The 128,665-nt window shown below is 35.0% G+C and overlaps 8 protein-coding genes, 1 long non-coding RNA gene and 1 pseudogene across 18 annotated transcripts; 5 read left to right on the top strand and 5 right to left on the bottom strand.

The window, feature by feature from the left end:
- Nucleotides 1–9,471: 9,471 nt before the first annotated feature.
- On the top strand, nucleotides 9,472–31,602 carry LOC121263273 (protein MICRORCHIDIA 2-like). 4 transcript variants are annotated; one of them, XM_041166072.1, is made up of 18 exons: nucleotides 9,472–9,983; nucleotides 10,106–10,180; nucleotides 10,846–10,880; nucleotides 20,912–20,990; nucleotides 21,075–21,164; nucleotides 22,646–22,721; nucleotides 23,475–23,553; nucleotides 23,648–23,776; nucleotides 25,366–25,464; nucleotides 27,021–27,128; nucleotides 27,329–27,478; nucleotides 28,322–28,414; nucleotides 28,609–28,660; nucleotides 28,748–28,859; nucleotides 29,867–30,026; nucleotides 30,619–30,707; nucleotides 31,130–31,172; nucleotides 31,291–31,602. In XM_041166072.1, the coding sequence occupies exons 1-18, from the start codon at nucleotides 9,770–9,772 to the stop codon at nucleotides 31,408–31,410; spliced, it is 1,803 nt and encodes a 600-aa protein (XP_041022006.1). In that variant the 5' UTR covers nucleotides 9,472–9,769; the 3' UTR covers nucleotides 31,411–31,602. The 4 variants fall into 4 exon arrangements, 2 of the variants coding, with proteins under 2 accessions (XP_041022006.1, XP_041022005.1); XM_041166071.1 differs by having other exon boundaries at nucleotides 29,867–30,044; XR_005940234.1 differs by having other exon boundaries at nucleotides 9,478–9,983; nucleotides 31,084–31,172; nucleotides 31,291–31,334.
- A 9,777-nt stretch (nucleotides 31,603–41,379) lies between these two features.
- On the bottom strand, nucleotides 41,380–43,907 carry LOC121263806 (protein EXPRESSION OF TERPENOIDS 1-like). Its single transcript, XM_041166885.1, has 2 exons — nucleotides 42,568–43,907; nucleotides 41,380–42,054 (listed from the first exon to the last, which is right to left on the bottom strand). The coding sequence occupies exons 1-2, from the start codon at nucleotides 43,202–43,204 to the stop codon at nucleotides 41,657–41,659; spliced, it is 1,035 nt and encodes a 344-aa protein (XP_041022819.1). The 5' UTR covers nucleotides 43,205–43,907; the 3' UTR covers nucleotides 41,380–41,656.
- A 30,414-nt stretch (nucleotides 43,908–74,321) lies between these two features.
- On the top strand, nucleotides 74,322–74,869 carry LOC121262122. Its single transcript, XM_041164537.1, has 2 exons — nucleotides 74,322–74,471; nucleotides 74,597–74,869. Exons 1-2 carry the CDS (start codon nucleotides 74,322–74,324, stop codon nucleotides 74,867–74,869), a joined length of 423 nt encoding a protein of 140 aa, XP_041020471.1.
- Nucleotides 74,870–76,959: 2,090 nt separating this feature from the next.
- Nucleotides 76,960–77,865, bottom strand: LOC121262121 (protein FAR1-RELATED SEQUENCE 5-like). Its single transcript, XM_041164536.1, has one exon. The coding sequence runs from the start codon at nucleotides 77,863–77,865 to the stop codon at nucleotides 76,960–76,962; it is 906 nt and encodes a 301-aa protein (XP_041020470.1).
- Nucleotides 77,866–77,879: 14 nt separating this feature from the next.
- LOC121262120 (protein FAR-RED IMPAIRED RESPONSE 1-like) lies at nucleotides 77,880–80,946 on the bottom strand. The gene is made up of 3 exons (XM_041164535.1): nucleotides 80,851–80,946; nucleotides 78,899–79,021; nucleotides 77,880–78,809 (listed from the first exon to the last, which is right to left on the bottom strand). The coding sequence occupies exons 1-3, from the start codon at nucleotides 80,944–80,946 to the stop codon at nucleotides 77,880–77,882; spliced, it is 1,149 nt and encodes a 382-aa protein (XP_041020469.1).
- A 5,408-nt stretch (nucleotides 80,947–86,354) lies between these two features.
- Nucleotides 86,355–90,887, top strand: LOC121262583 (probable methyltransferase PMT27). 2 transcript variants are annotated; one of them, XM_041165114.1, is made up of 9 exons: nucleotides 86,355–87,272; nucleotides 87,360–88,119; nucleotides 88,548–88,697; nucleotides 88,969–89,239; nucleotides 89,502–89,612; nucleotides 89,697–89,871; nucleotides 90,019–90,291; nucleotides 90,404–90,598; nucleotides 90,671–90,887. In XM_041165114.1, exons 1-9 carry the CDS (start codon nucleotides 86,725–86,727, stop codon nucleotides 90,885–90,887), a joined length of 2,700 nt encoding a protein of 899 aa, XP_041021048.1. In that variant the 5' UTR covers nucleotides 86,355–86,724. The 2 variants fall into 2 exon arrangements, with proteins under 2 accessions (XP_041021048.1, XP_041021047.1); XM_041165113.1 differs by having other exon boundaries at nucleotides 86,355–88,119.
- LOC121262584 (glutaredoxin-C3) lies at nucleotides 90,288–101,278 on the bottom strand. 6 transcript variants are annotated; one of them, XR_005940135.1, is made up of 7 exons: nucleotides 100,875–101,210; nucleotides 93,387–93,599; nucleotides 92,060–92,322; nucleotides 91,782–91,943; nucleotides 91,349–91,436; nucleotides 90,718–91,147; nucleotides 90,288–90,587 (listed from the first exon to the last, which is right to left on the bottom strand). XR_005940135.1 is itself a non-coding variant. In XM_041165117.1 (5 exons), exons 2-5 carry the CDS (start codon nucleotides 93,545–93,547, stop codon nucleotides 91,888–91,890), a joined length of 390 nt encoding a protein of 129 aa, XP_041021051.1. In that variant the 5' UTR covers nucleotides 93,548–93,599; nucleotides 100,875–101,275; the 3' UTR covers nucleotides 91,635–91,887. The 6 variants fall into 6 exon arrangements, 2 of the variants coding, with proteins under 2 accessions (XP_041021051.1, XP_041021050.1); XR_005940136.1 differs by having other exon boundaries at nucleotides 90,718–90,808; XR_005940138.1 differs by having other exon boundaries at nucleotides 90,718–91,436; nucleotides 92,060–92,158; nucleotides 92,249–92,322; nucleotides 100,875–101,204.
- Nucleotides 101,279–101,453: 175 nt separating this feature from the next.
- On the top strand, nucleotides 101,454–111,262 carry LOC121262585. Its single transcript, XR_005940139.1, has 2 exons — nucleotides 101,454–101,811; nucleotides 110,924–111,262. It is a non-coding gene; the product is annotated as an uncharacterized LOC121262585 (long non-coding RNA).
- Nucleotides 111,263–116,347: 5,085 nt separating this feature from the next.
- On the top strand, nucleotides 116,348–116,855 carry LOC121263474 (annotated as a pseudogene).
- A 4,996-nt stretch (nucleotides 116,856–121,851) lies between these two features.
- LOC121263473 (aldehyde dehydrogenase family 3 member F1) lies at nucleotides 121,852–126,548 on the bottom strand. The gene is made up of 10 exons (XM_041166382.1): nucleotides 126,223–126,548; nucleotides 125,927–125,995; nucleotides 124,577–124,673; nucleotides 123,915–124,121; nucleotides 123,613–123,737; nucleotides 123,422–123,526; nucleotides 123,150–123,322; nucleotides 122,771–122,861; nucleotides 122,492–122,641; nucleotides 121,852–122,391 (listed from the first exon to the last, which is right to left on the bottom strand). The coding sequence occupies exons 1-10, from the start codon at nucleotides 126,409–126,411 to the stop codon at nucleotides 122,155–122,157; spliced, it is 1,443 nt and encodes a 480-aa protein (XP_041022316.1). The 5' UTR covers nucleotides 126,412–126,548; the 3' UTR covers nucleotides 121,852–122,154.
- Nucleotides 126,549–128,665: the final 2,117 nt, after the last annotated feature.

The following is a 128,665-nucleotide window of genomic DNA, read 5'->3' as shown; positions in this document are numbered from 1 at the left end:
ATCTCTAATCCATACTTTAACAGATCTAATAACATTTTCAGCCATGAATTTAGTATCTTCCATTTTTGCCGCACATTATGCTCTCCATAGTGCCCAAGAAATGACTATAAGGAGGGACCCCTGAAGCCAACCAACCTACGAACACATTGAAGCTCTATGCCACCAACTCCTCATCATCCCTTCCCAACTCTAGATCTGCAGGATTCGAACTCAGCATGCATCTGCAAAAAACCTCCAAACTGTTTTAGCTCCCACCCCCTCACATAATGTATGATGCAAAGTCTCCACCTGAGGTTGAGCACAACACTCACACTTAGAAACTAAAGGAATTCCTAAGTTCCGAATAACAACGTTAACTGGAATAGCTAGTCTCTTAACTCTCCAAACAAAAAAATACATCTTCTTTGGTTGTGAATCCTGCCAAAGCCATTTCTTCCATGTGCACACTTCACCTCTATGCCAAATAAATTGCCATGCGGACTTAGTAGAGAATTCCCCATCAACCGAGCTCTTCCAAACAGATATATGGTTCCCCCACCTTAGCTGAACGCCAGTCTGGTTAATTTTCGTGAGAATTCCAGCTGTCACTAGTTCACGAATGCGACTCAAATTGGGCCCTGTTTCATCAACAACTTCCTTCACTTTTAGGTTCACACTCCCAATCATTGGAATGAGCTCAATCAATGGTCCATCGCCTAGCCAATTATCCAACCAAAAATTCACATCCCCTCCTCGAATAATCCACTTCAAGTTATTTAGTACTTTTGGCATGAGGGCCATCATTCCCCTCCAGAAGCGTGACCCTCTGTGTCCCTACGTAACTGAGTAGATATGGTTATTACGACCATAGTGTACCACCTTTAATTAATTTCCAAGCAAGCTTCATAATCAAGAATTCTTGAGCCTCATAAAACGCCCGAATCTCGAGTCCCCCCTCCTCCACCGGTAAATAAATTTGCTTCCAAGAAATCCACTTCTTTTTTTTATTTTCTACCGAAGACCCCCAAAGAAAGTTTGAAAAAATCTTCTGCAGTCCCGAGATCACTCCTTTGGGAATATTTAAAACCAAGAGCATATGACTTGGCATACTATTAAGAACATGTTTGATTAACACAATTTTACCCCCAAAGGATAAGAGTTTGCTTTTCCAACCAGTCACTTTCTTTGAACTCTAGCCAAGAACAGATCAAACATAAGGATTGTCATGCGCCCCACAAATAATGTAAAGCCCAAGTAAATACATGGCCAGTTGCCCTCCACGAAACCGGAAATCACCTTCAATCCCATTTTTCTCTCAATCGAAATAGATGAAGAAAAGAACATTGAAGACTTACTTGAATTAATCAATTGACCCGACATCGATTCATGCCTATGTAATACCTCCATAAGATGATGCATAGATGACTTCCCACCGTTAGTAAAAATTAGCACATCATCCGCATAGAGCAAATGGGAAATCAAAACTCCTCCACTAGAATGAAAAAGGTTTGATCCGACCCAAACTAAATTCTTTGTTTATCATCTGCGAAAGAATTTCTTCAGATAAAATGAATAAATATGAGGAAAGAGGATCATCTTGCCATAAGCCACGCAAGGCCTTGAAAAAACCTTTAGTGCAACCCTTTAGCATCACCGAGTAGTAAGGGGTGGAATAGCATTTAAAACAATACTACACCAATTTTCGGAGAACCCCAACAGACGAAGGATCTCGAAAAGAAAACTCCAATTAACACGGTCATAAGCTTTGGCCATATCAATTTTCAATATCACATTTCCACCTCTCACTTTCCTATTAATGCCTTGAACCAACTCTTGAGCTATCGACATATTATCAAAAATACTTTTTCTCCTAATAAACACGGCCTACTCAGGAGAAATGATTTTATCCAGAATCGGAGCCATTCGAAAGACCATAATCTTTGACATAATTTTATACACTACCGAATAAAGACTAATTGGGTGAAATTGGCCAAAGCCCAAAAGTTCATCCACCTTCGGAATCAAGACCAAATTTATAGCCTCAAAGAAAGTGGAATACGGTTGCCCCGCAAATACATCTGTAGCCATCTCTAACAAATCATTTTAACAACATCCCAGGTCATCATGAAGAAACTGGCAGCAAAACCATCTGGACCAGGACTACTATCAGCTGGAATAGACCATAGCGCCTGCTTCACCTGCTCCAAAGAAGGTACAACCCACAAGTAACTCATTCTCATCCATAGAAACAATCTGCTCAAGCAAATCCAAATCATTCGAGTCCCTCACAACCTACGACGTTGAAAGTAAGTTATGGAAAAATAATATAGCTCCATCGTGTACTGCATCTGAAAACTCGAGCATATTACCGTCTTCCAACCTCATCCTTTCAATCCTTTTATTTTTTGCTTAATCTGCATGGCTGCTTGGAAGAACTTGGTGTTAGAATCTCCTTTTGCTATCCACTTAATTTGAGATTTTTGGCATGCCAAAGTTTCCTCACGATGGACCCATTGAAGGTGCTTATGCTTACATAGCAGCAAGTCATTCTCCACAGCATTCGAATAGCTTCTGGTCACTTCAAGTTCCAACTTAATCATACGTTCTTCTAAACGTTTAAGTTCCTCCTCTACACGGCCAAAAGTGATTTTATTCCAGTTACACAACGCACCTTTAAGCAATTTTAATTTCCTACTAATCTGCACTATAGCAGACCAATCAATTCTAGAATTCCAAATCTCCTACACTAAAGGAATAAACCTCTCATGCGAACCCCACATTAGGAGAAATTTGAATGGCCGAGTGATATACTCTAACTCTCTAATAATCTGAACAAGCATCGGAGCGTGGTCGGATGATGATCAAGGCAAATAAGACACCTGAATATAACCAAACCAATTCGAAAATGGTAGATTTACAAGCACTCTATCCAATCGAGCCTATATTCGTTTACCTCCTAAATGTCAATTACACCATGATAATTGATTCCACTTACAAGGGAGATCTACCAATGCACAATCATGAATACATTCATTAAACTCTCTTTTAGCACGAGACACCAGTAAAAGCCCACCCACCTTTTCACAATCACTCTGAATAATATTAAAATCCCTCCCAATAAACAAGGTTGAGTACATGCTCCAAAAAATCAATTGAAAGTGTCTTTTAATCTAAACTCAATGTTAATTCAAAAAGTCAAGAAAGAGACTCATTTAAAAGTGAGTCATCTAGAGGTAGAAGACATGGAAGAGGAAGAGGAAGAGGAAGGAGTAATTGTGAGAGAAATGGAAATGTGGAGTCCACTCAACAAAAATGTGAAATTTTTAAAAGTAGTCACGTTGATAGAGATTATTGGTTCTTGGGAAAACCTCAATGCCACAATTGTAAAAAGTTTGGGCATATTAAAAAAGATTGTCGTTTAAAAAATAATGAGCAAGCAAATTTTTTTTTCTGAAGAATAAGAAAGTGAAGCAAACTTGTTTTATGCTTGTGAAGCGGCATTGGAGTAAAAGAATGATGTGTGATTTCTTGATAGTAGGTGTAGCAATCACATGACCATAGATGAAAATATTTTTGTAGAGATTGATACTTTTTCAAATTCCCAAGTCACGATGGAAAATGGTTCCCTAGTTCAAGGAGAACGAAAATGTACAATTGCTATAGAGACAAAGAAAGACACAAAGTACATTCGGGACGTATTGTTAGTTTCAAATTTGAAGCAAAACTTATAAAGTATTGGGCAACTTGTAGAGCATGGGTACTCTCTTCACTTTGAAGTAGGTTTTTGCAAGATTTATGACAAAAGGGGGGAGAAGACAAGTTGTAGCAACAATCAAGATGGAGAATAATAGAAACTTTCATTTCACTTTTCCTTATTAAAAAAATATGGCCTTAAAGATGGATGTGGTTGATGAGTCATGGCTTTGGCATAGAAGACTTGGACACTTGAATTTTCAAAATTTGACGACTCTCCAACAAAAAAACAAGGTCTATGGGTTGCCAACTATACAAGAAATGCAAGAGGTTTGTGAAGGTTGTGCACTTGGCAAGCATCACCGAGAGTTATTTTCCAAGGATAAAGTATGGAGAGCTAAAACACCATTGGAGCTTGTCCATACCAATGTGTGTGGGCCTATGTCAATATTAACTCATGTAGGTAACAAATATTTTATAATTTTCATTAATGATTTTACAAGAAGGATGTAGGTGCAGTTTTTGAAGCAAAAGATGGATTTTTTTTACATTTTCAAAAAATTCTAAAAACTTATTGAAAGGGAAAGTGGACACTTTATAAGTGTTGAGAAGTGATAAAGGTGGTGAGTACAACTCCCATGAATTTGAGAAATTTTGTGAAGATGTTGGCATGAAAGACAATTAATGATTGGATACACCCTACAACAAAATAGAGTGGCGGAAAGAAAGAACATAACCATTATTGAGATGGCGAAGTCTATGCTTCGTGAGGAGGGGTTACCCAAGTCCTTTTGGGTTAAAGCGGTATATACAATGGTTTATTTGATTAATAGAAGTCCAACAAAAGTGGTAGAAAATAAAACTCCATTTGAAGCTTGGTGTAGAAGAAAACCATCTTCAAATCACTTGAAGGTATTTGGTTATATTTGCTTTGCTCATATTCCAAAAGAAGTAAGGTACAAGCTTGATGAAGATAGTGAAAAATGCATCTCTGTGAGTTATAGCTCAAAATCAAAGGCCTATAGACTCTCTAGTTTGAAGAAAAATAAGTTGATTATACATAGATATGTACTTTTTAATGAGAATGCCTCTCTAAACAAACATGGCCTCAATTCTCCCATTTATAATTTTGGATTATTTATACTTTATCCTCTCGAACTTTCACTCAATTCATAATATATTTCTGAAATTAATAATTGCGTCAAAGTGGGCTCTCGAACTTTCAAAACTTCCCAATTCTCCCATTTCGTCTACCAGCAGTTTCAAATTTAACTGAAATTTACTGCAAATATATAATTTTTATCTAATTTATTATCATTGACTATATAAAATATAAAATAATATATGCCATCAATTAAAAATAAATCATTAATCATTAACTATATATAAAATTATTTTATACCAAAGTTGCAAAAAAGTATAAATAATTTATGTACACAATGGAATTATTTGATATTCATTAACTATATATAAATTAATAAAGAAATTATGTAATGATTTATATTTTATTACTAATTAATAGCATATATTATTTTATATTTTATATGGTTAATAATAATAAATTAGATAAAAATTATATCTTTATAGTAAATATTATATAAATGAGCAGTAGGTATAGTAAATTTTTGTTAGATTTAATGCTATTGATAGATAGAATGGGGGATTAGGAAGCTTTAAAAATTTGAGTATTTACTTTGATATAAATATTAGTTTCAAAAATATATTATGAATTAGATAAAAGATTGATGGAGTAAAGTGTAATTAACTCCATAATTTTTTTAACATTTTTCTACGAGGAAGTACCTAGGGCTGAAAAACTGACCGGTCGGTTCGGTTTTGGGCCCAAACCGAGACCGACCGGTCGGTTTGTTAGAGCCTCAAAACCGGCCGAAACCGACCGAATGAGGGTATGAAAACCGACCGGTTCGGTTACCGGCCGGTTCACGGTCGGTTTGTCGGGTTTGGGCCGGTTTGGGCCACTGTGTTTGGGCCGGTTTTGGCACTGTTTGGGCCATTTTAAGACCCAATTCAACCTCTTTTTCAGCTCATTTTGTTATTCAAAATCATCTACTACAAAGACTTTTTTTTTCCCAGAATTTTTAAAATTAATTAATTAAATCAATTTCTTTTTAATTTTAATCATGCCATGCATATATTATTAGTAACTAATAACTATTAACTAGTAACTACTACATATATACTACTTATATTTTATAGTCTTATTATCTTATATACTAAATTATTAATTACTAGATAAATAAAAAAAACTCCACTAGATGTTTAATACACATTACAAACAAAATTAAATTGTCTTAAGCAACAAATAACAATTGTTTTTGAATAAAACTCAAAAAATCTTCATTCTTCAGTCTGCAGTTTTCGACTCTTCAATCATCAATAGTTGTGATGTATGATGCTCCTAACTCTATAAGAAAACACCAAATAATCAAATTATCAATATTAATAAATTAGGATAATGAAAACAAATTAAATTAAATAATAAAAATAAATGAATATGGAATTGAATGAGAAAAAGTTAAAAACACATTACCAGATTCTACTACAAAGCTCTCAACATTATCCATGGAGTCTCGAATATCAATTGGCGTTTACGGATGTCGCAACCAATTCTGAGTACAAATAAGTGCCTCAACAGTTCTTGGAGCCAAGGAACTCCGAAAAGGATCAAGTACCCGACCTCCCGTACTAAATGCGGACTCTGATGCAACCGTGGAAACAGGCATGGCTAACACGTCTCGTGCAATTCTCGCAAGTATAGGATAGTTAGGCTCATTCACTTTCCACCAATTCAACAAATCAAAAGATTGACTGAATGCTTCACAACCATTTGATAAATACCGATCAATCTCTGTTTTGGTAGATGTAGATCCAGAGGCAGTCGATGCTTGTAACCACTCATAAAAAAGTTGTGACTCAAGATTGTCTTCAACATCATCTGGAGGTGCAGATGACGGAGGGGAAACATGTTCTCTGCTACTCGAGGAAGAACCGAACGTAGCATTATACTCCTCATACATGTCTGATAATAATTGTCTCACCCTCGACAATAAATCTTCAGCCCAATTATGATCATAAATTTTTTTCAAGTGAAAAGTAAGAAGCCCCAACTTACTACGTGGATCAAGGAGAACTGCAATCAACAACAACAAATTCAGTCTATCCAATGAACCCCAATACTTATCAAATTTCATTCTCATGCTTATGGCCATGCTCATCAAACAAGTATTCTGACTCTCACACAGTCTAACCAACTCTTTTTGGAGCCTACAAATCTCCAAAAAACTTGTGTTTGCCGTGACATGTAAAGAACCAGAAAATCGACAAGTGGCATCATAAAACATTTTCAAAAATTTTACAAAAACCCGCACTGTCTCCCGCTCGTCAGCTCTAGGAGGCCCAATGTTTCCATCCTTACAGTAAGAAAGAAAATTGTAGTCCTCACTCTCCATTCGCCTAAAAGCCTTTTCAAATTTCTCAGCAACCTCCAACATCATGTAAGTTGAATTCCATCGGGTTTGTACATCAAGGCACAACATCTTTTTACAATCAATTTTTTCCTTTTCTGCACATCTCTTAAACTTGTCTAATCTTGCAGGGGAGGAGCGCACATATCTAACAGCATTTCTAACCATTGTAATGGCATCATCACACTCCTTAAGACCCTCATTCACGATAAGATTTAGAATATGAGCACAACATCTCATGTGCATATACTTCCCTTCCAACATATTCTCCGTCAAAAAATGTCTCAAATATGCAATTGCAGTATCATTTGAACTAGCATTATCAACAGTAACAGTAAATATCTTATCAATGCCCCAAGGAAGGAGGCACGATTCAACATATTTTCCAATGGTATCCCCTCGATGATTAGGGATTAAACAAAAATTTATAATTTTCTTTTGTAATTTCCAATCACTATCAATGAAATGGGCAGTTAAACACATATAATTAAGATTTTGTACCGATGTCCACGTATCGGTAGTTAATGAAATCCTCATTCCCCCATCTTTGAATAACTTTTTAAGTTTGGCTTTTTCAGATGCAAATAGTTTCATACAATCTCTTGCAACCTTCACTCGACATGGCACTTTAAATCTAGGTTCAAGCAACCAAACCATCTTCTTAAATCATTGCCCTTCAACAATTCTAAATGGTAATTCATCGAGAATTACCATCTCCGCAAGCGCCATCCTCACAGCCTTCTCACTATATTTATGAGTTACAAGATTTCTTAAAGAATTATCACTCTCTCCAAACCCCTTCGAGGATACCTCACCTGCCAATGTTGTTTGGTATTTATTTAAAGGCCCACGCTTATGAGGATTTTTGAGACATGAAGGTAGATGGTTTTGCATAGTTGAAGTTCCGTTCCTCTTCGAGTGGCAAGTGTATATCTTGCCACAATAATTGCACTTGGCCTTAGGATCATCTACGGAACAATCCTCAACTTTTGTAAAATGATCCCAAACAATTGACGGATCCTTCCCCTTCCGTTTCTTAGGAAGTGGACAATTACTACTATTAGGGGCACTTGAAGTCGAGAGTTTTGGTATTTGGGAGTTTGAATCAAGATCAATTGGACTTGACGAAGAATCCATCTAACATGTAAAAACAAGAAAGAACAAAAAATCACCCCAATTGTTAATTACACAGCAGCTAGTTTGCAACGTGGCAAACATCACAAATCTAAGATTCTAATCTACATTTTAGATCGCTCATAAATCTCACAAATTATTTTACTTTCAATAAACATCACCAATTATTTATAACATAAAATTCATAAATTTTACTTTCAATAAACATCACAAATTATTTATAACATAAACATTCATAAATTTTACTTTCAATAAACATCACAAATTATTTTTTTTCAACAAAATTACATCCAAATTCCAATCCGTGAATGGCAATGCACACTGTGAAAATCAATCAAAATTCTTCATCAAAATGATATTCACTATTTCAATCATCTCAAACAAAGCAAACACAATCCCTAACCCTAGATTGAAATACCAAATCAGAAAACAAAAACCCTAATCCAAAAATTGATCCTCGGATTCTAAATAAAAAAATAAAAAATACTTATAAATAAATAAATCTGAAAATCATACCTAAAAACAACAATGGAGAGTCGGTCTCGGGTTCCCTATGGTTTGCCAGAGGAAGTCTCGCCGCTGCTGGACGGTGGATTGCTGGGCGTCGGTGAGCCGTGAGTGGCTGGAGTCGTGGATGGCATCGTGGCGATGCGGCGTCACGGCTCGAAGTCGTTGAAACCAAAGGTCCGAAACGGCGAAGCCGCGAAATTGTTAGCTGAGAGAGAGAGAGAGAGAGAGATAGAGAGAGAGAGAGAGAGAGAGAGAGAGAGAGAGAGAGGGAGGCGGAAAGAGAGTGAGAGTGAGTCTGTGAGAGTCTGGGGGTTGGGGCGACGGGGACAAAATATGCCCTAGGGCTGAACGGCGCCGTTCCGTTTAATTTTTTTTTCTAACTTTAAGAATTAAACGACGTCGTTTCACTTATTTAAGTAAAACGGCATCGTTTAATAAATTAATATATTTAAAAAAATATATATATATATATATATATATATATATATACGGCGTCGGCCGGTTTTTCGATTTTTGGTTGGTTCAAACCGCAACCGAACTGGCCGACGCCGGTTTTGATGATTTATCACCGACGGCCGACCGGTTCCCTACCAGTTTCGGCTGGTTCCGAGCTCCGGCGGTCGGTCTGAGTCGGTCTCGGCCGGTTTTACAATTTTCTGTACAGCTCTAGAAGTACCCGCTTAAAAACGCCTACTTCCGACTTCGTGAGCGACTCCGTTTCGGTACTCAAACGCGCCGTTCGGCAAAACCACCATTTTTCGGAGCTCCGCCACTCACAATCTTGTTCTCTCTCGCAGGCGCGCGCTCGATTTTGTATTCGTCTCCGTCTTTCATCCAAGCCGTAATACGCAACCAAATTCCACAAATTGTTGTGCTTTTTGCATGGCGATTTCTTTAATTGTTAGTAAATTTTGAGAAGTGTTGCTGCAAATCCTAGTTCTAGCGTTTCAGTGAATGTAAAAAAGAAAATGCCCCCTAAGGCGGAAAAAGGAACGGTCAAATCCGTTGAAATTATCGACCGTAGCGACGAGGAAGGAGGTGCGGTGGTGGGAAAGACAACAACCAGCAATAAAACGGCGTCCCACCCTAGCCCCCAAGTGCAGCAAACCCTCGACTCCCGCAGTTTCTGGAAAGCCGGGGCCTACGATGTGGGTCCCACCACGAAACGCCCACCTGACCACGGTTCACCTCTAACATCTGACTTCTTCTTCTTCTTTTTAAGCTTTCTAAATTTATCATTGATATCATACTCACGCTTATTCGGTTGTGGCTGTTTCTTTTTTGCCCTAAAATTTTATATACAGGTCAGTTGGAGCACGCTCGGGTTCACCCAAAGTTTCTTCATTCTAATGCCACTTCGCATAGATGGGCTTTTGGAGGTGAGCCTTTTTTCCAAAGCAAAAGAGAAAGCGCCAAGTAGCTGAACTCTCAATGTCTTGTTCTATCGTGCGTTCCTATTCAAACACTTAGGTGTTTTACAATGCCTTTTTGGCTACGTGTTTACTGTTTAGTGTAAAAAGTAATACATTTCAAAGCTTGTATGTCAATGAAAATGTCGTCCAACTTAGTGACCTGCATGAAATTGTATAGAGAACACAAAGCTGTGCGAGGAAATATGGCAATTTTGTAGTTGCTTTAGTTTAGGCACTGGCAAAGATACGGCCTGGAAATGTTGTTTTCAAGTTTGAGCGCACCTGGTTTCTGAAATGATAGATATTGGAGTTGCTTATGACCGACAAAAACAGTTTATAGGCTTTTTACACTCCGAAGAAAAAAATGAAATTTGTATAATATGTTATGTTTGTGCGATACACTTATGAAGTGCTTTTGCTTCCAATGCAATATCAGTTGTAATTCTGAGACCTTGATTTGACCAGTAGAGCATAGATCGGACCATTTGTGTTAAAAGTCTCTAAAGTGTGAGTCGAAAGTCTGAATGTTTGTATGTAATTAAATGTGCCCATATTAGTCATGTGAATGCTTGAGAAATTAGAATATATGTTCCTTTTTGTGAACTAATACAATTAATTACTTTTTGGGGCAGCAATTGCTGAGCTCTTGGATAATGCTGTTGACGAGGTATGATTTAACTTGGTTATTCATGATGCTATACTGTTTATTAAAGCAACATATCTGTGTTATTGATGTCACATGGTTGGTTGCGTTTTTGTTGCTTTTAAATTCTGACACCAGAGTTAAATTTCTTTTGCTCAAAAAGTTAGTTGCAAAAAGAGTGGGTAATAATTTTATACCAATAAATCATTTCACTAGCATGTGGTGCACTGGCAGTTGCAATATGTAATCTCTATGGAATGAAAATCTAATTAGAGAGGTCAGCTTTGGAACTGGTATTGACATACAAGGAGAGAACATCAGGCCTACCATGAATGAGCATTGCTCCAGAATTTTGGTTGGGTGTCACATGGTTGGGTGTATGTTAGTTGCTTTTAAATTCTGCACCAGGGCTACATTTCAATTGCTCAAAAAGTTAGTTGTGCAAAGAGTCTGTAATCTTTTATAAAAGTTGACATTCCAATGGAACACACCAACAAGTCAGCCACCACAGCCTCTTTGTCACTAGAAGTCCGGTAAAGAGTGGGGAAAACATACTTAAGAGCCCCTGCACCACACCAAACATCATGCCAATAATAAACACCATGACCTCTTCCAACCGCAAATCCGAAAAAGTTGGAGAACCTCTCCCATCCGGAATGAATATTTTTCCACAACCTTACACCATATGTCCCCTGACTTCATTAGAACACCAACCTCCCCTAATACTCCAGATTGTGAATCTATAACTACTCTCCACAAGCCTCCCCTTCTCGGTGATGTCTTCACAACCACTTCCCCATGAGTACTTTATTGAAGATCCTTAAGTTACGCACCCCTAAACCGCCACAAGGCACTCGAGACCAAACTTTATCCCAACAAACAAGATGAAACTTGGCTTCCTCTGCAATACCTCCCCAAAGAAAATTGTTGAAGGTTTTCTCAATACAAGAAGCCACACCTGCAGGTAATAGAAATAAAGAAAGAAAGTATGTAGGGAGGTTAGATAAAGTACTTTAGATTAGAGTAATTCTACCTCCCCTTGACAAATAAATTCTTTTCCAACCTGTTAACCTTTTATCAATTTTTTCTAACACACCCTCAAATAGATTTTGCCTTGAAAGCAGGCCCCAACGGAAGACCAAGATATTTCAAAAGAAGCGAAGAAGCCTTACAGCCCAAAATGTTTGCCAAGCACTGAGCATTATTAACTGAACCCACAAGAACCATTTCAAACTTCGATAGATTCACCTTTAGGCCCGAAATAGCTTCAAAGCATAGCAAAAGAGCTCTCAAATATTGAATATGACCACTATCAGGCTCAAAAAAAAGCAAAGGCATCATGATTTATCAGCAAAGGGAAGATGAGAAATATTTTTTTTGATAAGTAAGAGAAGGTGAGAAATATTAAACACCCCCTACTGAAAAGTCAGAAAGGAAACCTCCATTAATAGTAGCACCCAACATATGAATTCGAGCATCCATAACAATGACAAAAAGGAAAGGGGAAAGCAGGTCCACTAGTCTTAATACCCCAGCATTGTTAAAAAACACCATCGAAGCTTTGTTCACCAATACCAAGAAGCGGACAGTAGAAATACAATGCCTAATCCACGAAATCCATCTTACCCCAAAACTACACCTCCCAATACAAAAATCCCAATTAACATGATCAATTTTTTTTTTTTTTATAATTAATAAGAATTTTATTATCACGAACAGACATAGACCAAGTACACAAGAAGTATATAAAGGAAATACCTATTACACTCTAAAAAATAGGAAAACTAAAACAAAAACAGATTCAATACATTCTCATCATTCTTTTCAAAGATCTTAGCCCACAAACTCAAAGTAGAAAAGAAAAAGTTTTGAAGATCTTCAAAAGAGCGCTCCTTGTCTTCAAAACATCTCCCATTTCTTTCCAGTCAAAGACACCACATTAAACACAAAGGAATCATTCTCTACCTGGCAGCAACATCTTTCCTCACCTCACAACCCCGCCAACATGCAAGAAGCTCCACAACTTCCTTAGGCATCACCCAAAATAAACCTGTCCGACCTATTACCTCATACTAGGGCTGAGCACCGACAATGTCGGAGTTAGAGTGCCCTACTTCCGACTTCGACTTCGATTCGCATAGCCTCCGAACCGACTCCGACTCTGACTTCGACTTGTTGGAGCGGAGTCGAATTTGAGGTTTTTTTCTTAGCCCATTTGAAATTTCAATTTGACAATCTTGGACTCTCACTAATCAGATTTGGGCTTCTAGATTTCAGTTTTTTTAAAATATTTTTTCAATTTCAATTTCAATTTTATTAAAACATAACTAAAATTGAAAAAATAAATCAATGTGCAAATTAATGTTATTATACATTAGTATTATATGTTATTATATGTTAATGTTTATATATTAGTATTACATGTTAGTATGCATTGAATATTATACATTACTAGTATATGTTATTATATTTTAGTTATTATATATTAGTATTACATGTTATTATAAATTTATATATTTGTGTTTATACATAATACATTAGTATTAAATGTTACTATGCATTAGTTATTATATAATTAATATTACATGTTATTATACATTAGTGTTTAGACATTAGTTGTTATTATTCATTAGTGTTATATGGTAGTAATAGTTAATAGTATGGTGTTTACATATACTAAATTATTATTAGTCAATTTATATCATATTATAAGCATATTATTTTATAATAATTTGCTCATACTAGTATATTATTGAATTTAATTAACAATATAAGTTATAGTTATATAAAATATATATGATTAATATATAAAAAATACATATTTTTTTTATAAAATATGTACAATATCAGAGTTGGAGTCGGAGTCGGTGCAGAGTCTGAGGTGACGTCGAATTTTTTGAATTTTTGCTCAACCCTATCTCATACCACAGAGTTTGCCACCTCACAATGTAAAAACAGATGATTTACAGATTCTCCATCCTTCTTGCACATGACACACCAATCTGCTATATACAAACCACGTTTTCTAAGATTATCCGTAGTCAATACTTTCCCTAGAGCAACCATCCAATTGAAGAACACCACCTTAGTAGGTACCTTAACATGATCATATGCCTTCTCCATATCTAATTTGCATAGGATACTAGGTATTCCTGCCTTGATTATACTATTCAGGCATTCATTAGCAATTAGAACCGAATCCAAGATTTGTCTTCCTATAGAAGCATTATGGGGTTTTGATATAGTACTACTCAGAACGGCACTTGCGGTTAGCGAGAACTTTAGAAAGTATCTGGTACACCCCGGTAATAAGACTAATGGGTTGAAAATCCTTCACCTCCACAACCCCAACTCTTGTAGTAACCCCAAGAATGAAGACTAATAAAAAAAGTTGCATTACGCCTTTTTTCAAACTTCCCAAAAGAATGAAGTTTGTGAAAAACCATCATGGTATCCTCACTAACAACCTCCCAACAATCATGGTAGAAAGCCATAGAAAACCTATGTGGACCTGGAACTGTATCTTTAGCTATCCCATGAATTACCTGAAAAACCTCATCCGCCTCAAAGGTCTCTCCAACCAAATAGAGCTCGACTAATCTATAGCCTTGAAGAACAAGCCATCAAGTTTATGTTGCCAAGGGAATTGTTCTGTAAGAAATTTCATAAAAATTGATAATATGGCTCTTAATAGCTTCATGATCCGAACAAACCTGTCCATCAAGCTTAAGCATCTCGATAGATTATTCCTATGATGAGAAATAGCCACCCAATGGAAGAATTTAGTACATTTATCCCCTTCTTTCAACCAAAGGGCTTACGATTTTTGTCTCCACAAAATTTCTTCCATTAAAAGCTCCTTCTCTAGCTTCGTGGTGATAGATAATTTCCTATAAGACTCCTCCACAGAAAGATGAGCACTCACCTCCCTTCCTTCCAAAACCTGTAAATCCTCAACTTTTGACTATCGATATGTTCGAAGACATCTGCATTCCACATCTTCAAATCCCTCTTCAATGCTTTGAGTTTCAAGGCCAAAATAAAACTTGGTGAGCCCCCTAAGAGATATGAGGACCACCACAACCTCAACTTCTCCACAAAACCCTCAACTTTCGGCCACATATTTTCAAATTTAAAATATCTATTACCCTCATGAATGCCCTCACAATCCAGTACGATAGGAAAATGGTCCGACCAAACCCTAGGTTATCTCTTATGGAGCAATGTAGAGTAGTGAGCCTCCTAGAAGGGAGACACCAAGAATTTGTCCAAGTGGGACTAGGCCCGATTGTTGGACCCCTTGTGCATACCACCAACAAGAGGTAGATCACGAAGTCTATATCAAAGATAAATTTAGAAAATTCATTCATAGAAAGACTTTGCCGAGCATCACCCGATCTTTCACTAGGGAACCAAGTGATATTAAAGTCACCACAAATACACTAAGGTGAGTTCCACCAACTGCCCAAACCAAAAATTTTATCCCATAATTCCTTCCTATTGCTGTCGACATTTGGCCCGTATACTCCAACAAAAGTCCAACTAAAACCATCCTCCACATTCTTAAAAGAACAAGCCACTGCATAATTTCCAATACACTCCTCAATAGACCCAACCACCCTCGTATCCCACATAAGAAGAATACCCCTGGACCCTCCATTGGAAGCAAGGTACATGCAACCTACAAACGGACAGCCCCGTAAACTAGTAATGATGCTTCGATCAATGAACTCAAGCTTAGTTTCCTGCAGACAAATAATATCCAATTTCCAATGACGGAAAAGATTCTTAACTTGAAGTCGCTTATTGGGATCATTAAGGGCTCGTTTGGATAGTGAGATGAGATGAGATGAGATAATTTTAGATGAGTTGAATAAAATATTGTTAGAATATTATTTTTAATATTATTATTATTTTGGGATTTGAAAAAGTTGAATTGTTTATTATATTTTGTGTGAAAAATTAAAAAATTTGAAAAAGTTGTAATAATGAGATGAGATGAGATCGTTTCTCTATCCAAACAAGCCCTTAGACCCCGAACATTCCAAGAAAGGATTTTAGGCTCCATGGGAAGTTACTACCCTTTCCTTTGACCTTCCTTTACTGGTATCATAATTAATTGAACAAGTGAGATGCTTCAACTATCTATCTTTTCTTGAAGCGGATTTAGGGGAGACAAAACGACCCACCTCTAAAGCAATGAGTAATGACCTGAATTCCTCCTCAAACCCCTCACAAGATATCCCCTCATAGTCTTGAATTTCCTTCACTTTCTGAATCACCTAGTCTGACGGTAATCCACCCGTTGCAGGCAAAGGTGACAAGGGGCATAACGGCATTGGATCCACCTCTTCCTCCCTAGTCACCAATTGAAAATTGCAACCATGTTCCTCAGACTCAGACAAAGTGCACAAAGGCACTCACTCTTTCTCACAAACCCCTAGACCACTCTCGACACCAACTTCAACACCTTGAACTAGCTGAAAGTCCATTGAGTCAGCACTGTTGGCCGTCATAACTTTAGGAAAGATAGAACAAAAAACACCCTACCACCCGATATAGCAATATCCCCCATCCCCCAAAGGAACAGCCACCGAATAATCACCAAGAGAATAAGGCAAAGAAAGAGTAGGACCTACAGGGGAAGGTCAATTTTGACGCCCATGGAATCGAGAGAAATCGGAGGCACAATAGTAGTCTCCTCCATCCTTGGTTAAGTCGAAAGCCCAAGACTTAAGGAATATCCCCTCGATGCATGTTATTGCCATCCTCTCACTATACCGGTGGGATAACGACGAGAAAATGGTCGAAAGCACCTATTGGCTGTATCTATGTCGGACCCAGAGACGGAGGGCCACCCTTTGACGAACTGGGCTCAGGAGAAGAAGAAGACCCTTAATCGAGCGAAGATAAACTAGGAGAAGTTTTAACCCGCCATACAGGTTGTGTATTTTTCTTTGGGCCAACCCCCAACAAAGTCTTTTCTTTTCCACCACCATACGGTCCCTTGATAGCAGGCCCTAAAGGAAGGCCCAATGAAATTGACCCAGAAGAAACCAAAAGACTTGGGGCAGGAATGGCTGAGCCCAATGGTAATCCCAAGTCTGAACCCACTTTGGAAAGGAGACGGTTGATCTCCTCCTTCACCTCGCGCAATTCAGTTTTCATAGCCAATAGACACTTCTCATGATTTTTAGAAGCAGCACCCTTAGGAAGGAGAACGCCACCATTAGTTACCAGAGAATGTGCAACCTGAGTGATTGGAAAACTAGACCCAAAACAAGATGACTCACCACACCTCCTTGAACCACCTTGGCTGACAATCACCATGAGAAGCTGGTAAAGACATTGGCTTAACCAAAGCAGCCTTATACGACACCGCGGGGCCCAAGGAAGAGCCAGATGACGGTCTCCTAACTGGGGTTTCTCCCAACTGTCCTATTGGCTAACCCTCTGATAGAGGATTCTACTCCTTTGTTTCCATTCATTTGAACAGGAGAAGGTAGGCGAACAAAAATCTCTTAGCATTCTTGCAAAATAGACCCACCCTCTGCTTTGATTTCCTTGGTAGAACTATAACACTACGTCTTGCAACTCCTCCATACACCTCAAGCGACAAGAGCAGACCAAAAGGGCTCGCATGACGTTGGACTAAAAAAAATACGGTTACCTTCTCAAATGGTTTTGAGTAATTCCTTTTGATCTCCCATCTAAACACAAGCCTCTACTGTATTGACCAACCAAGCCGCAACCCCATTTCTAAAAAGAAATGGCCTTTGCCAATCACTTGCCCTTGTCAATGACTCTAAAAAATGCCTTGTCCTCAGCAAAACATACAAACACCTTGGCATCCACCCATAAGCTCCTCATCATACCCCCACGCCACACAGAAGATAAAATTGATAATAAAAAGATCAAAATAGACAAAGAAAAGAAAGTTTTTGAAAAATCTTTTAAAAAAAATTAGAGAAGGTGGTTACTTCCGGTGAGAAGCGTCGAAAATATGATGATAGGACTCCGACCCCGTCCCAGAGTTACAGCCCGCGAACTCCCCTAGCCCATCACCTTATCAAGCCTCGATAGAAGACTGTTGATCGTCTCTTTAATTTCAATCAGTTCCAGCTTCAATTCCAACATCGACTCTTCCTCCCTCCCTCGGAAACACCAATGCCACCCGTTGAAACAATAGTTTGATTGGGAATGTCACCAATCTTCACGGCTCCGCCACCTACCTCAATCACTACAATGGCTTGAGAGCCCCTATTTTGATCCATCGAGAGTTGATTGACTGGAAAATACATAGATTTCAACAATGCCGCCTTATAAGACCCTTCACCACCCAATCTAACCCTCGACAAAGTCGACTTATAAGGAGCTCGACCCCTGCTGCGAGCTTGAGCTTTAATTGCACATTCAAATCTTCCTCTGTTAGTGGTGATCGAAGAAGAGGAGTTCACATAACTCAAAACCTTAATCGTTTTGGCAAAACTCCTTCATCACTTCCCATCCATACCCTCGGGTATGACAATGAGGCTTTTCCAACTGCCATCACCATACTCTGCAATAACCAAATCACGCCCATAACAATTTACACACTGCTGTGCTAGGAAAGCTCAGTTCCCTTCGCACAAGTTCTTATAGAAATCACTATCCCCTAATTCAACAGAAGCAACAACCGTCTTCTCCAACCATCTCGCCGTCCTCTTGCCAATGCTAACAATTTTTTTAACTTTCCCGCTTCTTTCAATGATACACAACAACCCTTCCTTCCCAACTGAAAACATGAATATCTTTGAGTCGACCAAAACACTTTTCTCAGGCGCCATCCTAGCAAGACAGAAAATGACCAGGCTGAAAAGAAAACCCGAAACAATAGGAAAGAAATAAAATAAAAATGTAGGGAGAAAAGAAACAAAAAAGGAGAAAAAATAGAGATGCAAATAACGGGAAGATTTAGGAATATTTTTGACAAGAAGTGCCGGAAATAAGACGACGACAAGAATTCAGGAGAGAGTCCGCTTGCACTAGACGCCAAGAAATCTTATCTGCATCTCCTCCCTCCCCCCCAAAAAAAAAAGAAAAAAAGAAAAAAGAAAATCTAGTTGAGTACAAAAGATCATAGAACTTTGAGAAGGTATCAACTTCCCCTCTTGAGCATCTCTAAAGAAGGTGACATTCCATTGGGGAATGCCATTGGACATGTCTGAAAGATCCTCAATCGAGGCTTCTTGCATCTGCTCTATGTCGAATATTTCAGGATTAGCTTCCTTGAAGGCTCTATTGCCACACAATATGTCATGCTAGAATTTAATTTTGGGCCCATTGCCCAACTCAAAGTGGCTATATCTAAAAAAAGTATCTCATCCTCTTCTTATATGCTTCCAAAGCCCTAGCCCATGTGACCCATTCACTTCATTCAAACAGAATCCTCCCCACGCTCCACCATACTTTGATTCTATGACAGTCCTCCGCAAAGCCCCATTTCTTGTTGGTATCTCCATAACCACTTACCCAATAAGACCTTGTTACAATCACAGCAGCTCGAGTTTCTTATGTGGCTGCATTGGTTTGTTTCCTAGGTTTATTGATAAGCTTATAGTTTGAAGTTGAATTATCTTACCTTTCAAGTTGCCTGATTATTTCCCATAAATGCTTCAGAGATCTTGCATGGACTGATGATGCCTTAAGACTCACAATAAGGTTTTTCAAGATATCTTAAATAGAGAACCGATTCATTTTGCACATATTGGGGCTAGTCTTTTACATGGTGTTTTACTTGGGTGATCTAATATTTTTATTGGCACCGGGTGTCTAGGAACGACATCTCAACTAATCCCGGGGGTCATAGGCCCTCGGCAAGAAGTTTCTTGCACCTCGGGTAATTCAAGAGAAAAATTCCTTAGTCCGATGGCCCCTAGAGATTGTTTGCACCCAATGGGATTTGAATGCGATTTCTTCGGAATGTAACGGTGCCTATATTTGGTTGGATCTTGAATCTAATAAAATTTGAAGATATGTGAGATTCCCGCATTTGGTTTGTTTTTTAAGAATCTTACTAGAATTTTTATATTTTCGAATATGTATCTATATGGTGGGGACATGAGAGTGGTTGACAAGATAGGAAACTGGTGACGTTTTGTTAGTCAAATGGTATAAATGAGGTTTACTTTTTCACTTGAAAGTAGAATTTTTCAAACATGGAACATGAATATCCTCATGTTTTCACGGGAATCCATATTATTACAAAATGAGATTTTGTGGGAGATTGTATCTTTGGGTGTTTGGGTTCACATTTGTAACCAAATGAGAGGGAACACCCAATAATCCTCTGTGAAGAATTTTGAGAATCTCAATAGAGTTGTGATGTAATATTCTAGATTGTGTAGAGGAAGGTGGTGAATGAGATCTCATATTGTTTGAGAAGGAGAAATACTTGCCTTTATAATGATTCCAAAGAGCTTCAATTGTAACATTGACTAGTCTTCTTTGAGTATAGGCCTAGATATGGCTGAGGATCTTTCTGGGGTCGTTACAAATTATCTGTAATGACACTAGGAAGGCTCAAGCTGCACACTTCTGGTTGGGGTTGACTCTTATACCATTTGTAACGATTTAAGGAAGATCCAAGTCACATCTAGGCTCCTATTCCAAAAAGGCTAGTTAATGTTACAGTTGGAGTCCCTTGGAATCATTATAAAGGGTAGGGGTTTCTCTTTTCCAAGTTATGTGGGATCTCATTCACCTTCACGGTAATAATCTAGGATATTACGTGTGGACCAAACACCATGTCAAGGTGAAAATAATGAAGATAAAATCCAATGAAAAATCAAGGTAAAGGAGATCCTGGTTTTATCCTTCTTGACTGGATAATGTTTTTTCTCATGGTTGCCTCATCTGCTAGCCTCACAAAAGTATTCATAATTCATTATGCTATAGAATACTAATTATTTTTTTTAAATGTGATTCTTCTTACTTGATTTATTCAGCTGCTTGAAATTGTATCATTTATTTTTTAGGGCGCTAGCTCCGTTTTTCATATTTGTCTGTCTTTTCAGATTCACAATGGTGCAACTTTTGTGAAGGTTGATAAAATAGATGTTATGAAGGACAACTCTCCGGCCTTACTGTTCCATGGTATGGTATCTGTAATTTTCACTATTATAATGTTCTTCTTTTGTTTGCATAATAAAACTGAAATGACACCTGTGTTCTTTGCAGATGATGGTGGTGGAATGCATCCTGAACGTATTCGGAATTGCATGAGCTTGGGTTTTTCTTCGAAGAAATCTAATACGACTATTGGACAATGTAATGATTTTGATCTTGTTCCATAGCTCCCTATCTTAAAGAAAATTTCAAAATTACATCCTCATAGCTCCCTATCTTAAAGAATTTTTCAAAATTACGTCCTCTAATATGTTTATATTCAACTTTGATGAAATTTCGTTTTGGCTTCTTCAGTGTGTCAGTTTTCAAAAACTGCTGTCAATTGATTAAACACTAAGGAACTTTGGATTCTTTTGAGGCCTTTTAGTTCTGAGGGTCTTGAAAGGATCTGAGGTTGTTAGAAAGACCATCCTATGTGGCAAAGTTGTCGTCTAACATTGTTGAGCAACTTGGAATCCTGTCTTTTACGGGCAAGTGGCTTGGGAGTGTTGGAGAGGAAGGGGGAGGTGGGAAAGAGGTGGTGTCAGATAAGTATGGCTAGAGTACTTGGAGATGGGCGACTCTTCTAAACTCTAAATATATCTTGGACTCAGTAGTGGGGACTCTTCTTAAATACTAAATATTCTGGCCTTTGGATGGGTAGTTTCTCTCTTTATCTTTCTTGTAAGGTCAAAGATCATTATAGAGTTTTGTCATCTACATCTGGTATGATGGTATGTGTGCATAAAAAGCTGTTCTCATAGCATTTCAACATGAAGTGGTGTTGGCAGACCTGCTACTATATTCCTATAAAATTGTGTTAATTGATGATTGTTAGTAATAAGTGTGATAGGTGGCCCTTTATTTCTTGTGGGTACTATCGTAAAGGATCATTGTGGGTACTTCTTGTCTTTGTTTCCACTTCCAACTAAGGTGGCCCATTGGACAGAGAAGCTACGAGATGGTTTTTTTTTTTTTTTTGGGGGGGGGGGGGGGGGGGGGGGGGGGGGGGGGGGGGGGGTGGATGGATGATGACGAGTTTGAATTTCACTTTATGAAATGGTCCACTGTATGCACCCCGATTTCAGGAAAAGAGGGCTGGGAGTTTGAAATCTGCTGGTCTTTAACTGAGCTCTATTGGAAAAGTGGTTGAGATACCAACTAGGAAGAGGGCTCGATGAAGGAATAATTTTAAAAGCTTAAGAACTCTTCCCATTTGTTTAGCAAACGAATCCTTCAATCCTCCTCCACCTTGGAAGCGCATCTTTTGCATAAAATGACGTCCTAGTGAAGGATAGTAACAGAGCATTTGCATTAACATTGTTGTGGGTGTAGCAGAAAAAGAAGCTGTACATGTATTATATAAAATAAATAAGATATATTCGATCTATTGGAGGAATAATAAAAAAAGCTTAAGATCTTAGAAATATTAGTTCACTGAATTTCACCATGCCCTAGCAGATCTTTGGAAGGAGAGTAAAAAGGTTCCAAATTTTTGTTTCATAGATGCCTATTTTGTTGTGTTGTTTTATTCTTACCTATAAAAAAAAAAAAATTGTTGTGCTATTTCTGTTTGATCTTGTTTACTCCAAGATGTTTGTATGTTTTTCATCTCTTGAACTGAAGGGCAAGTGTGTTTTCAGATGGTAATGGATTCAAGACTAGTACAATGCGGCTAGGTGCTGATGTTATCGTTTTCAGTCGTGCAACTAGTGCAAGGTATTTATGTTTCTTTTTTCTGTCTTTGTTCTTGCATCATACAGTATTTTCCTTGAACTTTGTTGCTTATTGTAAGCAAAAGAATTGTCTTTAATTGCATTTGATTACATCTTGACTAGACATTTTACGTGGTTTTGCCCATGTGCGTTGCATGTGCATGCAAATGTGTATGTGCTACTTCTGCTACTGAGAGGATAGCCACATTATTTATCCAACCTTAAATAGAAAGAATGAGGCTTTATTGACTTATATAATGCAAAAAAAATTTTGATTTCATTTATATTGCTGGGAGTTGGACTAGTTTGACGTAGGATTTTGTTTGTGGTTTGAATTTTAGAAGTTTATTGGTGACTTTATTGGTCACAACATGCAGTGACCCCTACATCAGTAGGGTCTATGCTAGAATTCAATTATGCCATGTGAGATGCATTTGATGTTCTGGTTTTATGATTGTGAAAGTTTTCTTATGTTGAATCTTTGTATGCTAAGGTGTTGTGTGTATGGATTTATGCTCTCTCAAATGTGTGTGGTGCTGCCTGGCTTTTTTATTTTCATTTTATTTCTGTTAAATAGAAGTTTACTGAAGAAGTGTCTGCTGCCTTCCTGCCTATATGATCAGATCTAGATGTAGTAATTGTTAGTGATTCAACCTTTTTTTTTTTTTTGCCATTGCAAATTATCTGGTGCTTTCCAGAATTAGACATTTTTTTTCTTTTCTGTATTCTGTGACATTTTTCATGTCTTGTTTTTTAGCCAAGCAACCCAGAGTATTGGTTTATTATCCTATACCTTTTTGCGAAGGACTGGGCAGGATGACGTAATTGTTCCAATGGTGGTTCTTTCTATCTTTGACATTTAGGTCTTTAAGCCTTAGCAATTACCTCCCGTCTCTAAACTTCATTTCTTTGGGCTCACTATAACTGCAGATAGATTTTGATGTTTCTGGCCATTGGGCAGAACCAATTATTTATAGCTCGCAGGATGATTGGTCTTCTAACTTGAAAGTCATCCTCGAATGGTCTCCCTTTCCATCAAAGGAAGAGCTCATGCTTCAGGTTCATTTACTAACTCAATTGAGTTAAGTTTAGTGTGTATTGATTGTTTAAGTGGAATTATTCCCAGGGTAACTTAAGTTTCGGTCTCATCATGGTGGATTTGGATTCCCTTGAGTTCTTGCTTGAACTCTAGGGTCTAGAGTGGGAGAGGGATTGACACATAAAGTGGGTCCCACAACATTATTGACATTTAATGCTGACGAAGGAATTCACTTGGGCAACTATAAATGCTTTGGAACCCACTCAATGGTCTCTCTCTCCTATTCTAGGTCCTAGTGTTCGGGCTAGAACTCAAGGGAATCTAAATCCCAACATGCTTGATTTTTTATGTCACATCCGTAATTACTTTCTGTTGAAGGAACTTCTTTTGGAAAATGGTTGGTACCGCTTTGGTGGTGGAAGTTGAAGTAGTCATTTGACTCATTTTAGATACTTACGCAGAATTATTGTGTTGGAGATGATGTGTGCTAGTGCACAATAGACTTCAGCTTATAAACTTTTAAGTTTCTTGAAAGATTGGTTTGTTTTCACAAACCATCTCAACTCATCTCATCTCATCTAATTATTATAACTTTTCCAAACTCCCACACAAAATACAATAAACAATTCAACTTTTTCAAATCCCAAAACAAAAATAATATTACAAAATAATATTATAATAAGATTTTATTCAACTTTCAACTCTCATCTTATCCCATTTCATCTGTGTAAACAAATGAGACCAATATGCCTTAATACTGATTAGACATGAAGTTTGTTGTTCTGTCTTGAGTTACCATCTTTTCTTTTCCACTCCTAATTTTAAATAAAATTATTTTCCCATTTTTAAAATTTAGTTAGGAGGTCTTGTTCTAAAATCTGTCACTTTTACATTAGAAATACAATGCAATAACATTACTGGCTCCACAACTATTTTTGTATCACCCTGATACCATCACATCCAACACCACTTCCCTAGAACACAAATAGTTGTACTTTAACGATCAAGGGAACCGCATATGTATAACCCCAAAAAGGCTTGTCAATTTGAAGTTTGCCTAGATCTTATCACCTCTATGTCGGTTATTCATATTCCCAATGTAGGATTGGGGTGTTACAGACTTCCCCTGTTAAATTTCTGACATCTTTGTTATACAGTGTTTCAACAGCACATGGTTGTCTTTATGGGGTGACTCCAATACGAAAAGCAATCACCTGATGAAAGTGCTAGCCAAATTTGGGCTATAGCCCCCCAACCTCCCCCCCGCCCCCCAAAAAAAAAAGCTAGTCAACTGCTTCCTTAGAATCACATATAAAGCTTAATTTCACTTAATAAGTAGCCAATGAGGGAGCACTCATGACTACCTTTATAATTTATCCATTCCATGTTGGTTGTTGATATTCCCAATATAGGATTGGGGTGTTATAGAGACCATCACCTCCAACCCTCCTACCCAGGACACAAGTTGCGGTACTATCATTGTGCCAGCTAATGCTTTTAGTGAAGTTTTCATAGAGAATCTTAGGAGCTATTAAATGTCACATATTCCTACTTATTATATGTTTGCTATGCCCTTTCTTCCTTAACTAATTTGTTTTTTATTTTTCAGTTTGAGGATATTGGACCACATGGAACAAAAGTAATAATATACAATTTGTGGCTGAATGATGAAGGCATCTATGAATTGAGTTTTGACGATGATGATGAGGTATATAAGACCTTCCATATGGTCCTGTATTGGCTGTGTTGAGATGTCATGCATACAGCATTAAATATTTAGAAAAACTATATTATGTAATTATATATTGAAGTTACAGAAACTCACACTTTACCCCCTTAAACTACCACTAATTTTTCTCTATGACTATCAAACTATCAAAGTTGTAATTTGAACCCTCAATTTGAAAAAACATGTTGCAATTTAGCTCCATGTTGAGATATATGATCATTAAGATGAACCAAAAAAGGTGACATGGCATGATCTTAATTGTTGAATCGTAAAGGTTTAGGTAATTTGAAAAACGAGTGATAGTTTAGTAGTTTGGTGCTTATATTGCAATAGAAGTGGTTTGAGGTGGTGACCTGTCATATCCCTTGATGTTAATTCTAGATGCCACTCTTGGAGGGTGTTAATATCATGCCGAACTAACAATGCCTGCTATTTTTATTGAAGTTATGAAGCACTGGGTATTCATCAATTGAAGTTGATGAACATATTTAACATGATACTTAGCCCTTACCAATTTATCAATTGAAATTTCAATTAAATTTGATGCAACATATTTACAAATGATCTCAATCTGTGCTAAAGTGTAAAATATATGCATTTGATTCTGATGATCACGTGGATAAAATTTTTTCACTAAAAAAACTGGATATTAACTGTCTCCTGGGATTTAGTTATTGAGCTGTTTTGGGTAATTGGCACCTTTTGCTTTACATTTCCATTTATTTGTTACCATAACTGGACGCCACTGAAATCTGTGAAAATATTGGATTTGGCTGTTTTAAAAGAACTATGGAGCCGAATTAAGTTTTGAATTCAATTAGGACTGGGCAAATTGTGTGGTTAAACCCCCCCCCCACCCAACTCTGGTTTTCTAATGCCCAGCATGCAATTTTCATAAGATGTGTGTTGGTTTGTTATAATTAGGCGTTACTATTGTATACATCTTGTGTACTTGGGCATGTTGTTTGCATTTTTTAATAGGTAATTCACTTACTAATTTAAAAAAATTCGTTTCTATGGAAACTAGTGTATCAATTCAATAGTTCTAGTGTAATTGTTTTGTTTTGATAAATAGTTCTAGTGGAATAGCAGATAAGAAAAATTTTACGTAAATTTCTTTTCAAAGCTGCAAAGATCAGTTGATGCCATCTATCAATTTTGTTGGATGCTGGCATTGCATCTCACTCATGGCTATGCACAAACACAAAAGCTTTTGCAGCTTGAGCCTTGTACCTATGGGCTGGGAATTGGGATTCTGCCAGTGGCAACAAGGATTTTTTCAGGCGTGTAAACTCATGAAATCCTGTGATCTGAATTGTAATTTGACTGACAATGCTCATTCTTGTTAAAAACAAAAAATTGACTGACAATGGTTGTGGTTAGGCATATACACATGTTTATATATGTTTGTTTTGTAAAAGGTGTTTTGTTGTTGTCTATTTGTTGGGGGTAATGATGTTTCTGTTCTGATTTTAATATATCAAATAAACTTAATTACAAAAGCAACCACGATTCTTCTATGTTCTTTGATGTAGGATATTAGGTTGCGAGATGAAGCCAATCAGGGAGGTTTGACAAATTTACGCAGAAAAACAGTTGAGCTCCAATCCCATATATCTTACCGTATTCGTTATTCCTTGAGGGTAAATTTTCACATCTATTCATTGTGTTTGGCCTTTTTTTTTAAAAAAAAAAAAATCACTTGTTAGATTCATTTAGTTTTCTAGATGGTTTCTGTGCTTTTATCATTTCTATCACTTGTTTGATTCACAAAACATTCTATATTTTTTTTTATTAATTATATAAAAACTTCTTACTCATGTATTTTACTTTTCTGGCACAGGCATATGTATCCATCTTGTATCTTAGAAAATTCTCAAACTTCAGTATTATATTAAGAGGGAAACCTGTGCAGCAGCTCCGTATTGCAGATGAGTTGAAATACTCTAAAGTGATTGCTTATAAGCCCCGTCTAGGTGGGGGGCAATCAGAGGTAAGAGTCTTATTTGAAAAATAGAAGGAGGAGAACATCAATTCAATTTTTACCCACAAACTAGTAACTGCTAGTACTCATCACATATGCATGATAAATGAATGCTAAGATTGGAACCCGCTCGCCCACCCTATTCCAAAAGTAAGGAAAGAATGATTATGGTGGTGATGCATACATATACATTGTTATTACAGTTTTGTGATCCATTGGCGTAGAATCTCAACATTTCCTTCCTACAGTACCTTATTTGTCATGTAATGCCTGTTTCTATATCAGAATGCCTTGGAAAGTGGATGTCATAATTTGTTGGTTTAAGCAGTCAGCCATTGCCATGGAGCAGTATGCTAGTCAAATTTTCAGCCGATTAAGGAGGAAATAATAGCTTCATCAATTATTCCTATTGGGACATTGTATTTATATTCTTTTTTCCCTCTTTCTGGTGTTATGATGCTTTAGCATGAATGGATATTTACTTCTCCAATTTACGAATGAGCTTTCACTAGAAACTAGTACTTACATTAGCTGGAAAAAAGGGAGGATAAATGACAGTTCATGCTCATCATATTCTTACTTATATGCACTTCTTATGTTGAGTACTACTTCCATCTCACAATGTTTGTATATGTAACTTGTCTCGTCTGATAAGGTATGTCCTGGTCCAAAGATCAAAACATAAAATTTCTCTGTTTTCCACAATTCCTCTTTTCTTACTTTATTCAACTTTAGGTCTATTTTTTACAACTTGAAAGATACTTCTGGTTTTGTAGAAGTAAGTTCACAGAAGCTTATGTACTGGGAAATAATTTTGCTGATGCTGAAAAGATGACTGGTCTTTTGGTGTAGGTTACAGTGGAAACAACCTTTGGATTTGTTAAGGAGGCTCCTTCCATTTGGGTTAGTGGATTAAACGTGTACCATAAAAATCGCTTGATTAGGGTAAGCTTTGCAGATTAAACTGTATCAAGCATTGACTTTAAAATACTTGTTGAATAAGGAAGTCAAATAAATTTGTGGAACTTCTTGGAAACATATGCTGCTTACATGATAAGGGGGATCTGGTGCTTCATGTAATAGTGTAGATCATTGACATGAGTGTTACTGATGCGGTTAGTTTGTTCTCTTTTTTGTAGCCCTTTTGGAAAGTCACCGCTGATGGTTCTTCAAAAGGGAATGGTGTTGTTGGTATCCTCCCTTTTCTCTCAAAACTCCTGTGCCATACACTTCTGTCAAACTTTCTATTATTTATTGATTTTGTCTCTGATCTTGTAGGAATTATTGAAGCAAATTTTATAGAACCAGCACATGATAAGCAGGATTTTGAGAGATCGTCTGTGTTTGTCCGGCTAGAAGCGAGGCTGAAACAAATATTACTGGATTACTGGTTCGTTAATGTGTCATACTTATGAATTCCACTAAGCACTATTGTGGAAAAGCAATGTTCTTTCTATTTTGGAGGGATTGGTTTTGTACCATTTCTTGCCATGATAATTCGGTGGAGTAAAATCTTTACAATCCAAAATTGCTTTCAGATTCAATTTCAAGTTTCTAAAGTCATTGAGTCAAAATATGTGGCTCACATTTAGCTTGGTTCTGTATAGACAAAACCTGTATCTGGTATCTCACATAATATTTTTTTTACGTGGGTTAAAGCGGAGTGGATGATACATTTAAGCGAATTAAACCATGAGAACCACATTCTTGAAGTGGAACATGAAGTGATAAATTCATGATTATCTTTGGGTACCAAGCTGTTGTGAGTGGTCTATTGCTTAAAATACTATCTTATAAACAAAGGAAAGAAAGTAATTAGTGTTCATCTATGATCCCACAACCCCCAACCCCCAACCCCCCCCCCCCCAAAAAAAAAAAGGCTATTTTGAATGAAGAATATATTGGAGTCAGTATCACCTGCAAAATGCAAGGGGGTAACCCTCTAACCCAAACAACTTCTTCCAATGGTTGAACCCTGGAAAAGGGAATAGGTATCAATTGCTTAGCAAGAGAGGCCAGTGCTGGAATGGGTATGCTATTTGTGCAAATTGCAAAGGCACTTGTACTTTTCCTTTTAAGTATCATTTTGATTTCTTACCAAGCAATTTTGCCTCTTTAGGCATTACATCAGGGACTTGATTTGGAAGTTTAGTTACTATAGTTACTAATATTGGGACTTTGCAGCACCCCTTTTTTCTGTACATGTTTGTATGCAAGAAACATGTATGAAGCTTGACTGTTTTGCAGTGGTGGTGATGTACTATTTCTTTTATTTAAGTCAATATTCTTAGTTTTACTACGATTTTAGATTGTTTTCTTAAATAAAGTTTTTATCAATTTTAGAATGTTGAATTTTGGCACTGTGTATGACTTGGTTATTTGTTTTGGGCAAGACAGGAAAGACCATTGTCATTTGATGGGATTTCAGCCTCCCAGTGCCAGAGCACATCGTGAACAAAAGCAATCCCCCGTTCAACTTTCTGTTGGACTTGCAGCTAATGTGGAGCAGGAGGTTGTGCAGCCTATGGATGGTCTTCCAGCTAATATAGGGCAGGATGTGAGTAATGGGTACCCTGTAAGTCACTACAGAAATCATTTCCAAAAAGACTTGCCTTCTGTACAGCCTATGGTTGAGCTCCCAATTTAGATTATAATTTTCTTCTTGAGACTGCATCATTTAACCGTAAGGGGTGGAGAGTGGGATTTGTGTTCACTCTTTCTAAATCTGATACTATATACTGGTGCTTAGATTTGTGTTCACTCTTTCTAAAACTTGAATGATGTTTTGTACATGGCTATGTGCTCTGTTGATTTACGAACTCCAAGCATGTCTTCGAAATTTGATTCATCTTTATCTATATATCATATTATGTATTGACTCTTATCCGCTTATTACCTAGCTCAATCCCTTGCTTGTTGCTTTACTAATATGTGATTGGCTTCTATCCTACTTCCAGGATTCCCATAAAAAAAATATTTTGACTCTTATCTGTACATTGTTACATATATGTATATATTTTTATGCAGATTGATGGGCAATAACGTACCTCAATTCTTCTATCCAAAATCATTTTTCCTGTTGCATGCTTTATGGTATGTAAAATAATTTCTGAGATTATGATTCCTTGCCGAATGCTACTTTATTGCAGGGCTCCCACGAAAAAGTAACAACTAGAGATGGTCCAGGGTCCATTTCGATTGATCAGATATGTGAAGAGAACATACAACTTTTTGTGAGGTACTTATTTTAGATCCAGTGTATCATTCTGTATCTTAACCTTTAAATCTGTAACATACATATTGCATATAGTGGATAGTTTTGGTCTTTTTACTTATTATAAAAAATCTATATTTTTAAAATAACAAAATAAATGAATAAGAAAGGGTAAGGCAGACAGAAAAATAAAAATAAAGAAAAGAAAGAAAAGGAAAAGTGAAAGCAGCACTTGCCTTTGAGGCCTTACCTGTTTGAAAGTTCCCTACTTGCACCAATGGACAATAAGGCTTTCATCCCACATACTCTATGGTTTTTGGTCTTTTTAATATTTTCCAGTTGTTAGAAATAAACTAACCCATGATAACTTATGTATTAGAATTCTTTTGTACTGGTGTTGAATGCTAATTGGTTTGTTGAACTGAAACCTGGACTCTTTTATTTAGGTGTGAGGAACACATGCAGAAGGAGGAGGAGTTGAAACAGACGGTAAGTTGGAAGTTACATCCACAGCATGCTCTGGTAGTTCATGAGTTGGAGGGAGTGATTACTTTTTTTCAACCTTATAGTCGTGAATTTTGTATGATCTTTTGTTGAAATGGAACAGGCCGAGTGCTTGGAGAAGGAATTGGAGGAAGCCAAAAAGAAATTAGCACAAATTTCTTCGTACCTGGAGACTAGGAGGAAGCAAAAGATAATGGGACTACAAATTGGAAAATTTGAGTAATCTTCTGAAGCACTCAGCAGACTATAGAAATGCATGACAAGTCTCTCCTGAATACATGGGTTTGTAGTTAAGAAGATCTAAATCTTATATAATAGGCTTTTTCCAAGTGTAAATGCCCATGTTTCTTGTCTATGAATTATGAACTATTTGTATAATGTGGCTAGCTCATTTGAAGGTGGTTTCCTTGATCCATTTCTAAAGCTTATAGTGTCTGCTCTTTCTGATTGCCTCAAGATTTGTAATTATTTTAATAGGTGACTTGAGCTTATGTCAATTAAAAATCCATACTGAACATATGTTAAATATAATATAGCATATACTAAATCAAGCTTAAAGCATGTATTATAATAGAGGGTTTTGCTATACATCTGTTACTATTCATCTCTACATCTGACCTTTTTTTTTTTTTTTTTTTTTTATCATAGGATGTGGGATAGTGAATAGTGGCTGATAAGAATAATTATTCTAATAGATAACGCATAACAAGATGTATATAATTCATATAAGTATAGTCAATATATATATATATATATATATAACAAATATATACTTGTTATTTTGTTTGCGAGAAATGTAAGTGTTAGGAGCTTTCAACAAGTTCAATAGAGTTGAACCAAAATTATTGTTTGAGAGCTTAAACTGAGTTGAGTTGAGTTTATAGTTGAAGAAGCTGCTAAAATTAGAGTTAAATTAACAATTCATTTACTAAATGAAGTTGAGCTGTTCATAACAATTAACAATTCTATTAATTGTGTTCATTTTTCTTTAGAGCCATTCTGGATTGACAATACCATTCTAACTAAAATGATTGATGCTGGACCTTCAAGCTCAAGGAATATATATAGGACATCATAGAAAATATTTAGATTAGAGTGATATTGGTTGTCGCCAAGTAGTGATTGTTGGGTGTGCTGTCTAGGCAAAAACTTATTTTTTAATTTTTAATTTTTTAACATCTTTAAATATTTTTAAATAAAAAAATATCAATACATTAGTTACTTCTTTAATCAGTAAGTAAAAAAAAATAAAAATTAAATTAAATATAAAAAGTCAAAATATTAATGAGACAAAATGAGATGATATACTAGTATTATTCTTTAGATTATGTAGCCCAAAAACTAAAATAGGCCATAAAAAATATTCATTTTCCTTGAAAGTTTGAACATAAAAAATAAAAATAATTTTCTACCTACCAAAAATCATGGACCACAACTTCACAGTAACAAAAATATCATACATGCATACACCCTGTTGCTGAGATGATATATATTCTGAGAAAATTGGCATATTGTTTTAGGTGAGCCCATGATCTTGTTTTCCTTTTGGGTAAAGTAAAGTGAATAGGTGCCCATTTTATTGTGTATTATTTGATAAAATTCCAAGTGACAATGCATGCATTCAAAATTCTTGATGATATTGATGTGGCTCGTGACTTTCTTTATCTATCCTATGTGTCTTTCACTTTCATGTTATTTCAATACGTCACATCCAATTTATATTCACTTGATGGTAAATCTCTTGGAGGAAAGAGTGGCTTTTGCAGTTGACCGACCTCAATGATGACCAGCCCTAGCCCCCACACTTCCAGCATTTTTATAAGCTGTTTTTATTTTTATTTTTTTGTTTTTATTAATATTAATAATAATATTAATCCTATGTTTTTCCTTAATTACTAGAATAATCTTTTTGATTTGTTTAATAGATTGCTTAGTCTTCGAGTTTTAAATTGATATTTTGTTTTTTAGTTGTTTACTTCCTCTATAATTTCATTAATAAAAGTAGTAAACCTGTACTTGTCAGTATATGTTAATAACATTCTAACACGAATACTTTGGTAGATCATACTTGAAAAGAGAAGCATGATCAGTTGCATGCATGCCCCTTCCATGGCATATTAATCAGTACCCTTTCATGAGTACCTTCAAAAATTTGCAGTACTGGTCGTGGATCGATGATAGTACTACTTCGTAGGAGGGAGTGAGACCTCCATAAACAGGTTGCAACGTCAAGAGGGGAAGGGATCCTCCTCTAAACAAGATTACGTAGTATTTAATCCCATATTTACATGAGATCTGTTCTTGCAGGTATAAAAATAATATATAAAAGCAAATTTACAGATTGATGTAGATTTATTATATGATTTTTTAAATGAATTTTACTTTTGTGTAATGTAATGCATTCCTGAATAATATATATATATATATATATATATATATATATATATATATATAAAAGGGCTAGTTTCGTAAGCCAAACAAGATGATGTATAGACAGCCCTCATGAAATACTGTAAGTACAGGTCGATTGAGAAGTGTTAACAGTAGAGCTGGTGCAACCAACAGAAGTGGAAGTGACAATTCAGTAACAACTTGGTCCTTGAAATATCTCAAAGTCATATATATACACACCCATATATATATATATAGCTCAATTTATAAAACACATCAAGTATTTGCAGCCTTGATGATCTTGTGCTCAACGTCACAATACAGCTTGAAATTTCCCAGAACCTAAAAATAAAAAATAAAAACTTGGAAAACCATTTTGCAGCACATGAGTTGCAAACACAGGCTGTCTCCTACTTTCTACTTTCTCAGTAACCAAATAGGAATACAGAAAGTTGAGGAAAGCAAACCCTTTTAGAGAGAGAGAGAGAGAGATTATAGGGCTTGTTGCATGCATGGGGACCACAACAATAATTCCCATAAACAGAAACAACAACATTGTAGTCTATCAGACTCCTATATTTCTGTCCTCACCCTATCTACCACTACTACTGTACTACTACTATAAAGCCCTAATACCATAAAAACCCTATTCTTCTTTCAATGCCTTTGCTTTTGCCATTTCTTCCTAGCTAATCCTTTTGACATGCATGCTTAATTATTGCCCTGAATCTCTCTCTCTCTCTCTCTCTCTCTCTCAGACACACTCAAAAGCTAGGCTAACTCAATCATGTGCATCCATCTTCATGATCATGTATATATATTTTGGATAGATTACGTACCGTACTACAGTCCTGGGGTAGTATATGGTCACCAAAAACTCTCTGGTTAACATTAATCGTGCCAAACGTTACGGCATGCACCATATATATATATATATATATATCGCAGTAGTACTACTTCTTCTGGATAGAGTATTTATATATATGGTAAACCAAAAACTTTCTCATGCGCAGCCTGCGCCCCACGGAGGCGGAGCCTCATAGCTAATGTCTGGTGTGTAGTGTCGAGCATGACTTGAGCCTTCTGCATGTATATATATCGGTCTCAGCTGCACGACAGTCCGTGCGTGATGTTATATATGCTAATGAGAGGCTCCGTACATTGGGTTATGGGCTGATCTCTAATAACAAGGTGGGCACATTTCCAATGGTGGATTATTAAGTTATTAACATCAAAGTTGGTAACAGTTAGCTAGCTAGAAGCTTGCATTAATTTGTACCCTCTATTATTGAAGAGCTCCTCTTGTGAAATAATTATAAATTATAAGATAATTAATGAATTCCCAAAAACCGGAGATATTCAGATGATTATCTCAATTCATTTGATGATTTGAGTGTAATTCGCTAGAGAGATCTAGTTAATTTTCAGAAAATTAATGGGGTAATTAAGTAGTTACTATATACTTTTGTGTATATAATAGTGGGGTTTTAATTTATTTGTGGGTCCACTAGCAAGTTTATAGCTCTCTCTGAGACTTTCCCAATAGTACTTACCCCCGATTCCTATTACCAACGTCTCTTCCAGCTAGCTGATTAAGCTTTGAAATCTTGCGTGCTTTCAATTGATCAGGTACGTACGTAGCTTCTATCTTCTATCTCCCAAGCTTGTGGCTCCATATATACTGTCGTATCATTATCCATAACCAAGCTGATGTCTTGAGGCAAGTCATCGATAATCAGCTTATGATGGTACATCCTTTTCTGCATGCAGCATAGATCAGTTTCACCTGTCCCAAAAATAATTGTTGCTTATTATTTCCAGTAGAGATCGATCTTAATTCCTTGACCTGATCACTCATCACTTCCGAGCTTATTTCCGATATTAGAGATTTTTTTGTCTCTCTCGTGATGTTTGATCCAAACAAGGTCTTTTACACCATATATATATCAGGAGCTACGATCTGATGAGCAAGATCTTTGGTGCCTTAGCAGCTTGTTGAGTATTAGGGTTAAGGATTTTTTTTTTTTGTTGTTGTTGTCTTATCAGGGATTAATCCAAGAAAACTTTGATATATACGTACGTAGCTTGTTGGGGTTAGTCGGAGCAAGGTCTTGGTTTCATTGCTTTAATTTGTCGGAGATTAGTCCCGATGTATTGAACAATACCCTTTTTTTTATCTTGTCAGGAATAGTTCAAGCAAGACCTGTCGAGCAACTATTTATATGATTGGACGGATGAAGTGCTTCTCTTTTTAAAAAAGAAAATGATCAATAATATTGATGTCATTCGAGTCCGGTCTCATTTTATTATTATAATTTTTTTAAATTTTTACATAAAATATAATAAATAATTTAACTTTTTCAAACTTTAAAACAATAATAATATTAAAAAATACTATTCTAATAATATTTTATTCAACTTTCATATGAACACACTATCCAAACAAATTGATGATTTTAATTCACAGCTTTGTTCACAAGGAAGAATTAGTCTCGTTTGGATTGCAAAATGGTCTCATCTAGTTTTAATATTCAAACATTATAAACACAAATATTTTTCAATTTCAAAATTTTAACTTTTTCATCTAATAATTTTCTAATAATTACAAATTTTTCAAATTTCCAAACAAAAAATAAAAAATAATTCAACTTTTTCAAACTAAAAAAAAAATAATATTAAAAAATAATATTATAACAATTTTTTAATTTTATAATACTTTTATTCAACTTTTTCTCCTTTCTTTCCCAAAACCTCATAAAACATCTTAACTCAAATAATTTTATTACTATTTACATATAATTTCACTACTATTTACAAATTTCTCATCTCACAAATTTAGCCTTGTTTATTTTTACAACTTCTCTCAACTCATATTATCTCATCTAATTATTATAATTTTCTCAAATTCCCACACAAAATAGAATCAACAATTCAATTTTTTCAAATTCTAAAATAAAAATAATATTAAAAAAATATATTCTAATAATATTTTATTTAACTTTTAACTTTAGTTTCAACTTTATGAAAACAAACGAGACTGTAAAAAGTAGTGTAGAAGGGAATAGTTCATTGTTACGTCTCCTTTTTCATGAGATCCTGAGGATTATGTTACTTAAGAATGATAGCTACATGGCGGACTTATAAGAGCCATTTGTTCATTAGAGTAGTTGTTCTCTATATATAAGCTGTAAATAGCTCCGACAGTTATTGAAAGATAATTTTAATCCAAAACATCTATATATATATATATATATATATTTCTGCTATCAATTAGTACTGATCATAATTAAGCACTAGAGACATGATTAATGTTGATTCGAAAATGAAAACCAATTAAGTACCAATATTTCGCATGGAATATTGCTAATTACACCACGTATTTATAAATTAGCTGCCAGAGGGGTTGAGAATTAACAAATCATCATTTTAATTAGGGTTTGAGGAGGAATTAATTAATATATATTTTCTTGGATTTTAATCGTACAAGCATTACTCTATATGCATCGTGTTACGTATGGAAATAACAAAAAAATATTATTCTTTCCTTTAAGAAACTTTTAACTGTTAACTATCAGGAGGTTCTTCCGATCCCAGTACACCATAAATATATGGAGAATTTCATGATTTACTGGTGGGTTAGGTATCAGTTTATGATTACTGTACAAGTACTGGTTATATATAAGCAAGCAAGGAATATTTATCCTCTCTGTGCTGCTCAGAAATACACGAGAATCTAAGAAAAAAAGTGCAAGCTTTTTGAGGGAGCAGGAAAAGACGGGGGAGTCTTCATTCACATCGTCATATATATATATATATATATATATATATATATATATATCTGTAAAGTGTATTTGTATCGGAAGATGGATGTAATGTTATCATCAGAATCGTCTATATTTTGATAGGGCATCATTTGTTGCAATGCAAGTGTGTAGCAGAAAAATAGAAGATAATAAAGCAGCTCGCTGCATGCATCACATGGATCTCATGTACTACGTACAGCTTTCTTCTAATTTATTATAAGCGTAGTGTGTATATATATACATACATATATATATATATATATATATAATATATGCATGTACTAGTGGGAATTATGATATATATATGTGTCCGATAAAGCAAGCCTGCCTTTTGGTGCAGTCAGAGTATTGCATATTCTCCAAACATTGAGTTCACCAAATGTCTAATGATCATCAAACTTAATTGTTCCCTGCTTTATGTCAGGAATTAACTATATCTAGACTTAGAATAAACTAAGAGAAGCGCATGATGGCGAAGTAGCTAAAGACAAAAAAAAAAAAAAAAAAAGAGAAGTGACATAGATCAGATCACAGTACTGGATCTGTTGCTGAATTATGCATATATGGCAAGGTTATTGACAATAAGGATCGCACAAACTATATACCAAGTCCACACATACATTAAAATCGAGTCTTTATCCAGATCAATATGCAAGTGCTACTGCATGCATGCAAGGACTTGGTCCAGTTGATCTCTTCTGCAAAGAGATTTCCTCATAGGGCATTAAGGGGCTGACTACTAGATAAGCACATAGCTAGAGTAGTACTGTACATCGTGGCAAACATAGGCCAGGTGGATATATAATGTCAGTAATTTCCGGTTAGAAAAAACTCACAGATAAACCACCTAGCTCAGACGTCCTATTTGCTCTATAACTGTTTTCAAAGTATATATATAATGTAAGTTGTTCTGAAAAGGAAAATTATATATATATATATATATCTCACACTAATAATTTATGATTATTGAATTCCAAGGAGGTCAATCCACAGTAGTTGAAATTGAAGCCCTTCAATACTAGATAAGTGTAATTTAGAGAATTATGCATGCCATCTATTTAACTAACTCTGGAAAATTCATAATCTCGGGTATCGCTTTCGAGACTGCCCTGATCGATGAATAAATATGGTTTAGATAGGCAAAATGAATTCCTGTTGTCATGCTTAATAAGTAACATTTGCTTCAAATAGGTCTTTAAAAATAAAAAATGTAGTAGTACTGCCTGAACTATTCACAAGCAAGAAAGTCAGATCGATGATGCATGGTCATGATGAACTAAGGGCAGACATGCAAGGAATTATATATCTAGCACCAAAGGGAATAGCTTATGGTAATGGTTAGATATACATATACATATACATATATATAGATATATGTTTTATATCTATATATAGGTAATACAGATTCTTGAGATCAGAAAAGATCATTTGATTTGTTCTTGTACAAGCAGCTAGTGATCGCTATTCTTAGTATAATAAGGTAATAAACCCATGTGTGTATATTGGTAACAATATGGGATAAACATTTTACTAAGGAAAAATCTAATTGTAAGCAATTCTGCGCACTAATACGCACACTTATTCAATATGATTGGTCAGAAAATAGATTTTATTGAAAACAGTGCTAATTTGAATTTAGAATATGAAGGCAACAACATTAGTACGCAGATTGATACGCAAACTTGCTTGTACATAGCAAAACTCTTTTACTAAACTTGCAGAATTTACTAACATAAATTAAAGGAAAGAATCTTTGACATTCTCATGCATGTTTGTACATGTGAGGAGATGGGGACAATGTAATTTTGCTTATATCTTCAACAATCAAACATTACTCGATCCTTAATTTGGAATATAAGTTCTTACAGGCACACAGAATTAATATTTTTAACCATTCAGCTTTGTTTGAGCTAGCTATATGCTTCGCTAGATGTATCAACTCCCACAAGTAGAAAGGAAAAAAACATCTCATTCTCAGATCATCATATTTTATATTCACCTTATTCCTCTCAATTGCTAGAAAAAGGTTAATATTGGCTATCACCAAAGATCTCTAGCATGTAGAGTCATATGTCCCAAAAATATCTAAGAAAAAGTAAAAAGGATTCTTAGAAGCTGGCTCAAATGAAATGTTTCAAAGAATCTATATATATATATATATATATCTGTGTGTGCAGATGAAATTTTAGTACTGAACCAGTTTTTGATATCTTATTTCACTTAAAACTGGTTGTATGAATGCATGTATATCAGATATTAATAAGAAATCAGACACAGGATCTATATATATATATATATATATATCGCACCTGGAGGTATATATTCCATTATCAAGGAGGTCATGTGTAGAGCACACGGTCATCCATATGATTACTTAAATTATAAGATTTGATTTGTAAAATTCAAATTTTAAAATTGATATTTCAAATCAAATTATGTCATGTAAGCACTTTATGAAGTGTGGTCTACACACAGGCTTGAGAATATAATTTTTTATTGCACTTGATCAAGGTTATTCCTAAGCCCAATTAACATGACAACACTGTAAGTATCTGCTTGGGATCATGTCTTGTTAGGGTACTTATTCTGGATGTACAATGCAATTTCAGTAGTAATATTCCATTTTCAGTTGGAAAATGCAACACAAAAATTATTCGAAGAGCGCCCTTTTTCTTAATTAAGCTTAATTAATTCAGAGTGACGATTTTAGGCCTAATTAATCATCATATTAAAAGAAATGATAAGATATTGAGAAATTAACATTGAAAAGTGTAAAAAAATGAACTACTCATGTTATATATCCATCCAAGAACCTAAATGTGATTTGAATGAATGATTCTAGTGGTTCTCAATCATATTCCTATATATTTAGTTAACTTTTAGTTTATATATTTTCATGGAGACCTCTTAAATTCAATCCCAACAGCATAGACACTAAAAGAAAAAACGGGCTTTTATGATCAATTTATTACAACCAAAAGATTATTTGCAACTAATGCAAATAGTCTTTTTGCTAGAATTAACTGGTAGCAAATAAACAGTTTTCTTGTAGTGAGATCAACTTATATATCTACGAGGATCATGTCTTGAATTAATCTCAGATATTATAAGGTGCGTGAAAAGAGAATATATATCAGTCTCATATATAATGTGTCAACATGACTGATTAAAACATACCTAAATGTGCTGGGAAGTGAGAAAATCTATTGATCATCTTGTTGAGGACATTAATGACCATGAAAATGAAATATCATTTTGGATGCAGTCAGATGGTTTCCAAACGCGGGGTAAAGTTTCTCCATCTTTCTATCTGGATCGTTTAAATGCTTATAAGGCTTAATTCCAGGAGAAACAGACTCATAGTTATGTACGGTATGCTCAGCAGACAGCATATTTATGTATGTTGCTCTCTAGCTATACATGTGCATTAAACCAGAGAAGATCATGACAAGGAATATTATTACTCATCTCACCATCCAATCCACATCATGCATGCATGTTTATATATGTATGTATGTATGAAAAAATCTATTCATCATCCCAACTCCCATCATCCCATGATGTGGCATTAGATGATCATAGGTTCACAAGTGAAATGTAATAAATAATTTCTAATCACCTAATGTCACATCATAGGATAATGAAAGAATGATAAAAGTTGGGATGACGAGTGACATTACTCTATATATATATAAATATATGTGTGTGTGTATCCTTCACCTTTTGAAGTAGAATGTTCATGCATGGGTGGAGTACCGCCGATACCGAAATAGATAAAAGCTGGTTTCTTTGTATATTTCGTCCCCATTTCAAACCGGCAAACATACGGGTAAACAGGAAAAAAAGCAGCTTCAAAGTTCGAAACCAACCGGAAAAGGGTAATGAAATATAACTCAAGCTAGCTGAAGAAAATAAATGAAAAAGAAATACAGAAAAGAAACAACAGACGGCCGGGGGGGACAGACTGCACTACGCTGGATTGCACACCGTCCGTCTCATACAGAAACCAAATCTCATTTTAAGGAAATGATCAATTACAATCTTAGCAATAACTTAGCTTGCATTCATGACAACTTTGAGATTCGCAATATTAAAACAAACAGCTTTCCGCGTTTCCTCTCGCTCTTTTTCTTTTTCATTAATAGCTCCTACTTGAATGGTTATCAAATTTACTACTACAACATTATCAAATATTGCTGAGAAAGTGAAGATTAACTAAGTTGGTCACAGAGAGAGAGAGAGAGAGAGAGAAATGGAAGAATGTGGGACTGTTTTTCAAGATCTAGGTGGTGGGAAAAATTGCGTACCAGCCATGAAAGTGTTAAGCGGAGCTCCAGGGTATAGAGAAGAAGGATCGAGAAGTGTCATGGCAGAAGAACCCACGTCTGCACCGCCACCACCACCACTAGCAGTGGTTGCGCTGGTATTGGTGACACCAGCAATGAGGTTAAGAGGTTGAACTCCACCACCTCCCCCGGAGGAGCTCTCCCCAGCATTTGAGTAATTAGTTTCGGGGCCTTGGTCATAGAGGGTTCCCTTGAAAACATGGCCTCCAATGTTCACAGCCGCCTGATACGCGTACTGATCGTCTGCTTCATCAATGGAGCTCACTCGTATGCAACGGAAAACGGCGGGAGAATTCACTTCTGCCGGAAAATGGCCGACTTCTAACCCTACAACATGATCCCAAAAGCAATGGGAATGTTAATTATAAGTTTAGACATTTCGAATTGGAAAGGAGAAATGGGATACAATATATATAAATGTTTGAAAAGCAAGCGCACACGCTCATACACAGATATCCACATGTAGACAGAGGCACAGACACACACAAAGAGGAAAGAGAATTTCTTCCGTGTCAATCCATTCGTCAGGATTACTGAATAATAGTGTTTTGGGTAAAGAAGTGGAAAAGAAGGAAAAGTTGATGGAGTTTACTATGGAGGTCGATTTCCATTACACGCAATCGATATCTAGCTGTATTATTTGGGCATACTTCCAAAATTCTCTCTCTCTCTCTCTCTCTCTCTCTCTCTCTTCCATCCATTCTCTCTTTTCAGAATTTCTTTGATGCGTCTAAGGAATTCTTGCGAAGAGTCAATCAGTAGAACTTTGAGTGAGTGTCTGCGAGATAAATTATATTAATTCAGGAAAAAAGAGAAGAAAATTAAACGAAGCTTAATTACCTGACGCGCTGGTGGGCAAACGAGTGCAGGCAAGAGAGGAAGAGCCAGGATTCTCTCTCTGTCTTTTGGGATTCACTCCGCGGAGCTGAAGTTGTTGATGTTGCTGCTGCTGCTGCATAGCAGCGAGTTGTTGTTGGCGCTCGCGGCGTCTGGAAGCTGGGACCCAAGTACTTTTGACATGGGTTTGGCACTCGAAGCCTCGGCTTTTACAACAAGTCCTGCACCGCATGTGAACGCAGTCCTTTTTGGCTTGGTTCCCGCAGTCCTGGCAGCTCACCCCTCCTCCTCCTCCCCCTGCGGACCTGATCATCATGAACGCCGATCTCGACGGCGACTCATCGGAGACGTTGATCGAGCTCCGGCTGGGCCCCACGCCTAACCCAGCCGCTGAAGCATAGAGATCTTGCTGGAGCTGTTGGTGGTGCCGTTGCTGTTGTTGTTGCTGCTGTTGAAGAAGCACCTGTTCCTGCTGTTGCCATAGTTCGAAACCCTTATACCCTGGGTCATCATTTTTGTACCAAAACAAGCTCTCCGGGGGAATTTCCGTTGGAGGATTGTTGCTGCTTTGCCGATGACGATCTTCTTGGCTGCTGCTCGTGGTACCCCTTCCTCCACCTAATGAGAAAAAACCAGCCATTGCTCCTCCTCTAAATCCGACCCGCACTTCAATTGTGACAGACAATCCATATCAGAAGCTCCACTCCCACCGCAAAATCAGAACCCAACTACGAAATGGTTCTGTGCCTGCCTTGAACGATGGGGGTGGGTGTCGTACTGTTACCCAGTAACTTCTCGGCTTTCTTTGAGAATTCTCGTTCTGCGTGTGTCGTATATGAGCGTACATGTATTTCTCTTAATCTGTACCTAATCTTTCTTTCTTTCTCAAAGAGTATGTTCGTGTGAGTTTGTGTAGTGTGGTGGAGGTGGTGTTTGCTTCTTGTTGGGGGGAGGGTTTAATTTGCAGCCCTAGTTGGTTAGAGAGAGACAGAGACAGAATTCAGTCAGTGTTTCTCAGCGTTAATGGCTGCCTGTGTTGAACAATTCCCTTTCTTTCCTTCCTGCTTCAGAGTGAATTTAGGAAGCATTTAAAGAACGCCGCGGAATCAACGGCTACTCTCTTTCTCTCTCTCCCTTCTCTGCAACGCCGCCATATATGCTCTTTCTGCACCGCTCTGCTGCCTCAATTTAAAGTCTCCCAACCCATCTCTTTGCGCTCTCTCTCTCTCTCTCTCTGATTTCTTTGCAGGAGATGAGCTTTTCAGCTCTGAGCAGAGCGTCTTGTGTCCATAAAACAAAACAACGCTCTAAAATCTCTCTCTCTCCCTCTCTCTGGCCTTAAGCATTTTATGATCTAATCTTATATTAAAACCCGCTGAATCAGCCACTGATAAATTCGCATGCTCCATCCAACGTCCACTAAAACGCCACGTATCGCCGCTCCAGCTTTTCCTTATTCGTCCTTTTGCACCGGAAAACCCGCTGCTTTTTCGTGACTCCACCCCTTTAATGAACCTATTTTGTTTTGGGTTATTGTTTGTTGAGCAATGATATATGTAAAATTCTTTTAATAATTTTTTATATAATTATATTTTAAAATGAGAATAATTATGTAAAATAATGTTATTTTTATAAGTTAATTTATAAAAAGAAAAATATTAAATAGATTTAAGAAAAACTTATAAAAAAATTTACTTTGTATCAATTATTGATATATTGAAAATTATAAAATTTAAAATTTAAATTTTAAATTTTAAAAAAAAACTAATAAAATAAGTCTTGTAAGTAAAACTGTAAATACATATATATAATACTACTCTTATAAAAATATCTTTCGTTTAAAACGTAATTGTATAAAGATTGTAAAAAGTATTATTATTGTTATTATTGTTATTATTATTATTTCCTGTTTTTCTTCTTTTTCGTTTATTTCCACCAATTATCCAACATTTTCCATTTATTTATCATTTCAATATATATATATATATATAATTAATGATGTGTATCATGTTCATATGAAAATGATTTGTTAGAAAAAGTAAGCAAATTTAAAACTCACATCAAAAAATATATTTTAGTAATATATTATATTTATTAAAAAGTGCTTGAGATTTGAATATTTTAGAATAGAACTAATAAAAAAAATTCTATAAGTGATACAAAACACTTATAAGCCAACAAGTCCACGAAAATGACCTAAATAAAAGTTCATGCAGCATTGATAAGATAACCTCATAATGGAAGGGATATATAGTGACAGACATTTTAGTGGTACGTACGAAGATATATTAATGGTGTATATATAAATGATGTGCATATATATGCTTGAACATATAAGTTAAGTAGTTTATTAATTAATACAACATATTAAAATTTAATTACGATGGATCCACTGATCTTATCCTATATATAATTATGTTTATGTTACATTCATTACATATTAATTGTTTTTAATTTATTATTTTAGAAATAAGATGAAACTGATAAGAGGATATATATATATATATATATATATATAATCCTGCAGAACTAAAACAAAATAAAAAAAATCAAGGCAGTTATATATATCATATAAGAAAATATATTTACATCCGTGAATTGTATAACTATCGTATAATCGTTTTGAAAAAAATAAATAAAATATAAAATTTATATAAAAAAAATTAATTTTTTAATAATACACTCTTCCATAACAAATAAATAATTTAAAATTATATGTAAAATTACTCTAAAACATTGTTAACGGTCGACGTTGCTTGAGGGTAGAGAATTGGGCAGTGAAAAAGAGGCAGAAGTTATCGAGTTTCTAGAAGATAATTATATCTGCTTTGCATGTTGTGCAGTAAGAGGGGGACACAGCGCCACTTCCACCTCTTACTTTTTTCTCTAATAATTTCCCTTCAATTAATATATATTAATTTGAATAATTTGAAGCATCTTCAAACTTAATTTGGTTATTTCTGAGATTATATTACGTGCACGTATTAATTAATTTTCAGTTATTTTTCCCCCTCTAATCATTTAATAAAAATTAATTAGGTTTCGAATATATCAGTAGAGTGGTACTACAACAACATATATATACAATTACATACTTCCATTATATCACTAAAAGAAAATCGAGTATTTGTGACGAATTATTTATGATAAGAATAATTATTTACGATGAAAACAGACTCATTTTAATAAAAATTGTCATTTTTACAGGTAATAATTGACCATAATTAAGCAGTTTTCTTATAATGGATTATCTGTAAATTTCTAAATTTATTTTTTTAAAATATAAGGACTGATGTAATAATTGATGGGCAATGCTAGATCAACTCGAAAATGTAATATATAGAATTGAAATGATTAAAAACTATGTCAATTATTAATACAATTAATGTGATAAGGGTAAGAAAAGAAATGAAGGCGAAAAAAGAGTACTAGATCATGATTATTTTATTGTAGGAATGATATTATTATCTGTGCTGCTGCTGACGTGGTATAATTTAGAAATTATAAAAAAAAATGAATTATTGTTCAAAAAAGAAAAAGATTGAAAAATTATCAAACTTTAGAAGTCAACTGAGTGGGACAATATTAATAAATTACATTGATGAACGTAATTTTGTATCATTATCTTACCATAAATTCAATAGATATATAAAACAAATGGAAACAGGGCATGGTTACTGTTTTCATCCTCGTGGTCTTTTTTCTTGCATCATCATGCATGAACCGTTGCTGATAAATGTGGCTGCGCGAGGACTCCGCCGGCCTGTAATACCGGTGGAAAAGAGGACCTATAACTGGGATTAATGGCCCTACGGTACTACGTGTATACAATATAATATATATATATATATATAGAGAGAGAGAGAGAGAGAGAGAGTGTATGTACAGATGTGGGTGATGGTACGTAGCTTGCTGTCTTTTGGGGAGTATATGCTGATAACTGGTTAGAAATAGTGCGCATATGAGAATTTTAACCCATAGGGCAGCCAACAAATTTCTTTCGGTCCTCCTAATAAATAATCTTAGGCGATTAAAAAGATCTTGGAATTATTTAAAATTTTGAGTTTTGATACATATAAGTTGGTGTGTTAAATTAACACTATGTTTCAAAAATAGTCCAGATTAGTCTGAATCAGTGGAACCGGTCCAGAACCCATTCTCTAATAGGCCGGTTATGCTTTTTAAGACCGGATTGGCGGTTTACTATATTATATATTTTAAATTAATTTTTTAATATTAAATATAATATGTTTTATATTATATATATTTTTATATTATATATATTTTTAAAATATAAATTATAATTATATATAAGATAATGTTATTATAATTTATAATATAAAATTTTAATCTTAAACATAAAAATTTATTTCATCATATGTTTTAAATATAATATATATATTAATAACATTTTATGGCCTAATAAATTTTCAATATATTCCTTTTGATAAATACATAATACATTAGTAATACTAATATATATTAGTAATATTAATTACATTTGATCACTTTAATTAATTAGTATATATTAGTATACTAATATATATTAGTATATTAATTACATTAATTTATGACCTAATACTAATATTATTAAAACTGAAAAATCGGATCGAACTGGACCGGAACCAGTAAAATCGGAAGTACCGGTTTATGAGGGTTACCAGTGTGTAATCGGTTTTCGAAAATGCAAAACTGGTGCATACCGACTCGGTCCTAAATTTTGTCCAAAACCGAATCACCGAACCGGACCCGTTACACTCTTACATTATATATTAATATCAAAGGAATAAGTAATTAACATATATATTTATATTTATATATGTCGATGCGATTTTGGCCCGATGGTCAAGAGTTGATTGGATGAGGTCATGAGACGACAACGGTGGTACTATAATTGAAGGAGAAGTGTAAAAATAGATGTGAAAAAAAAAAGAAAAAAAAAAAGAAGAAGATGGCAAAAAACAAATGAGAATGAGATGCTTGCATATTATAAGCTCTGATCTGCAGCAATGCATACGTCTTCCTCTTAGCTACAAGATGAAGGGGGGAGATCATGAGAAAAAGATCATGCATGAAGGGGAAGTACTCCAATGAATTAGAAGACACGTACCCTTTTGCAGATCGATCATGTCGAAAATCACCCTTCTAGCTAGCTAGCAGCTTATAATCCTCCAATATTATATTATAAGCCCCGGCTTTCAGTAGTAGTACTAGTCCTTCATTTGCTTGTCATAATTAAGCTTTAGTTTATCCTTCATTAATGGTTTGATTATGTGCTTAAATTCATGCCTTCTTCTATATATTTTACAACCTACGCTAGCTCGCTCGCTCGATCGGCTAGCTAGCTAGCTGCTAGAGTGTGCTAGCTGTTAATTAGGATATAAAACTGTATGTGATCAGTACTCCTCGATCAACCTTTTGCGCTATACTTACTCGTGTGTAGCCATTCATGACCAGATTATATATATAATGTCAACATGCACATGTCAATGGGTTGAATGACATTAATTCGTATATATATTTTTCAGAGACCATGCATGCATGGGGTCCAATCGGCCTTGCATGTATGTGCTTCGATAAGTACGTACGTGCGTAGTAACGTACGCCAAGCTGGATCGATCGAGCACTTGATCCTTTATGAATTCTAGTTATAGTACTTAGGTGTATATTTATAAGCTAACTGGCACTCAAATCTAATCCAAGAGAAGTGGAGGGTGGGGAATGCGATGGTACTGGCCGAGCGAAGATATTCTAGTTAATTTGTGTGTTTAATTCGAAACAGTCATGACCACGCATGCACCAATACGAGCAAGTGTATATATATTTATATATCAAGTGGTTTGATCAATATAAAACCATGATATTGATCAGATCATCTCATTAATTAATTCACTACAAGAAAAATGACTTTTTGTGACCAGTTATTTATAACAAAATGACAATTTTCAGTTAAAATAAATCTATTTTTTTTTATCGTAAATAGTCATTTTCGTCATAAAATAATAGTCACAAATATCAGTTTTTCTTGTAGCGCACATGCAGTGAACCAGCACATGATTTCATGTTATTGTAACATCTTTATATATGCTAATTAATTAAGAGAAAGAAAACATTAATTCAATGCTAATTAATAATATTTATGTAGTCAGACCAATGCATATATGCAACATTAAATATTAATTATTTATGCTGGCCCCTGAAAAAAATTGAAATGATCATAACCTTTTTGATCTGAAGAGAAATTAATGTTGTTTTTCATATAATGATTCTATCATTTCCAATAATATATATACACCATGTTTATATATATGTAAGTAATTACATATATATTTCAAGTGGATGCTATATATAATATTTTAAGTGGTTGATACATGAAATCACTTAAAATGAATGACTAATTGATCTAATTATAGCTAGAAATATTATTATTTTCTTTACGAATTAATCTACTACTACTACCCGAAAAATTATAATTAATACATGGATAAATATTAATTAAGTAAACAGTTCTTCGAAGCAGGATTTTAAAGTTTTTTTTTTTCTTTTATCCATGAGTAGTCATGCATTAATCACGAGAAAAAGCAGCATACTTATACGTGCTATCATGCGGATCAGTGCAACGCATGAAAGTCAGATATATTATATATTCACGTTTTATCTTATCTCGATCGATCAACAAGTTACAAGATCATGAATTAATTCTTAGAAGAAGATTTTGTAGTAGCTAGCTATATATATATATATATATATATATAATAGGATGGTCCTACTGAACTTTCATGAGTTTCATGAGAAGGAAAAATAAAAACACTACTTCGAGGACCGATAATTAATTAACTGAATCAATCTATCCTTCTCAATATATATATATATATATATATATATATATATATAAATATATATATATATATAGGCACACGAGCGCTAGCATTGGACTCATCAAATTCATCTTCAAATTTTGATGAAAAGTACATATTTTCTATATATCTAAAACCTCTTTATCTATAACTTCACATTAGATTAGTCATTGAATTAATTAAAATAATAATATAATATTTTTTTAATAATAATATTTTTATTTTTTTTCATATTTTATAATTACACTAATCATATGTTAATTAATAATTAAATTTATTCTTACATTATTATTACAAGACGGTTAGAGATTAAATGTGAATAAAAAAGATCATTGGAGATTAAAACTGAATAAAAAATAAATTTGATAGGTGAATAATAACCCTTCAAATTTAAAGAAACATATCTATTTACTGTAACTCAAAACTTTACATTTATCTCTTCGGCTAATCCAATAGAACTCTTTTTTTATGAAGCCATTGCCAGCCAATGCTTTAGTAATTCACAGCTTCAACACAGAACAAAATGAGTTAAAAATTAAGGTCCTGGATCCCACAGTACGGTAAAGAACAATATTTCAATAATTATATTAATTCAGCTAGCTAGCTAGTTATGAGAAGTAGTACTACTGTTAGTGTTACGATCCTGGTGATCAGCTAGCTACATGAATATTATAAATTTCTTCATTAAATCATAGTTAATGTTTTGAAGTTGCATGAAATGAACTTTGAACAGTACATATATATATATTGCAAGCATTTATTATTTGTAGCAGGCTGCCAACATTTATCTCAGTATTTATATAAATTATATTTAATATATATTTTAAAAGTAATAAGTGCTGATCATATCGTGATATGGAAAAAAGTGTAATAGAAAAGGTGATAAAGGACCATCGATCATAATCAACCAAAGCAATAATCTAAGTCTCTTTATTATATATATTAGTGATTAAACATATATCTAGCGGGATTATTAATATTATTTTAGCTAATTACTGTAAAATGAAGATAAAATAGAAAATCCATTCGAGCTTATTTTTACACAAATGTTGAGTTATTCTATTAGATATATATATATATATATATATATATATATATCTATCTATCTATCTATCTATCTATGGGTGTGTGTTTTACATAATCTATTGAGAGTGTTCTTAGAATTTTAATAAGAGCACTCCCAATAGATCGATGATGTTGTATTATAAAGTTATTACTTAAAATAGAGAAAGTATGTTTTACATAATAAATAAGTTGATGTATGATATATTGTAAAATTTATTAATTAAAATAGAAAAAATGAATTTTGGTGATATATTATAAAGAAAATATATACCAACCATTGAGAGTGCACTAAAGAGATATAGTCCCAGGGTATTGTACAAGTCTCGTGCATTCTATTTGTAAAAAAGTGAAGTCCATAATTAAAAAAATAATTTTTTAATGTGGGTTTCAAATTTACCTATATTTTTAAAAAAAATGCACGAGACTTGCACACTTCAGGACTGCAAATATCACTTCTCTACATTAATATTGAAGGCTGGATTTTACCATCATGCTATAAGTACTACACCATATATATTGTCGTGATTATTTGGGTTTTTCTTGTGCGACAGATAATTAGGAGTGTAAAATCTATTTTCTCTATGTTGTTTAAGTTTTAAGACTATGAAAGAATCAAGAGCGAGTTCTTGGAAATTAATATATAAGCTCTCTCATGGACTGAAATAATCTTTCTAGTCGAATCACGAATATGAGAACTTTGATTTAAAAAAAATATATATACTTGGGCATCAACATGCAGCTGGCTGTAATCCACATATTATATTATATGTGTATATATGTATATATATATATATATATATATATATAATATTTGAAATTAGCCACTTTCTGAAAAAGATATTCGAGAAAATAAATAAGAGTAATGCTATATATAACAGTCGTGGAGTGTGTAAACACCACACAATTCAGTTAAAAAAGAGTATCATGGTCCACTTTGAAAAAAATTAAATTTTTTTCATGTGAATTCTGTATTTATTATTTTTTCTTCAAAAAGATTGCGTAGCGGTATTTACGCACTCCACGACTTCAAATATCTTTTTTCAGAAAGGATAACATGATTTTGAAATAGAAAGGAGGAAAAAAAAAAATCTCCGAATCCGAAAATGCAAAATTAGAATCTTGATCTTCTTGTGGACTTTTTTTTAGCATGTGTGAAAGCTGTTATACATTTCACTTTGATTAATGAATCTACTACTTTATCCAAAAAAGAAAACATATAAAAGATAATATTTTCATGATCTTACATTATTTTCATTGCCTTTTTTTAAAAAAAAAAAATCTATTTTTAAAAATATATATACATGCAGGAAACATTAATAATATGTTATCTTCATTTTGTAAACTACTGTAGTACAGTTCTAATTTGACAAGAAAATATAAAAATTAAAAATATCATATATAATTAATACATATATAATTAATATGACTTTGAGAAAGGTTCAAATGAATAAAATATTTTCAGGTTTTTATCGATTATTTTCCCTTTTCAATTAGTGATCGGTTTTTCTTTCTTAATTTCCTTTTATGTTTCGAGTTTTCTTTTTTGGGCTTATTATTTATATATAAGTACTAGTTAGCTAGCTAACTAGATTAATGTAATGATGATCATGAGTTTGAACCATGAAGCATCCAGACAGACTTAGAACCTAACTAGCTATATATAATCCGGTGAAATATATGGATGTGTACTTTTCATTGAGACTTTTAAGTTGTAGTACTTAGACTAAGGTTAAGGCGTCATTATCAACTTTTTTATAGTTACAGCTAGCGGGTTTGTTCAATCACCTTTTGTTTTGTTCCAAAGTCAAAGAGCCAAATTAGGTATCACATTAAGGTGCATGTCCTTGTAGGCTTATTATCTTAATTTAATTTATTTTTAAGGAGAGACTGTGAGCGCATGCTAGAGTTAAGTACTGATCTAAGATAAGTGTTATAATTATAAAGAGACTCCAAAAAAATAAGCTCACAAACTGACATTACTTCATATGATATATTAAGGCCTTGTTTGGTTGTTAGATCAACTGAGATAAACTCAGTTTAATTTAATTTTAAGTTGAGTTTAACATCTAAATACTCAACTTTCAAATTACTAAACTTATTTCAACTCAAAACCTCTTTACACTTGTGACCCACAAACTTTTTCAATTTAATTTTAAGTTGAGTCTAACATCTAAATACTCAACTTTCAAATTACTAAACTTATCTCAACTCAAAAACTCTTTACACTTGGGACTCACAAACTTTTTTAATTCAACACTTATTTAAACACTGGACTCACAACCTTTTCAACTTCCCATAAATACATCTAAACTAATCTTAACATCTAAATATATTTAAACTCATTTTAGATGGACCACACAAAACTCATTTCATAAGCTCAACTCACTACTATTCATAAAAAACTCAACTCAGCTTAACTCAACATTTAAACACACCCTAAATATACTTTAGAATAAAATTAGTTTTACAATTTAATGTACCATATCAAGTTACGTAAGTTTGTAAATTTACTTTTATAGAATTTTTTTGTAATTACATCTAAGAAAATAATTAACCATGCAATTATATGGTAAAATAGAAGTAGTACTTAAGCTACCTTTCTTTTTTCCTTTCTCATAATTAAGACCTGACTAATTAGGTTTTAAAATTAGATATATTGTTGAATGAAGAAATATTAGATGCGTCCCACCTCGTACGTGCATGTCTTTTTATAGGATACCTCGATCCCACATGATCTTACGTATAAAATTCTAGTAATAACCAGACCCAATTATCGGCCTATCAAATCGACTTAGCTATCTAGCTTGTAAAGGTAACAACTAGAAAATCCACCCATTACAATCATGTTTTTGTCACTTATAATTTTTATGGAAAATTGACTATATTTATACACTGGAACTAATTGGGATAACACATGATGATGACTTCTTGCACGGCCTATTAATGAATCTCTAACCTTAACCTAAATCATTTGATTTCGTCTAAACTCCTCGATTATATATAATTCGTTATTTCCACTTCTCATCACCTAAGCGACACCACGTCGCCATAGTTGAAACACTCGCGCCTCCCGCAGTCTTCATATATTAGTTCATCATCACTCTTCTCCTTCAATCTCGATTAATTAATTATTTTCTTATGCTACTATTTTTTTTCATATATCTAGGATTTGAGTTTCTTTTTGGGGTTTATTTGGTTTTCATATTGATTTGGTTGATTTTGGAGTTGATTTTCTTCATCTGCTCATTTATGTTGTTCGATCTATAAGAAATCAATTTGTTTTGACATTTTGTGTTGAATGAAGAATAAATCTGAGTTAATTTTCTTCATCTGCTCATTTATGTTGTTCGATCTATAAGAAATCAATTTGTTTTGACATTTTATGTTGAATGAAGAATAAATCTCTTTCATTGATTTGTGAATGGACGTGTACATGTGTTTAAATAAAAGGTAGAGGCTACAATTGTACGTGCTCTATGATCTGCACTATACATGGAAAGTAAATCTGTACATTAACTAAGAAAAGAAGGAAAGAGATCTGTGATTTATTCGAATATAGCTGCTGTAATACTCACATTCAAGTTGGTGCATGAAGATCCATAATGCCCAACTTATGAACAAAATGATGAAATAAGTCACAACCAAGTGCTTTAGTAAAAATGTCAACTAGTTGACTGGTGGCTGGAACATGAGTCGGAGAAATGAGACATTCACAAAACTTGTCACAGACCAAGTGACAATCAATCCAATGTGTTTGGTACGAACGTTCATGGAAAACAGGGTTGCGAGTGATATGAAGAGCAGCTTTATTATCACAATGGAGAAGTATAGGTTGAGGACCAAATCAAGAAGTAAGAGCTTTAACTAGACTAACTCACATGTGGTATTGGCCATGACACGGTATTCAACCTGAGCAGAAGAGTGAGAGACAACAGATTGTTTCTTTGTACGCCAAGAGATAGGAATTTCACCAAGCATGATAAAGAAGCCTGTGGTAGAGCGGCAAGTGATGGGACAACTGGCCCAATCAGAATCCGAGTAGGCAAATATATGAAAACTACATGTGGAAGAAAAAATAGACCATGACCTGGAGAAGCCTTGAGATAGCAAACAACCTGAAGAGCAACTTGATAATGAGGTTGTCGAGACTGTTCCATGAATTGATTGAGAATATTGACTGAAAAGCAATATCAGGCCTAGTGATGATTAAGTATATAAGGCAACCAACAAGGCAGCAATAGATACTTGGATCTAGGAGAAGTTCACCATCCTCAGGAGTTCATTTCAAATTTTGCTCCATAGGAAAGAGAGCAAGTCATGATCCCAAAGTGCTAGTGTCTGAGAGGATGTGCAAAGTGTACTTTCATTGATTTAGAAAAATACCAAATGGGGACTGAGTCACTTCTAAGCCAAGAAAATATTTAAGATTACCAAGGTCTTTGATCTTGAAGCGAGTGGCTAAGAAAATTTTGACATCAGTGAGGTACTAAGATCATTGCCTGCAAACAAAATGTCATCAAGTATATAAGAATAGCAGTGAAAGACTTGCATAGATAGAAGAAAGAGTGATCAACCTGTGATTGGGTGAAACTAGTAGAAATATGAACAAAAGAAAGCTTAGAATACCAATTGCGAGAAGCTTGTTTCAACCCATATATAGACATGCTTATGAAGATGACAAACTCGTGTCTCCCCTTTACAACCAAAACCTGGTGGAAGATTCATGTAAACATTCTCATCAAGATTACTATGGAGAAATGCATTGTGCACATCTAACTGATGGATATGCCAGTGGCGAGCAACATCAATTGCTAAAACACAATAAACAATCGCAAGTTTGGCAACCGGGGCAAAGGTATCATGATAGTTGAGGCCTTCAACTTGAGTGTAACCCTTGGCCACTAGACAAGCCTTATATCTTTCAATAGATCCATATGCATGAAATTTGGTTTTAAAAATCCATTTACAACCAATGGGTTTCTTACCAGAAGGAAAGGGTTGAAAGCTCCACGTGTGGTTGGATTCTAAAGCATGAATTTCAGAAGCCATGGCATCACACCAATGGAAGTACTAAATAGCTTGAGAATACCTAACAAGATTAGAATGTTCACTCAAAGAAGAAAGGAAATCAAAATGCTTAAGAGAGAATTTATGATAAGAAATAAAATTAACAATGGGATGTGCTGTACCTGATGAATGCTGAGGCTTGGAGGAAGGCGTAGTGGACTTAGAGGGTAACGTGGGACAAACATAGTCTTAAAGATAGGTGGGACGAGTGATGTGGCGTCATGGTCTGGTGGAAGGGATTGGGGTAGGGGTAGGAGATGAGACATTAGGAGAATCTGCAAGGGGAGGAGGTGAAGATGAGACATCAATGGAAAAAAAAGGTGGAACTAGTATCTCTAAAAGGGGTTGTGGAACAACAGTCTGAGTGGGTGATTGAGGGACAACATTATGGAAAGGAAATACATGTTCGACAAAAGTTACATCATAAGAAATGAATATTTGCTTTGTTTCTAAATTGAACATGCGATGTGTTTTATGACCAAGAGGATAATCTAGAAAGATACACAAAGTAGCTCGAGCTTGAAATTTATCCCTATGAGATTGTAAAGTTTGAGCATAACATAGACGCCCAAAAATACTTAAATGATCATATTTGGGGCCCTTGAAAAGGGGGTGGTGTTAGCAAGATTAGGCAAAGGGGTGCGATTAATTAAATAGGTCGTATTGAGAATGCACTCAACCCTAGAAAGTGAGGGGAAGATTGGCTTGAAAACGTAAGCATTGAGCAACATTAAGAAGATATCGATGTTTATGCTCAACCACTCCATTTTGTTGAGGTGTCTCAATGCATGTCCTTTCATGTAGGACACCTTGGTCATTAAAAAAAGTTGGGAATTGTTGGATAAAAATTCTTGGCCATTATTTGTGCAGGTATGATGAATTTTGCATTGAAATTAGGTTTAGACCATGGCAAAGAAATTTTTGAGACATTGTAAGGCTTTAGATTTAAGGTGCAATATGTAAACCCAAGTGACTCTAGAAAAATCATCGACAATAGTTAAAAAATAATGAGCACCCATGGTAGATGGAGTTTGATTACCACCCCAAATATCAGAATAAATACGATCAAAGACAAACGTGCTTTTATTTGTAACCAAAGTAAAAAGAAGTCAAGTATGTTTCCCTTTAGCACAAACATCACAATTTAGCAAGCTTCTAGATTTAGATAAAAATGTAGGCAAACAAGAAGAAGATGGGTGAACAATTAGTCGTTGGTGCCTGATTACTGAAATATTTTGTTTCATTCAATTTTTGAATTGGATGGATTAATGGTCAATATTGCATCACAAAGGGATGAGATAACATAACATTTTGGAAAGATGGACTTAGCTTCAAGGCTACACTCTTTGACTTCAAAATGGGCTTGTTATTGCAAAAGAAAAGACTCTAAAAATTAAACTAATGTAGGCTATTTTGCAGGGAGCCCAAAGCCATGAAGGCCCATTTCAACCCAAGCCTCACAAAGACTTACCTTATTCCGTTTCACTTCATTCGACAGATTCAATTCAAGAGGTGCACATGAAGGCTGAGGAAGAGTTGAACCCTACGAGGGCAGATCCATGTAAGTGGAAGAAAATCGATTAAAGGAGAGAGGAAAGGGTACGAGGGAGTGAAGGATAAAAGGGGAGAATGCATGATGGAGAGGGTGTCTCGATTTGGTGATTTTTTTTAGAGTTTATTTAGTTTTCTATTTGTTTGGATTGTCCATTCCCGTTAGGGTTTCTGTGAAGCTTTGTAATCATCATCTTCTTTATGATGATTATGGGCTAGTTCTGCAACTTGGGTTGAAAATTAAGGGTAATATTCACCCCGATTTGTGTTCGGTTTCTGTGATTCCTTGTTCATGCTTTCGTTGTGTTGTTATCCGTGGTATGATGTAAGGTTTGCGAGAATCTCTTGTTCTTGACCTGTTGTAGACTCACGGCACAACAGGACCTTGAAATAATCAAGGATCCTTCAATTCGGGAGCCTTAAAACGAAACGTATGCAATATGATGAGGGATTTTATTCCTATTGTGTTTTAATCTGAATCATGCATGTTATTTTATCAAAATATTAAGTTCTTGAATGAATTAATATAGGCAGATGCACCCAGAAACCAACTTCAACGATGGGTTGAGCAAACCCTAACCCTGCATCCCAAGTGCTTGTTTAAACTGTTATTTAATTCATTGTTGGTCTAGATTCTGAATTTCAGACTGTGAGTAAGATTTTTGTTGAAACTTTGAAAAATTGAATATACATTTTAGGGTTTTAGTTCTTTGTTTAGTCAAATACTGATTTCGAAGCAACCCCCACTCCTCATCATTTTTCTGTCAACCTAAGTCTTACATCCGACATTTTGTCTATTATCACTGCACATATCTCATCCGTATACTTGCAAATTCGTACATAACAGCTGATGTGCATAAACCCACTTGCCCTTTTTTGTTACTCTATCTCCACATACCTGCATGATTAAGCATGTTGATCCTGTTGTCCCTAAGGAAATGACCTTGGAATCTCCCCTTGTGTATTTAGTCTGCTTTTATACTTGGAAGCATAATTTGGTGAGTATTAGTGCCAAATATCAGATGGAATTGATTGATTCACATGATGGACTATAGGAGATATTGACTTGTAGTAATAAAGTCCATTACCCTCCTCACCCACTCTGATCAGCATCCTCGTGGTTAGGTCTTGAAAAACACAAAAGGTAGGAAAAAAATGGCAACACAGTTCAAAGATTTGGTGAGCTTGCTAATGGACAAGAGATTAGATTTAAATTAAGGAACAAAAAGTACATTATGAAGAGAAAGAGATGGAGATAAGTGAAAGGTGCCAATATGAGATATGGGAACAATATCACTTGTGGGTAAACGAACTAGATTTTGAGGACCAAGGACATTTGGTTGATGAGTGAGAGATGGTGGGTGGTTAGACATATGATCGGATGTGCTTATGTCTATAACCCATTCAAAATTAGAAACAGAACTCGAATTACAAATGGGAGGAAAAGGAAGTACCAATGAAATTGGCTGAAGGAGGTGTGAGTAGGTCCATTAATTGGCGATACTGCTCACTAGTTACACCACGAATTACATGCTCAGTTGAAGTGGCAGGTGGACTAGCAGATATCTGGTGCAACATGGGCTGCCAAACTGGGTCATTGCATGAGGTGTTGGAGTTTTGATTCCAGTGCACAAGAAAACCGATAAGTCAATAACTTGAGGATTTAGAGTGGCTGATTTTGCCATAGTGTTCACAGGTGACAGTGGTCTTTCCCTTGTCTTTAACATCACGTGGAGAAGAAGATTGAGCCCAATTAACATGCATAACAACAACATCCAATGTGGGTAGAGGAAGATGAAGAAGACGTTGAGTTTCTTCTTGTGTATGATAGAATATACTCGACTGACAGCAGGTAATGGATCCATATCCAAAATTTGACTTCCAATTTGAGCTTACGAATCATTCAATCCCATAAGAAATTGGAAGACACGTTCGGTTGCTTGTAAATTGGCAGACTCTTTCAAAGCTCCACAAGTGCAGTGTGGTGTGGTTTGAAGTGCGCTGAGCTCCTCCCAAATAAGGAGAGGAAAATTCTAGATCATCATATAGCCCCAAATTCGAGATCCAACTTGATGGGTGGCTAGAGCTTCAAACCCTAAAACCCACCACTTTAGCTGTCATCCCAAGAGATGGTCGAAGATCCACCTTGCGCCAAGGTGGTTTTGGCCACCCAAACATATTGGGGTGGCCAGAATCACCATTGGGCTCATTGGCCGCACCTCAAAATGAGGGCAAACAACGACCTACCGGCTCCTCTTTGGTGTCTAAACCACCTCTTGGTGGGCATGCAAAATCCTTGTATTTTCATTTTAGTTTTTGTCATGGTCTTATAGATTTAATTCAGTGTGGCAAGTCTATAATATTTGTATGTAAAATGTTGACGAGTTAACTTTTGATTTAAATGTATGAAGATCAATTATTTTACACCATATCATGTTTGAAGAGAGATGATATATTTTACACCATATCTTCTTTGAAGAGAAATTCATATATATCATATATATGTGATACGGTACTGCACGCATGCCTTGACTATAGTGTATATATATATAGATCGAGAAGCCGCCACCGCGTGCATTGTAGTTCATATAATACTTTCCTGTCCTTAGGGAGGATGAGGGTCTTACATTAGGGTTTCGATCCCCCTACTGATTTCTTGGTAGACATAACAGTACTAGATATCATTGTTAATATGCATGTAATTTGGTGAAAATCACAAGTACTACAAATTAATGTCACAAAAACCAAAATTCCTGAAAATATCAGTGAATTTTGTGTAATAATTGCTGATGTATTTTTCGTAGGCAAGATTAACATTATCGATAATAACACTAGGGAATACATACGGATCAATAAGGTGGGTATCCCGAATAATTGTTTCAATCCAAATTCCAAACAACGTCTAACTACATATAATATAAAAGAAAGACAAATTCTATAGCTCGATGGCTTATATAATATGAAAACTTCTATAAGGAAACCTTACAACACACATTTCTAACGATCTAATCAATAAATGATTTGTTATTTTTGTACTTCTATCTAAATATCATATTTAAGCATTAACATAGGAAAAAAAAGAAGAGAAATCACATATTGATTAAGTAGAAATATACTATGTAAACTATATATAATGTAGAATTTTTCAATTTATTGTGAGGTGCATGTATGTACTGGTGAGGAAAGTTGAAAGTAATAAATTGGATGTTTTCATCATAGGTGAATTAAAAAAAACAAAAAAACCTAAAAAATTTGGAAAGAAGAGTAGTTAGACCCATTAATTTGAAAGAGTTAGTCTACATATAGTATTCAAATATGAATTATTCATGCAAGCTCATACAGTTATATTTAAAAAAAATTTAAAATTTAAATATTATCTTTTTTAAAATGATGTTTTTTCCCGTTTTATCGTCATTCATTAATGAGACTGCACACATAATTTATACTCATAACTGTAAATAAAATTTCTCAATTTGAAAATAGAATAGATCATAGATGAAGTACTGTAATCCAAGAGAAATATTGTTTCCCTATTTTTATTCTTAATTTTTATCATCTCCAATCGATTTAAAACTATTAATTATTATCCATTTAACTGATTATCCAACTCAGCAACTACATTAGTATTTATTACAAAGAACCTATCTAGATATAACTAGCTAATTATAACTTTTTAATAATTTTTTTTAATGTATTTAAATCTTTACTTTGATTTTGATGGGTTTAAATCTAAAAAAGAAAATATTTGATTAAAATAATTATAAAATAATTGCATGTGTCGGTATGTATAATTCCTATTTAGGATGAACGAAGAAAATGATCAAAACTGATTGGAAGCCTCTGTACCTCTGCAGAGGTGAAAGTTCTCAGTTGCGACGCACTTAAACCGAGCTCCAGTGATTAAAAAAGGGCTAATATTTCTTTGCTTTGTGTTTTGTTTTTTTGGTTTTCCCAGATGGAGATTGAAGTGATGAATGAGGTAGGTGTGCGAGTCCCAATAATTGTTGTATCTTGTGGCTGTCATTCTCGAGCCCTGTGTTTGTTTCCATAGTTGACTTCCACCTTTTGTAAGAACTTTTATGACCACCGATCGAGTGATCAACACCTTTCCAGTAGAAAGAAAGATCAGAAGCCACAAAACGCGTTTACCCATTATTAGTTTGACTCTCTTTTTTCAGTTGATAGATAGATATATCAAAATAGAACTGCCAACAAATGGGTCTGTTTAGGTGCTCAGAGCCATGGCCGTCGACGTATATGTAGACGTAGATATATATATAGGAATTAGGGCAACCCCGATCGAGAAGCCGCAAATCCCAACGTTAACTAACTCCGATCCCTTCTTGCATGGGTGGCACTGGCAGACATGCATTAATATTGAAAACACATCACACAATTATTTTGCTAATTACTTCAGTAGCGCGCGTTTGATCATGTTGTTATTCTATTTTTGGCAAAACCCTGATCATGACAGCTAACTAGCTAGGGCTGCAGGCCTTGGAAGCTGCATGCATTCCTCCTAACTAGCTAGGTCATTCACTGAAGAGGATATTTTCGAGTGGAGGGTGAAAGAGTTTGGGGGAGATATGTGTGTAACATTGTCGTTAAAGACGAAGAAAATTAAGTCACTTTCAATTAAAGGTCATAAATGTAGGGTTGATGGGAACAGCTAGGCATCCATCATCTGATCGATGTTGTGTTAGCTCACAAATATGTTGAAAAAGATCATTTGGTTGCTTCCTACGTATTCCTTCGATTAGTTCCACAACAGATCAGCAGTATGATGTTTCGGTGTCCGGCCGATTCTTCTGCTGGATGATGAATATGATCATCATGAGATCCCAATTACCCTGGCCTTGCGGCCTTGTCCTGATCTGGGAAGTGTGAAAATTGGGAGCACATGAGATGTAGTACTGTAGTTTTGAAGTACTCATCAATATTATTCCTGGTCTTGTCATGAAAACTTTTGAGGTAGGTAGGACCATTTAAAATCAGACCTCGTCACCTCAGACGTAATAGTTCAAGCTCGTTCGGTACTGATAGTAATATTTTCTCACATTTTGTTTGCACATTAAGGTCGGTTTGGTTGTTAAAATTAAATTCAATTTAATTTTAAATTGGGACTGGCATCTAAATATCTAACTCGAGTACGTTTGATTACTAAATATCTCTCAACTCATCTCAACTCATCATTATAACTTTTTTAAATTTCAACACAAAATATAATAAACAATTTAACTTTTTTAAATCCTAAAATAATAATAATATTAAAAAATAATATTCTAACAATATTTTATCATCTCAACTCAACCCAACTCAACTCATTTCAACATCTAAACGCAACCTTATATTACTAACACTACAAGAAAAATAGACTTTTGTGACCAGTTAATTCTAACAAAATAACTATTTACAACTAAATTTGGTTGCGAATAATCTTTTGGTTGTAATAAATAGGTCACAAAAGTCCATTTTTCTTGTACTGTAAACTCATCTTAACTCAAAAACTTCTTACACCTGGGATCCACAACTTTTTTCAATTTAATACTAGGGATGTAAATTTAAAACGAGAAACCAGAAAACCGGTCCAGACTGGACCGAACTAGACCGGTTGATCCGGAACCTTTTCCTATATTATGAAAACCGGACTGGTTGAAAAATATATATATATATATATAAATTAATTTTATATATTATACAAAATATTTATATATATAAGTTTTATATATAATATATAATTATATATTAAATTTTTATATATAATATATATAACTATATATCATATATGAAATAATTTCATATTATACTTTATAAATTATAACATAAAATTTTAATCTTAAATATGAACATTTATAATTTGTTTGATCATATGTTATTAATATAATTATATATAAGATAATTATGTATAAAATAATTGATCATATGCTTTAAACATATATATATATATTAAATTATTAATAACATTTTATCATAAGAAGTAACAGTTTATTATATGTTTTTTACATTTTAAAAAAAGGAGATCGGATCGGACCGAAAACCTATAAAACTGGAGGTACCAGTTTAGGAGGATAACCGGGACGTAATCGATTTTGAAAAATACAAAACTGGTATATACCGGTTCGGTCCTAGATTTTGTCTAAAATCAGACTGGACCAGACCGATTACACCTCTACTTAATATATCTTTATACATGAAACTTACAATTTAATTAATTTCTGAGTTCAATTGTTTCATTGACGAAACTATTTTTTTTTCTCTCTAAAAACTTGTATTTATGATGGCTCTGCTATTTGAATGAAAAATCCTTCAAAAGGAATTTAATTTGAACTCCAAATTTTCAAATCATCAAATAATATATATTATATATATATTAAATATAACACGATCGATGAGATTTAATGAACTTTTGGTTGAAATAGTGATGAACGTAGCTAGGTTATGAAAAAGGCCGCCTAGCTATAATTAATCAGATGATCAATATCATATCAAAGGTGAATAATCCAATGCATGTGAAGAAGCCATTGTCAAACTGTTGAAGTAGTACTTGATTTGTACCATTATTTTTCCCTCTTTTTCCTGTAGCGTCGTCACTGTACGTTCTGATATCATATTAGTTCTGATCTGAGTGCGTGCGAGTCTAATGCATGGTTGGCTGGCTGGTTGGCCTGTATGAGTTCGCGGTCGTCGTCTCTATACCACGCAAATACTTCAACAGCTTTTGATGAATAATATGGAGCCCCAAAAAAAAAAAAAAAAAAAAAAATTGTATGCGCGAGAGCTAGCGGACCACTATTCTCTATTTTTGTGCCTACTTGAATCAATGGTCCATAGCCTAAATCAATAAAATGATAAAAGCTTTATTTCTTATTATTATATATAAATATAAAGATCCATGAATACTTACTAAAATAATTATATAATATATATATATAGAAGTAATGCTTCATATAATTATAGAGTATGCAAGTTCTATATGATTTTTTTTTTTAAAAAGTGAAATTCACTATTAAAAAATTAATTTCTTTTTATATAGGTTCTTTATTTATTTATTTTTTTCAGAATGATTACACGATGTTTACACTATCACAATTACAACTATCATTTTTCAACGTAGAAAGACCCGGCTAACTACCAAAACGAATGATCACCATTTTAATATTTTTTTTTCTTTTGATCTGTGTAAGAAAAAGTTAATGACCTTAATTGACCCTAAATATTTAAATAACCCCAAAAGATGGATGTAATATTAGAACAGGACATATATCATGTCTTAGGGATATATATTTAAAGGTTTGTGTACTCTTTAATTATGAATATAAGTTGTTTATAAGGACCAAATGGCCTTGACTTCAAAGATGAATTCGAGTAGGACCATTGACATGAAGTACTATATGGCGCCTAAATGTTTAAAACATTAATATTGTTGGGCGCGGATGGGGCAACGAATAGTGATATTATGACCAAGGAGATCGAGTCAAGTACCATCTACATGATTAAAGGTTTCTGTACTCTCTTTAATGTCGCCTGTAAGAGGACTAAACGATCCTAGCTAGCAAGCTAGCTTCCCAACACAGCTGGGTAACAGTTTATTCGTACGCCTGTGCTTCTGAAACTAGCTAGATGCGTTAAATGGAAATGACATTCATATTTTGTAATCGTTTGGCACAAAGCTGCAGTACTCTGATTAATTTTGGAGTATTGCACATATATACTCATGATATTATTCGAGGGAAATTGAATAATTATAAGTTCCCTCAATCCCATAACCTCAAGAATATAAATGCATGCTTCGATCGAGACGTTAGGTTTATTTAGCTTGCTCTAGCTGGGATTACTAGTAGGCACCCCAAGGGCCGGTTACTCATCATGTAAACATTCAACTATGAAGAAAAAACATAATATATATTAAGAGAAAATATATTTATAATCGTGAATTATTTAATTATCGTGTAATCATTTTAAAAAAAATAATAAAATATGAGATTTATATAAAAAAAATTAAATTTTTAATAGTAGATCTCATTCTTTTTTAAAATAATTACGCGACGTTTATATATTTTACGATTGTATATATATAGAATTACTCATATATTAATATTATTGTCAATTATTAGTACTTAATTTTCATTCACGTTATCATGTATGGAATATTAACGGTCATGACCTCAATGAGCTAAGCCTATATATATATATATATATATATATGTATGTATGTACAAACAACTTTTTTATATGGTTTTGGTACGTAAGTGTTGCTCATGTCATGATCATGTTGTAGCTGATCTAGCTAATTCGGCGCTTATATATGATCAATAATATATCCCCGCAGTAATTAGTACCTATATATATATATATATAATGCATTAATAATAGTGATCTGCACATGGATAATATATTATACGCACGTACGTACGTCTACCAAGATGCCGATCGAATCGGTCGAATTAATTAAGAAGCTAGCAGCTTTTCACTTTTCTCTTGGCTGATTATTTTTGTGAGGACCAGCTGACTGGTCAATAAGGAGGGGGTACTCATGAGGGGGGAAAGCTGGGATCGGAGGAGGGTTTCATTATATGCAGTGGTGGTGAAAGTTTGGTGCTAGCTAGCCAATGCTTTAATGAAGATTCATCTGTCCGGGTTCACTAATTTCTATATGCTAGGGTATGTTTATTGGCACATTATACAACCCTTTGAAAAAGTTATAACCCTAGCTAGCATTGGCATGATTTTAAGTGAACCTAATTTTTCAAAAAGGACGATACCTGCCTAGCTAGCATTGAAAAACCCTTTAACTAGTGAACCTCGGATGAAATTAAAAAAAGTAAAAAAAAAAAAAAAAAAATTGAGCGAGCTAGGACTGGGAGTTTGGGACTATGTGAATTTTTTAAGAGTAATGTTAGATACAGTCTTACAGTATACAAGTTTTGTACACTCTCTTTGAAAAAAGTAAAGTCCAGTAACATTAAAAAAATAATTTTATTCATGTGTGGGTCTCCAATTTAACTACCTTTTAAAAAAAAGTTACCGAGACTTGCACAAATTGCACCTTAAGATTTTAAATATCATTTATATATCTTTCTTTAATGAACCGACATATAGAGTTTTCCTTCAAATTAAATTTGAGCCAGGGACTTATAATGTGCTATTTGAATATGTGAGAATTATATCTTTCTTAATATTATATATATATATATATAGTCTGATTTAGAAATTAAATTTCCAGTACTGCATGTTCCAGCTTGCATAATACACTTTGATATATAATTTCAAATGATATTTAAAAAAACATGGACTTGTTACATTAATTTCAATGATGATACGTGCAGAAAATTATTCATATAATATAAATTGAGGTGAAAGAAATGTTTTATTATAGGGACAGCCATGAGTTAGTAATTACCTTTGGTTTGGTCGTATTGTCCATATATAATAAACATTAATTTCTAATGATCTGAATTTTTGATAGAGTAAGATCTCTCAAAAGCAAGAACAGTACTGCATGCTGGAGTTATTATCCATAACAAAGATCAATATTTATTCAGTACCAACCAATATTGAAGCTGATCAAACTGATATCGGCCATAACCCTCATGATATATATGCATGCTCATGATATATATATGCATGCATGAATCATCTTCACATCATGATCGATCACGTATCGTTCCGGCTTGGGGTTTATTTCAAACTGGTCCCTATAGGAAAAGCTTTTCACAGCAATAGTAGTATTACTTGCATGACCTGGGATACTAATGCCCATATATCAAAGTGGACCATTCATCATTGTTTGGCTTTTGTAACACAAAAAGAAAAGAAAGCAGAGAGAATGGGATTCAAGCCATGAAGGAAATGGGAAGAAAACTTTTGTTCTCCGTGTATTGAATTGAATCAATGAATCTGTACATTTTGAGGGAAATTAAATATAGCCTGCTACCTCTACCTTAAGTGTAAAAACTTAAATAACTAACTTACAACTCATTAATAAAGACAAAATAGCAAAATAGAAAGAGAAGAGAAACAATGTTGCAGAATCTTCTAGTATTTCAACCTTTCTCTCATGTATATACAATAGTGAGTGAACGACTAATTATAGCTTGAGCTGCAGGCTGTAATACTCACCCCCCCCCCCCCCCTCCCAAAGATGCATGGAGAATGGAGATTGATAATTCCCCCATCTTGAGCAAATGAGACTAAAGAAGTGATGATGACAGAGCTTTAGCAAGCAGATCAGCTCATTGGAGGTGGGTAGGAACATGAGCTATGGAAATGGAGCCTTCAAGGATTTTATCTCTAATGACATGGCAGTCTAATTCAATGTGTTTGGTGCGCTCGTGGAAGACAGGGTTTGCTGCAATATGGAGAGCAGCTTGGTTATCATAGTAGAGTGTGGCTGCTTGAGGATGTGACACATGTAGATCAGCAAGAATGAATCAAATCTAGGTAAGTTCAGAAGATGTGGTAGCCATTGCTCTATATTCAACTTCAGCTAAGGAACGAGACACAATAGTCTACTTTTTAGACTTCTAAGAAATTAAAGAGTGACAAAAAAATACACAATATCCAGTAACTGACTTGTGGGTGTCAGGGCAGGATGCCCAATCAAAATCACAATATGCAATCAGTTGTGATTCGGAGGAAGTAGATAACAATAGGCCTTGACTAGGTGCAGCCCTGATATATTTTAAGACTTTATGAGCAACAACTAAATGAACTATGGTAGGCTTATCCATAAACTGACTAAGAGTTTGAATTGGATAGCTAATGTCCTGGGCGAGTGATGATCAAGTATAATAACCTGCCAATGAGTCTTCGATACATAGAGGGATCAGTGAAAGGCATACCATCATCCTTGCTAAACTTTAAATTTTGTTCCATGGGAATCTTGGCAGGTTTTGACCCTAAAACACCAGAATCAGTAAGAATATCTAGTACATATTTACGTTGGTACATATTTACGTTAGCAGATATGAATTCATTTTGTTGATCGAGCCACCTCAATCCTAACAAAGTATCTCAAAGTCCCGAGATCTTTGATTTTAAACTTGTCATGCAAACAATCTCTAATGGCAGTTATAAAATCCATTGAGTTACTAGCAACTAAAATTTCATCAACATAAACAAGTAAAGTTGTGACACAAGTGCCACTAGTCATGGTAAAAATACTGTAATCAGCTTTTGAATGAGTGAAACCAAAATCTAGAAGGCATGAAGTAAGTTTGGCATACCACTGTCGTGAGGCCTATTTCAAACTATTTAAGCTTTTGAGAAGTTTGCAAACCTGTTGAGGCCTTCCTTTTGTGTAGCTTGGTGGCTTGTGCATGTATATATCCTCTTCTAAGTCACCATAGAGAAAGGAATTATTTACATCAAATTGATGGAGATGTCAACCTCGGATAGTAGCAATGAAAAGGAGACATCTCACAGTAACCATCTTGGCTACTAGTGAGAATGTCTCATGATAATCAACTCTCTCCTGTTAGGAATACCCCTTTGCAACTAGTCTTTGCTTTCAACCTTTCTATACTCCCATCTGAATTCTCTTAACTTTGTAAACATACTTATAGCCTACAGCTTCCTTCTCAGGAGGTAGGTCAGTAAGAATCCAAGTTTCATTTTCCTCCAAGGCTAACAACTTAGCATCCATGGCCTTACACCAACCAAGATTTTTATCAGCTTGAGAATATGAGATTAGTTCAAAATTAATGGAAAAAGCTTGTAAAGTGGGTGAGAAGAAATAATAAGAAAGATAATTCTGCAAAAGAAAAGAGCAATTAGTGTGAGAGGGAGATACTTGAACTAGTTCTTGAGAACTTGAAGTGATGGCAGCCTGCTGACAGTGGAAATCTTGCAAGTAATTAAGGGTTTTTCTAGTCCTAGATGACCTACGGAGAGGTAGTTGAGGTGAAGGCGATGGGCTATTATCATTAGATGAGTTAGGAGGAATAAGAGATGGGGTGATCTCAGGCTCAAGAGTGGTAGACAAGATTGAAAAAATAAGGCACAGACCACATTTAAAAAATGCTAATATTTTCTCTCAACGATACCATTTTGTGGAGGTGTCTTAACACAAGACATTTGATGGATAATACCCTTTTGATTAAAGAAATCAGACATTTTAAATTCAATCCCATTATCACTACGAAGAATTTTGACTTTGGTGTCAAATTGAGTTTCCACCATGTTACAAAAAGATTTAATGCACTTTCTTGTTTCTGAATTTGTTTGGAGTAGATAAACCCAAGTGATCCTAGAGAAGTCATAAATTATGGTTAAAAAATATCTTGAACCATCATAAGAAGCAATAGAGCAAGGTCCCCAGATATCACAGTGAATCAACTAAAAAATAACAGAGGGTTTATGAGAACTAATAGGAAAGGGAAGCTTGTGTTGCTTAGTAAGAGGACAAATGTAACAAGGAATATCTTTATTAAAAATGTAGTTATCCTTTACTGCAGGATTTTTTTATTAAACTAAGTCTAGATCAGTAATGTGGCCTAGGCGACAATGCTAAAGGTTACTAACATCAGCACTATTCTTAAAAGACGTAGAAATAGAAAAAGAAATACAAGGTGACAAGTGAGACAAAATATCAGCCAAGGCAGTGGGAGAAATAACAGTAGGCAAGAGTTAATACATGTTGCACTTCACTTCACTCATTCCAATCGTGATCCAAGTGGAAAGGTCTTGTATAAAACATGCATTAGACAGAAAAATCAAGTAACAAGTTAGGTTTTCAGTAAGTCTTTTGACTGAAACAAGATTAAAAGAAAAAAAAGATACAAAACAATGGTAAGAGTAATATTGTCAGTAAGTTTAACAATGACCGAGTGAGTGGCTGGCATACAAGTGTCATTAGGCAATTTGGCAGTATATGATACTTCTACAGCAACATAAGTGAAAAATGAGGGACTACAGATTATGTGATCCAAGGAATACTATTCGAATTAAAGGAATTGAAAGCAAAAGAACTGCAGCAAATGGGGTTTATACCAGAGATTTTGGAAGCTTTTGGTGTTGTGGGATTTCTTTTAAAAAGAGTTTGTGCCTGGTTTAGAGAGGGAAAAGAGTTGGAAAAATCCTTATGCTGGAGCAGACTCAAGAGTTGCTGATATTGCTCCTTGGTGAAACTGAGCTTGTCCTCATACACCTCCTATTGAGAAGAATTTGTGGACAAACTGGTTTGATTTGCAAAAGGGCATGCTCCATTGTCCTTGTACAATTTGTATCCCGAGGAATATCTATGAAGTTTGTAACATTTTTCAACAATATGTCTGTCATGTTATAATGAGTGCACACATGGGCTTGAGCATTATCCACTTTAAAACAATTTTCTAGAAAGTGTCCTTGAACACGACAATGTTTGCAATAAGGTCTGTCCCTTTTCTGAGCAGTGGAGGTTTTAGTATTTTTTTTAAAGATGGATGGAAAGTTTTGGTAGCTAGTGTCATAGTGTCAGGAGATGGGGAAAAATAGTGAGCTAATGGTGTTGTTCTTGTTGCTGTATTAGAGAAAAAACTTTGTTGACAGTAGAGAATGGCTCAATAAGCATGATTTGGTCCTTAGCGTTAGAATACTAGTCATTCAAACCCATAATAAATTGTATGACACGGTCTCTTTGGTATCTATCATTCAAAATGTTCAACTGACCATAGGTGCAGGTAGGAATATGGTCATAGATTACTATTTCATCCCAAATAGTTTTAAGATTACCAAAATAAGAACTCATAAAGTCTCCTTCCTGACGAAGACTAGCCAAATTTCTCTTGAGTTGAAAGATACGAGGGCCATTTTGGCCATTTTACTGTGTGAAATGGTCTTTGAGTTTTGTCCATACCAACTATGCATCATCCATAAAAGCTACACTAGATCTGATATCCATGCTGATGGAGTTTTGTATCCAGGATACTAACATATCGTTATATCTCTCCCATGCATTAAATAGAGGATAATCTTCATTAGCAGGTTTTGAAATGCTTCCATTAATAAACACCAACTTGTTCTTCGCTCTAAGTGCTCGACACATTGCCTGAGACCAGGTAGCATAGTTATCGATGGTGAGGAGATCAGTTACAAGATCAAGAGTTGTATTATCACCATTCTCAACTCGATAAGGGTTGTTTGGGTTTGTGAAATTGAGATAAGGAGAGATCTAGTTTAGTTCTTCCATGGCTAGATGAAAGAAAAGAGAATCAACAGCAAAAGTTTAGCAGAAGCAACCTTCTGCTCTGATACCATAACACAAAAGGAAAAGAAAGTAGAGAGAATGGGATTCAAGCCATGAAGGAAATGGGAAGAAAACTTTTGTTCTCCGTGTATTGATCAATTGAATCAATGAATCTGTACATTTTGAGGGAAATTAAATATAGTCTGCTACCTCTACCTAAATTGTAAAAAATGAAATAACTAACTATACAGCTCATTAATAAAGACAAAATAGCAAAACAGAAAGAGAGAGGAAAGAATGTTGTAGAATCTTTTGGTATCTCAGCCTCTCCCTCGTGTGTATTCTGTAGTGAGTGAACGACTTATAGCTTGAGCTGCAGGCTGTAATATTTTGTGGTAAGTCATGTAGTTATAATTGGATGGAATTATTTATAATGGACTTAACGGCGTGCATCCACATTTTTAATTATTGAATATTAGCATAATTTGGATGAAGAAACCACTTAATTAGTATACATGTTTTACAATTGGGATTGTTTATATATATATATATATATATATATATATATATATACAACTTCAAAATAATTGTTAAAACTTTTTTTTTCTTTATAGTTTAGTAGTCAGCCTTTTTTTTTCTTAAGAGTTTTAGTTGTAATTTGTCTTTAAAGAGGAAAATGGGTAATTACAATCTCTTGGTAGATTGAATACGATTTGTGTAATCTATCCTTAAATGGAACTAATAAACATAAAAATAAGTTATAACTATATTAGAAAAAAAAAACTTAATCTAAAAAAAAAAAACTGACAGGGAGAGAGAGAGAGAGAGAGAGAGAGAGAGATTTGCAGAAGAGAGAGACGAAGCTCATCAGCTAATCGAGGTGGCAACGGCGTGGCAGCGTATGTCCATGACGTGGGTAGGAGTGGAAAAACATGACTAATTACTCAATCAAAAATGCTACTCACAACCGCATAGAGGAACTGTCGCGGCATCGTGTCCGACGTGGCAATTGATGGAACGGCGTCGTTACATAATTTTGCCACAGACGGAAGGGATTTTAAACTTCACAGAGCTGAACATCCTCGTTTAGCACCGTTACCCTCGAAGACAGAAGGGGTCGCTTCGCCTCCTTTCCCATTTCGCCCATCCCCACGAAAACTCCTTCACTCTGTCTTTTTCTTCCTCCTCATCTCCGCGAAGCCCCATCGTCTTCCACGAAGCCCCATCGTCCTCCACGAGCTGGCCTCCCCACGAAACAGCCACATAAGAAGTCTTCGCCTTCTCCTCAGTCATTCTTTGTGGTCTTCTTCGAACCCACGAACCCCACGAACTAATAGTTTTGCAAAGTCACTGTGTTTTGCAGTCTTCGTCTTCTCCCGTAGTCAGTCTTTGTGGTCTCCACTAACCCAAGAACCCTCGTACCCACGAACCAAGGGTTTGCGAAGTCACTGTCTTCGTCTTCTATGAAATCTTCTCCACGAAGACACAGAGCCATAAAGCCACAGAGCCACATCCCCTTCGTTTTCTCTGTCTTCTCTTCGTATTCTCCATGAACCCTCATTCCCAAAAACCCAAATCTGAAATCCCCTTCCTAGAAACCCAAATCTGAATTCCCCTTCCCACGAAACCCCGAAACTCTAACCCTAACCCTAAATTTGTTTGTTTGGTTATCAAACCTCGAAACCCTAATCCTAACCTTAATTTTTTTTGGTTATCAAGCCCCGAAACCCTAACCCTAACCTTAACCCTAACCCCAAAAAAATTTTAATTTTTGTAATCATCGATCGGGCTGAGTTTCAAAGTATCCTCACTGCAAAATGTTGTTAGTTTTCTCCTTTTTTTGTGCTTTGGTTTTACTTTCTAAATGTTTGGAAGTATCTAATTCTTTTTAATACATTGTACATTTAGTCATGTAATACATTGCCTATGATGTATAATTGTTGCATTAACTATTTAGTCATGTAATTATTCAAATCACATACCATATCATCGTTGTTAAGTTAACAATTTATAAACAATAATGTTGTTAGCAGGGTGTTTTAGTGGGATGTTTAACAGTATCGTTGTTAAATAGTATGTAATTATTCGACACGTATAAGAGTAGTAGCATGTAACTAAACTGTTAGCAGGGTAATTATTATTTGACATGTAATTCGACATGTATGAGAGTAGTTGCATGTAGTATGTAATTTGACATGTTAGTATGTAATTCGACAGTAGTAGCATGTAGTATGTAATTTGACATGTTAGCATGTAATTCGACATGTATGAGAGTAGTAGCATGTAAACAGTATGTAATTATTTGAAACCTCTTAATAGCATGTAATTATTAAATTTAACAGTATCGTTGTTAAATTCGACATGTATGAGAGTAGTAGAATCTCTATGGAATGCATAAAACTGCTAGCTTAGCAGGGTGTTTTAGCAAATTTTATTTTATTAAGCTGTTTCTGTAAAATGTTAGTGGGATGTTTTACTCTTGTCTATAACAGTCTCACTGCCATATTAAACTGTTTCTATTACTCTTGTGTATTTACTCTTATTTGTTTGGGATCAATCCTATAATTCTCAAGTAGGGAAGTAATGTATGGATTGTGAAACTGTTATGAAACAGATTGTGAAAATTTTACAATCAATGAATATAGAAACTCCTTGAGATGCTATAGGACATATTTAATAAATTATTATTATTATACATCATAGCAGTTTATTATTATTGTTATTATTATTATTATTAATGTAATTTTGAGGATCAAATGACTGTAAACAAATGGGCATTTTTGTATAACATGTATAAATAAAGTAAGAGTCAAATAAGCAAAGCTAAAACTACATATCAACATGGGCCCTTTCAATTGTCAGAGCATTCTTTTTACAGAACATCACTAAATGTTAAACTGCTAGCTACTGTTATTATTATTGGGATGCTTACTTTCACATTAAAATGTTAAAACTGCTAGCTATTGTTATTGGGAAGTGTGTATCTGAATAATTCAACTAATTCCTCCCGACAGTTGAATTTTCTGTACTCTTAAAATTACTACCATATTGGGATGTCATCATCAATATCTTCATCTTCATTTGGTAAATGTACTTTGGGCATACCATTTTGTTTTTGTGAGGAGCCAGCCACACTAAGACTGGCTCGTACTGCAAAGAATCCAGGACGACCCTTCTTAGGGTGTCTAAAGTACAACACTAAGGTAACTATATAATTTGTACATAAAACTTATTCATGTAATCATTAATATTAAAACATCTAACATTTTTTATGTAATGATTAATATTAAAACATCTAACATTTGTTAAATATCTTCTTAATCTTCAGGGATTACCATACTGTAGGTTTTTCAAGTGGGTAGATATTAATGAAGAAGAGAATGAGCTCCAGCAGCGAGAAAGCACCAATGAATTTCTAATGAAGGAGAAAGAGGTCGAGAAGAAACTCGACAATGTCCATAAGAGGGAGATTGAGGTTATGAAGAAGGAGTTGGTGCTTCGGGAACAAGAAGCTGAAATAAAGCATTCACGCAGACTACTTTGGTTGTATTGGACTTTTGCGTTGCTTTGGGCATTTTGGTTGTTGCTTGGTAGTGTCTAAGTAAATTCCTAGATGGTGTTGGTAGTTCCAGAAATTGTATTCGGGTTTTGGTTTTGTATTGGACTATGTAGTTGATGTAGTTGATGTATGGATATTGAGCAGATTGTAAAACTGCTATTATGTCACAAATTCAGTTTGTAAACAATATGGTTAGGTTTCAGTTTGAGCAGTTTGTAATGATAAGCAGTTTGTAATGAAAATGTTGAGCAGTTTGTAAAATAGTTTTGTATTTGTATGGACCCTATTGGTTGATGAGCAGATTGTGAAACTGTTATGAGTAGTTTGTATTTGACTATTATGTATGGATTGTGAAACAGATTGTGAAACTGTTATGTACAGTTTGTATTGGACTGTTATGTATGGATTGTGAAACAGATTGTGAAATTGTTATGAAACAGATTGTGAAACTATTATGAACAGTTTGAGCAGATTGTCTAACTGTTAAGTTTGAGCAGCTTGTAATAGATAATGTTTGTTGAGTACCAGTTTGTAATGTAGTTTGTTATGAGCAGTTTGTAAAGCAGTGATGTAATGCAAGTGCTTATGAGCAGATATTGAAAAACAGTTTCAAATGCAATTTGTGTTGAGAAGTTTGTAAAGTAATTTGTTACACCCAGTTTGTATAGCAGTTTGTTATGAATGATATTTTGAGAAGTGCATGTAATGATAAGCAGTTTGTTATGGATGATGTATGTTGAGAAGCAGTTTGTTGTGAGCAGTTTGTGATTCAGTTTGTATTTGTACATAAAAGTTTGACAAGCAGTTTGAGAAGCAGTTTTTCATATGCAGTTTGTAATTTCCACATTGAAGAGCAGTTTGTAATGAGCAGTTTGAGAAGCAGTTTGTAATGAGCAGTTTGTAAAACAGTCGTATAACGATATTGAGCATTGATAAGAAGTTTGTATTTGTACATAAAAATGATGACACAAAATGCCATTAACTCAACTGTATTACACATAATATAGTTTCAAAAAAATCATTACATGATATAACTCGGCATAAATTTAGTAAATTACATGATCAAACTTGCCAACAAAAAGAAAACTTCTTAAGGTGTATTTGGCTAACACTACACTGAAAACTATTAAAAAATCAACAACTCTAAAGTCAAATTCCAACAAAATGTCCTACCAACAAGTCTACTCTGCCCTGCAAAACATATAACATAGATCATCTCAGTTCCCAAAATGACAACTACAAATAACAACCAAATTGCATTTGTAATTATTAATAACATACTCAATGTATCAAATCATTGCATGGGTTGTGATTCACTCAACCCAAATTCACACGGTTAAGATCCATCTAACCCAAATTGCATCTGTAAATAGTAAATACCAACTGTTATTGCGTTGTGATATGGATAATACTATTAAAATAGATCATCAACACAAGAGACCCGCTTACACTTTCTTGACTACCAATCACCGTTTGTCGGGCCTGGACTTGTTCAACATTGGGAGTATCCATCTCCGGAGCACCAAATAACCGCCTGCAAGTGTCCATGACTGTTGTATCTCCTCCATCTCGCTAATTAACAAGTCACAAATATCCTTTAGCATAGTTTGAGCATATTTGCATTAAATGGTAAATAAAATCTAAAATATTTACAACATACACCTGTTTGTGTTTCCCCTTCACTGGTGCTCTCTTCGTTTTTGCTTTAACTTTTCGCATGTCTTTCTCCATCCTCGATGCTTTCCTTAGAGATGGGAGTCTACCTTTTCCTCTCACAACGTTCGGACTTAGTACTTGCTTTGAACTACTAGCTGTAGTTGTATCAGCAGTCATACTCCCAATATTCGCACCAGTTAGGGTTATCGATGGGGGTTCTTGGTTGGCACGATATAACTCAATCATTGCATACAATTTTGTAGTTGCATCCTTAGTATGCCGAGTTGAGCCCGCAGCATGAGTAATTATCTCATAACAGATATTTAACAGACTTGAATATCTATTAGCATCTGCCCGTTGATCCCCTCCGTCATAACTGCTATGGATTAATGTATACCTCCTTTTGATGTCTTTCCTCTATCGATCTAAAATGTATGTATCTGGCACAGACTTAATCCCATTACATTTGAATACTGTCAAAATGTGCCTACACAATATCCCCTCATCTGAAATAACTCACATGAACACTTTGCAGTTGTATCTTCCTCACTAAAGTCCACATAGTGAGTAACCGATTTTGTGAACTCTTCCACACGAACTTCATCCTCTACATGATATGTCTTTATTTTTTCATCATGCTTAAATAACTTTGGATCCATATCAATAATATCGGTAATTTGTTGTTGAATTTCCCTGAATTTAGCATTCATGTACAGATCTTGAAACCTCTTCTCAATTGGGGATCGAGATATATAGGAAATTGAGACACTAAATGAGTGGAAGTCCGCGGTAGTTTCATTCTCAATTTTCTTTTTCAGAGCGTTGTCAAACTGGTCGACAAATTCTTTCAAATTTGTCTTGGCATGAACATAACCGTCAAAAAATGCATTCATGCTCTCGCTCCGCTGCGTAGTACTCATTCCAGTCCAAAATATGTCCCTCAAGAATGCTGGTACCCAATGCTCAAGCTCATCATATAAACTTTTTAACCAGGCATTTTTATGCAAGTTGTATGTGGTGATTAGCTGCTCCCAACAATTTTCAAACTCCTCAACAGATTGGGTGTCATACACATATTTCATCAAAGCAGTTTTTATACCACTTTTGTACAAACTATGGGAGCCAAGCTTTTCAGGGACTTTATTCAGTATATGCCACAAACAAAATCGATGTCGGCTTTGTGGAAATACAATGGCAATCACATTTTTCATCGCTCTGTCCTGATCTGTGATTATGGCTCTCGGAACTATACCGTCCATACATTTCAACCATGTTTGGAATAACCACACAAATGTCTTCGTATCCTCACTGGATATCAATCCTGCTCCCAGCAAAATTGACTGGCCGTGGTGATTTACACCAACAAATGGTGCGAAGGGCATGCCATATCTATTCGTCAAATACGTGGTGTCGAATGTGTCCACATCACCGAAATATTGATATGCTGCCTACTACGAGGGTTTGCCCAGAAGATATTTTTCAACCTCCCTTCATCATCTAAGTCCATCAGTACAAAGAACTCGAGATTTTTGTATTGCATCTTTAAAAAGTACTCTCGAAGCGCTCCAGCACCACCTTTTCCAAATCGCAAATGTCTTGCATTGTCTATATAATTACGACAATCTTTTTCGAGAAACGGGAGGTTCTCGAATCCGCCTACACCAACAACAAGACTGCCAAAGCTCTTATTCATTTTAATACCAGCCAAGTCATTTGTATCTATAACTCTTTTTACTATCTCGCTAACTTCTCTATTGCAACGAAAGAAGCGAGATTTCTGTGAACTGAAGCCATGATTATAGATATTATGACATGTTGTCAACCGCACCTTTCTCTCAACTTTTAAGGCATTAATTTTTGCCTTACATTCTGTCTTTCCTGTCGAACGTGGTTTAGCGACATTCAACGTTCTATTCCGGGCCTTCCCACCGCGGGCACAAGCAAGGGTGACATATCTAATAGACCCATCCTCGGCCTTTTCACTCCTTTTGGTCATCACCTCAAACCCGCATTTCTTACCATATTGCTTATAATAGCTCAATAACTCTTCAAAAGAATTAAATTCCATCCCCGATTTTGGCTCTTCAATTTTATCACCACCATCCATTTGGACACACTCAGGTGTCCCAGCACTACCATCATCCGTATCCCGTGATTCTGGTGTATCCTCTATACTCTCCTCATCAAGTCTAGAGGATGTATATGGTGATTCAGTTTCCTTACAATTGGGTGGATCCTCTGTACAAACTCTTGAGCTCGTTGCAGAGCTTGTAGTGATGAGAGGAATGAAAGGTCTCATCCCATACTGAAATTTGTAACCAGTATTCTACATAAATCACAAAAATTAAAGCAATTAATATAATTATGAAAAAGCATATTTAATAAAAAAAAATACTAACAAAGTTGCATCACCACCTGAATGTTGATTGTATATTGATTGCCATCTGAATATGGCATAAAGGTCAGTGACCACGCAGGCACTGGTCCATGCCAAACGTGCATGTAATTTGAAAGGTTTTGAGTCGTTGTTAGGATGTCCTGACATAAAAAATAATAATGATAAGTAGCAACCATGGGGGAATGATGTAATCAACCAATAAACATCAACTCAACACATTCCTATATTTCTTTAAAATAATATCACATACCATGCTTGGAGGAATTGAGGTAGATGGTGTTAGCTCAGCTGAGTGGTTTTTTCCTTTTTACATGCTAACAATCCCAAGGAAATTATACCTCTTGCAACAACAACAAGAAAATCACTAGATTAATTGTGATCATCCTTGGGAAAACAAAGGTTAGAGGCATGAGTGTAAGTAAATGATCCAAACAAATTAACAAAATAATTACATTAACAATTCGCCTGTGCAATGAATTAAATGTAATAGCAAAAGAAATAGATTTTTTTTTTTTAAACAATTGAAGAATGGACTCTATCATTTGAAAATTTATTACAAAGGTAACTATAAAATGATTTTGTTTGAACAACCTAGTCTCTAAACCCCAAAATCAGCTCACAAATTGTCTTTTTTCTACTTAATATGATGTATTCATGTAGTTAAACATGGAAATGTGCCTTTAATCCTGTGCAATGAATTAAATTTATTAGCAAAAGAAATAGATTTTTTTTAAAACAATTGAAGAATGGACTCTATCATTTGAGAATTTATTAAAAATTTAACTATGAAATGGTTTTATTTGAACAACCCAGTCTCTAAACCCCAAAATCAGATCAAGATTGCCTTTTTTCTAATTAATATGATGTTTTCTTGCTCTTAAAAGCCAAGGAAAATAAAATGCCAACCTCCTTGCTCTTAAAAGCCAAGGAAAACAAAATGGCAACCCTGTGGGAAGAAGCTCACAAAAACAACGTCTGTAGCATTACTAATTTCGTGGTTATACATGCTAAAAAACAACGGTTGCTTTAAAAATGAAATACTAACATCTATAAAATGCGAACCCTGTGGCAAAATTAATGGACATAACCAGTGCATTTTTTTTCCTACTTCCTATACTTTTTGGTCGACTTCTAGACGAACCATGTGGCTTTGGAGACTTCCTTTTTAACAACTAAAAATACTTATAGATGTTTCTAGCCACCAAAATGCCAACAAAAGCACCACATACGAACATGAAGACACGAACACAGCAAGCAGACGACGCGGGATGTCTTACCTGAAGCTAGCGACGGAGACACGAAGGCAAAGAACAGAGATGGAGGAGATCTCATAGCTGCTCACACGAAGATGAGGAGATCTACGGTTCTTCTAGACCCAAAAATCGACTGCCTCAGAGCTTTTCCATAGTTTTGCGTTTTTGCTGATTTTTTTTCTCAAATGTAAAACTTTTCAGTTGCTGGAGGAGATTCTATAGCTATTCACGTGAAGATGAAGAGATCTAGAGTTCTTCTCTCAAAATCGACTGCCTTAGATGAAGATACCCTGCTTTCGTTCTGCAAAAACAGTACCTTGCTTTTCCCTCCCTTTTCATTCAGTATTCGATTTCTTTTTTTTTTTTTTAATTAAATAAGTCAGCTGCCGGTTACTCAGCGGTTGCTACAGATGGTTGTCTGTAGCATTATTGTTGCTCAATAGAGAGAGTATCATGCTGGGTAGAGAAAATGAAAGGGGATTCAAGTCCCAGAGTTTTTTGCATCGGAGCAGCATCGCCGTAAAAGACAAAAAGTTAAACATTTCTGTCAAGATTAATTGTAGCGACAAAGGTTTGTCACAATAAATGTTCTTTTGTAGCTACTTATTTCTCGCAAGAAAGAAAGTGTCGCAAATGATTTTTAGCGACGACACTGGGACCACTTCAGAAAAATCCTGTCCAAAAGGGGGTGTATTAGTGATGTATGAGTAAGCTACCCAAGCAGTACTGGCCCAATTGAGGTTCATGTTCCCCGGAAGCCACGGCCTTGGCCAGTACCCAGAGGTGGTGATCCTCACAAGGCTGGCAACCATGGCCACGTAATTGGTGGCTAGCCATGGCTCCTTCGGATGTGTTTCTTTATTTTTTTTTTATCTTTTATTATTAGTTTTTTATCTTTAATTTGAAATTTATTCTTTTCTTTTATCTCCTTTTAGTACTTTCTCCATTTTAGCTTTTACATTTTTCGTTGGTATTGTTAATTCCTTTAGTTTAAGCCACTTAAATTATTGATCATTTTTTTCTAGTGTATGTTTAATTAGTACTACTTCTCTCAATAATTAGCAAAAAAGCTAATTAAATTTATAATTAGCTGCATTTATACATAATATTGATCATCTTAAAAAGATTGCACACAGGCCGTCTATCATTATATTGATTCTCAAATGGGAGCAGTCTGTCTCTCATGAGTCTCATTGAGATTAATTTATTGCGAACCGAATCTAATTACTAGAGGAATCATGTCATGCGCATGGAAATCATCATCTGAAATCAAGTTCAACAAGTGGAAGGGGAGATCTAACCTATGTTTACAAACATCAAAAGCATCTTTTATGCATGCATGGCTTCTGTCTATGGATGGAAGTAATTAGGAAAACACAAAAATTATACCCCAACTAGCTATATCAAGTTCCATATATACCAGCCCTTTTTCCATTACTCGGCTCCTACCCCGGCCACCCGATCGAGTACCTTCTTATACCCTCATCCAATATAATTGATCAGAAAAGTAAGCGATTCTGAAAGTTAAATGTTTAACCAAATTAGTATCTAACAGTACTCCTAGGACTTTTGGATCAATAGTTGGGTCTTTAACAATTAGTATCAGAGCAGAGATCACATCACGGGTTCAAATAGAAGATGCGACCTATATGTTGGATTAAAACGTCTTGATACTTTGTATGGGCATAGTATTAAGTCATTGAATACTGATAGATGAGTGAAGCCGCCAAAAGGGAAATAGCTACCACCGGGTTAGTGTCGGATGGAAAAACCATGGTCAAAGATAACTTTAGCTAGGTTGCTTTTACTGAATATTATTGTAGTTCAAAAGTCATGTTGATTTTCTTATCGTTTTAGTGACTACTAAAGATCTAAAGCAAATATGTTAATTGGTAGTCACAAAAGCAAAGAGTGGGAATGGACAACTTGATCATCAAAGGCGACTGATTACTAGATCATCATATTAATATTATATATGGAAGGCAATCAGCTCGATACATGATAGAAATGTCAATTTCATTGTAATTTGTAAACAACTTAGCTAAATGGGCTACATACATGAACATTCATATTACTAGTCGATGCTTTCCCAACATCATGTCCATCCTACCCCACAAGATATTCTATTTGTGATTCTCATTTAATCACTATGTTGATCATCCTTATTTAAAAAGAAGAAAAAAAGTGATTATATAAGCATAAAAAAAAAAAAGAAAAAAAAAATAATGTAGTGATGGTAACATGGTGGAGAAGTTCCATTGGAATTTTCATCATTTTGAAGCATGCCTAGCTTGATTGGACAAGCAAAGTAGAAATAACCACCCAAATATACTAAAGTCTCTCTTAACAAGGTGAAAGTGATGCACCGCCCAACATAGTAATATGGCAACATCACATGACTTTTCTCTCTTTTACATGCACTCCTTTGATTATTTTACTCGATGCTCGCCGCAATTATGCCACCATAAAGAAAAAGCCCTTTTCCTCTCGTTACTAGTTCCTAAATCCATAATTGTTCATCATAATTTGCTGTGGATGGTCTTAATTCTATACCCTCATATAGGATGTACGTACATTAACGTGGTTTGTTGAAACTACTATTGTCTGAAAAATGATGAAAACTTTAAGTTGGTTAATTGAGATTAATTAACCATAGATCTCGTACTAAGGTTCAGACCATAGAGAACAAAACTGATTAGAACTAATTAATCACCTCAGGATGGCCAATTGATCAACCAATTGAAAGAAATTAAAAAAAAGGGGGCAGGGGGGTTGGAATATTTTTATTGTCACAACAAGAAAAAAGAGCATTTGTGACCGATTATTTATGACGATAATAACTATTTGTAATGCAAACAGACTCATTTTGACAAAAAAATAATCATATTTGCAGAAAATAACTGTCTACAGATAAACAGTTTTTTTGTAGTGTGTGCCAATGATCTGTTGCACTCTTATTGGTGCAAAATAAACAATTAGGTGTAGTTTGTTGGATCACGAATTCATCAAGAAATGCCTTTGATGCTTAAGTTAGTTAAAAATTGGGGAATACAAAGAGACTGATCAATTTTGATCAACGGATCAAATGCCTCTTTTAATCATATATGATTTACGTCCGATCGCCTCAACAAGTAGCTAGTAAATTATATATAACAATAAGTTATATACATGTCATGTTATGTCCATGTGTGTAGGACATTTAATTTGCAGCCAATTATCACAATACAGTACTACCTAGCTAGCGAATGTCGACATATATAGTATCTAACGCATGATAGAACATTTCGTGTAGTTTGTCTTCTGGATGGGACCTTATGTTCCTCAAAGTTATTGAGTTTGAACTTTGAGCAACTTGGACTATATATGGTAATGGATGACATTTAGAAGTCTCTAGCAATAGATAAGATTCGGAAATCTAAAGTAGTGCAGGAAATCTAAACTTTCAGGGAATTGAAGGTGTTAATGCATGCATGCATGCCTTGAATCGATCATTAACCTAATCTAACTCCCAAAATGTTGGTTCTAAAGAGACATGCATTTCAAATGTCGTGCATGATGTAATTAAGTCGAGAGACCAAACTCTTATTCATGTATAACCTTTTCATGTAGTTTGAAACGTCTGGAAATCTATTAATTATTGCATGATATATTTATAATTCTCATGATTAACTACCAAATACCCTTTCACACACAAAAGGTTTAGGTCTCGTTTGGTTACGCAGTTCAGATGAGATGAGATGATATGTTTTGTTAAAAATTGAATAAAATATTATTATAACATAATTTTTTTAATATAATTTTTATTTTGAAATTTGAAAAAGTTGAATTGTTTATTATATTTTGTATAGGAGGTTTAAAAAATTATAATAATTATATGAAATGAGATAATTTTGTGTAAGCGGAATTTGTTGCCTTTTAGTAAATTATCTAGACTAGATCAGTAGGGACAAAAACAAGAGGTAAACAGAAACTTGCCCAAGCCCAAGTTTCAGTTTGCTGAGAGTACTTACCATATATGTGGACTATCAAGTTCAGAAGGTATTAGTGGGCCGTTGCATACACAAGCAAATCTTGGATTGGACTTGGCTTCGTTTAATGGTCTTGTTTTTATAATAAAAATAAATTTATAAATTAATATAAATTTATATAATACGTTAGATCTATTTTATAATAAAAATAATTTTATAATCTAATTTATCATATCAAATTACATTTATGAAATTCCTTTATAATAAAAGAATCTCTTTTTATTATGTATTAATTAAGTTCTTTAGATTGCCAAAAATACATATTACTCCGTTGTTGCAGGGTGATAGAAAAGAAGACGGAGAAGACAGAATTAGGGGTAGAGACTTTTGAAGACCACATTTTTATTTATTCTCAGTTGTTACTAAATACAAGACATACATCTCAATTTGTAAAAAAATTACATGAAGATTATGCGATAAAATAAATATCTTACTTATTATCAAAAAATAAATCAAGATAATATCAAATCATCTCTGATACTAAGTAATTACAATATAAAGTACACGACGTCACCCTTAATTATAGAATGATAAAAGATATTTACAGCCATGAATTATGTAATTTTCATGTAATCGCTTTGAAAAAAATAAATAAAGCATGAAATTTATATTAAAAAATTAATTTTTTAATAGTAGACCCTACTTTTTTTCAAAACAATTACGCAGCGGTTATGCACTTCATAATTGTATGTAAAATTACTGTCAGAGAATTATGATTCGTTGAAATTGCATATCATACACGTCGCGATCGACTCATATACATATTAGTTTTGTTATGTACAAACAAGTTTGCGTACTAATATACGTACTAATGTTGTTACCTTCATATTCTAAATTTAAATTAGTATTGTTTTCAATAAAATCTACTTTCTGACCAATCATATTAAATAAATGCGCATATTAATGTGCAGAATCGCTTGTCAGTTTATATACATGATAGAAAAGTCTCTCTCTAATTTTCTCCTATATGGCCCAAAATCTTATTTAATTTCTATATATAATGTATTTACTATGTCGGTGTGGTCCCTTAAAAATTAATTTCTTTGGCCCCAACAATTCTTTCAATTTGATGGGTAAATTCTAAAAAAACTTAAAATTAAAATTAAATTTATGAGAATAATAAACTTATTAATATTGACTCCAAAATTCTTGATTATACAATGTTAAGTTTCTTAATATATATGGAACTCAAAGTGAAATATGAGCTTATGAAAAAAATCACCAATTAGTTTTTATTGAGAGCAAAATCTCTAAAATATTATTATAAAATATTATTCCATGAATATTAAACTTAAGATTTATTTTTTTATTTTACAAAAATATTACATATTAGAAAAATTGGCCTCCCACGAAAATATGTCTAGTTCCGCCACTGTGAATGGCCGTAGAAGCCTTACACATCATGGGGTGTTCTACAATTTGGCCTTATTAATAGAAAAACTACATATTTCGTAAGAGAAATTCTCCGTAAAAATCTTACACAACATACTTTCACTTAATTAACATATGATTTTATTATGTTTATCCTTCTGTCATCAATATATCCCGTTTAGATAGTGAGATGAGATAAGATAATTTTAGATAAAAATTAAAAATTAAATAAAATATCATTAGATTATTATTTTTTAATATTATTATTATTTTGAGATTTGAAAAAGTTAAATTGTTTATTGAGTCAGGCTACTCTACTGCCTACTTGACCGATAGTTGCATTTTGCAACTTTTTTTTTTCATTTTTCTATTTAGATTTTTTTAATATATTTAAATATTTATAAAAAATAAAAAAATACATCAATACACTAAGGTGTCGTTTGGATTCGAAAATAAGTTGAAATGAGTTGGGATGAGTTGTGAATAGAAGTGGGATGAGTTGTGAATAGTAATGAGATTTATGAGTTAAAATTGATGAATAATAATGAATAGTAGTGAGATGAGTTGAGATGGGTTACGAATACAAACCGGACCTTAAAATCACTTCTTTAATCATTAAGGAAAAAAAATTAATTTTTTTTTCCCGAGCTGTCAAGTCGAGCAGTCATATTTGGTGGGCAAATTAGTTTTTTTCTTATTTATTATATTTTATATAAAAATCTAAAAAAATTATAATTGCGAGACGAGACGAAATAAAATCGTTTCTATATCCGAACTGAACTAAATCTCTATATAATTTCTCGAAACTGAACAAATTTCTCATACCGTGATTGGGGTTCTCGATCCGTCTCGTGACCTTGCTATTAATTCTAACATTCTTCATATCTAAAGCCCGATTAATCCTCGTCTTTCTTGCAATATCATAGCTAGTCTGCGGCCTTAAATCAGATAACAAATTTCCCTTCTCCTACTCCCATGGATCTTGAGATATTCCAAGTTAAGAATGCTTCTGTCTGATCTCCAAGTGATTCCACGTTCATCTTCCTCCTCCACAAACATAACCCAAATCCTCTCTCCCACCAAAACATTTTCCATTTTCATCATCATACTCGATCTACGAGCTCAAACCCTCTTATCCTCTCTCTCTCTGTCTCTCTCTCTCTCTCTCTCTCTAGCTAACAGATCAAGAACATGGCGTTGGGAAAGTCGCGAAATAGCAAGCGGTCTTCCTCATCATCTTCATCTTCATACGGATCCACAATAACAATGGTGGTGTTTCTAGGGCTGTGTGTTTTGGCGATATGGATGCTAACCTCCAACTCTGTAACTCCCCCACAAAATGCCAGTGACAATATTGCCACCAGTACTAGTACTCAAGAAGATGAATCCACCACCAGGTCCGATGTTAAAAAAGATTCTTCTGCTTTTGAAGACAATCCAGGTGATCTCCCTGATGACGCCATTAAGTCTGATGATCATCGTGAGGAATCTAAGGACGACATGAGTAAGTCTCAGCCAGAGGATCAGAAGTTGGATTCATTGCCAGGTGATTCGAAGGACCCGAACGTAGTCAATTATGCTGTCGATGGTGTAAATGAAAAACAAGAAAGTTCACAAGATTTACAGGAGAAAGAATCTTCTAAAGAGCAAGAAAAGCAAAAGGAAAATGAAAAGCAGATATCTGAAGAAAGCTCTTTCACTGAAAACCAATTAGAAGCCGTCGAAAGCCAGAAAATGGGTAAAGAAGAAACTGATCAAGGAAATCAAAAGGTTGACGAGAGCACTAACACTAAAACTCAGTCACAAGAATCAGAGAACCAAATGCCTAATGAAGATCAACAGCAACAACAATCTTTTGAAAGCCAGGAAAACAAAAATCCTTCGGAGCCTCAGAATCAAATACCAAGTGGAGATCAAGAACAACGTCTACAACAGCAGAAAAGTGAAGATGAAAGCTCCCAAGAATCTAAGAACGATGAAGGTCAAATACAAGAAAAACAGAAAGAAGACACTGAAAAAAAAGAAGAAAACCACGAGGTTCCACAGAAACAACAAACACAGCAAGAATTTCAAGATGAGACTAATGAGGTACCCAAAGAATCCCACGAAGTAGACGAGAATCAAGAATCTGAACAAAACAAAGGTGAAACTCAAGAAGTCCAACTACAAGAAGAGAACAGCTCCATCCAAGAAGCCAAAGAGGAGAAGACAGAAAGTAAGTCCGTAGATTTAAATGCAGGTGAGGCATTTCCAGGTGGGGGGAACACAGGGATTCCAAAAGAGTCGAAGGAGTCAAAGAAGTCGTGGTCGACTCAAGCAGCTCAATCTGAGAACGAAAAAGAAAGACGCAAGGACGAATCTAACGTCATTGGGAGCATCTACGGCTACACGTGGCATCTGTGTAACGTCACGGCTGGTACTGATTACATACCTTGTTTGGACAACGAGAAAGCATTGAAAAAATTACGCACGACCAAACACTTCGAGCACCGAGAAAGGCATTGCCCTGAGGAGGGACCTATGTGTCTGGTCCCACCACCAGAGTGGTACAAAACGCCCATCATGTGGCCCAAAAGCAGAGACAAGGTACGTGGTTAATTAGGTGTTCCAACCTCCATCTTTTTTTCCCATTTTTTAAGTAAGATTTTATAGATTCCAAAAGTCAAATACAAATAAAGAGCACCTAAGATCCCGATTATGAATTGTGTAACTGTTGTGTATTTTTTTAAAAAACTAATAAGATTTATTATTAAAAAAATTAATTTTTTTACATGGATTTCATACTTATTTAAAAAAAAAAAAAATGGACGACGCTTAGATACTCTATAACTATAAATATTATTTTTCAGATAAAAAAAGATGTAGGATGGTTGATTGTTGTGTTAAGAGTCAACAAAAAGGAAAACAAAAAAAGGAATGAAGAGTCAGTGCTGTAAAATTACATTCAATTCTACTCTCATGTCCTTTATTTTGGTTGGTTATAAGTGACTCAGTTTCACATTGCAATCCGGCAGATATGGTATCACAATGTGCCACATGCGAAGCTCGCAGAGGTGAAGGGACACCAAAACTGGGTGAAGGTGACGGGTGAGTTCTTGACATTCCCTGGTGGAGGGACCCAATTCATACATGGCGCGCTCCACTACATTGATTTTCTTCAACAGGTAGCTAAGCTGATCATGATCCAACGGACCATATTGTCAATTGAGTATCAAGTATTATAATGTGAAACTAGCTAGCTAGGATATATATAATACATGATATGTGTATATAACTGTCTCATTTACATGTTTTTAGCTTGGCGTATTATAAACCATATATGATGATCGCTTGAATTGTGCTTGTTTTCACTCGACTTCTTGATTTGTCGCTTTTTCCTTCTTTGTTATGTGTCCATGCCTCAGTCTCGGTCTTCATTTGGTGTGGCTGCTGCAGTCGATACCTAACATTGCATGGGGGAAGCACACTCGAGTGGTTTTGGATGTTGGCTGCGGGGTTGCTAGCTTTGGCGGTTATCTTTTTGAAAGAGATGTTCTTACCATGTCTTTTGCACCCAAAGATGAACACGAGGCTCAAGTTCAGTTTGCCCTGGAAAGGGGAATACCTGCAATATCTGCTGTCATGGGTTCCCAGCGGCTTCCGTTCCCAAGCAGGGTCTTTGATCTTGTGCATTGTGCACGCTGCAGAGTGCCTTGGCATGCAGAAGGTTCTGATCAGTACTTGCAATTGCAATTAATCTTCACAAGTCCGACCATGTTTTTACCTTGTTGCTCGTGGTTTGGGATATAGAGATCCTAAAGTTATTGATTGAATTCTAGGGATGGCCGGTCTAGAATAAAAGAGACATGATGATAAACACATGGAGTAGATCTAGCTTACAGTATTTATAATTGTCGGAGTGAATTTCTCGACAGATTAAATGGTTAAGAACTCCCTTGGTTTGCTAAGAATATCAAACTTTGGTGTAGGTGGCATGCTTCTTTTGGAGTTGAACCGAGTTCTAAGGCCAGGAGGTTATTTCGTCTGGTCGGCTACGCCCGTGTACCAGAAGCTCAAAGAAGATGTGGAAATCTGGAAAGGTAGGATACTGATCAAATTTTCTTTATCTATAGGCAGTTAAGGTAGAGTTCTACCTTACGCTGACATGTTATTCATTTATCTAGAAATGTCTTCACTTACGAACTCCATGTGTTGGGAGCTTGTCACCATCAAGAAGGATAAACTTAATTCAATTAGTGCTGCAATCTATCGCAAACCAAGCTCAAATAATTGCTATGACCAAAGAAAGCAGAAACGTCCACCAATGTGCAAAAATGATGATGATCCAAATGCTGCCTGGTACGATTCCAATGTCTGTAACAACTGACAATGACTTGGTTTTGACATGTTATATATATATATATATATATATATATATATATATATATCATGTGTTATTGTTATAATCACTTGGTTTGATTTATTTCTTTGATGGACCATTTCCAGGCATGTGCCTCTGCAGTCATGCATGCATCGAGTGCCTGTTGACGAGGCTGAGAGAGGAACCCAATGGCCAGAGGCTTGGCCTCGTCGATTGCAAACACCTCCTTACTGGTTAAATAGCTCCCAAATGGGTATATATGGGAAACCAGCCCCGCAAGACTTTGCAGCAGACCATGAACACTGGAAACAAGTGGTGAGCAAGTCATATGTGACTAGTTTGGGTATCACTTGGTCCAATGTGAGAAATGTCATGGACATGAGAGCTGTCTATGGAGGGTAATATTATTGATGTTTTTTCTAATTTTCAAATGTTTAATGCGTCCATGGATGTATATATCATGGCTCATCATACATCTAACTAGGTACTTATGGGATATTCCGCGTGCAGGTTTGCTGCTGCTCTGAAGGACCTTCGAGTATGGGTGTTGAACGTGGTGAACATAGACTCGCCAGATACGCTTCCCATAATCTATGAACGAGGCCTTTTTGGGATATACCATGACTGGTGTGAATCCTTCAGCACGTACCCACGCACTTATGACCTACTGCATGCGGATCATCTTTTCTCAAAGCTGAAAAAGAGGTAGAAACGTTTGAATTAGTGCATGCATTATTAATAATGTCGACTAAGCTGTGGTGTTTGTGCTTTAATCAGGTGCAAACTTGCTCCTGTAATGGTAGAGGTGGATAGAATAGTCAGACCTGGAGGCAAGTTGATTGTTCGTGATGAGTCGAGCACAATTGGGGAAGTTGAGAACTTGCTGAAATCTTTGCACTGGGAGGTTCATTTAACCTTCTCCAAGAACCAAGAAGGGATGCTCAGTGCCCAGAAAGGTAATTGGCGACCGGATACATATGTAGAGCCTTCCTAATCAGTAGTAACACAGCAGCATTTGACATTCTGAAAAGGCTGTCATCTCTTTGGAGTGTAATACATTTTGGTCTAATAAGGAAGGTTGTGATTTTGTTGAAGTTGTCTATTCCTGAAGCTGATGTTATAGTTTTGGACATTATCATGTCATGGAAAGCAATGTTTCTTGGTCACTACGAAAATGAAGAGAATATTTCCTTGTCCCGGTTCAAGGGCAATTAAAACCATATAGCAAGTCCTCATCCCTATCTCCTTAGTGTACTATGATAATCCACGTAGTAGATTCTAAGACCCACTTTCTCGTTCTAATCAAAGATACCATACAGCGGCCACACAATATTTTAATACAATATATAGTAAACCTAAATTAGCAGGTGGAGAAGGAATGGATCAAAAAAATTTAATTTGAAAATCCACAAACAGAACCGGATTGCACACATAATCCAATTTGAAGCTTATTACCTGAAGATGAGAGACATCTCTCTCCAACTGAGCAGAGAAGTTCTTCAATGGGATTAATGACAGGAGATGATTCATTCTTCTGTCAATCCTGTGAATTCAGACATTGATGAATACCTAAAGAATCTCTAGGTTCTAATCTGTCAAGTAAGCTAACCACTTCCCCGAATTTTTTGAATTTTTTAAAATCATTATGATAGATTCCATGTTTTTAGATTGAAAAACGTCTACAAGATCATCTGATGTTCAAGCGGAATTGCTATATGACACAGTACTGAATGGTACCAAATTATGCAAATCACTCTGCAGAATGAATAAAGGATGCAATTCTCAGACTCGCATACATGGCTTTATGATATTCACAACGCCAAATTTCAACATGCACTACTCCAGCACAGATAAACCCAGTGTCCAAAACTTGCTTTTTATCACATACCTAACAGACACTCTCACTGTAATATTTAGCTCATTTTGCAAAGATAAAGCTTTCCATCTCATAACCAGCAACATAGCATATGCTTCCATTTGAGCCCAGTGTCACATCAGCTCGTGCCGAGAACTTTCTGCAATTGACCACTCAAGACCGCAGCTCTGAGATCTGAATTACAAAACAACAGTTCAACAAAGAGAGAAAAATGGATTAGCATTTTGAGGCTACAAGAGAAGGAAAAACATTTTGGCTTTTTTGACAAAAATAAAGAGCTAAGAGGTAACCATCAGAGCCACCGATATGCTTCCCATTCACAAAAACTTGAGGGACAGTGCTTCGGCCAACCATATCCAGAATAACATTCTGAATTTGCCCGCCGTCATCTGCACACAAATTCATGATGATGGCCATTATAAAAACACTTGCACATCCAAAAATAGCAGGTAAGAAAAACGAATCCTGGTAATAGATACCTCGGAGATCAAGCTCAACAACAAAAGGTTGCTCATGTAGTTCACTGAATATGCGCTTGGCACGCAAGCAATACCTAGCAACAATGTAAAGCAAGAAAGTACTCCTTATTCCACGTCACTTGTTTCCACACACATACACACACGGGGGTGGGGGGGAGAGAGAGAGAGATAGCAAAGACAGACAGCTAGTATAAAAGATTTGGTTGCAATTCTGGAGACTGAAAAAGGAGTTATTAACTTTTATGTGTACAATTGCAAATCGAAGTGAGAAACTAATGACAGCATATTGATTTTAACATCCAAAGTTGTATTAAATCGTGGAACAGCTAATAGCAATAACTTGATTTTTTTTTATGTCATCAACAACATGGCTTCTACTTGAGCATCTTTTGTGTTTGTCCCTTACCATGGTCTTCCGAGTAGGATAAGTAATACGTCCATAGGGACAACGTCACACCAGACATCCTGCTTTAACTTCCCCAGCTCCAACATGGCAGCAAGGGCACCTTCTCACCCCATACTCAACATGGCAAGCAAAAGCACTTATATTTGAATTCAATTGTTTTCAAAGCGCTCAATGAACACCAGATGGTGCAAACCTAATTCCACTACCTGCTTATCCATAATTTTAATTTTTCACATATTTACATAAATTTAAGAGATAAAGCTGACAGTATATCACATCGCTAAAGACCTAAATACCAATTCCACAACTATTTATGCTTTGTTCTAGAAAGAATGCATGTACTCATAAGCATACTGCATGGACACAACCAAGAAAATCTTCAAGTTTTATGTAATAATACGTTTTGTTCACTGAAATTGGAACCCCCATGTCTCGGAATTCAAGAAATCTGCCTAAGATTCTCATCAATTTCACGAACTCTTACCATATGGAAAAAAATCACAACCAAATCCAATTTTAAAATAAAGCTGACCATTAAAAAATAAATTGTGTTCATATCTCATAATTCCAATGGTGGTAATAATGCCTCTTAAGACTTTTCAAGGATTTCAAAAACTTGGCTAATCATAGAAAATCTGGAGTATTAGAATTCAGAACAGCAACAAATCTACAACCTAGTTCCAACCATATAGTAATTGAAAAAATAGAAAAGAAAAGGTATTGATCACCTACGGGCAGTAGGATTTGGAGAAGATGGTGATCTTGTTGGAGTAGATGGCATTCTGTACAAAGGCAGAAGCAGAACTGGAGGCTTTGGCTTCCTTTGCTAGTTGCCCAATTAATAGCACCATGCTGAACATTGCAACTACAAGGCTCAATTGAACCCTGCCCATCTTCCTGGCTGATCTTCAGTCAACACCAGCGTCGTTTTCTGAGATTTCAAATCTGACAATATACATTATAGATATTTAGAGCTCACGAACTTTGACTATTCTTTTTGGAGTAGAGACCCAAATGTGGCTTGGGCCTTCCCTAGGTTGTTACATATCCGTTTTTACTCCATTCTAATTAGATTCACACTCTGATAGAGATCTAAGAATCTGATTGGAGTTTGAGCTTTCGATGTCAATAGGCCTCTGAAAAAGCTCCAACTTAGAGTCCAACTTTGAATTGAAAATTAATCTTTTAAAAAACTATACACATATTATATCTTTATACAAAATAGTTAATTATATAACTTAACAAATAGAGTTGATTAATATAAGTATTACAACAATTTATACTCTGTATAATATACAGCATATATATATGTGTATGTGTGTGATAAAAACCTCTATAAATATTACCAAATGCTTGTATTATAATATATACTTAAGTTAACCATATACTCATAGCATATACCAATAATATAAATATATACTTATATTATAAAATAACTTACCATATTAACATATATTCTAGATAGTTGTATCAATTGTATTCCTCTCGTGTACTTGAGTTGTACTTTTATACCTATCACGGTCAGTCGGTTCCACTCTAGTAAATTGTTCCCATACCACCGATTGATTGCTAGGTGTTTTTTTAGATTTCTTGGGTAAAGGTGGGATGGAACGGGTAGGGTGTTGTGTAAATGTGGATGAAGGGGTTGGAAGACTCACATGCTTCTCCACATCCACTGGAATGGAAGCGGAGTCACCACCAACCCCTTGGGTTGTACCAACATTACAACTCATAGAATCTTCTTCCATTTGTTATCGAGTATAAAGACCACCAAACACAGTATAATAAATAATCAAACATTGATAATCAAATATAACAAAATAAATAATCAAACACAATAACATAAATAATCAAACACTGATCTAATTGGCAAAGTGGGCAGACCACCACCATACATTATGGAAATAATAATTTAAAAAAAAAAAAAAGAACATACAAGTTGACAGCAGTTTTTAAGATAAAGTGGGCTGACTTAAAAATAGAAAGACCACAGTTTGAAAATTTAAAAAAATTATGTAAAAATACGCAGTTGGAAACTGAATATTCCAGCAGTCAGACATTTTTTTTTTTTTTTTTTTTTTTTTTTTTTTTTTTTTTTTTTAGGATTTGTGTGGTAGGTTCGAAAACCTGATTAAATAAGATTGTTGTAAGATGTGTTTTGGAATTTGTTGGAAGTTAATTTAGTTTTTGAACTAAAAACTCAGCAAATACTTGGATGAAAGTTTTTGTATTTTAATTAGAAAGTGCATGATGTTGTGTTGTTCAAGCAAGGTCTCTGTTAGTTCACTAGACTCTTACTTAATAATGCTGCAGTTTTGTTTTTATTTTTATTTTTTGGTATAATTGCATATTAATTTACTCAGTTTCCAATTAAACATTTAATGTTAAAGTTGCATGCTATTTAAAAGGTTATAAAGTTGGTTATAAAATATTAAGCAATTCCACATAATTATTAATGTTGATAATGGAAAATACAGCTCTTCCATTATAATTAGCTTGGTCAGTTCCAGAATCTGCCCAATATATCATTCATAATTATAATTATTAGAGTTTCTATACAAATTTTAAGGCCTAGAGTGAAAGAAGTTCAACACATGAGATGAATTCTGTTGTTTTTTTTAGTCTTGTATGTTAACGTATACAATTTAAGAGTTTATACAATTTAGGACTTCTCTATTAATATTACCTGTATAGATATATTACCATGTATATAGGCTAATATTAGGGATCAGTTAGATGTTTTCCCTGTGTATAGCATTTGACCTACTTTCCTTTGTATAGACGTTTTTGCATATTGCTAATAGACAAGAGGCTGAAGTCAGAGAGCAAGATTTCCAAGGTTCTCTCAGTATTTTCTTGAGTTCATAGTATTTTGACATTGTAGACATAATCAAATACTTAATGAACGTTAAAGGATATATATATATATATATATCTTCCGCTTTAGATGCTATATTTCATACAAAAATTATAAAGAATCTTAATTTAATTATCAAATCTAAGGTCAGCTAGATCTCAACTTGAAGATAAGGCACATTAATGACCCTCGGCTATGCTATCACATCAGGAAATATATATATATATATTAATATAAGATAGATTATATATGGGTAATTTTTATTTTTTCATATCATATTTGTAAAACCTAATATGATATTAGCAATCGTAATGCAACATTAATATCTCCTAAAATTAAGATGTAAAGTAACTGAAATCTTGTTATGTGACAATTAATTATTAGAGCACCCTAAGAGCGCTGGCATTGGCTTGGCCAAATGCCAGTGTAGCTATTAATTTAACTAATTCCTCCAGAATTTGAGCCACATTGGATTAGTTAAATGAAAGTTATCCACCATCATATGACCTACAGTAAATTCATTCCCCAAGTCATATATGAAGTGAACTGTAGCAAAGTCATTGTTTTTTTTATTATTTCCTCTTCGTTTCTTTCCCGCGGCTCGTGATTGTTCTCTCCCTCCCTTTGTGTTTTTTCCTCTCCAACTCCTCCCCGTTGCCATAAACAACTCCATCCAAGACTTTTAACGGCCCGTCACCAGCTCGTTCCTGTCAGCAACTCCTCCTTGGCACTGCTCACACCGAAGCCCCTTCTCAAGGTGAGTTTTCTCTTACTTAATGTTTCATTTTCTTGGGTGAGATTCTTTGTGTGAAATTTGGGTGAAACTTGGTTGAGTTTGATTGCAGTATTTGAGTTTGATCTCGTGTTGAAGTTAGTGGGTTGGTGGGAATTATCCACTCGGGTCGTGGTCCATGGCTGAAACAGATTAATGGGTATGTATTTTAAAAAAGCGGAAAGGTATCGGTATGATGATTCTCGTATAGGCTGAAGTAGGTTTCATTTTCTGTTGTTTTATTTCTCTTATGTCTCATATTCTTGGGTTTAAGGTGAAGAAGAAAAAGAAATGAAAACATGGATTAGCAACGACAGATTTTCTTATCACTTCTTACATAACAAGAAAATCCCAAAACAAAATTAAGTAGTTAAGGATGGGTAATGGAGTTCTCATCATTCAACATCATATTAACGCAAGGGGCTATAACTTTCAGAATTCCGGAATGTGAGGACGAAAGGTTTGTTAGTGATCCCTAAAGGTGCAAATGGCATCGGATGGAAAGGTTTTCTGAATTCCATTCGAAGCGTCACTGGGTCCAAAGCCGCTGCTCTAAAGCATGCAAACAGAGGGGAGTTCATTGATGGAAAGATAGTGGGAAGGCCTTCCTCGGTCAAAGGTGCCTTGTATGCCTTAGTGTTGAGGTCACAGGCGGCTAGTTCGGTTGAGAATAGCTCCACAGTGGAAGGAAAGGGTAAGACACTTGTAGGAGACAAAGGCTATTGAGTCAAATTGGGAGAAGTGGAGGGTAAGCACCACGTGGTGTAGGAATGGTTGCCTCGGTCGAGTGTTTGAGTGTGTGAGAAGTGGAGGGGGTCTTGCAGGTTGTTAAAGCTCAATTGACAGGAGTTATGGAGTATATGAGAAATCTTATGATTAATGTGGATAAGGGGTTGGACTTGGTCATGGGTTTGGGTGGTGGGTTGAAAACGAACATGGGGGGCGGGGGGTAGATCCTATGGGTTTGAAGTGTGCCGGCAAAGGGCACTTCGACACCATCACAGATAGGGTTGTCAGACGCCAGCATCACTATTCACGCTGGTTTGCCGTCTGACTGCCCTCAGTCACTAGTTGCAATTGGGGTTGGCACCTTTTTCCAGGGTTCACTGTCAATTGAAGATGGGGGTCCTTCTAGGGTTTTGAGTACTTTGGAAGAAGCGGACGAGCTTCCTTCAAAAGATGAAAATGGAGTAACAGAAGGTAGTGCTCCCCCTACCTGTTCTATGCCCCTACCTGTTCTATGCCTCCTGAGGGAGTAGTAGCGTTTAACCAAGTGGCACAGAAAGGGTCGTCAGCGGTTGGAGCACCTACAAGCAATGTTCTCATCGATGGAATGACGACACCTATGCCGGAAGTGAAGGAACCTCTAATGGTGACAACAATAATGGACAGTAACAATATAGCTGTTGAGGAGGTTCGGGATTTGAATGCAAGATATTGCAGGGAGGAAATTACAGGTTTATCGTTGGTGCCTTGTGAGGAGGAATGTCTAGGGTTGGGCGAGCAGTTGGGAAGTGTGTTTGGAGATAATGTTGTTCCCTTGGTTTCTCTTCCTCCGATAAACAACATAGCGGGTTCACCATCAATTGGGTTCTGCATAAGATTAACGAGATTTAGCATATTGTGGGGCTTTCATACGGAGGATGTAAAGACCAATTTAAAGCAATACTCACTACGATAGAGGCGGGCCACTCGCTTGAAACCAAATCAAGTTTTAAGAGAAGCAAGGAGTTAAAGCGTCTTTCTTGGGCAATCAACTACGACGCCAAGGGAGGTAGCTCAAGTCGAGAGGACGAAAGGGGGCCATTATGAAGACATTCTCGTAGAGGGAGTTTCGAGTGGAGTATTAGTCTTGGGGGTGGGGGGGTGTATTCTATTTCAATTTGAGCTTGATGTATTTTGAATAGATTTCTAATTTTCATGGGCTTTTTGGGTCATTTGGGGCAAGCTAGTATGGGCTAGGTGTTTTCTTGTATACATCCAGTGTACTTGGTTACTCCTATTGATATATATAATATTTTTACTTATCAAAAAATTAAGTAGTTAAGCCCCCTTACATTGGAATATTACAATGGTTTCTTGACCTTAAGCTCACAGCCATCACAGTCCATCTTGACCTTCAGCTCCACAGTTTGCAATTACTTCTTCTTCTTGTGTTTATGGCTACTGGCCATCAAATCAGACAAGTACTCCAAAGTTCCTCCAACTCCCATTTTCTGTTTTAAAATCCCTTTGAAGAAAAGCCTCTTAAATTTGAAAGATTAACTCGAGCTTGAATACAAGCTTCACGAGCTCGACAGGTCAAAGAGATAAAAGCCATAAAGTTTTTGAGAAACAAAAAAATAGATGGAAAAAGCTGCTGCTGTTTTCAAATAGCAACTGCTGTTTTCAAATCCCAGAAAGTTTTCAAATAGCAGCTGCTAGTTGAGCTTTGCTTATAGCAAGTGCTTATGGGTCTTGAACCTTCAAATATCAATTAGTTCAGTCTCAATAAGTGAGAAAACACCAGCAACAGATTTTATTCCTTTCAGCATGAACAAGCAACAGATTATAGATTTTGCCTTTCATTTTTTATTGGCTTAAGAACACTTCTTACTCTTACCTACAAAAACTGTCACATTGCACCCTCTGATTACCTTAACTGTCACATTGCAGCTTATAGCAGGTGTTTTTACAGCTTAAATGTCATTACTGTGTGGGCAGCAACTATTGCCTATGCTATTTTGCGGTCTTTTGTTATTTTGGGCTTTAAATATGGGTACTGCTGTTGTGGGCAGCATTATATGCAGCTGTAGGTGTGTGTAGCAAAACTAGACTAGGAAAAACTATGAGCTGCTGTTATATGTGGGCAGCAACATTTTGTGATAATTTGTATAAATTTTGGGCAGCAACTATATCCTTGCATGTTCTTTTTCTCTCTTTTAAAAGCTTGTGATTTGATTTGTAGTTGTCTTGAGCAGTCTACTTGTAGTTGTGATTTTATTTGATTTGAAAAGCCAGCGATTTAACCAGTTCCGTGTAGGGAAACTTCCGAGGGTGCGGTGCACAGGACCGGGGTTTACTCTGCAGGGGTGGGTCTGAAGGGAGCTGCCTTGGAGAGGTTCCCCAACATAAAAATAAAAAATAAAAAATAAAAAATTTGGGCAACAATAGTGGTAGTGCTGAAAGTATAGATTGTTGGATTGTGAACAATAGTGGTAGTGCTGAAATGATAGTATAGAATTCATCTCCCAGTTTCTGTTTTAGGTATGAGAAAACATGAGAATAGGTAGCCAACATGTATCTGTTTCATCGGGGATTTGCCAGTTTGGTTCAAGAAAATTCTCAATTTCTTCGAGTGGAAGTTAGGAAGGCTTTACTTCATGGCATGCCTTGTAAATCAAACATATCATATATTTATAGACAAATCATCAATCAATTATTCTTCTCAAATGCAACTAAATTCAGAAAAAAACATATGCAAATCTCCATGTATGATCTGAAGGCATGCTATTAACTTTGGAGAGAATAAACCTCAATCATTTCCTTTTGGAACAGGGAAACAACCTTAATCATGATCCTAGAAAAAGCAACCCAAGCATGCTCCTCGCAGGCTGTTTGTGAGTGGAATATCATTCTTTTCTTTTAGAAGTTTCATATTCTTCCTGAACTTTCTCAATCACCTTGAACTAATTATTCCTTGGAGGAGGGATCCCGAAAATGATCGAGGAGGTTTTCTTTGAGATATATGTGTAGCTGTTTTTGTTTGGACATTTTGGGCAACAACTATATGCTCATGTAAAAAAATAAAAATGATTGTTGGATATTGTTGGAGATTATCAAAATGAAAATATAAAAGTATTTAAAAAAATAAAAAATTGCACTAAAAATATAAATAAAAAATAATAATATGTTATTATTATAAAGAGTGCAATGGCTAATCCAATGTGAAGTTTAAGTTTTGAATAATTAGCTAAAAGCCAAAAAGTGACATACTAGCCAAATTTAACTTTTGAGATAGCTAATCCAATGCTAATGCTCTAAGATGGGGTTGTGGGAGCTGGACTGGTGACAGGAAAGTCGCAGCACAAGTCTTCTCAATGAAACATATGAAGAAGTTCTGGTGCACAAGTCTTATTTTCACATGGCTTGCTACTAGTTTATTTTCAACACCAACATTTCACCAAATTTAATAAACAACTAGGCTTTGGAAAGGGGGACCAACAGGAATATAGTATACAGATCAATAAAGTTAGAAAACAACAGACTCAAATTCAGAAAACAAATCTCACTAAATCTCTCCAGATGGGGCCTTCCTTCCAGTAATGGCACAAACAAGCAAGACTAAGATTCTCAAACACATGCAGTTACAGACATAGCACATCACCACAGCAGCGCATTGACAGTGATCCTTAGAAAATATAGTATACGGACCAATTATAAAAAACAAAGGAGAAATTTGTCAATGGCCTTTTGGCCCAATGGCACCACCGATAGTCCTTAATCTCCTCATACATAATGTTTTCTCACAATCCATTTCAAGTCGGCTCACTCAGTCATGAAATTTGAGAATAAAACAGACCCAAATCGAAATAAAATGCAGAGAACAAACCTTGGTTTCTTGACGTCGATGACGGAGCGAAAAAGTAATGAAGACGACGGCCACGAGGAAACAGAGCTTCGGTCGGCAGAGAAAGAGTGACAGGAGGCTAGGGTTTCGGTACGAGAGCGAGAGAGAGAAGTCAACGACGGAGAGAAAGTGATGAGACGATGGCCAACGAGGAATCAGAGCTTCGATCGGCACTCGGCAGAGAAAGGGAGCTAGGGTCTCGGCACGAGAGAGAGAGAGCGAGAGAGTGAGACGGGGGAGATGGGGATTTTAACCCTTTTGACACTGCGGGTCTGTTATTGAAAAAACCCGATGAACAGACCTTGCGAAAGTGGTAGGTATGGCAGTTATTCAAAGGGGAAGGAGGTGATGGGGTTCGACGTTGTTGGAAAGACCATGAATCCAGTGACAGTGGACTGGGCTGAAACTGGGCCTAATATGGAGATGCCGGTTTTCAGTGGTCTCATTTATTTTCACAACTCCTCTCAACTCATTTTATCTCATCTAATTATTATAAATTTCTTTAATTTTTACATAAAATAAAATTTAAAATTCAAAATTTTCAAATTTTAAAATAAAAATATATTATAACAATATTTTATTTAACTTTTAACTTTAATCTTAACTCATCTTCGAAAACAAACAAGACTTTAGATACCGCTGTTGGTAAGCAGATGAATCTAAGGCATGGGCCAATGGACTGGGCTGAAACTGGGTCTACCATGAACTTTAGTTTGTATGGGCTGAATGTAAAAACTAAAGGAAATCGAGACTGAGGGCTTAATTGCAGAGAGTTCAGAGAAGAAAAAATGAGAGTTTTGTTCAAGTCATCCTAGCGGAACGTCGAAGTCAAGGAAGCGAGGCTCAAAAGCAACGATCAGTGCCTCAGGGGGTGGTCGGTGGCAAAGGAAGGCAGCTACTACTTCGGAAAGGAATTTGGGTAAGCCAAATCTTTTGATTCCTTCTTAAAGAGTTAATGACTCCGACGCTTTGAATTTTAATTCTGATGGGGCTGATCCTAAGAGATTTCATCTTATGGATGAAGAGGATCTTGTGGATATTAAAGTGTTATAGGCGGAGGCTGAGGTTTAGCCCCGCCAGTCACCGTGAAAATATTAGAATGGAACTCCCGTAGGCTTGGGAACCCACGGGTTGTTTGTGTGTTTCGTGATGTAATACAAAGAGAAGCTCCCGATGTTGTGTTTATAATGGAAACTAAATCAATTAGAAGGAAAAGGGATTTTTTTAAAGAAAAATTCTTATCATCAACCACTATTCACTATCCCACACTCCACACCCTACGAAAAAAAAAAAACTGTAAGTGTGGGGTGTGAGAGTGAATAATAGTTGATGAGTAGAATTTCTTTTATTCTAAACATCCTTTTGATGCTTGGTTGGTGGATGCAAATTGATGAGGACATCTTTTATTCTTGTTATTTTGGTTATTTTACTTATGTTTTATTTGGATTTGTATTAATGGGCTTGAACTTTAGCCCATAGACTTTCTAAGATTTCTTTAAGGTTTGTGTTATTTTTTTTTACTATTTAAATGCTTATAATGAAACATTGAAGATCAGTTTTTTGCAGAGTAAACAATTGAGGCTTCCGCCGTCTTTCATCCATTTCTCTGTCTTCTTCTTCTTTTTCTTTCCTAGCTTCTTTCTTCTCTGCTGCCTTTATTTTCTTTGATCTATTGCTTTCTCATCTTTTATCCTACATCATATTTGGTATCAAGAGTCAGTTTATTGTTTTCTCAAACAGTAGAGTAATTTTTGGTCCCCATTTTTGCTCTTCATTTTTCTGCACAAAGAATCCCATCTCCACCGAAGAAACTCCTTTGATCCAAACCAAAACCAACCATTTCATCTTCCTCTTCCAAAAAAAAGACCAGACCAGAAACAACCCAACACATTTGAGTAGCAATCCCCCCTGATGTCTCTCTTTCCTCTCCCTCTATCTCTCGTCTCTCTATTTCTTTCTCTCGCATCTCTGTCCCTTCTATTGACATTCAACAATGGGTCGTCGCGGGTAAGCATCAGCCGCCTCTCTTCCCTCCCTCCATCTGCTTGTTTCGTTCTGCACCTCTTTGCCCAAAAACCACCAAACCAGACCCAAAATACCCAAAACTGAGAAGAGGTAAAACAAAAATTGGCCGAATGATCTGAGAAGTACCGAAATACCCAGTCGTTGCTTTCTACATGTTGTGGACGTTACAACTACCTCTAATACACCATTCATTGTGTTCGACCTTACTATGATTTGAGACCTTGAGGTGCTGAAATACTTAGTGCCAAAATACCCAAAGACCTTGCTATGATTTGAAAGGTGCCAAAATACCTAGTGCCAGAAACACAAAAAAAAAAAAAAAAAAAGGAAAAGGAACTGTAATGTTGGGTGCACCATCAAAAGCATTTCCTTCCGCTTGACGTCACCAACTATGCGATACCCATCTCTGCACAACTTCTCAACGAACAAAGGGAGTCACTGCTTCCTATTTCTCTTTGGTTTTATACCATCGATTCATTTTAAAAGTATAACAATTGTTTTCTATGTGCTGCTGTTACCCGTAATATTTTTTATCCAAATCCATCTGAATGGACCCATTGAGCCATGACTCCTTTAAGTTGACCATTTGACTACCCTTGGTTGATTTAGTCTCTGTGGATAATTTTACCCCACATTTGTTGTGGCCCAATTTATTCAACCCTTAGATTTTGTATTCCCATTATCTCATTTTCATAGTCTGTATATTTGCTTTTCATCTTTTCATTAATTGTCCCAAAAAAAATGTTATTATTTTTGCTCAAGTTGATATTTTTCATTGCTTGCTCTTATTGTTCATTGATCTCTCCATTGCACTTCATTTAGTTGGTGTTGCATTGCATGCAGTTGCGTAGTGGTCGTCTTGTCACCTCTAGTTTCAGTGCCTTTAACATGGATCCTTCCCAATTTGATGCCCTCACCCGACAATTAGCTCAACTAGCCACTAACCAACAGCATTTACAGACTCAATTAGCGGCTGTCCAAACTAAGATGGTTGCTACTCGTGAGGAGAACAAGGACCTAGCTGCTAGGTTGAACAATTTTAGGGAACCCCCTCATTGGTCTAACAACTATGAAGTTTCCCATAATAGACACCATCGTCATCGACAAGGTGGTCGACAACACTTTAGACATGATCGTGGGAATAGGGATCGTGATCATGAGCGAGAACGAGACTATTATCGTCAGGGTACTCAATCTCCTACTCGTCATAAGGAGCGCTTATTTAGAAACATCAAATTAGATGTCCCTACTTTTGATGGTTGCTTAGATCCTCGAGTTTTTACTCAGTGAATTAAGGATATGGATCGTTTCTTTACCTGGTATGGGATCCCTGAGGATCGGAGAGTTCAATTCGCTAGTTTGAAATTAATTGGCACTGCCCAACTCTTTTGGGAAAGTGTAGAGGATCTCCTTGAGAGGCGCCATGCGCCTCCTGTTGGGAGTTGGGAAGAAATGAAACGCCGCCTTCAAGAGAAGTACTTGCCCTAATCTTACAGGGGTAATTTGTTGGAACAATGGAATGCCCTTACACAAGGCAATCAGCCAGTGACTGAGTATGTCACTCAATTTGATGAATTCCGAATGAGATGTCATGTAGTTAAGGATGAGGCCATGAGTTTGAGTAGGTTTAGACAAGGCCTAAAATATGATCTTAGGCCCAAGCTTGTCCTTCGGGATGTCACTACTCTTGACCATGCTTACTCTTTAGTCCAACATTATAAGTCGGTTACTAGGACTCCATATGGAAAGCATGGTGACAACTGCCCGTCCATCATCCCAGTGTCCACTCTTCCCTCTAATTCTCTCCTAAGGCCTCCCCATCTAATGTTCCTCCCATACGGGAAAATAAGGGTAAAGGTCCTAAAATTCCTAGGACTTCCTTCTACTTGCAGCGCTTCAACTATAAGGGTTTTTGCCACATTTCTTCCAATTGTCCTAGTCGAACCTTGGTCATTGAGGAACATGAGGGTGAAGTTGATGAACCGTTAGAAGATCAAGTCTATGAACCTAAGCTGGAAGAGTTTGGTGATTTGGGTGATGATGAGGATACCTTCTTAGGTTGTATCCAGACCCTTCCTATGGGTCTAGGTTCTGTGCCCCTTGTTCTCGACGCACCACGGTTAAATATTGTACATTGTACCCTTATCCAGCCAAAAATGCTGATGATTGTTGTCGTCATGCCATTTTTCATACTTATATCAAAATCAATAATAAGGGTTGTAAAATCATTATGGATAATGGTAGTTGCATTAACACGATTTCTACGGCTACTATGTCACATCTTGGGTTGAAGCCAGTTCCTCACCCTCAATTGTATAGTATCTCTTAGGTTAATACTTCTTCCATAGCTATGAAATAGCGTTGTCTGGTGCCTATCCAGTTCCTAGAGTATAAGGATCGTATATGGTGTGGCGTCATTCCTATGAATGTCAGTCATGTCATTCTTGGTAGGCCTTGGTTGTTCGACTTGGATGTGACCATCCATGGTTGATCCAATTCCCATTCCTTTGTGTTTAATGGGAAAAAGATTTTTCTTAATCATTTACCCTCAAAACCTGTTGGCTCACAACAAGAAAAGAAAATTGTGGAATGGAAAGGGTTAAATATCATTAACCCTACGGAGTTTGAGCGTACACTTGTGGGTGGTTCTATTGTGTTTGTTGTGGTTGTTATGAAGGTTCCATTAGAGTCTCCAATAGTGGACCCTGCTGAGGCCCAGTCGTTTCTTCAAAAGTTTTGGGATGTCTTCCCTGATGACCTCCCTGACCACTTACCCCTTTTACGGGATATTCAACATGCCATAGATCTTTTTCTAGGAGCGTCTCTTCCAAATTTGCCTAATTATTGGATGAATCCCACTAAACATGCTGAGCTCCAGAGGCAAGTGGATGAACTCCTTCACATAGGATTTATCCGTGAGAGTTTAAGTCCTTGTGCAATTCCTGCCTTTTTTACTCCTAAGAAAGATGGCTCTTAGAAGATGTGCATTGATAGTTGTGTCATTAATAGGATCACAGTGAAGTATCGATTTCTCATCCCTAGGCTTGACGATATGTTGGATATGATGGTTGGTGCCACAATATTTTCTAAAATTGATTTAAAAAGTGGGTATCACCAAATTAGGATTCGCCCTGGGATGAGTGGAAAACTGCCTTCAAGACGAAGGATGGTCTTTATGAATGGTTGGTCATGCCTTTTGAACTAACCAATGCCTTGAATACTTTTATGAGAGTGATGACACAAGCTCTTCGGCTTTTCATGGGTAAGTTTCTCGTCGTCTACTTTGATTATATTCTTGTTTACAGTAAAACTAGGGAACAACATCTCAATCATCTCACAGGTTTGTTTTACCCTTCGTGAAACAAGTCTGTATGCTAATGTGAATAAATGTTCTTTCTTCACTGATTGAGTTATCTTCCTCGAATTCATTGTATCCTCTACAGGATTATGTGCTGACCCCACAAAGATTTAGGTCATTGTTGGTTGGCCAGAGCCCAAGACTATACATGATGTCAGGAATTTTCATGGCCTAGTTACCTTTTATCATCGCTTCATCGAGGGGTTCAGAACAATTATGGCTCTTATCACAGAGTGCATGAAGAGAGGAGAGTTTCCTTGGACACCGGAAGCGGCTAAGGTTTTTAAGTTAGTCAAGAAGCGAATGATGGAAGCTCCTGTCATGCGACTTCCCGACTTTTCCAAAGTTTTTGAGGTCGAGTGTGATGCCTCAGAGATAGGAATAGGTGGAGTCCTTAGCCAGGAATGCCACCATGTTGCTTATTTTAGTGAGAAGTTAAATGATGCAAAAAAAGGGTACTCTACTTATGGTAAGGAATTGTACGCGGTTATGCAATCTTTGTGCTATTAGCCCCATTATTTGCTCCCCCAGGAGTTTGTTCTTTATTCGGACCTTGAGGCCCTCCGCTACCTTAACTCCCAGAAATGTTGAATTCTAGGCATGGCCGTTGGGTTGAATATTTGCAGGCTTATTCTTTTGTTTTGAAACATAAGAAGGGTGTTGTGAACCAAGCAGTTGATGCCTTGAGCCGTCACATCTCCCTTTTGTCTATCATGAATGTCAAGGTCATAGGTCTTGAAAGATTTAAGGAAGATTATAAGTCTTATTCTGATTTTAGGGATGTTTTTCTCGCTTTGCAAAGTGGGTAGTCAAATACCACTGATAGTTTCCGTCTCGAGGTTGGTTATCTTTTAGAACCAATAAGTTATGCATCCCTCATACTTCAGTTCGAGACTTTATAGTTTGAGAAATTTATGCTGGAGGCTTGGCCGGACATTTTGGACCTGATAAGACTATAGAGGAAATTGAACATCAATTCTATTGGCCTAGTTTGAAGAAAGATGTGGCTAAGATAATTAGCACCTATAACACCTGTCAGTTGGCCAAACAAAAATGATAAAATACTGGTCTCTACACACCCATTCCCATCCCTAGTTGTCCTTAATAAGATGTCAGTATGGATTTTGTGTTGGGACTTCCATGCACTCCAAAGAAGCATGACTCTATTTTGTTATAATGGACCATTTCTCGAAAATGGCTCACTTTATCCCTTGTAGCAAGACTTAAGATGAGTCTAAGGTCGCTAGGTTGTACTTTAATGAGATTGTCAAGTTGTATGGTCTTCCTAAGATTATTGTTTTAGATAGCGATGTTCGTTTCACTAGTCATTTTTGGAAAACCCTATGGCATACGGTTGGTACTAAATTGAAATTCTCCACCGTTTACCACCCTCAGATGGATGGTCAAACTGAAGTTGTTAACCGTAATCTTGGCTACTTATTAAGATGTCTGGTTTAGGAAATCTTCGGAATTGAGATTTGATCCTCTCTACAACTCAAATTGCATATAACAGTTCTGTGAATCGGTCTATAGTATGAGTCCCTTTGAATATTGTTCATGACTATAAGCCTAAGAAGCCTTTAGACCTTATTCTCATGTCCTCACATGCTAGTGTGTCTGTGTCAGCTGAGGCATTTGTTCAACATCTTCATGACTTGCATCTTGAGATCAATAAACAACTTGAGGCCAGTAATGCATCATATAAACTTCGAGCTAATTTGCATAAATGACATGTTGATTTAAGGTTGGAGATTATGTTATGATCCGAATTAGACCGAAACGGCATCCACCTGAATCTGCTTCCAAATTGTAGGCCCGTAGTGCTGGTCCCTTTAAAATTTTAAAGCATGTTGGTCCAAATGTCTATGTCATTGATCTTCCATCACATTTTGGTTGCTACTCTACTTTCAATGTTAAGGACTTAATTACTTACAAAGGTCATTTCAATCTCTCCAATGATCCTCTTCTACTTCTATCTGTGGACCTTGACCCTGACCCTTTTGTCATTCATACTCCAATACCATCTATCACAGCACACAAAGATAAAATTGATATTATTTTAGATGAACATATTGCATTGACCAATGATGGAGAGGTTCAGAGTTTCCTTGTTCGTTGGGTAAATTGACTTGATTCGACTGTATATGGATTCTCAGAGATACACTTCAGTAGCTTGATTCATATTTATTGGAGCTTTATCAGAGTCAACAAGATCTTCTTCTATCTGGTTCTCCATCCACTAGTTCCAGGGGAGTTGGTGAGGACACTAGATTTAGGCCTCCACTCACACGTGTTTGTGGACGTTGGAAGAAGCTTGCTCAACCACTTAGCTTATGGTTGGGTGATTGATTGCAGCCTTATTGTGTTTTGTTAACTTGACGGTGTCGAGTTTTTTCCACCTCGGGAGAGTTGATGATGACATCTTTTATTATTATTATTTTGGTTATTTTTCTTATGTTTTATTTATTTTATTTGTGTTTGTATTAATGAGCTTGAGCTTTAACTCATAGACTTTCTAAGATTTATTTAGGGTTTGTGTTATTTTTTTACTATTTAAATGCTTGTAATGAAACATTGAAGATCAGTTTTTTGGAGATTAAACAATTGATGCTTCCGCCATCTTTCATCCATTTCTCTTTGTCTTCTTCTTCTTTTTCTTTCCTTGCTTCTTTCTTCTCTGCCGCTTTTATTTTCTCTGATCTATTGATTTCTCATCTTTTATCCTACATCACAAATTTACAAACCAAATGGAGAATTATTGCTATTTATGAACACCTAGAGGTGAGGAGTATGAAGGAAACTTAGGGTTTGATGAAATACATTTTGATGTCTGTTGAGGGGCCTTGGCTTTGTTTCTTTGATTTTAACGAGGTAATATCAAATGAGGAAAAGAGAGGGGGTAGGAATTGAAGTGAATGGTAGATGAGGGATTTTAGGGAGACGGTGGATTTCTGTTAATTGCAAAGTATCAATACAAAGGGGCATTATTTTACTTTGTCTAATATGAGAGATGAGATGGCTAATATTCAGGAGAGATTAGACAAATTTATGGCTAACCCTGAGTGGTTTTCATTGTATCCATCTATGAAGGTCAGCAACTCTAGGGTTACATATTCCGATCATAACTATTTATTGCTTGATACAAATGGTTTATGGGCAAAAGAGTGGTAGAAAACTTTTCAGATTTGAATCTATGTGGATTGGGGCAATAGGGTGTGAAGAAGTTATTGCTTCTGCATGGGGTAGCAGCACTAATGAGGTATCAGTTGATGACTTGAAGGAAGTTATTTCTTGCTGTAAAATCTAACTCAAATCTTGGAAGTTTAAACAGTTTGGTAATATTAAGAAACTATTAGCTTAAAAGAGGGCTGAGTTGAATAGTTTAATTTCTGATCTTAATAAAACTGCAGAGATTAGAGGGCTTAAATTTGATATTAATTTGTTGTTGGAAAGGGAGATAATGATGTGGAAGTAGAGATCATGGGCATTGTGGTTACAATCGGGTGATAAAAATACTCAAGTTTTTCATCATAAAGCCTCTCAACGAATAAACAGAAATCATATTACCAAACTTCAAGATGATAGGGGTGTTTGGAAAGAGGGAAAGGAGTTGGAGAAGGCTATAGTCCCATACTTTTCAGATCTATTTTTCATTGTTTTTCCTAATATGATGGATCCAACTATTAACGTTTTACAGAGAAAAGTTAATGAAGAGATAAATCATTCACTTTTACAGCCCTATTCTGTTGAGGAAGTTAAAGAAGGCTTATTCCAAATGCAATCTATGAAAGCACCAAGCCCCGGTGGGATGCTACCGATCTTTTTTAAGAGATATTGGCACATAGTGGGAAGAAAGGTTAGCAATACAACTTTATCTATTTTGCATCATGGGATAATTGCGAAAGAGATGAATGATACTTTTACTGTGCTTATTCCAAAGAAAAACAAGCCTAAAAAAGTTAAAGATTTTGGACGTATTAGCTTATGCAATGTGGTCTATAAGATAATTGCTGAGATGATTGCTAATAGGTTGAAAATAACTTTTCCAAGTTTACCTCCTCTAGCCAATCAACTTTTGTACCAATAAGAATTATTACTGATAATATTAGTCTTGTATATGAGGCTGTACATTCCATAAAATGGAGACGGAATGAGAAATCGGGTGTCATGTCGATTAAATTGGACTTGAGTAAGGCCTATGATAAGGTGGAGTGGCAGTTCCTTGAAAGGGTGTTGGTCAAATTGGGGTTTGATCCAAAATGGATAGCATTGGTTTTGTCACGTATCTCTTCAGTTTCTTATCAGATTTTAATAAATGGCGTGCCTTCTTCATCATTTGTTCCCTCACTAGGTATACAACAAAGAGATACTTCATCACCCTACTTGTTTGTCTAGTGTGCAGAAGGATTATCTGCTCTTATTCATGATGTCATGTAGAGGAAGGTTATAACGGAAATTAAACTTTATAATGTTGCACCTATTATTAGCCATCTGTTTTTCGTTGATTATAGTTTATTGTTTTGCAAAGCTAACGTGGTTGAAAATGAAACTCTTATGAGGTTGTTACAGATTTATGAAGGGGCTTCAGGACAGTAATTAATTTTAGAAAAAACTGAACTACTGCTAAGCATAAATGTGAATTTTGCAGAAGTGGAAGCTAAAAAAAGGATATATGACATGTGGTCTTTATTCAAGCACATGATCGTTATTTGGGACTACCATCTTTTGTGGGGCATTCCAAAACAACAACTTTTCAAGATTTGAAGTATTGTATATGGAATAAACTACAAGGGTGGAAAGAAAAATTGTTATCTCAAGCGAGTAGAGAGATATTGATTAAAGTTGTGGCCCAAGCTCTTCCTACTTTTACCATGATATGTTTCAAGCTACCCAGAGTGTTGTGTAAAGAATTGGAACATATGTATGCTCATTTTTGGTTGGTCAAAGAGAATCAGAATGTAAAATGCATTGGGTTAGTTGGAATAAATTGTGCACTTCTAAAATGCATGGAGATATGGGATTTCGGGATTTTGAACTATTTAATCAGCATTTCTTGCAAAACAAGGATGGAGAATCATGACCAATCCAAATTCATTGGTGGCAAAGGGATTGAAACAAGGTATTTCTCAAATACTTCTTTTTTACAATCTGATATTTGTGCTAATTCCTCTTATGTTTGGAGGAGTTTATGTACTACAAAGGATATCTTAAAAAAAGGGTGTCATTGGAGAATCGGGTGTGGGGAGAATATCAATGTGTGGTATGGTCGATGGATTTCTGCTAGGGTAAAACCTCTTGTGGTTCCATATTCTAATTTACTACCTTTAGATGCTCCAATGAGTTTGTTATTTGATGCACAAGCTAAGCAATGGAATGGTGATTTGATACAAACAATTTTTTTCCCCTAATGTGGCAATTTTCATTTTAAAAACTCCCTTTCATTTTTGGGCTATGGATAAGTTTGTTTGGGGAGAAAATAAGAGTGGACAATACATTGTCAAATCTGGTTATCATTTGGTTTGGGCCTTTATTCACAATCTGATCAGAGGGATAGTTAGGAGTCTGGAAGATGTTCAACTTTCTGGAAAAAAAAATTGTGGAATTTGGATCTTCCTCCAAAGGTCAAGAATTTTGCATGGAGGGCTAGCCGAAATAGTCTACCCACGAAGCTAAACTTGTTGAAGAGGGGTGTTTTGACACAAGGTTTGTGTGGAATTTGCAATGCTGAAATTGAGGATCAACTTCATGCTTTGTGTTTATGCTCAAAGGTAACTCAGATTTGGATATCTCGTTGTAGCCAATTGTTTTCTTTTTTCTCTACTACTACATGTTTTGATGGATTAGTGTGGAATCTTATGGAAAATAATATGGCTTTGGTTCCATTATTTATTAGAATTGCTTGGGGTTTGTGGAAGTTTAAAAACCAAAGCTTATTTGAGACAACAAATGGCTCCATTGAAGTACGTGTTGATCATTGTATTGAGTATGTAGCTAGCTTTAATTTTATAAAGCAATCTGGAGCAGTGGGAGAAAAGAAATGATTTAGTCATGAAAATCGCCACCAGTTGACTATGTAAAACTGAATTTTGATGGAGCTCTCTTTAGAGAGATGGGTAATGCTGGAGTGGGGATAATCCTTATAGATGAAAAAAGGGCTGCTTTGTTTGCTTCAAGTAGAAAGGAAGTTGGGGATTATTCAGTGGATGATATTGAAGCTTTAGCAACATTAAGAGAGTTACAAATGATTTTACACATGGGATTTACAAAGTTACATCTGGAAGGGGACTCTTTGACGATTGTTAAAGCCATAAATTCTAAAGGTAGAAATTTTACATCTCAGAAGCCTTTGATAATGGAGGTTCAGCATTTGTTACACTGTTTTCAAATGGCTGATGTCATTCATGTGGGAAGGCAAGGGGCAACACACCCACTAGCTCAACATGCTAAATGGATAGAAGATACATGTAAATGGTGGCATTCTTATCCAGATTTGGTTTCTAATAGGGTGCTTATAGACTCTGAATTGATGTAATTAGTAGTATCTTTGTTTGGTTCTGAGATGGGATTTGTATTTCCTCTATTGTTTCATCTATGAATGAATTCAGTTTATCCAAAAAAAAAAGGACCTAGCGACGTGAGGGGGGGAGGCAAGGGAGAATGACTATATGGTTTCAATTTTTCAAACGCAAGCATTAATAATAATAATAATAAGCACGCCGAGTGGCAGTCATGTCAAGAAAACATGCAAAGTGATAAGAGTCAGCGGCCTATTTTTAATACATAAAATAAGTGAGTTTGAAATATAAAAAAGTTTAGGTTGAAAGAGATAATTGGATAAATAAGATTAATAAACGAGTCAATTACAAGTTCACTCACGAAACACGAAATTAACCCATATAACATAATAAATTCTATTTTTCAATTTTAAAAATGTTTAGTTTTATATCTATTTGTTGGTTGGGATGTAATATTCAGTTAGTATTTAACTACTTAATATCTCAACTTATTAATTTTTTTTTTTGTTATATGTAATCTTCTTCGGATATATTAATTTTCTTATATATTATTGGTTTAATAATTGTGAATGATTTATATAATTATCCTTGTATTATAATGAAATTATGTTACCTAAGGTAAAATAAATATATGGGTCACGTTAACCCATTTATATCAAATGGTTTGAAAGAGGTCATATTCATATTAACCCAATAAAAATTAATTAATAAACGAGTTATGTGTAGGACTGTTCATCCGACCCGACCCGAAAAGACACTTCCAACCTGACCCGATAATGTAGCATTCTGTTTGGCCGTTTGGTTGATTAACTGATTAGCCAACCTAAAAAGATTGTCGGAAAACTGGGTATTCCGACCCGACCTGAACTTCTTCTTCTTTTTTTTTATTATTTTTTTTAATAATTTTTTTTATTAATAATTTATTTATGTATGGTAATAATCTAGAAAATTTGATTACCATTTTATACAAAAAATTTGAATACATAAAACAAAATCAATATACAAATTAAGAAATCACTTAAAAGTTAGCTATCAATTTAAAAAAAAGTATAATAATAAGAAAAAGAAGAAGAGTGACTGAAGACATATTAAGACCTCGTTTGTTTCACAACTACTCTTAATTCATTTATTCTCATCTCATTTAATCATTACAATTTCTCAAATTTCTACACAAAATAAAATAAATAATTCAATTTTTTAAATTCTAAAATAAAAATAATATTAAAAAAATATATTTGAATAATATTTTATTTAATTTTTAATTTTAATCTCAACTAAATTCATATTTTCTTATTTTATCTGTAAAAACAAATGAGAACTTAGAGACATACATACCGCCACACAGATATAAGGTACAAGGGAGCACGTATTTCATCTTACCATAAATTATAAATTCTTGTTTTTTGATATAACATAAAAATTTAATCTTATAAACCTTAATATTACATTTGATATATCATTAAAAAATTTAATTTTATAACATAAAATTTTAATCTTAAACATGAACATTTATTTGATCATATGTTATTAATATAAACTATATATATATATATATATCAAGGATAAATACTTTTTATGGTATAATAAATTATAATATATATTCATTTTGATAAATTAGTATAGTACATAGAATTAGTTTTAGTATAGTAAATAACTATATAAATCTGATTAACTATAAATAACTATATAAATCTGATTAACTATATATAGTATTACTATTACTATTAGTATAATATAGTTATTTAGTATTAGTATAATATAGTATAGTATTAGAAACCTAGGCCACTTTGGTAACATAATTTACGATTCTAATGACGACTGCTTTGTTATATGCCCTAGCATACCACATCAATAGACTCCAACTCACCCCCACCTACATTGACTAGCGACTATATGTCCAATATTGATGAACAGTAGGCTTGATGCTGCTTCTTTTTAGTGTGATAGCCATTATATTATGTACATGCGTAGATTTTGAAAATGAAATGATTTTTTTTTAGAAGGGAGCATTATATATTATGAAATGATTTTTATATATTATATATAAAACATATATATATATATAATATTTTGTATAATATATAAAATTAATTTTTATATATATATTTTTTTCAACTGGACCGGTCCCAAAAATTACGAAACCGAAACCGGACCAGATCCGACCAGCTTTCATAATATAGAAACCAGTTCTGGACCAACCGGTCCAATTTGGTCTAATTTTTCGGTTTAAATTTACACCCCTATGTACATGCGTAGATTTTGAAAATGAAATCTATTTTTTTAAAAGGGGAGGATGTAACATGCCACCAAAAATTCAGAAAAAAATTTGAAGAATTGAAGATTTATGAAAGGAATATATCTTTAAAATATATAAAGAAAAAGTAGAGATAGTGGTTTGCAAAAAACCAAAGAAAACAAAGGGTTGAGAAAATTATTAAAAGTAATGAGATTTAAAAAACGGGGACATATTTAAAGTTATAAAAAAAAAATCAAAATTCTATAAATGACTTTTAGATTTTAAAATTACATAAATGTCATCTAAATTTGAAATTTATAAAAATATTATCAGACTTAGAAAAATTACAAATTTATCATTAAAACAATCCGGAACAAAATGTAGTTTAGAATGGACCAAAATTGATCAAAACGGCCGGAATTGACCGGAATGGGTCTGAAAGTAGAACAAAATGAAATTAAGATGTATAGTGTACCCGATACTACACCATAACGAAAAATTTGGTCAGAAAAAATGAAACAGAATTCAAAGCTACGAGTTTGTCCAATTTCAAACATGTAACTAAGACATATCTTTATAAAAATGATCCATGTGAATCCATGATATATTCTAAGTGGTTGTTTGGGAAATACATCTCATCTTATTTTAAAATTTCTCACAATTTCTTTCCTAAACATCACTCAAACATAAACACTTTTTAATTTCAAATATTGAATTTTTCAGCTAATCATCATCCAATCATTACAACTTTTTCAAACTTCTAAACAAAACATTAAAAACAATTAAATTTTTTAAAATCTCAAAAAAAAAAAAACTAAAAATCATATTATAACAATGTTTTAAATTTATAATATTTTTATTCAATTTTTTTTTTCCATTCTTTTCTAAAATCTAATAAAATATCTTAACTCAAATAATTTCATTATTATTCATAAACTATTTTAATATTATTAATAAATTTCTATCTCATTTTATTCGCATTCAATTTCAAACCCGTTCCTCCTCCCAATGCCTAATCTTGGGACAAAAATTCTAACGTGACATTGACTTGCTTGTTAGAATTACTTCAATGATTGCAACTTACAAGTGTCTAAAATGTAAAATGATGAATACAATCGCCTCATGTAAGCAGTGTGTAAACGGTGCTGATGTGGAAAAATAAAACGCAACGTTTTGAAAAAATTTGACGAAGCTGTGTCCTGGTTTTTGGAGTTTGAGCCAACTATCGCTCAGTTTTTCTCCCTTTTGACCCCTTTGTTTTGCTCTCTTTTACTGTCATTTTCTTTTGTTCTGTTTGTTCTTAAGAAGGGAAAAAAGAAGAGAGATTTCAAAGCTCTAACCGAAGGCAATGGCTCCTAAACAGCCAAATACTGGCCTCTTTGTGGGTTTAAATAAAGGCCATATTGTCACCAAGAAAGATTTGGCTCCTCGACCCTCTGATCGCAAAGGAAAAACAAGTAAAAGAGTCCACTTTGTGAGGAGCTTGATCAGGAAAGTTGTTGGATTTGCACCATATGAGAAGAGGATCACTGAGCTTCTAAAAGTTGATTAGGACAAGCATGCACTGAAAGTCGCCAAAAGAAAGCTTGGAACCCACAATAGGGCAAAGAAGAAGTGCAAGGAAATGTCTGGTGTTCTCCGCAAGATGAGGTCTGGTGGAACTGGAGAAAAGAAGACGTGATCTAATAACTTATGCAATATTTATGGTCCAGACTATTCGAGACTCGTTCCGAGTCTTTTTTATTTTCTTTCCTTTTATTGAGACAAAATGTGAAGCACTTTTATGCGCATTTAGTATTTTGCTAGAATTGAGGTGCGACTTACCATTTTTGCTTTGAAAAAAAAAGAGTTGGAGAAGTCTCTGGGATATTCCAGTGGAAAGGAGAGGTTCCAAAGGGACTGCCTGATTGGAAAGAGGAGGAGAAAGTGCACCCGGGTGCTTTTAGATGTTCTCCTCTATCTTGTCCAGCTCTTCAACTTCTGCGGCATTGATCTCGACAAAGCTTCACTCAGAAAGGTAGAACTTATTAACGCTGTCAAATAACGTCACTGGGAGTTGTTGATTTTCTGTGTATTAAAAACACCCACACTTGAAGATTTGAAGACAGATTTGAAGACTACTGTCAAACTCAGGGAACAAATACCCGCACTGATTTTATACCTTCCATGGAAGTCTGAACTGATAGGAAGCCAAAGACCCACATAAGGAAGATGACCCATGCAGATGAGTGAGCACAGATCCACTTGAAGGCCACAACGCAAGAAGCCAAAGACCACGCAAGTTTATGATTTGAGCGGAACAACACCACGCCGAAGTCGAGATTGATGTCCACTGACCAGAGCACCGAAGCAGGAATCCAAAACAAACAAAACTTTGTTTTGTTATTTATTATTTTTTTTAAAGCTGTTTGCACGCCACTTATATAGGACGACTGTACGTAGCAGTTTTGGTCTAAAATATACTATCAATAATTTCATAGAATAATAATAAAAAAAAATGATAAACACACAATACATTACATAACTATGTTTTAAAATAAATGGTATTTTAATAAAATACTTTATCAAAGTAACATCACTTTACATAAATACCTCCACTTTAAAATATGTGTTGTGAAATATGTTATAAAATGTGTTGTGTGAATATTATTGATCAATCAAAAATCCCAATTAGCATGTCACCTCGTATAAATATTACAATTTATAAAATTAACATACAAGTCAAGTACAACAATTAAAATCAATAAAAATGACTGAAATTTATAAATTAACTTAAAAAGTGAAGAAAAACACATCATAAACTAAAATTTATAGAATCACCTAAAATAGGAATTAAAAAATTAGAAGTTTAAAAATAGAAGTAGAACATAATTTTAAGAAGGAACCTTAAATAAAATAAAGTTGCAAAAAACTTATAGCAAACAAAAATTAAACTTAAAACTAAAATATAATTTGTTAATATTAAAAAATTTAAGCCTAAAAATGCCTTGAATAAACAAAAAGTGGCCATCCATGAAGGCGGTTAAGCCACCCTAATGAGTGGCACACCCATGGAGGTAATCAATGCTAATCTTTGGTGGGCCATTGACGGGGCCACCATGAGGGCGGGCTCGAGGGCATCATCTTCTAGCCCCCTTATGCAGGACGGAGATGGTTGACAACAAATCTTTGGTCGGCCATTTCCCACTTTCACATTGTATTAAAACAAATGTCTATATTCAAATTTTTCAAATTTTGAGTGGGAGAATTTTAAGAAATAACATAAATGATTAAAACTTATCTCTCATCATTCACTTAAATTTTTTAGACGAGTGCTAATTTCAAAGTCATCAAACTTTGTAAGAGTACTGGCCAATGCCACTGACTTATCAAATTATAGCTAATTATGTCAAAATTGGTCTATATTGAACTAGCCAAGGCTCGCTTAAGCTTTGAGCTAGAGTATTTCTATCTATTTTTCCAAATTTGATCAGTCACTGTTACTCTTCTAAACATTATTTTATTGATTAAAATTGGCTCACAATGTCTCTTTCTTCCCTCGTTTTTAGCTCCCCCGTTTCCTTTTCTTTATTTTTCTTTTTCTTTTCCTTTTCTCTCACATCGAATCACACCCTCCTTCCCCCTCCCATTTTCAACTTCTCTCTGCACCCTCGTCGAACACCATCTCCCTCCCGAGCCTCTATGTTTTTTCCTTTCCTTTCCATCTACTCCAACACTTTCTTTCCTTCCAATCCTCGACTTCCATTTGCAAAGAACTCACATTTCTTCTTTCCCTCTCTCCCATTTTCTTTCCTTTTTATTTGCAAAGAATCCATCGAAGGCATCAACAATACAAAATATCTGGACTTCTTTATAACCACAATTTTTGCCCTAGACTGCCAAGATCAACATTCTATCTTCCCTCGACGAATATTGTGCTTTACAAGGGTAAATTTAATATTATTTTTTCCTTCAAATATCAATTTTTCACCTATCTTCTTTTTGCTTGAACTGGTCTGAATGTTGTGGTAGTTGGGAAAGCATGTTCATGACTGTGACTTTTAGTTTGCAATATTTTTATAGGGCTTCAGAACCTCCCTCTCAATCATGAATTTGTCTCTAATGGATTTTTCATGGCTGCTAATTTTATATGTTCATGGCTCCTAATTTGTCTCTGATGGATTTTTCATGACTGCTAATTTTATATGCCTTGGGTAAGTATATTCAGTTGGAATACATGATTTCCCGTGGAGAACATTGAATTCCTGCTTCTGAATCAAAAAGAAAGAAAAAATCTAAGTCTCTGCCATCTGAATGTCATGGTTTAGTCTGTTATGGCTTGTAAATTTATATAGTTGGTGACCAGAATTCATTGCTAGTATAAAATTGCATCATGCATAATATTGACACATTGAGTTTATTAAGTGATTTTGGTATTTGTGCAGAAATCTTCATCTTTCTACCATCAAACATGACTTGCAAATTTTTAAGTTTCATTTTAATTGGTAGATATTGTGATATTGTTCTATAATCGAACCTTGAAGTTTCTTTACTCGTTCATACTCTGGTCATGAATTGCCTATTTGAGACCCAGTTACTCTTATTGAAAGTTACTAAAAGTCCCGTTTAGATTGAGAAACCATCTCAATTCATCACTACAATTTTTTCAAATTCTCCAACAAAATATAATAAACAATTCAACTTTTTCAAATCTCAATTCAACTTTTTTAAATTCTAAAACAATAATAATATTAAAAATTAGTATTTTAAAAATATTTTATTTAACTTTTAATTTTTATCTAAAATCATCTCATCTCATCTCACTATCTAAACGGGGGTTAAGTCTGTTGAAATAAAGAGACTTGATTGATCAGTACCAATAACCTCCAAAGTAGTCATTTATGTGTGTTTGTTTGTGTTACTAGTTGGATCATTTGTGCATTTCAGTACTGAATATCAAAATCTGCAAGTTTTTTAAAACATGTGATTATTAGGTGTGAGAAGAGTTGGCAAAATGTATTTAGTGGATAATTAAGTTGAGAAAAAAATTGTTGAGAAACAATAATTTTCTTTATTAATTAAATTATTAATTATTATATAAAGTGTATTTATAAAATATTAAAAAAATTATTTTTAAATATATAATATTATATTATTATTTTAATTTTAAAATAGTTAGTCTAACATGGATCACTATCTCTATTAGTTGGTACTTTAGTTAAAAGCTCTAATGTTAGATCAAATTTAGATTTGACTGGCTATTGTAAATGCTCTGAGAGACGCAGAGAAGGATGCATGTGAACCATAGTTTGATAGCTGCAATAATTAATCCTAATAATGAGGAAGAAAAGTTAAAATGAAAATGGTTAAAATTAAAGTGAGCGGCGCCACAATATTTACTGTTTACATAGGTTAGGTTTGGATACTATGAGATAAATCGAGATAAAATTAAAAATTATTATTATTTAAAAATTTTTTAAAATAAAATTATTTTATATATTTTATATAAAAATTTATAAAAATTATAATAATAAAATAAAATGAAATAAATTGAGATTAATTCTCAATCAAACCACCGTTTGAAATCTTTATACAGAATAAATATTATATAGACGTACTCGCCTCCCTCCCTCACGTATAGCCTATACAGATCTCCCTTTCTCTCTTTCTTTTTCAATCGAGCTTGTGAAGAAAAAAGAGAGAAGAGGTGAAAATAACCAATCAGAAAACTAGAAATTTCGTTTGGTTACACAGTTTAGTTAAAATGAGATATTTTGTTGAAAGTTAAATATAATATTATTTTTTAATATTATTTTTATTTAAAAATTTAAAAAATTTGTAATAATCATATAAAATGATATGATATAGTTTAATTTTGAGATCTTGTGTTCATCCGTCAGACGTATCTTGGGAGCGACACTATTATGTGTTTGGGTAGTGAGAGTACTTGAAATACTCTCACTATTATTCTTTATTTTATTATTACTTTTCACCTACTTTTTTTACTATTCATTACTTTTCACCTATTTTTTACTACTATTTAATATTTTATTAATATTTTATTATTATTTTTTTATTACTATTTACAAATATTCTCAACACTTCTCAAATATTATCACTATCCAAACCAAGCGTAGAGTCTCTCACATGTTGGAACGTACAGAGTGGGTGAAAAATCTAATTGTATTAATGAGACCAATGCTGTATTGTTATGGATAGTCTTCGATGTTGAAAGATTCACGCATTTATCTATCATTTAAAGTTGCAAAAACTGGTATGAATTAATCTGTAAAAGATAATATAAGAAAGAGGCAGAGAATTTATTTTTTGAAGTTCCAGAAAGATAGACCCTGAGAGAACAGAAAGACTACAGGCTTATTTTTTTTTATTTTTTTTATTTTTTTAATATTAAAACTGTATTTAGATGATAAACTAAACTTAATTCTTTATAAATAATAATAAATTAAATAGTAGAAAAAGTTATATGAAACTCATCTAAACTAAGTTTAAAATGTGTTTGAATATTAAGATAAATTTAATACTTTTTTATAAAAAGTTGAAAAAAATTATGAGTCTAATATATAAAGATATGTTAAGTTAAAAAAAATTATAAATCTCACATATAAGAAGGTTTTGAGTTGAGATGAGTTTAGTAATTTGAGAGTTGGATGTTTAAATGTTAGACTCAACTTAAAATTAAACTGATCTCAGTTAAATTTTGCAACCAAACGCATCCTAAGTATGCCCCTTCAAGCAGGCAACCGAGCAGCAAGGCTCAGGCGGCCCTGTAGCAAGATCCAAAGAAAAATTCTATTTACAATAGGAAAAAAGGGGAAAGGAAAAAAAAACCACAAACAAAGGAAAGACATATTATTCATAATTTTCAGTGTGTATATAGAGTAACGGCCTCAATCAAACGGTCACCAACACAAATAGAGAGAGAATCTTTCATTTTCACAAGAAGTTTCCCTTTTCTTAGTGTAACACAATGGGGCATAAGGTACTTAGAAATCTTATATTGCCCCTAATTGTAGGCACAAAGATGCATCAGAAAGTACATTAGAATACTTTATTGCCAATAGAACAACTAGTGATATATATATATATATATATGTGCGCGCGCGCGCGCATAGTTTGACCTTAAAATGGCTATCTTTTCAGACCCATGAGGAGCAGCAGTAATCCGAGGTAGTCAAAATTGTATGCCAATCTGATGAATTTCAGCTTAAAACTGTTCCACGGTGGATACCTGGGCTCAATTTCTGGGAAGAAGCTTCTTTGCAGAACCGCTTTTTCATGGCTGAAAGTATCAAAAGAGTACTTACCATGGTACCTTCCAAAGCCACTCTGACCAACACCTCCAAATGGTAAAGCATCACATAAAAACTGCAAGCATAGTTAGACATTGCACAGACTTAAGTTTTACTGTTTATTCTTTATTATAGATTGATATGAATGTAGACTTGTAAGAGAAATCAAGCAGTACTTGTATCATGGTATCGTTGAAGACCACACTTCCCGATGATGTTTCTGCTAAGATCTTTCTCTTCAATGTTTCATCCTTTGTGAAGGCATAAATGGCAAGAGGTTTTGACCTTGAATTTATTATGTCAATGCTTTCTTGAATTTTATCTATCTGTGTAAGGAGCAGCAATGTTTTAGGGACTTTAAAATAAGAGTTCTTTTTTTCTTTTTCTTTTTTCTTTTTTATATAAATACTGAAGAAAAAGTAAACAAAAGGTAAGAGGAGTCTATTTGTTCTCACAGTGATTATTGGGAGCAGTGGACCAAAGATTTCTTCGGTCATGATTTCAGCCTCAAGTGGAGGGTTTAATAATATTGTGGGCTCAATAAACCTGTAAAAGTAACTGATAAGATAGACAAACTTCCACAATTTCTAATCATGTGGGTTGTTGTGCATGAAAAGCAAAACAATAAGAGACTCTGGAATTTAATTTCCAAGCTCAGGAAGATCAAACAACTTTCCTGCCTCCCTAACTAGTAGTGGGTTGCAGACTATTTTTCCTTATTTTACTAGAATCATACCATCCAAACAACTGCGAAGAAGGTTAGAGTACATCAATGTGATATGCACAGGCCCTGGGTGGGGAGGAGTGGGGTGCAGGAAGATACAGACAACTTACAGGTTTTCCTCATCTGATGAACCGCCATGGACAATTGAATCTGCAACAAGAGGGTCCTCGAGCAGATTCCGCAATCTCTCAAAGTGGTGCTTGTTTATTATTCGGGCATTGCTCTTCGAGCTTTTTGGGTTCTCTCCATAGAACTTCTTGATTGTCTTCTTTAATAATTCTATCTAAAAGACGAGAGCATATGATGTAAAATGCACTTCAAAACCAGTAGTATTCAGCATACTATAAAGAGACAATTACTAGGGAAAGATTATCATCATTACCAGAGTAGATTTGAAATTGTCTTCTACGAGTACATAATCTACTCCTATACATGCCTGCCCGCTGCATGCCCCCCACTTCGCTCCTACAATTCGTTTGACTGCCGCCTTGAAGCCAAAACATGAACAAAAACAAATTAAATAAACTCTAAAATTCAGTGACAAAAGTATTCAAACACATCAAGCCAAACAACCTTCATATCAGAAGGATTGGAGAGGGAATCAAGGATTGCAGGACATTTTCCTCCCAGCTCTAGAGTAACAGGTGTCAAATGCTTTGCAGCAGCAGTCATGACAAGACACCCCACTCGTGAGCTTCCTAAAGACATATTGCCCAACCACATAAGAAAGAACTACTATTCTGATGAATTACACTGTTGTGAAAAGAATAAACTTTATACAATTATCATTTCTGGTTGAACATCAATTTTGTCTCGAAACTCTGGCACTTCAGCTTTTGTTATACATGCAGAGTGTAATGGAAAAGAAGTGATACCGGTAAAGAAGATCTTGTCCCATTTGTGCTGCAGTAGTTCGTTACCTACATCTGCTCCACCCTCAAATACTTTAATGGCACTGTTGTCCAAGTAAAGGGGGAGAGTTTTAGCCAGAAAAGAAGAGCATGCCGGAGCATTCTCTGATAGTTTTAGAACCACTGCATTTCCTGCAGATATGGCTCCTATCAGTGGGTCCAGTGCCAGGGCTGCATCAGAGAAGAAGATGGTTGATATTTGGCTAATTGCAGTGCTTACCAACTATGCATTTTGTAGCTATTATATCTACAAATTAGTATATGAATCCGATTTGCAATGTGGCACCATTTCAGCTGTCAGCATATATTCAACTTATCCCTGATGTGGTATGAATCCAATTAGATTACATTTTGGTCAAGCTTGAATATTTCCATAAACAGCTCACTGCTAGTTCACTTTTTGGTGTGTTGGTACAGTAGATGTAGATAAATTGTATGCACAAGTCTTTTGGCTTTAGGTATCAAGGACAAGGAGGCCAAAACAGGGGTGCCAAGCATATAAACTATTCATACATTATGCCAATAATAGTATGGTAACATAAACGAGCAGAAAACTAGAGCTCTCAAAACAGGATAATTTCATAATTTTTATGAGTCTTTATGAGCATCATATAAATTCCACTCACAGATAGGGAAGTTCCAAGATGAAAGTACGAGAACGACTCCAAGCGGTTCGGGCAGCACTTCTCCTTTTGCTGGGAAGAAAAGCAGCGGTATTTGTCCCTGCCCAAAATGCATAATCAGCAATTATAACAGAACATAACCCCAAATCAGCATCTTTTTTTAGTCCACGCATGTTTGATCATCACAGAACTTATTCTGTTGCTTCTAGAGAACTCCAAAATGGAATATCACCCTCTAAACGGTATTAAATTAGGAACCAGTAAAGTGATAGTCTACATCTAATCTTAAAAGCTTAGTGTTGCGTGAGAATTAACTACAATATCAGCAGTCTATTTATGCTAGTCTAAGTACTTAATAAATAACCGAACTGAGAGAAATAGTAATAATATAAATCCAATTCGACTTGAGAATTACAAGAAATGCATTGACTCATGATATGCTAATCTTGGCCAAGCTTCAACTCCAACCAGAGGGCCCAAAAAAACTTGAAACCTTTATTACAGATTGTATATCTTTCATATCTTTTCTGTACATGTATTAAAAAAAACTTAGCAAAAGAAAAAAAAAGTCACAATCTATTAAAAAAAATCATAGAAATTTATCACGTATCCTTAATAATTTCTAAATTTTTTTATTCAAAAGCTTGTTCCCAAAAGTTTCGAAAGGAGAAAAAATGTATTTTCTAAAGGACAATGATACCTTCCAACTAGTTAACAACCGGTTTACAAGCGAGACAATAAAATTATTTTGTAAAATTATAAGATATTTTTTATATCATTTTTTTGTTAATTTTTTTTTATTATCTAAGTTGTAAACAGATTTATCATTAAGTGGGAATTAGACTATCATTATTCTTTTCAAAAATGATATTTTTCTCTATTATCTATTAGTACTTTCAATATCTTCCATATCCCTTCTAATTATGATTTTGAGATTCATAATCGGTCTTTAGTACAACTTATGCCTAGTTTTCACAATTCTTTTCATCTCATATCATCTCATCACAATTTTTTCAAATTCTCGCATAAAATAAAATAAACAATTCAATTTTTTTCACAAATTTTAAAATAAAAATAATATTAAAAAAATATATTCTAATAATATTCTAACCATATTCTAAGCTTCAAAACAAAGAAGGCCAATCAACATGTTAAAATATTTTTTGTATTATATCGATACTGTTCTTTCTTGATATTCCTAAAAAATCCACCGAGTCCAGCCTCGTCGCAGATCCATATGCTGGAAACTTCTTCAACCCCAAAATAAAGAGAAGGAAAGGAAGAATTGTGTTTTGTAGGGCATCGCTCAGGAATTAAAAATTAAAAAGAAAAAACGGAAAACACTTTAATTACCTTCTTAGGGGCCATCCATTTCTCCACATTATTCAACGCAAAACTGGCTGATTTTTTCACCACCCCAATCTGCAGCAGACCAAGTAGTGATATTTAGTTAACAAAAACTTTTCCTCACTTTTTACTACTATTTAATATTATTTAACATTTTATCATTAATTTTTCATTACTATTTACAAATCATCCGAGAACACGTCCCTAATCTAATTTGCGCACCCAGTTTTTGCAACTCCAGTACTGTTTCATGGGTAGAATTGGCTAAGGCTTACAATAATCGCAGTAGATCTTCCTTTTACCTCATCACGGTAAGCTTCAACTGGATGCTTCCCAAGATCCTGATGGAGAGCTTCGAATATCACCTCTTCTTTGTCACTGATGAGGTCAAGGAGGGCTCTGAGCTGGTTTTTCCTCCATGCAACGCTTCGGGTTCTTCCACTTTTGAAGGTTTTTCTTAACTCGGCCAAGCTTTTCTCTACTTCTCCCATGGCTATGTTTGTAGAGAGTTCTGTTCTCGCTCCTCTAAAAATGGTTTCAAAGCAACTTGAGACTCTGTATTTAATGTTCTGGGTATGGGTCTCTGTACACACTTGTCCAGCTGCTCGAGGCTAGCCCGTCAAGATTTCTAGCCCGTATTGATTCATTAAATTCACGTGAAGGTGTTGGTTTTAGTTGTTTGACATAATTGGCAGTTTGGTGAAAGATGCTATTCAATGTATTAATTGCATTCACCGTAAAATATTGGGACTTTGTTTTCCGCCAACTCAACTGAAATATAGTTGACGCAACTGGTTTTAGTTTATTTGGCCATTGCGTTTTTAGTTCATGACACCGTTTTTAGTTTCTTTGAATGGATCAAGTTTCGTTGCTGTGAGTTTGCGGGAAATATTAATCACATCATCCATTAGATTTAGGTACATTATTTGGATAGGGTGGGGCTACCATGCCGCCCCCACCTTTACCGCTAGTCTACCGTCGAGGCATTTTCATTTTTTTTTAATATTTTTTTATGAAAAAATTTAATTATAAGTGATTTTACATACTAATACGCACATCTATTTAATATGATTAGTCAGAAAATAGATTTTATTAAAAACAATACTAATTTGAATTTAGAATATGAAGACAATAACATTAATACGTAGATTGGTACGTAAACTTGTTTGTATATAGTAAAACTCTTTTTTAATACATTTAAATATTTTTAAAAAATAAAAAAATACACCAATATACTTAAAATCACTTCCTTAATCACTGAGTAAAAAAAAAAAAACTTGACCAGTGGTCAAATAGAACGGTCAAACTAAGTAAGCAAAGTAGTGTTTTCCATTTGGATAATGAGTTGTGATGGTTTATGGGTATTAATAAAATATTTTATAAATAGTAGTAAAATAGTTTTAGCTAAAATATTTTATGATATTTTGAAAAATAAGAGAAAAAAATTGAACAAAAATATTATAAAGTTGAAAAAATCTGAAAAATAGTTGCAGGATGGAAGTTCAAACTACTCTCTCAAGGCGGTCGTCTAATTTTATTGAGACAAGTCCTATCTAGCATGCCCATCCACGTATTATCAGTATTGAACATTCCGATGATGACTATATCTCGTATTAATTCCATTATGGCGAATGTTCTTTGAGGAGAAGCTCATGGTAAGAGGAAGGTGCATTGGCGTTCCTGGTTGAAGATTTGTAAACCCACTAAAGAGGGGGGGGTTTGGGTCTGAGAGATCTTAAAGAAACTCAACGATTCTTATATATGAAATTTGCTTTTCGGCTTCTAACCACAAATAGTTTGTGGGTTGAATTTTTTAAAGCTAAATATATGAGAAATGACCATGTTATGAGGCATGTTGGTAGATCACGAGGTTCTAAATTTTGGAAGTCCACAATTCTAATTTACTGGAGGTCATGGATAATATTAGAGTTATTGTGTGGCCCCCGGGGGGGGGGGGGGGGGGGGGGGAGGGGTGGCAACTCCTCCTTCTGGTGTGATCTATGGTTGGCCTCTGGCCCTTTATCTGTGTAAGCTGTGGATTTTTAGAACATTAATTTGTGCATCAAAGATTACTGGGATAATAATTTTTGGAATGTTGATCGGTTAAAAGAGCTTGTGGGTGAGACGATGACAACATATATTAGTCAGTCTGGTTGACGCAATCGGGAAGGGTCGAACATATGGGTTTGGAAACCAACTACAGATGGGAAATTCTCAACAACCACAACTTGGAAAATAATTCGGGACAAGGGTGATTTGTTACCTAGTCATGATTGGTTCTGGAATGGCATTTTACCGAAGAGGGTGTCTCTTTGTGTATAGAAAGCCTGGTTTAATGGGCTTAGTGTGGATGAAAGGGTGAAAACAAAAGGAGTGTTGTTGGCTTCAGCTTGTGATTGTTGTAGACATAAAAGTCAAGAAACTATTGACCATGTATTATCTTCGGGCCAATTAGTGAGGAGGTATGGACTTGAGCTAGTGATATTCTGGGAGTTCCTTGTATGCGGCAGAGATCATTGAAAGCTCGACTCTCGGCATGGCTAATCTGTGCTAAAAAGGCAATGCCAAAAGGCTTTGTCACTGGTATTATTCCTTGCTTGATTGTTTGGAGTCTCTGGAGAAGGCGTTGCAAGGCAAGAATGGAAGGGGTAACTGATAGTGCAGATTAAGTTTGGCGGACGGTGAGATTCTGGATCAAAGAGCTTGCAGATCGAATAAATTATTCTCGACCTTTATCTTGACAAT

This window comes from Juglans microcarpa x Juglans regia, chromosome 4S (assembly GCF_004785595.1).
Source record: "Juglans microcarpa x Juglans regia isolate MS1-56 chromosome 4S, Jm3101_v1.0, whole genome shotgun sequence".
NCBI classification, from domain to species: Eukaryota; Viridiplantae; Streptophyta; class Magnoliopsida; order Fagales; family Juglandaceae; genus Juglans; species Juglans microcarpa x Juglans regia.
The sequence above is the reverse complement of the archived record's forward strand: the minus strand, read 5'-3'. Positions and strand labels throughout refer to the sequence as shown.

Bases quoted from the DNA above. Each gene is read 5' to 3' on its own strand.
- LOC121263273 (XM_041166071.1), top strand. From the start codon at position 9,770: ATGCCCCCTAAGGCGGAAAAAGGAACGGTCAAATCCGTTGAAATTATC. The intron at 27,479-28,321 runs GTAAGAGTCTTA...CTTTTGGTGTAG, and splicing joins TAGGTGGGGGGCAATCAGAG to GTTACAGTGGAAACAACCTT. The intron at 30,045-30,618 runs GTAAGTCACTAC...ACTTTATTGCAG, and splicing joins ATGTGAGTAATGGGTACCCT to GGCTCCCACGAAAAAGTAAC.
- LOC121263806 (XM_041166885.1), bottom strand. From the start codon at position 43,204: ATGGCTGGTTTTTTCTCATTAGGTGGAGGAAGGGGTACCACGAGCAGC. The intron at 42,055-42,567 runs GTAATTAAGCTT...ATCATGTTGTAG, and splicing joins TTTGCCCACCAGCGCGTCAG to GGTTAGAAGTCGGCCATTTT.
- LOC121262122 (XM_041164537.1), top strand. From the start codon at position 74,322: ATGTCATCATCAATATCTTCATCTTCATTTGGTAAATGTACTTTGGGC. The intron at 74,472-74,596 runs GTAACTATATAA...CTTAATCTTCAG, and splicing joins GTCTAAAGTACAACACTAAG to GGATTACCATACTGTAGGTT.
- LOC121262121 (XM_041164536.1), bottom strand. From the start codon at position 77,865: ATGCCCTTCGCACCATTTGTTGGTGTAAATCACCACGGCCAGTCAATT.
- LOC121262120 (XM_041164535.1), bottom strand. From the start codon at position 80,946: ATGGTTGCCAGCCTTGTGAGGATCACCACCTCTGGGTACTGGCCAAGG. The intron at 79,022-80,850 runs GTAGCTTACTCA...TTTTTATGTCAG, and splicing joins ATTGGGCCAGTACTGCTTGG to GACATCCTAACAACGACTCA. The intron at 78,810-78,898 runs GTGGTGATGCAA...TGATTTATGTAG, and splicing joins AATATACAATCAACATTCAG to AATACTGGTTACAAATTTCA.
- LOC121262583 (XM_041165113.1), top strand. From the start codon at position 86,725: ATGGCGTTGGGAAAGTCGCGAAATAGCAAGCGGTCTTCCTCATCATCT. The intron at 89,240-89,501 runs GTTCTGATCAGT...ACTTTGGTGTAG, and splicing joins AGTGCCTTGGCATGCAGAAG to GTGGCATGCTTCTTTTGGAG. The intron at 90,292-90,403 runs GTAATATTATTG...TTCCGCGTGCAG, and splicing joins ATGAGAGCTGTCTATGGAGG to GTTTGCTGCTGCTCTGAAGG.
- LOC121262584 (XM_041165116.1), bottom strand. From the start codon at position 93,547: ATGGGCAGGGTTCAATTGAGCCTTGTAGTTGCAATGTTCAGCATGGTG. The intron at 92,323-93,386 runs GTAGGTGATCAA...CATTGTTGCTAG, and splicing joins TTCTCCAAATCCTACTGCCC to GTATTGCTTGCGTGCCAAGC. The intron at 91,944-92,059 runs GTTACCTCTTAG...TTTGTAATTCAG, and splicing joins GCATATCGGTGGCTCTGATG to ATCTCAGAGCTGCGGTCTTG.
- LOC121263473 (XM_041166382.1), bottom strand. From the start codon at position 126,411: ATGGGAGAAGTAGAGAAAAGCTTGGCCGAGTTAAGAAAAACCTTCAAA. The intron at 123,738-123,914 runs GTATCACTTCTT...ATATGTCTTTAG, and splicing joins GGACAAGATCTTCTTTACCG to GAAGCTCACGAGTGGGGTGT. The intron at 122,392-122,491 runs GTACTGCTTGAT...CTATGCTTGCAG, and splicing joins TCAACGATACCATGATACAA to TTTTTATGTGATGCTTTACC.